The 112,640-nt window shown below is 38.4% G+C and overlaps 1 protein-coding gene across 2 annotated transcripts; it reads right to left on the bottom strand.

Annotated features, from left to right (window-relative positions):
* Window positions 1-32,544: 32,544 nt before the first annotated feature.
* On the bottom strand, window positions 32,545-97,773 carry HAO1 (hydroxyacid oxidase 1). Of its 2 annotated transcripts, XM_082670833.1 has the most exons (9): window positions 97,623-97,773; window positions 90,491-90,642; window positions 71,770-72,025; window positions 63,355-63,530; window positions 42,020-42,111; window positions 35,371-35,529; window positions 35,186-35,255; window positions 34,944-35,039; window positions 32,545-33,269 (listed from the first exon to the last, which is right to left on the bottom strand). In XM_082670833.1, the coding sequence occupies exons 1-8, from the start codon at window positions 97,757-97,759 to the stop codon at window positions 34,966-34,968; spliced, it is 1,116 nt and encodes a 371-aa protein (XP_082526959.1). In that variant the 5' UTR covers window positions 97,760-97,773; the 3' UTR covers window positions 32,545-33,269; window positions 34,944-34,965. The 2 variants fall into 2 exon arrangements, with proteins under 2 accessions (XP_082526959.1, XP_082526960.1); XM_082670834.1 differs by lacking the exon at window positions 34,944-35,039.
* Between the last annotated feature and the right edge of the window lie 14,867 nt (window positions 97,774-112,640).

The following is a 112,640-nucleotide window of genomic DNA, read 5'->3' as shown; positions in this document are numbered from 1 at the left end:
GGTGATGATAAGCATGATATGTAAATACAGATTGTAATATGTTTCTAATAAGTGTTGAAAAAAATTAAACCAGGAAAGGAATAGGACTTGATTATAGAGGAGTTCAATTTAAATAGCATTACCAGGGAAGACCACAGTGAGTAGGTGACACTGAGTAAAGATCTGAAGGACAAGAGATTAAGTATGGTATCTGGGCAAGGAGTTTTCAGGAAAAGAAGAAGTGAACAGACCCCAAGGCAGGAGCATTCCTATCAGGTTTGAGAAACAGGCAGGAGGCAATGGGTGAGTGAGAGGATAAGTGACACAAACCAGGGTCCCAGAGGTTAGAAAGGGCCACATCACTTTTCAGGTCACTGTAAGGTGTTTGCCCCTCCTCTATGGGTGATGGGAGCCATGCATGGATGATGGGTGATGGGGTCTGGGAAAAGGTCTCCTCCTCCATGGGTGAGGGGGCTCTAGGCAAAGGTCTGACTTGCCTTTTAATAGCCCCACTATGGCTACTGTGCTGAGATTACACTGAAGTAGGGACAAGAGTTGAAACAGGGAAACCTGTTAGAAAACTGATGTCCTAATTCACACAAGAGATGATGGTGGGTCAGGCCAGGGTGTATGTAGTAAGGGAGGTGGTGAGATGAAGGCAGATTCTGAACATACTTTAAAGGTAGAGTCAACAGGTTTTGCTTGTAGATCAGGTATAGGGTAAGAAAGAGGGAGTCAAGAGCGACTCCAAAGTTTGAAGCTGAGAACGGAAATGATGACTTTGTGATTTCACCAAGACAGAGAAGACAGGAAATTAAGCAGATGGGGGATGGATATCAGAAGCTCAGTTTTGGCTCTGTTAAGCTGAAACACCCAAATGGAGATCTAAATGAGGTTAGAGGTCATTATTAACCAATACATTTCTTCCTCACCAATCTCTCTGGCTTTGACCTCCAATGCCTTAATCCGAACCTCTATTTTCTAAGAAAAGGGATAATTACATATGTGAGTAAAATTGCTTTGTGAAACCATAAAGTACTGTAAAGTGTAAGCTATTACAGTTTATACGTGGAAACTCCAGGAAGATGCCATCAGACCCAAAAAGGGCCTTTTATTTGGCCTTTGGAAAAGCAGGCTTTAGGAAACACGCAAGAGTCCATAGCCCCTCAGGGTTGTGGGGCCAGAGAAGTACAAGCTGGGTTATTTGCAAGCAAATACAGTGCCTTTTCTGGAAACCTTCACAGTTAGCTAAACTTTTGGAAAATTAAACACCCACCATTAAATCATAACCTAAGGGAACCTGAAGTAACAACTGACCATCCACCCCCACCTCTTCTTATGTACAGCTAGAGGCAATATGAGTTCAATCAAGAATATCTGAAACCCATGGATTTCCTTTCTAAAGTAACCATAGTCCATTCTTTCAATCCATCTCCCACTTCCATCCCATCTTGCAACCACCAGCTCTGCCCTTGCCCCCACCCATCAAATCTTGGTAGAAACAGCTGTCACCACAAAAGTCATAGCTGGGCCAAGGCAGCCAGCTGGCTCTGTGATTCACAAACAAATTAACCTTGGGATTTTATTTTGAGCAAAGGGGCTTCCTATCCTATGTTCTTAGTGGCCATCCATATTTTTGCTCTTGGATAAACAAACACCAACTCAAATGTCACACAAGTCTGAGCCATATTGTGGGTTTTCAGGGCCACTACCCACTACTGCTTTTTAAAAAATATTCTTCTTAATTAAAAGCTTTTATCTCCTGACAACTTTTCCAGTGACCAGTTTAAATGATCTGATCCATGCCCGGGGTTTCATTTCTCAAAGGCGGAGGAGTGTGAACATCATTGTTCCATTAACAATTTAGCAATCAGTTCTCAAAGTCAAGGCGTAGAATTAACAGATGACATCATATGATATTTACAAGTTTTAGGAAATCAGCAAATACATGTGTTGCAGCACAGCACCATCTACTGACCAGATAGGGAAAGAACGTAGGAGAGAGAAAAAGAAGACAAGAAGATACGGGCACAGAAAGGGGGTGAGAAAGAATGAGAAGGCTAAAGAGGAAGGGAAAAGGGGAAAGAAGAAGAAAAGAAAGGAGGAAAAGTAAGGGAAGAGAAGGGAAGGAAGAAAAAGGACTTTGGATTTCTGCTAATCCACTAATGCAAATCTTCATTCCATATGTACAGAAACTGACCTCAGAAAGTTTAGCTGAATTCACCAAGGGTGTAAAAGACTCTCAGGTTGTCTGTTTATAAGAAAAATCATTTTCACATCTTCAAGTTTTAAAAAATAATTAGCTTGGTGTGGTATTGGCAAATGAATACATATATAACTCAAAGGAATAGAATGAAGAATCCAGAAGTAAACTCACACATTGAGTCTATTATTTTTCTACAAAGGTACAAAGACAATTCAATGGAGAAATGATAGTCTTTTCAACAAATTGTGCTGAAACAATTATACAAAACATGTGCAACCTCAACCCATACCTATCACCTTATATAAAAATTAACTGAATATGGATTATAAGTCTGAATAAAACATTTTCAAATGTTAGACTAAACTTTCATACCCAGAATTTATCCCAGGTATGAAAGACGAGTTAAACATTTGATAATCAGCTAGTGTAATATATCACACCAAAAACTAAAAAAGAAAAGCTACATCATCATATCAATAGATATAGGAAAAGCATTTACAAAATCCAACACTCTTTTATGATTAAAAAAAAAAAAACTCTCAGTAAACTAGGAATAGAGGGGAACTTCCTCAACTTGATAAAGAATATCTACAAAAACCTACAGCTAACATCACACTTGATGGTGATAAAGCAGAAAGCTTTTCCACTATGGCCAGAACAAGTTAAGGATGTCCCCTCTCACCACTCATTTTCAACATCATACTGTGAGTTCTAACTAACATAATAATATAAGAAAAGGAAACAAAAAAATATACAGATTGGGAAAAAAGAAATAAAACATTGTAGATGAAATGATCATCTATGTAGAAAATCTTAAAGAATCAATAAAAAACTTCTGGAACTAGTAAGCAAATATGGCAAGACTGAAGGATACAAGGTTAATATACAAAAGTCAACTGCTTTTCTACATACCATCAGAAGTAGAATTTGAAATTAAAAGCACAATGCCATTTACATTAGCACCTCAGAAATGAAATACTTAGGTAAAAATATAACAAAATATGTACAAGTCTACATGAAGAAAATTATAAAACTCTGATGAACAAAATCAAAGTAGAACTGAATAAATGGGGAGACATTCCATGTTCATGGGTAGGAAGACTCAGTATTGTCACAATGTCTGTTCTTCCAAACTTGACCTACAGATTTAATTCAATTGAAATCCAAATGCCAACAAGTTGACTTTATAGATATTGACAAACTGATTCTAAAGTCTATCTGGAGAGGCAAAAGACTCAGAATAGCCAACACGATATTGAAGGAGAACAAAGTTGGAGGACTGACACTACGAGACTTCAAAATTACTATAAAGTAACAATAATCAAGGCAGCATGGTGTTGGTGAAAGAACAGAGAAATAGATCAATGGAACAAAATAGAAAGCCCAAAAATAGACTCACAAATATAGTTGACTGATCTTTGACAAAGGTGCAAAGCAAGACTGAACTTCGCTATTAAAATAAAAAAAAAAATCTAGAAACAAATCTTACACCCTTTACAAAAATTAACTCAAAATGAACCACAGACATAAGTATAAAAAGCAGAGCTATGAAATTCTGAAAAAATAATATAGGAGAAAAATCTAAATGACTTTGGGAGTGGTGATGACTTTTTAGATAAAATATCAAAGGCACAATCCATGGAAGAAGTGATTACTAAGTTAGGCTTCCTTAAAATTAAAAACATCTGACTTCCAAAAGACAACGTCCAGAAAATGAGAAGACAAGTTATGGATTGGGAAAATATATTTGCAAAAGACACATCTGATAAAGAATTCTTATCCAAAATATACAGAGTCTTCGAATTCAGCTGTAAGAAATTTAACAACCAAATAAATAAATAAGAAGAACATGAACAACTATATTAAAAAGTGGGCCAAATACCTTAACAGATGCCTCACCAAAGAAGAAGACATATGGCAAAAGCATACAAAAAGATGGTCTACACCTTATGTCACCACAGAAAAGCAAATTAAAACAACAAGTTACCACTACATACCTAATAGAATGCCAAAATCTGAAACCCGGATGACACCATATGCTGGCAAAGATGTGAAGCAACAGGAACTCTCGTTCATTGATGATGGGAAAGAAAAATGGTACCGCCATTTTGGAAGATATCTTAACAGATTTTTACAAAAGAAAATAAACATTCTTACCATATGATACAGCCATCATGTTCGTCGGTATTAACCCAAAGAAGTTGATAAAACTTATGTCCACTCAAAATCTTGTACATGGAAGTTTATAGCAGCTTTATTCTTAATTGCCAAAACTTGAAATCAACCAAAATGTCATTCAGAAGGTGAATGAATAAATAAACTGTGGTACATCCAGACAATTGGATTTTACTTAGTACTAAAAAGAAATGAGCAAGTAAGCCATCAAAACACATGGAAGAACTTTAATGTACATTACTAGGTGAAAGGAGCCAATCTGAAAAGGCTACAAACTGTGTTATTCCAACTATATGGCATTATGGAAAAGGAAAAACTATGTTGACAGTAAAAGATCAGTGGTTGCCAAGGGATTAGGTGGGGAGGATGAATAGGTGAGCAGAAAGGATTTTTAGGGCAGTAAAAATACTCTGTATGGTACCATAGTGATGGATACAAGTCATTATACATTTGTCAAAGCCCACAGACTATACAACACCAAGGGTGAACCATAATGTAAACTATGGACTTTGGATGATTATGATGTGTCAGTGTAGGTTCATCAGTTATAACAAATGAACCACTCTAGTGGGGATGTTGATAGTTGGGGAGGCTATGCATGTGTTGGGCATGGGGTATATGGGATACCTCTGTGCCTTCCTATTAACTTTGGTATGAAACTAAAAGTTCTCTAAAAATTAAGTCTTTTAAAAATACTAGAAGAGGGCTTCCCTGGTGGTGCAGTGGTTGAGAGTCCCCCTGCCGATGCAGGGGACGTGGGTTCGTGCCCTGGTCCGGGAAGATTCCACATGCCGCAGAGCGGCTGGGCCCGTGAGCCATGGCTGCTGAGCCTGTATCCGGAGCCTGTGCTCCGCAACGGGAGAGGCCACAACAGTGAGAGGCCCGCGTATTGCAAAAAAAAATATATATATATATATATAATATATATATATATATATACTAGAAGAAAAATCTTACATAATTATTCACAACACGGGATAGCACTGGGGGAGAAAAACAATGAAGGAACTACTGATTTACCTAATAACATGTATGAATCTCAAATGCATTATGTAAGTGAAATAAGCCAGTCTCAAAGGACTACCTACTGCATTACTTCATTTAGTGGCATTCTGGAATAGAGAAAACTCTATGGCCAGAAAATATATCTGTGGTTGCTGGGGTAGGAAGACAAAGTGACTATGAAGGGCATAGAGGAATTTGGGGGGTGACGAAACTATTTTATATCTTGATTGAGCTGGTGATTACATACTTATTTGTCAAAACTCTCAGAACTGTAAAATAGAAAGAGTGGATTTTACTGTATGTAAATGATACCTTAATAAAAATGTAAAAAGTAATTAACCTTAGTCTAATATGTTACTTATATTGAAAAAAAAGATGGAATTAAAAGTATTTTCTACTCTCATACACTATTTGTTTAAACTCATTAATTTATTCTTAAAAGAAAGCACTTGCTAAACAAAAACTAATCCTGGCTCCTGTCTAAAATACCCTACATTTAAAAATAATAGAATATGAATTAGTAAGTTTTTAGTGTAACATGAACAGTTACATCATCTACTTTTAATGATCTAAATGTATTATAGAGAGTGGATTATACTGGCATTTAATGCAATCTTTGACTACACTTTTAACCTGAATGTTTTTCCTTCAGAAATTCTTTCTGGTAGCTTACATTATACAAAGAAATCACTACATAGTTCTGAAAGCTGTCCCTTTCTTTTCAAGCTCCAGATTATATCTTATCAGCCTTCCTGGAGTCATACTTTTGTTCTTACAACCCAGGTGACTTCTCAGCCCCAAAGAGAAGAGTTCAAAGGTAGCCATCTATAGGCAGAACATTTATTGTGTTGGATTTATGCTGCCAAAAGTAAGGGTCAACCAAAGGAGGAAGGGGAGGAGGGAGAAAAAACACTAAAACTCTCATAGCATCGAAGGCCATTTTGCCAAACTAATATTCATTTCATCAGTGGTTTGATCACTGCTCTTTGGATGTTTCTTCCACTAACATGATTTTGGGGCTATACAAAATTTATTTATTTAACAATTATTTCTCATAGGTCTGATAATTATTTCTTGTAGGTGCCAGAAACAAACTTGGGATATGGTAGCCAACAGAAAGACAAAGGACCTGTCCTAAGACAGGTCACCATCTTTGGGAGAATGTAGATGCATTAAGTCAGAAATGATGGCACAGTAGGATCAGAGTTGTCATGGAATCTGAGGAGTTCAGCGAGGAAGGCAAATGCCTCAAAGCAGGGGTCCAAACCAGGGAGGCGTAGTTAGCAATGAAAAAAATTATGAGGTCAGGAACATTAACCTATTTGGTGACTATTAACCAGGTAGACTGGGGAATATAAGCAGTAAGAGGAGACAATCACAGCAAAGCTCTAAAGGTTTACAAGTCTATAACCTTATATAATCATGTAATTAAAGTTTTACCACATGAAAAAATATGCTTAGAAAATATAAAGACTCAATAAAACTGTAAAAAAAACCACAAACTTCTCCTTAATTGATTTGTAGATATCTAATTGAAGTAACCCAATTGATGCTAAGTGTAAACAGAGGGAGCAAATCTAATCTAGAGAAAATTCCATCCCCAAATAATATCATTAATTTGTCTTTAGTTGGGGAAAACATTTTGGCATTAGGGTGGCTTATGCTAGATGACCAAATTCTCACAGAACATTCTCAGTTGCATAAAAAAGCAAAGTGTATTAGTCAGCCTAACCCTTTCTAGTTCTGAAACTCTGTGCACTTGGAGGTAGACTGTGACCAGACTGATTTGATAGATTTCATTTTAGAAATAGGTAGTAATCTCTTAATTTTTATGCATTTCCTGCAACACAAATATCTTGCACATTTACTTTTACTATTTCTTTGTATAGAAGCTTATCATTCATAGAGAAAATGTTCATTCAATCCAATAAATCTTTATCTGGTGCCCACAATATGTCATGACTGAGAATCCTCATTTGTATTATGCACTTGAGTTCACATCGGTCATATATAAGTCTGAAAATGCACATAAAATTACTTAACCAGTAGCTTAAATGCTTAGGTAAGCTTTCCCTCAAACCTCAAAACCAATAGTAAAATGAAGGCTAACATGTCACAAACCTAGCCATATTTTTGATCTGTACCATTTTTTAGTATAGAGTTTCAATAAACATTATTCTTTTAGCATGCCATAAATTCACTTCTCTATAGCTTAAAAAGCTTGTTCATAGTTTTATTGTTCTCAGTTTTAGTGAATTTGTCCATACTCAACCATCATTCTTTACCCTCCCAAAATATTCATAATAAATAATTCAGAAATAGCACGCCCTTAGTTTTCCTGGATTTTTCCCTCTTCTTTATTTTAGGTCTCATTCTATCCCCATTATCCAAAGAACATTCTGATGTTTAATTGTGGTGGTAACTTAGCAAAAGGTAATAATTTTGAAGGGGCCCATGATAGTTGAAACTTAAGACCAAACAGCAACCTGGCTGACTATATATATATATATATATATATATATATATATATATATAAGCATAGTTGATTAACAATGTTGTGTTAGTTTCAGGTATACAGCAAAAGTGATTCAGTTATACATATACATGTATCTATTCTTTTTCAAATTATTTTCCCATTTAGGTTATTATAGAATATTGAGCAGAGTTCCCTGTGCTACACAGTAGGTCCTTGATGGTTACCTATTTTATACAGTAGTGTTTACATATCAATTTAGAAAGAGTTTAAGAATAACTAAGAAGCCAGCACATCGATGATTTTCTCAATGAACTGAGCAATGGCAGATAGAAGATTTCTCTTCTTCACATACCCCTATAATAGTCTGCGACATACTTTTTCAGCTATTTAGCTGGAAAATATTTCTTTGAATCCCCGTTTCTCCTAAGCAGTGATACAAGGTGGACTGTTTAAGGCATGCTTTCATGTGGATACGGTATTGCTGCAGGCAGAAGGAAGCACTCCTATAATAAATCCTCTGGGTGGGACTGTTTTATAAGGGTCTTGAAAAGTGGAGAAAAGCAAAGAACCAAGTGTGAAATTTGAGGCCATTGTCACTGACAACACATGGAGTTAAAAGCACACACCTGCCCAAGATATGCTTGGTAAATCGACCAACTTCTCACTCACCCTTTTTTATTTTTATAAACCAAGAGAGGAACACAAGAAGAACAATTCTCACTTTTATTTTTTAACCCAAGAGAGGAAAAAAGTGAATTTTGCAGATTATTTACTCTTACTTTGGGGCAGTCATTATTAACTCTTAGAAGTTAAATCAAAAGAAATACAGGATTCCATCAATCTTGGGCAGTGCTGGAGAATATTCAGTCTCTGTCTTCACTTCCTACATGCGATGCACTTTCAGAATTAGATGTCACAGCATCATTGGAAGCAATTGATTGTTGCCAATGTTGAAGGAAACTGACAAAGGGTAGTTGCTTATTGTCCCCTACCCACATGGTATCTGCAGATATTTTGTTCAAATTCCCTCTGTTAATGTCTAACACATGGTTTGGTACCTGATTTCATTCAAGTGTTAGTACTCTCTTCATAAAATCTGATTGTAAGTCTTCACTAGTGCTGAACCTACATGCCATAACCCTGAAGTCTCGCTACAACTAAGAGCTTTATGTGGAGGATGAAATAAATACCTTAATTGAAATTCCAGTCCTCAATCTCACATCTAAAATAATCTCTACCAACACCTAGTTATTCCTTAGAGAACTGGTTATAGGAAGTGGCTGCTATAGGGGACACAGCTGAGCTCCATCCAGAGGCCCTTGAATTCCCTATGCCCTGTCTATGTGCCCAACCACAAGCTTTGGTGGGCCTTGATTCCTACAGCCTGCGCCTGTGACTTCCTTCAGAAGGCTGACCTTGGACTATTGGAGCCACTTTGCTGCCCTGAGAGCCAGAAGTACCTGGGAATTTGCATCTTCCAAGGGTGTCCAACCAGCCCAGTTTGCTTGATACTGAAGTGTTTCCCAAGATGTGGGATTTTCAGTGCTAAAAGCAGGACAGTCCCAGGCAAGCTGAAATGGTTGGTCACCCAAAACACCCCGTCACCACTAGCAGGCAGTCCTTAGTTAATTTTCTGACTAATGCAGGAGTATGAAAGCCCAATTCCCTTGTCTCAAGTTGGGACAAATATTCAGGTACAATTATGTTCCAGAGCTCCTTGCAAGATCCAGCTGAGGCTAAAATTTCCCTTACTTGGCATCTTCCCTTCTGTATCTTGTCTTTCCTCTGTCACTTCCCCATGTCTCCTAGAAGCACTTCCTTCATAAATCATTTGTACCCCATCCTCATCTCAGTGAAACACTTCTGGATATCCCCACTGAAGTCACCTGCCTTTCTGTGAGTGTGAGAAAATCACAGGATGTATCTGTTGTTGAAATCCACAAGGCAGTCACAAATTTAACTTCAGCCAAATTTTTGAGCTTCCTCTCCTTAATTAAAATTGATTATAGAGGGCTTCCCTGGTGGTGCAGTGGTTGAGAGTCCGCCTACCTATGCAGGGGACACGGGTTCGTGCCCCGGTCCGGGAAGATCCCACATGTCGCGGAGCAGCTGGGCCTGTGAGCCATGGCCGCTGAGCCTGTGCATCCGGAGCCTGTGCTCCGCAAAGGGAGAGGCCACAACAGTGAGAGGCCCGTGTACCGCAAAAAAAAAAAAAAAAAAAAAATTGATAATAGAATTATGAGCAGGTGGAAAGCTTATATCATCTTGGTGAGTTTCCTTTTCTTGTTTCCACAACTGTGGTCAACTTGAAAGTGGTAAAGATGGCAGAAATGGCAGCAGAGGGTAAAGGTGGCTCTGATGGGCAAAGAAACAGTTAAAAGGAGAGAGACACAATTTAAATAATCAACTCCAAGTGATTAATTTGATTATTTATTATTTAGTGGGGCTCAAGGGGCATTTTTTCTGAAATAAAACTAAAACCTCTAGCACATTGTAAAAAAATAATTTTCTCTACTAGGATATTAGTAGAGTTATGTAATTCTATCATTTATGTATACTTACAGATATTCTTCTGAAACCATAACTCAATAAAATATTAACCTGGCCTGGCACTGTCTTCTTTTGTGTTTAAAAGCTCTTGGTCTCTGACCTGCTCTTTCTTTGAACCGTTGAAGTTACTATATGATGAGGAGCAATTTGCAATAATTTACCAAAATAAATAAATAAATATAAAGAATAATAAGGTAGCTCTATATCCTGTGTGTTTGATTTAAGGAAAAGCGTTTTCCTTTCAGGAGCCTATGAATGTACAAGGTTCAAACAAAGTGCGGGGTGCTAATGAACAGACTCTTCCTGTGCCAGGCCCCTGAACAGAATGACTTCATTCAGGGCTACTGCTCGTGCATGGAAAGTGCTGGTAAAAAATCCCACAGAGTTCAGACGACCTTTTCCTAACTTTCATTTTATTTTCCCCTGTTTGTCTTTCGGGTCTAAGCCAGGGATAACATAAATATTCATCAGCTGATATTTGCAGTAGCTGTGAAGTTATGAATGAGGCCATGCGGCTTCCCTCTTGTCCCATCTACAGAATGGCAGCATCTCCACTCAGCTTCCAGCCAAAGGACACTTTCCGAAATCCCCAAAGTGTACTAGTAGGCTTTTCAAATTCAGTCTTTTTTTCTTTTTTCTTTAATGCTGAAAGCATAAATGCTGTCTGCTTAATATTTACCCTGGGATTATAGAAGAAGAAAAAGAAAAACACTACTTTGCCAAGTTTTAAACTTTCAGATGCCTTGACATAACAGGCAAATGTGTTAGTAGCTCAAAATATTGGTGGCATATATCAATGGTTATGATGGTTGCAAGTTTTCTTTTTATATTAAACGCCAGACAGGTAGCTGAGGCATTTATTGTGTGATGAACAGGGAAAATAATCACAGCTTTGATCTGTTTCTGTTGCTTTGTTAGTCACCTGGGCAGGTGTTGGAGAGAGATGTTGGAAAACACTTTTGAATAAGACAACTTCAAATAGGTGCTTGATGTTGAGACATAAAAATATAAAACCTGTGCCTGTCATACAGCCCAGAATGGAGCTAATCTTCTTGTAATCCAGATTTCCCATAAATCAGCCCTTTAGAATCTGGACTTTTTTTTTTTTTTTTTGATTTTCCCGGGCCTCTCACTCAAAAAAAACCTAAGTAGAAAGAGAGTTGTAAGTGGTAACGAGAGACTGTGCAATAGCAAAGAGCCAATTGATGAATCAACCCCCAATGGCTAATAAACATAAGTAAAACATGTTTTTATGGGTACAGGATAAATGATGTTGATGTTCAATATTATTTTTTGATTTTGCTTACCAGAGTGTTTTATTAAAAACCCAACATTTGGTCTGTCCTTGTCTCTGTAGAAATGTTCCCTACATGTATGAGTTAGCTGGGTGATTCTAGGACATGAGGATCATTTTTAGGAAGTATTACTCCAAGAGCCATACTTGGAAGAATCTACTTGGGAATGTACTGTATTTCTGAATGTTAAATAACAATTGCAGATCAAAATCTCCTACCATCACTTTTCTGTAGGTTTCCAGGTTCAGCCATCTAGGATAAGATGACATTCTTGACAGTGGAAATAATTGTCTAAACCACAAAACCATAGAGATGGAAGATAGAAGAGCAGGAACTCAGGTGTTCCAATAAGGACCAGATCCCCACCTGGTGAGAAATCTGACTGGAACAGATATTCATGGCTGGATTCCCATCTCCATCTTCATCCTGGAGTCCAGCCTTGCCAGGACTAGAATGGGAGCCAGAGGCAAGTGCACAACTGTATTCTCCGTGGCTTCAGCCCTCAGCAGAATAAGACCTGATGAAGAGTTATTGGAGAGAATCAAAGGCAATGACCTTCTGCAGGAAAAACTAGACAGTAGACAGGAACGATGGATTGTCATACATGCGCAGAGACATTTGGGAGGTCAGATGAGTTAGAGCAGGCAAGAAAGCATTTCTTCTCCCTCTCATCCTTTCCCAGTACTGAGCATTCTGATCTGGAAGTAGCAGAAGGGACAAATATATGTTGATCCCTCTCTATGAAACTCTTTTTCAAAGCACATTGGATTGCAATGTCAGAAAGAATTCCAATTAGAAACTTGTTACTCTTATCACAGAAGAGAATACCCTTATTCAACAATTCAGCCTGTAAAATCTTGTGTACAAGTGACTCTATATTTTGATCTTGAGCACAAGTAACCAGAGATATTTGCTTGAGTATTTTTCTATGGTTTTAAAGGACTATTTACCAGTTAAAGGCCACTTCCTGAGTTCTAGCTTTCCTTTCTTCCCCCTGGCCTCTCCAGGAACACTGCATTTTTCCCACCAATACCTCATCTGTTTAAGTACATACTTAGAATTTTCAACAGCACAAGACAACTTCAGGTTAGTCAAGGCACATCAAAGTGCCTTCATCAGTCCATATTGTTCCATCAGAGAGACCCATGTAATTTATATTCCAAATTGGGAGAATTTGGGAGTAAATGGGGCATTTACACTGGGAGAATGAATATAAAACCGGGACTGCTGTGGGCAAACAGGAGCATATAATCACCCTATACATGGAGACTTCTGGTTGCTTCTCTCTACTTTTAGCTTCAGTTTCCACTTTTGTTCTCTGGATAATGATTTATTTTCCTATTAGGAGATTTAATGTCACTTTATTTGGCTGCTATTCCAAATTATCATCAGTATACCTTACTCAACCTACATCCTATTGAAGTTGCTTTGGGAGATGTCATCTTCCTTCTTTCTTTCCGTTGATGGTTTTAATGATTTCTAAAGCATATCCCTTAAACAACTGTGCACCTGTCTGTATGTAGGACAAGTACTATCCCAAGAAAAATAAGATTAGATTGCTGATTTCTCTTGTTTCTGAGAGATTACTTGGTGGATACTGGATAACCTACTGTTGATTCTCTACACTGAAGTATCCTCAGCTCCTAATGGTAGGATACAGATAATTAATTTACAAAGGGGCATCAGACTATTTCCATGGGCTCAGTGTCCACGGATGTTAGAGAAGAGCACTTTGGAGGAATAGCAACTCCAACACATTGGTTTTGGCTTAAGGGCTTCGTGATGCCCACTTATTTCCAGCTCCTCTGTGGTGAATTCCTTTTACTCTTTGGTGATCGTGATGAACCATTGTACCTCTTTTGCTTCATAAAGTTCCATCAGTATTGCAATGTGGAAAATAAAATTGCACCACTTCAAAGTTCATAATTTTTTGAAGTAATAATTACCTGAAGTCTACAGATGCTATTTAAATGGATGAGGAGTGTTCTGACAAGAATTTGTATTAAACAAGTTTTTTTTTTAATTTCTTACCATTTAATTTTGATTTATTTTGTTATTAAAACTTTATCAATTACCTCCAGTTCTGCCACTATTAGTTGACTGGACTTGGGTAAGTCATAACCTTCTTGGTCTGTTTCCGAAACTAAAGATGAATAAGTTGGATTTTTAGCATTTCTTACATTGCATTCCATAGAACTTTAGTTCCATATTATATTAATTGTAGACATACCCGAAGTATTTATGGAAAATACCTGATTTAATAAAGGTAAGTAGATTTCTTTAATATAAGATTTGAGATACATTAATAAGCAGATGTGTCTTATCAAACCACAGGACAACTTTAAATTACTATGATTAATTTATGCACTTCAATAATAAAGCAATCAAGAAGTTAAATTTGCAAGAATGAACACACTAGCCTTGGAATAACATGTTAAACTTCCATCAAACATTCTGTGGTCTGAAACTGACAGTATGTTTCTGGATCACTGATGTGTGGTCAAGCAAAGAAAGTAAGACACTACGCACAGTGGGATTCAAGGTAATTCCCTGGGCAGTTTCAAATTTCCCAGTTGCCAAGTGATGCTATACCCTTCAGGTGTTATAAGATTAAGGTCAAAGAACTCATATGTTTCCTAAGTTTCTTTTTTAGTAAAAATATCTCCAGAAAACATTAGTTAATTTGTAAGGAGGCCCACAAAATAGCACACACACATACAAAAAATATATAGAATGCCAAGTTAAATTTGAATATCAGATAAAGAACACATTTTTTTAGGATAAGTATGTCCCAAATGTACGGGGTATACTTATAGTAACAACAACAACAAATGCATTTGTTGTTTCTACAAGGAACACCTATTGTTTTGTTAGCCACCAAAATTCCTCAAAATTTCTTACTCTGGAAGCAGCAGCACTCTTTCCCTTCCCTCTTTTCCACACTACCATATTTAGGATTCACAGCATCCCCATATTCATATTGTACCTTTTCTCCCTGACTGTGTTCAATTGATCAAGGGGTGCACAAGTTAGCATTCTGCTTTCCGATAATCTTGAACTGGAACTAGAACATGAATTCTTGGTGGCAGAGCCAGGGGATGTGAATCCAAGGGGCTGCTGGTAGCCGTGTGACCTACCAAGATGAAGTTGCCCATCTGCAGTGAGAAAGTAGTGAAGCCAACATTCTGGGAGAACCAAAGGGAGAAAAAAGCAAAACAAGTCCTTGGAACTTTTAAATCCCTGGAACCAAGTTTCTTAAGTCCCAACTGCATTCATATTCTTCCTGAGGCTTGGCGGTTCAATGCTTCCTGTGATTTAGTGAGATACTTAAAAACCCCTCCTATTGCTTGACCTAATTCAAATTGTGTTTTTTCTTTCCAACGAAATGTCATGAGCTATAAAATCTTAATGGGACATTGTTTAGGATGCTTAAGCAAAAATTAATTTTCTCAGAAGAACTAAAGAAATATTAATTACCCTTTTTAGGGATGGACTATTGTGTAATTGAGATGTGGCATACCCACAACACCAAATTTGTGTGGCCAAGACTGATTATGCAGGGAGTGCATCATAGGGCTTGCCCATAGTACACATGTGAGTAGTATTTGGCCACATGGTCTAACATATTCCAAGCAACTCTAAAATTCTATGACTTGGTGACATTTCAACAATTTCTCTTACTCAACTTGGTAGTTATTTGCTACAGAAACGTAATCAAAGAAACAGTGCTGTTTACAAATAGCAAAGACATGGGAGCAACCTAAATGTCCATCGACAGATGAATGGATAAAGAAGATGTGGTACATATATACCATGGAATATTACTCAGCCATTAAAAGGAATGAAATAATGCCATTTGCAGCAACATGGATGGACCTGTAGATTATCAGACTAAGTGAAGTAAGTCAGACAAAGACAAATATCATATGATATCACTTATATGCTGAATCTAAAAAAAAATGATACAAATGAACTTACAAAACAAAAACAGACTCACATTCTTAGAGAACAAACTTATGGTTACAAGGGGAAAGGGTGGGGGGAGGAATAGACTGGGAGTTTGGGATTGACATGTAAACACAGCTATATTTATTTATTTATTTATTTTAGGATCTTTTTATTTATTTATTTTTTAGAAATTCCATGTAATCTCTGAAACACTTATATTAACATATTTCCATACAAATAACCCAAAGAAAGTTTAGTATTAGCTGTTTTTTTGTTTGTTTGTTTATACTGCAGGTTCTTATTAGTCATCAATTTTATACACATCAGTGTATATGTGTCAATCCCAATCGCGCAATTCAGCACACCACCATCCCCACCCCACTGCAATTTTTCCCCCTTGGGGTCCATACGTTTGTTCTCTACATCTGTGTCTCAGTTTCTGCCCTGCAAACCGTTTCATCTGTACCATTTTTCTAGGTTCCACATACATGTATTAATATACGATATTCATTTTTCTCTTTCTGACTTACTTCACTCTGTATGACAACCTCCAGATCCATCCACGTCTCAACAAATGACTCAATTTCGTTCCTTTTTATGGCTGAGTAATATTCCATTGTATATATGTACCACTTCTTCTTTATCCATTTGTCTGTCGATGGGCATTTAGGTTGCTTCCATGACCTGGCTATTATCAATAGTGCTGCAATGAACATTGGGGTGCATGTGTCTTTTTGAATTATGGTTTTCTCTGCGTATATGCCCAACAGTGGGATTGCTGGATCATATGGTAATTCTATTTTTAGTTTTTCAAGGAACCTCCATACTGTTCTCCATAGTAGTTGTATCAATTTACATTCCCACCAACAGTGCAAGAGGGTTCCTTTCTCTCCACACCCTCTCCAGCATTTGTTGTTTGTGGATTTTCTGATGATGCCCATTCTAACTGGTGTGAGGTGATACCTCATTGTAGTTTTGATTTGCATTTCTCTAATAATTAGTGATGTTGAGCAGATTTTCATGGGCTTCTTGGCCATCTGTATGTCTTCTTTGGAGAAATGTCTATTTAGGTCTTATGCCCATTTTTGGATTTGGTTGTTTGTTTCTTTAATATTGAGCTGCATGAGCTGTTTATATATTTTGGAGATTAATCCTTTGTTCATTGATTTGTTTGCAAATATTTTCTCCCATTCTGAGGGTTGTCTTTTCGTCTTGTTTATGGTTTCCTTTGCTGTGCAAAAGCTTTTATCTTTCATTAGGTCCCATTTGTTTATTTTTGGTTTTGTTTCCATTACTCTAGGAGGTGGATCAAAAAATATCTTGCTGTGATTTATGTCAGAGAATGTTCTTGCTATGTTTTCCTCTAAGAGTTTTATAGTGTCCGGTCTTACATTTAGGTCTCTAATCCATTTTGAGTTATTTTTGTATATGGTGTTAGGGAGTGCTCTAATTCCATTCCTTTACATGTAGCTGTCCAGGTTTCCCAGCACCACTTATTAAAGAGACTGTTTTTTCTCCATTTTATATCCTTGCCTCCTTTGTCATAGATTAGTTGACCATAGGTGCATGGGTTTATCTCTGGGCTTTCTATGTTGTTCCATTGATCTATGTTTCTGTTTTTTGTGCCAGTACCATATTGTCTTGATTACTGTAGCTTTGTAGTATAGTCTGAACTCAGGGAGTCTGATTCCTCCAGCTCCGTTTGTTTTCCTCAAGACTACTTTGACTATTTGGGGTCTTTTGTGTTTCCATACAAGTTTTAAGATGATTTGTTCTAGTTCCATAAAAATTGCCATTGGTTATTTGATAGGGATTGCATTGAATCTGTAGATTGCTTTTGGTAGTATAGTCATTTTCACAATATTGATTCTTCCACTCCAAGAACATGGTATATCTCTCCATCTGTTGGTATCATCTTTAATTTCTTTCATCAGTGTCTTATAATTTTCTGCATACAGGTCTTTTGTCTCCCTAGGTGGGTTTATTCCTAGGTTTTTTATTCTTTTTGTTGCAATGGTAAATGGGAGTGTTTCCATACTTTCAGATTTTTCATCATTAGTGTATAGGAATGTGAGAGATTTCTGTGCATTAATATTGTATCCTCCAACTTTACCAAATTCATTGATTAGTTCTAATAGTTTTCAGGTGGCATTTTTAGGATTTTCTATTTATAGCATCATGTCATCAGCAAGCAGTGACAGTTTTACTTCTTCTTTTCCAATTAGTGTTCCTGTTATTTCTTATTTTCTCTGATTGCCATGGCTAGGGCTTCCAAAACTATGTTGAATAATAGTGGTGAGAGTGGACATCCTTGTCTCGTTCCTGATCTTAGAGGAAATGCTTTCAGTTTTTCACCATTGAGAATGAGGTTTGCTGTGGGTTTGTCATATATGGCCTATGTTGAGGTACGTTCCCTCTGTGCCCACTTTCTGGAGAGTTTTTATCATAAATGGGTGTTGAATTTTGTCAAAAGATTTTCTGCATCTATTGAGATGATCATATGCTTTTTATTCTTCACTTTGTTAATATGGTGTATCACGTTGATTGATTTGCATATATTGAAGAATCCTTGCATCCCTGGGATAAATCCCACTTGATTGTGGTGTATGATTCTTTTAATGTGTTGTTGGATTCTATTTGCTAGTATTTTGTTGAGGATTTTTGCATCTATACTCATCAGTGATATCGGTCTGTAATTTTCTTTTTTTTTGCAGTATCTTTGGTTTTGGTATCAGAGTGATGGTGATGGTGACCTCATAGAATCAGTTTGGGAGTGTTCCTTCCTCCACAATTTTTTGGAAGAGTTTGAGAAGGATGGGTGTTAACTCTTCTCTAAATGTTTGATAGAATTCACCTGTGAAGCCATCTGGTCCTGGACTTCTGTTTGTTGGAAGAGTTTTAATCACAGTTTCAATTTCATTACTTGTGATTTGTCTGTACATATTTTCTGTTTCTTCCTGGTTCAGTCTTGGAAGGTTATACTTTTCTAAGAATTTGTCCATTTCTTCCAGGTTGTCCATTTTATTTGCATAGAGTTGCTTGTAGTAGTCTCTTAGGATGCTTTGTATTAAAGCATTTCTGCAGCATCTGTTGTAACTTCTCCTTTTCCATTTCTAATTTTATTGACTTGAGTCCTCTCCCTCTTTTTCTTGATGAGTCTCGCTAATGGTTTATCAATTTTGTTTATCTTCTCAAAGAACCAGCTTTTAGTTTTATTGATCTTTGCTATTGTTTTCTTTGTTTCTATTTCATTTATTTCTGCTCTGATCTTTATGATTTCTTTCCTTCTGCTAACTTTGGGTTTTGTTTGTTCTTCTTTCTCTAGTTCCTTTAGGTGTAAGGATAGATTGTTTACTTGAGATTTTTCTTGTTTCTTGAGGTAGGCTTGTAGAGCTATCAACTTCCCTCTTAGAACTGCTTTTGCTGCATCCCATACGTTTTGGATGGTCATGTTTTCATTGTCATTTGTCTCTAGGTACTTTTTGATTTACTCTTTGATTTCTTCAGTGATCTCTTGGTTATTTAGTAACGTATTGTTTAGCCTCCATGTGTTTGTGTTTTTTACTTTATTTCCCTGTAATTCATTTCTATCTCATAGTGTTGTGGTCAGAAAAGATGCTTGATATGATTTCAATTTTCTTACATTTACTGAGGGTAGATTTGTGAACCAAGATGTGATCTATCCTGGAGAGTGTTCCATGCGCACTTGAGAAGAAAGTGTAAACTGCTGTTTTTGAATGGAATGTCCTGTAAGTATCAATTAAATCTATCTCATCTATTGCATCATTTAAAGCTTCTGTTTATTAATTGTCATTTTGGATGATATGTCCATTGGTGTAAGTGAGGTGTTAAAGTCCCCCACTATTATTGTGTTACTGTCGATTTCCTTTTTACAGCTGTTAGCAGTTGCCTTGTGTATTAAGGTGCTCCTATGTTGCATGCATATATATTTATAATTATTATATCTTCTTATTGGATTGATCCCTTGATCATTATTTAGTGTCCTTCCTTGTCTCTTGTAACATTCTTTATTTTAAAGTCTGTTTTATCTGATATCTGTATTGCTACTCCAGCTTTCTTTTGATTTCCATTTGCATGGAATATCTTTTTCCATCCCCTCACTTTCAGTCTGTATGTGTCCTTAGGTCTGACATGGGTCTCTTGTAGACAGCATATATATGGGTCTTGCTTTTGTATCCATTCAGCAAGCCTGTGTCTTTTGCTTGGAGCAGTTAATCCATTCACGTTTAAGGTAATTATCGATATGTATGTTCTTATGACCATTTTCTTAATTGTTTTGGGTTTGTTTTTGTAGGTCCTTTTCTTCTCTTGTGTTTCCCACTTAGAGAAGTTCCTTTAGCGTTTGTTGTAGACCTGGTTTGGTGGTTCTGAATTCTCTTAGGTTTTGCTTGTCTGTAAAGCTTTTGATTTCCCCATCAAATCTGAATGAGATCCTTGCCGTGCAGAGTAATCTTGTTTGTAGGTTCTTCCCTATCATAACTTTAAGTATATCATGCCACTCCCTTCTGGCTTGTAGAGTTTATGCTGAGAAATCAGCTCTTAACCTGATGGGAGTTCCCTTGTATGTTGTCATTTTTCCCTTGCTGCTTTCAATAATTTTTCTTTTTCTTTAATTTTTGCCAATTTGATTACTATGTGTCTCGTTGTGTTTTTGCTTGGGTTTATCCTGTATGGGACTCGCTGAGCTTCCAGGACTTCTGTGGCTATTTCCTTTCCCATGTTAGGGAAGTTTTTGACTATAATCTCTTCAAATATTTTCTCAGGTCCTTTCTCTCTCTCTTCTCCTTCTGGGACCCCTATAGTGTGAATGTTGTTGTGTTTAATGTTGTCCCAGAGGTCCCTTAGGCTATCTTCATTTCTTTTCATTCTTTTTCTTTATTCTGTTCCACAGCAGTGAATTCCACCATCATGTCTTCCAGGTCACTTATCCAATCTTCTGCCTCAGTTATTCTGCTATTGATTCCTTCTAGTGTATTTTTCATTTCAGTTATTGTATTGTTCATCTCTGTTTTTTTGTTCTTTAATTCTTCTAGGTCTTTGTTGAACATTTCTTGCATCTTTTCGATCTTTGCCTCCATTCTTTTTCCAAGGTCCTGAATCATCTTCACTATCATTATTTTGAATTCTTTTCTGGAAGGTTGCCTATCTCTCTTCATTTAGCTGTTTTTCTGGGGTTTTATCTTTTTCCTTCATCTGGTATATAGCCCTCTGTATTTTCATCTTGTCTATCTTTCTGTGAATGTGGTTTTTGCTCCACAGGCTGCAGGATTGTAGTTCTTCTTTCTTCTGCTGTCTGCCCTCTGGTGGATGAGACTATCTAAGAGGCTTGATGGGAGGGACTGGTGGTGGGTAGAGCTGACTGTTGCTCTGGTGGGCAGAGCTCAGTTAAACTTTATTCCACTTGACTGTTGATGGGTGGGGCTGGGTTCCCTCTCTGTTGGTTGTTTAGCCTGAGGCAACCCAACACTGGAGCCTACCTGGGCCCTTTGTTTGGGGTAATGAAGGACTCTGGGAGGGCTCATGCTAAGGAGTACTCCCCAGAACTTCTGCTGCCAGTGTCCTTGTCCCCACAGTGAGCCCATAGGCCCCCAGCCCCGCCTCTTCAGGAGACCCTCCAACACCAGTAGGTAGGTCTGGTTCAGTCTCCCCTGGGGTCAGTGCTCCTTCCCCTGGCTCCCGATATGCACACTACTTTGTGTGTGTCCTCCAAGATTGGAGTCTCTGTTTCCCCCAGTCCTGTTGAAGTCCTGCAGTCAATTCCCACTAGGCTTCAAAGTCTGATTCTCTAGGAATTCCTCCTCCCATTTCCAGACCCCCAAGTTGGGAAGCCTGATGTTGGGCTCAGAACCTTCACTCCAGTGGGTGGACTTCTGTGGTATATGTGTTTGCCAGTCTGTGAGTCACACACCCACCAGTTATGGGATTTGATTTGACTGTGATTGTGCCCCTCCTACCATCTCATTGTGGCTTCTCCTTTCTGTTTGGATGTGGGGTATCTTATTTGGTGATTTCCAGTGTCTTTCTGTTGATGATTGTCCAGCAGCTAGTTGTGGTTCTGGTGTTCTCACAAGAGGGAGTGAGAGCACGTCCTTCTATTCCACCATCGTGGTTCCTCCTCAGCTATATTTAAAATAGACAACCAATAATGACCTACTGTATAGTACAGGGAACTCTGCTCAATATTCTGTAATAATCTAAATAGAAAAAGAATTGAAAAAAGAATAAATACATGTATATTTATAACCAAATCACTTTGCTGTACACCTGAAATGAACCTAAAATTGTTATGCAACTATACTCTAATATAAAATAAAAATTAAAAAATATTGATAACCAAGGCCTATTTTATAGTTTCTATAGTTAATTATATTAAAATGAACTTTGTAACTCACAAAAAAGAAATTTTTACATGACAAAATCTATCCGTGAGAAAATTATACTTCTTAATATTTTAATAATTCCCCTTTTCATTTCTGTTTTGAAAATCAAACCATTTCACAATAGCAATTTATGATCATAAAATGCTCATGTATAAAATCAGTGTTCTCAAAAGACCCCAAATTTTCAAAGCAATCTTGAGAAAGAAAAATGGAGCTGGAGGAATCAGGCTCCTGGACTTCAGACTATACTACAAAGCTACAGTAATCAAAACAGTATGGTACTGGCACAAAAACAGAAATATAGATCAATGGGAACACAATGGGAAGCCCAGAGATAAACCCACACATATATGGTCACCTTATCTTTGATAAAGGAGGCAAAAATATACAATGGAGAAAAGACAGCCTCTTCAGTAAGTGGTGCTGGGACAACTGGACAGCTACATGTAAAAGAATGAAATTAGAACACTCCATAACACAGAACACAAAAATAACTCAAAATGCATTACAGACCTAAATATAAAACCAGACACTATAAAACTCTTAGAGGAAAACATAGGCAGAACACTCTATGACATACATCACAGCAAAATCCTTTTTGACCCACCTTCAAGAGAAATAGAAATAAAAACAAAAACAAACAAAAGAGAACTAATGATACTTAAAAGCTGTTGCACAGCAAAGGAAACCATAAACAAGACAACCCTCAGAATGGGAGAAAATATTTTCAAATGAAGCAACCGACAAAGGATTAACCTCCAAAATTTACAAGAAGCTCATGCAGCTCAATATCAAAAAAACAAACAACCCAATCCAAAAATGGGCAGAAGACCTAAATAAACATTTCTCCAAAGAAGATATACAGATTGCCAACAAACACATGAAAGGATGCTCAACATCATTAATCATTAAAGAACTGCAAATCAAAGCTACAATGAGGTATCACCTCGCACTGGTCAGAATGGCCATCATCAAAAAATCTACAAACAATAAATGCTGGAAAGGATGTGGAGAAAAGGGAACCCTCTTGCACTGTTGGTGGGAATGTAAATTGATACAGCCACTATGGAGAACAGTATGGAGATTCCTTAAAAAACTGCAAATAGAATTACCATATGACCCAGCAATCCCACTACTGGGCATATACCCTGAGAAAACCATAATTCAAAAAGAGTCATGTATCACAATGTTCATTGCAGCTCTATTTACAATAGCCAGGATGTGGACACAACCTAAGTGTCCATCGACAGATGAATGGATAAAGAAGATGTGGCACATATATACAATGGAATATTACTCAGCCATAAAAGGAAATGAAATTGAGTTATTTGTAGTGAGGTGGATGGACCTAGAGACTGTCATACAGAGTGAAGTAAGTCAGAAAGAGAAAAAACAATACCATATGCTAACACATATATTGGAGTCTAAAAATAATAATAATAATAATAATTCTGAACTACATAGGGGTAGAACAAGAATAAAGATGCAGACGTAGAGAATGGACTTGAGGACACAGGGAGGGGGAAGGGTAAGCTGGGACAAAGTGAGAGAGTGGAATGGACTTATATGTACTACCAAATGAAAAATAGATAGCTAGTGGGAAGCAGCCACATAGCACAGGGAGATCAGCTCAGTGCTTTGTGACCACCAAGAGAGGTGGGATAGGGAGGGTGGGAGGGAAAAACAAGAGGGAAGAGATATGGGGATATATGTATATGTATAGCTGATTCACTTTGTTATAAAGCAGAAAGTAACACACCATTGTAAAGCAATAATATTCCAATAAAGATGTTAAAAATAAATAAAAATTTAAAAAAAATCATTGTTCTTAGAATATTCCATCAGATATTGTGATTTAAATTTTTTTAATGGAATGCTTTAAGTATTTGCTATATTTTGATGTCAAGCATAGAATATTAGAGTTCATTCTTAAAATTTTCTATAATATCCATGACAAATTTTCATTCATTACTGAGCTGCTTCAGTAGTGCAGACAAGGGCTGATTATGAGCATTTTCCAACAGGGTCTGATATTTCTCAGTTTCATTCTTAACCCTTCGTTTGGTGGAAGCAAAACTATAAATGAATCTAGACTAGGAAATCACCTTGGCTTTTACACCGGATTGGAATGCTTAGAATACCTAATTTATGTTTTGTTTCTGAATGAGTGTCAAAAACTCCAAAAGGTCAGCAGTCCATGAAATAAACTGAAATGGATAGGAAAAGATGGATTCTTGGAAGATGTGAGTCTTATCTATCATCTCTCATTTCCTTCTATTGGGAAAGGTAAAAAATTTGGAGGACCACACGAACCTTCATCATCAGGAAGTTTTGGATAAGCAACAAAAATGGAAAATTTTATAAAAGTTATTACAGTTGAAAATTTTTAATTAAGTTATCATACATCTTTTCAAATTAACTATTTTTTAACTTACCTGAAGCCTTTGAAGAACTTTGGAAGTACAAGTGTTAGCAGAGAGGGTATTTAGTAGAGGGGGAAGAGCTTTTCTTTCTTGAACTCCTGGGAGGAGGCATCTCAGATGGAGAGGCAATTTGGGCATTAACCTCCTGTGCCCTCTTAACCACCCCCTTCCTGAGAAAGATCCAACAACTGTGGGGAGTGTCTTGCGTTCCAAAGACCTTTCTTTCTATGTTTATTTGCTTGCCCTTGCATCATTTTCTCCATCATTTGCCTGCCCAATAAAGGATGAGCAAGAAATGGCAAAAGAGTTGAAAGGCAATCAAATCATCTGGATAAATTGTTAACAGACCTGGAATAAGATTAGCCAAGAAGCATTTAGTTAAAATAAGGTTTGGGGGGAAATATGTGGATTTCATTTAGATTGTGTTTACATGACAACAAAGCATCTGGTCAAGTTAGTGGAAAGTAGGCAAATTGTTTATGCAGTTGTGTAGACAAAACCACCAGTTGATCCAATAATTGCATTTTCAACTTTATGGATTCTGCCTTTCATATACACTGCCATGCCCATAATCATGAATATCTAACAGTTGCATAAATTATTATTTTTTCTTTTTTTGGGTAGATTAACAGTTTACTAAAATCTCAATCTTCAAATATTTTTGTTGGCTTGTTTTATTGTTGCATTTTTTTTCGTAGCTATATGATTGGGAGTGTTGGAAACAGTGAATTTTAACTTTATTCAGTTAGTTTATTGAAGAATTGTTTAACAGAGTTTCTTTCTCACTACTTTTTAGTGGATTCTTTTTTAAAAATCACTACTTAAGACAGAAATGTTCATGTCATAACACATATTATATTAAATTACTGTTATTCATAAATTCTCCAAAAATTTGGAGTTATATTGCTCATTAATATTTCAACTAGGGGCTTCCCTGGTGGGGCAGTGGTTGAGAGTCCACCTGCTGATGCAGGGGACACGGGGTCATGCCCCGGTCCGGGAAGATTCCACATGCAGCAGAGCGGCTGGGCCCGTGAGCCATGGCCGCTGAGCCTGCGCATCCGGAGCCTGTGCTCCGCAGCGGGAGAGGCCACAACAGTGAGAGGCCCGCATACTGAAAAAAAAAAAAAATTCAACTGGATAGCATGGTTATAACAACTAATATTCAAACTAAAAATATATTCTTGACTAGGGCAAAATTATTGCCTACTATTATTCAGAAACTTTTTAAAAATCTGAGAGGTGTGTTCATTAATATTAAAACCAGATAACATGATATCAACAATAAAGGAAAATCTCAACCAAAAGTGTGTTCTTGACTTGGGCAATGCTACGTGTTCATTTGGTAAAGAAATCTGCGCTCCTGGATCAAAGAAATGCCAAAGTTCCTTAGAGAAAGGCTCCTTATTGGTGCCAGTTGGCTCTTTAGGATACAGGATTTTATCTACTCAAAAGGACATTATTTCACTCTGTCTAACAAACTTTGCTCATTATTTTCAGATTTCCAAGATGTCAGTCATTACACTACATGCCAAATATTTTTATTACAAGTATTTATATAATAGCTTATGCATACATCATTTCTTAGTTTAAAAGAGCATCACTACTCATTAGTACATACTACTAAATAGTGTTATGACTATTCCACCTAAAGGATGAAAATTTATGTTCAAGATTATTTTCTCACGATGTTGTGTTCAGTCCATGGCTAGTCTGAGCCATGAACTCAAGACTTCAGACAAAATTTCTGGGATCTTCCCAGTAAATCATAAATGAAAAGATTAACAAGAAACACAAACAAAAACCAAAGCTGCTTTAGATCAATATAGTATTTTCTTCCAAATAATTGTAGACATTATTACATTTATTACTGTAATTGAAGTGCCTACAATACAGATAAGAGCTGCTATAACATTTTATTCTTTAAATTGGACTACATTGAAAAGACTTTACATCACTTGCCCAGGGTAACCATGTAGCAAGGTTGGTCTTGAGTCTATTAAATAAAGTTTCTTCTTGGCCTAAGATTGTTCTGCATGTCTACATTTGGGTTACCCAGGACTATACCAAGTGGCCACATGCAACTACTTAAATTTAGAATAATTAGAATTAAATGAAGTTAAGCATTCAATGCTGGGCACATTTCAAGTGCCCAATAGCCATATGTAAGTAGTGGCTACTATATCAGATGGCACAGAAATACAATATTTTCATCATCACAAAACATTCATGGGGTAGTGCTGGTCTAGATAATAAGAATCTTTAAATGTTTGTTTTAACAGAACAAATGTACCAAAATTTATAATAACCACTGATGTTACTATTGTTATAACATTGTTAGTAAGGCTAACATAGAAAATAGAGGACAATGTTAATAATATATAATAATTCATATGAGACATATACTAATTAAGTTGGGACTTTTTTTCATATTTAAATTAAAATTAAAGCAATGTGCTAAGCATAGTCCTGTTTTTAAATTGTGAGTCATGGGGCATGTAGCATTACCTCAGCTGAAGGTGTTGAAATTCAGAGATAAAGAAATCATTTTTCAGGCATCAGGTTTTTGTATTTGTTTTTGTTTTTTTGGTGGGTGGTGTTAGCAAGAGGAAGAAAGCACGCCAGTCTGGATTTTGCCAGATGCCAGATGGCAATGCAAAATGTCTGACAAAGGCAAGTGTGACCCCAAAGTATTATACTCATCTCAGCTACCATTCAAATATAAACACATCAGGCCAATTTTCAAACATGCAGAAACTCAAGGAATACAGTTAATTTTGAAAATATAATTTACCAATGAAATCGAAGTTAAGAACCAAGGAATAGAGAAGCTCTGAAGACTATTGTAAGTACTAAACCTATTTCAATGAAAACTAATAGTAAACAATTTTGGAAATTATTGTTACAGAGGAAGATGCTTTATACTTTGATAGTAGACAAATATTAAGAAAATTGGGAGAGAAAGGGAGAAAAAAGAAAAGAGACTAGGTGTAAGGACTAATTTCTTCATTTTTTACAGTGATGAGTTAATTGATACTGTCTGAAATTGAAATATGTATATGCCAGAAATAACAAATTACTCCAACCTCTTAAGTTTTAAATAATTTTCAAAATGCAATGAACAAAAACTTATATGCTATATTTCTTTTTGGACGATCATTTACCTTAATTTTAAGAATTCCTTCAATTTCTCTTTCCCTTCTACTAAATTCAAGTAACACTAAATTGAATATTTTACTTAAATGTAACATTTATTGTGTAGTTCTATTTCAGCAAAGCCATTTCTATCTATGTAACCAGCTGCTATTTATTATATATATATATATAGCAATGTCTGAAATGGTATTCATCTAATATAAATAATAATTATCTCTATGTGGTAAAATATGTGATTTTTTTTTACTCTGTTGAATTGCTTGAAATACTTAACATTTTCACAAAAAGTCAAAGTTTTGAAATAAGTAATATAAAAACAAAATATGTATTTGAACTTATCTCTCCTGATAATAATTATTATGAATAAGACTTTGAATCTCAACTTATAATTCACGATACATTCTCACATATTTCACCATGCTGTGTTCTCATTTCACGGCTGAGAATCTGAGGGTGCGAAGGTTAAATAATGCTTCACATAGCTAGTTACTCAGATCTTCAGGATCCTAACCCAGTGCTTTGGGGTGGGTTGGCTTTCAACTTCATTTAGTGAAGTTGGTAATAAAGCTTTAATATATAATGAAAAGCATATTGCTATAAACTAGTCCATCAATAAGAAGATCCCCATACTGTTAGACTCAGGAGTTTGACTATAATGGAAAACAAATCAGCTTTAAAGACAGATGATCTAACCAGAGGACACAGGTAGGAAACTGAGCCAGAGTCTTTTCCCCAATGAGGCTGAATCAAATGAACAAACAAAATCAAATTTATTGCTCACTTGAATTCCAGCCCTTGCATTGACATTATTCAGGATAACACAATTCTTGGTTTTCAGAAGATCCTGGAAAATTTTTAGTTGAACCTATGCTCATTATCTAAAATGATATTCAGGAAAATATCAGTAGAAAAACAAACAGATAACTGGATAAAAATAAGCTTTCTTATTTCCCCCAAACAACTATTAGTGAGGAAATAAGATACTGATTGCTCAAGTTAGATTTGGATAAGGACAGGAAATTACATCTTTTTAAATAGGTAAGATTTCCCATCACACAAACATATAATAATACCCTTCTGTCATTTGTGTTAACATTTGTATTATCTAAAATAAACTCTCAACCTGATGTTCTTCTATAACTGGCATGTGACAGAGCACACATTGAAGAAAATATAAGTTCAGAAAGCATCCTCTATCTTTATGTTATAAGAAAACTTCAGTCTTTCCTAAACAGACAAACTTTATTTTGTTGCTATGCAATGGACACGCAGTACAGTTCATCAGACAATAAATAAATTATGGATTTTACAATGAAAGATCTTTTCTCCTTATTTGAGAACAAGCCACCATTTCCTTTCATGCTATACTAATCCACCACAGCCCTCTAAAGCTGTTTCACAAATGTTAATGTTTTGGCAAGATAAACGAATGAATAACACAGCAATGACATAGATGCAGTTTGCAAACTGCAGGATAAGAAGCATCCATACTACTTGATTTATTCCTACAGGCCTGGGATTCTGGGCTCCCCAAGCCTGGTGGAGACAAGGAAGTTTATTTCACACCCACGTTCTTCCACATAGCAGAATATAAGCAAGCTTAAACAAAAAAGAGTCTGATTAATTCTGTTAGCAGGCACCCATTACTGCTACATATCTCAGTCATGATTCTGTGTAGGGGCATAAGAGTGATTTTAGCCATGAGGGAAAGATCTGTGAGGCCAAGATGTTACAAGAGTTGAGAACTCGTGCCTCGTGCACCAGACATGGGCCATGCCCATGTTTAATATGACCCGCTCCATGTTTAGATTGTTAAATATTTGCCAGCCTTAAAATCTTCACATAACAATGTTGATGTCTAGCTTTTCTTGAAAATTCAGAAAATAACACTGAACTTGCATTTTCGCTAAAATCAGTGGGAATCAGCTTCCAGCAGAAAAAACAACCCAAACATGTAACAATAGGAGAATGAATCAATAAATTGTGGCATGTTCATGCATTGAATAAACAGAACTAATTACTGATATACTCAACAACATGAATGGGCTTCACATACAAAACAAAAACAGTAGTACGTACTGTATGATCCCACATATGAAGTTCAAGAACAGCCAGAACTAACCAATGGGGATGGAAGTTAACGTAAGTTTATTTCTGGTAGAGGCGGTCATTTGGGGATGATGGAGAAGCTCCAAATCTTGATCTGGGTGCTGATGGTCACGTGAGTGTATGTGTAAAGTGTTTAAACCTCTGACAAATTTGAGCACTTAACACACATCACTGTAAGTACTTTGTGCCTCTATAAGAAATAAATTTCAACAAGAAGAATCAATTGGCTGAAGAAAAGGTGGCCTTTTTAGGTGGGGTGTCATCCATATGCAACAGCTGGCTCATTACATGATCTGCTTGGCAAATAGGAATTGATGCTTCTTGCTCTAGACGAGACCGGTGGTTCTCAAAGTGTGTGTCTACAAGAGTGGTATCAGCCTCACCTGGGAGCATGTTAGAAATGAAGATTCCCAGGCCACACCCCAGACCTGCTGAATCAGAGTCTATGAGTGTGGCCCCAGCAATCTGTTTTAGCAAGCCCTCCAGGTGATTATAATACACTCTCCAGCTTGAGAAGCACTTCTTTAGGGCACCATATACATTAAACACACAAGAAAAGCAGACTTGGCCTATATTAAACTATCTGTTCTCTATTATCCCCTCCCTCAACATATTTTAAGAAACTCAGGAACAGAAAAATCAGTTGTCTTCCTCAAAGAACTTCTTTCAAGTTCAAGTGAGAAAATACCCAGCAAGGGATGTGCAACAAACACGTCCCCCTTTTTGTCTCAGACATCAGACAGATTTGGTTTTAACGTTGTTACAACTGGACTGGAGACACTCTCAAAACATGTAAAAACAGCTTTATATCTTCCTGATTATGGAAACAACACACATCATGAATTATTTAGTTGTATTATGACTCTGAAGAAAAAATGGATATCTACGTTGAAGGAGGTAGTGTGGATCTGGGGGGTCATAAAAGTGTTTAGAAATTCACAAATTAAGACCATTCAGGGGCTTCCCTGGGGGCACAGTGGTTGAGAATCCGCCTGCCAATGCAGGGGACACGGGTTTGAGCCCTGGTCTGGGAAGATCACACATGCCACAGAGCAATTGGGCGTGTGAGCCACAATTACTGAGCCTGCGCGTCTGGAGCCTGTGCTCCCCAACAAGAGAGGCCGCGATAGTGAGAGACCCGCGCACCGCGATGAAGAGTGGTCCCCGCTTGCCACAACTAGAGAAAGCCCTTGCACAGAAACAAAGACCCAACACAGCCATAAATAAATAAATAAATAAATTTAGAAAAAAAAAGATCATTCATCATCATTCTCATAAGACTCACTTAAAATGCCATTGTGAAGATCTCCATTTGCTGAGAAAGCTATCAAGTTTTTAGCAGCCACAAACTATAATGTAGCCAAAGTGGACATTCTTTGCAAACAGCAAAGGCACTTCTGAATCAGTTGGTGGGATCAAAGAAGTGCTTATTATAGACCTATTAACTAATCAATATTAATTGGAAAAGTACAAAACAATTACGTGATATGACAGTCATATTCTTTCTTAGTATTTGGAGAAAAATTTAATTTCTTTTTATCAGATAAAATGATTCTTTTTTTAACTTTTTTTTTAAATTTATTTTTAAATTTTTTATTGTATTTTATTTTTTTATTTTTTATATTTTTGACTGTGCCATGCAGCATGTGGAATCTTAGTTCCCCAGCCAGGGATCGAACCCGTGGCCCCTGCAATGAAAGCATGGAATCTTAACCACTGGACCACCAGGGAAGTTGCTAAATGATTCCTCTTTATCAGACCTAGATATAAGTTCAAAAAGAAAGATATATGTTTGTGTCCATCATAGTATTTACAAATATCTTAGCATTTAAAGGAAAAGAGAGAAGAAGGGAAGAAAGGAGAAAGAGAGACACAGAGAGAGAGACAAAGAGAGAGATCTGAGAATGATCAAACAGTATAATAAAACAAGAAGACATAATATCATGGTCATATTTCAAGGTAGTGATTCTCTCAATTGTTTCATTCAGTACTTCACACTAAATGAACAACCAGAGAGATGGTGAAAAGACAATTTCAGACTCACCTTGGTTACCAAGTTTACCTATAATCTGTCAAATACCTGGTTGGGGAATAAAAGTCACGTGACAAGGGCTTCCTGGACAGTTCACCAATACAGTCACACAGGACTCCAGGCTCCAAAGGGGGCCTCAAGCGTAAGTTTAGTGTTCTGTTGTTGGCTTGAAATTCTTAATAATTTTATCTTTAAGTTTGTGTTTTATAATAAAGGATGATGGGACCATGGAACACATGCTGGGGCCTGGTAGTCTAGAATCACACATTATCCCCACCCCGCACCCCCCCCCCCCACCCTACCACCCTGCCACCACCTCCCCACATTTCCTGAACGAGTCCTTGGCTGCTGGCTGAACCACCGGCCCAGTGGCAGTGCCGCCATCCACCCCCAGCAGGAGTTGGGACAGATCACAGGATGGTATTCAGGCACCGGTGAGGATCCCCATGCCCAAGGAAACATGACATTAAATAGCAAAGAAAAGGGACCTTGACAGGTTAAGAGAAAAACCTTGAAAGAAAGGAAAAGGCCTTTTTCCTGCTTTTTTGAACAGGGGGCCCACATCTTCACTTGGCATGGCCCTCACAAAGCATGTAGCTGGCCCGGCACGTGACTGTGAGTGGAAAGAAGCAAACGAGTAAAGAAGAGCAACTAGGAGGTATAAGAGAATGAATGGGTATGCACAGGGAACAGAGAGGTAGTTCGGGCTCAGAGATTAAAATAGTTGAATTCCACAGTTACAAATTGACCCGATATCTTCTTTTCAAAAAATGCTTTATTTCTCTCTGAATAAGAAGCAATCTATATCATAAAATACTCAGATATATTCTGATACTAAAGCTGTGAATGGAAATCTACATTCAAAGAAGTAGAATAGCCCAGGGTGTTAAAAAGTATCTAGAAAAAACACAAATTACCACCAACTTATCCTAATTCTCTCAAGTGCTATCTCCTTAGTGTTGTGAATTCAAATCTCCTGTTTCTCCAGGCACATCCAGCCTTCTGAACCTGCGCTTAGATTTTAAGAACACAGTTTTAGGGATATCCACACACAATGCAGGTTAATAAACAGGGAGATCATTATCTTTTTACCTCTGCACTAGCTACGTCCAATTTCACCCAAGGATATCTTTTGTTTTGTAGCACGTGAGGCTGCCAGGGGATGACGTTGTCTAAATCCATTTTCAATGTTTTCTTTTTAACAGTTAATATATTTCCAGGATGCAAGTCCATTTCTTTCTAAAAGGTTCCTAGGACACTCATTGAAAAGTCAAAAGCAATGAACTTAAAATAGCAAGGGATTGCTATTTTGTTGGAGAAGAACGACACCCTTTGTATCGAAGTGGGGAATTACAGACTGTGGTCACCCTCTGCACAGTGTCTCTTTGTCAAGTAATACACGCCAAAAAAAAAATAATACAGATGGGAAAATATTGTGCACTGTCAGATCTTGGAAACGGCCAAAAGATTTTTCCTCACCAATGTCTTGTCGATGACTTTCACATTCTGGCACCCTGAAAAAATAATGCATACATTTAATATGAAATGAATGCAATAATAATCAGGCAGGTAATCGTTTTCCCAAGGAATGTAAAACTTGACAAATGTAAGGTTTATGATTCAAGGTAAGCTTGCCAAATCTTATGTGGCATGAGACCATTTTTATTACCTAAACAGTCCTTAACACAAAATGACTGGCACATATTTTTATTAACACAAAGAGTATATTCTTTTCTGCCACATTTAATAGAGAGTCAGTGGCTGAAAGCTCTCTTTTAGGATATGTCTGTAGCAAATTAAAATGCAGAGTGAGGATTCAGAGAATGGCGTTCTTCTCACTGATGCTGTGTCCACACAGCCTCAGCTCAGGAGTGTGTAGACCACTGATCTCCAGAATTCTATCTGTGGGGACAATCTGAGTGACATGAATCACAGAAAAGGAAGCCCTCATTACTTTCAAAAGTGGAGGAGGTGATAATTGACTCAAGGTGATTCTTTCCATCTAGAGGTCCATTCTGAGTCAAATTCAGTCACTAGGAATAATGGTGATTATTTACTTGTTCGTACCTTCAGCAAATACTTATTATTTAGGTGCTATGCACGGCTCTAGACACTGGGGATACTGCAGTAAAGATAACAAAGATCCCTGCCTCAGGATTCTTACTTCCAGAGAGGAAACAGAAAATACATAATGCATGTAATTAAAAAATTAATTATGTGATAGATTATCTATAGAAGGTGTTAGGTGTTATGGGAAAATAATGAAATAGTAACAGGGAAAAAAACTGGAAGTTGAGTGGGTGGAGGACAAATTGCCATTTTAAATACGGTGGTCTGAATGGGACACTGTGAGAAAGTAGGATGTAAGTGAGACTTGAAGGACATGGGAGAGTTAGCCACGTAGATATCTGGGGAAAGAGCATCCAGGTAGGAGGCGCGGCCAAGGCCAAAGCCCTAAGGCTGAAATATGTCTGACATGGTCAAGGATAATCAAGGAGGCAAATGTGGCCTGGGTGGAATAAGCAAGAGTGAGAGTGGGAGGAGCTGAAGTCAGAGAGGTGACAGAGGTCAATCACATAAGACCTCGTAGACCATCGTAAAGACTTCAGCATTTACTCTGAATAAATTGAGAGCCATTGGAGGGTTCTGATCAGAAGAGTGATATGACCTGAGTTCATGTTTAAAAGGATAGTCCTGATGCTGTGATCAGAATAGACTGGGACAGGGATGGAAGCAACGATAGACAGGCTGACCCGAAATTCCCTAGGAAAGAGAGACAACGATGGGAAGGATACACAGGAAGACCACCACAATATCCAAGATGAAGAAAGATCATGAAGGCTCCAGACAGGCTGGTGGCAGAGGAGGTGGTGAGTAGGTCTCTTTTACAGAAAGCACCTCTGTGGATGTGAGGGTATGAGAGACAAAAGGAGTCAAGAGTGACTTAAGATTTTTGATCTGAGCAACTGAGATAATAGTATTAACATGAACTGAGACTGGAGAGTTGGAAGGTAGAGCAGGTTTAAAGGGGAAAGTTGGCAGTTTAGTTTTAGACAGGTAGACTTTGAGATGCCCCTTAGACATCCAGATGGAGCTGTTGACTAGCCAGTTAGATTTCTCATTCATGTGTTAAGAGAGGAGGAAGGGTTCAATGTAGTGTTCACCATTAAGGTACTAGTAAGACTCACCAAAATATCCCTGAGAAGACTGTCAAAGGCTAAGTGACCACTCCAGACAGCACACACTGTGGAGTTTCTCCGTCCAGAGAGCACTCTGCACTACAGCTGTGAGTATGCAGCCAACGTTAAATTGAATTACACTCCAAATGATTCCATCCTCTTCCCCTTCAAATTCACTTCTCTCCACCAAGGAGCCTGGCCTAAAGACACCCAGAAGAAAAGAAGTTGTAAATGAGAGTACCAAGTCTTACCACTCAGAGCCATGGCCAACCAGAATTCTTCCTTCAGTATCTCAAGGACATCCTGAACGCCTTTCTCTCCCTAAGCAAATAGAAGACACAGATCTTTTGAGTAAGTCAGTCTGAATGGTTTCACAGATTTATTTCACAGTTGAGTCATCCTGTTTTATATATTTATTGCTTTGTCCTCTCATTACCTGCAAAGCCAGGCCCCAAATGATCGGTCTCCCCACAAACACAGCCTTGGCTCCCAGGGCCAGAGCTTTCAGAATGTCGGTCCCCTTCCGTACACCCCCATCCAGGAAGACTTCCACCTTCCCTTCCACAGCCTCCACAATTTCTGGCAGAACGTCAATCTGTGGAGACAAGAGGTCAGTAAAGTGATACTATGCATGCTGAATTGTTCTCCAATTCAACTTCCTCAGGCCACCAACCACCTGACAGGGCTTAGAGTGAAAGAGGCTAGGTTTAGAATCAACAGTAAAGCTATTCCCTCCTAAAATAAGAGGTGCAAATGCTAGTAACAAAAAACCAACTAAATTTGGAACTGACTTATTTTTCTATCAAAATCCAAGGGTTTTATTCTATTCCTGATATTCAAATTCAAATATCATGATCCAAAAAATATATAAACACAATTTAAAAGCACGTAATGATCTTAAAAGACACAGAGCTGTTTTTTCATTAAACACATAAATATAAATGAATTATCTTGCTCATATAAATTATTCTGAACATTATTTACTCATTGAAAAATGAGTTGTTAAAATTCATACTCAGGTTGTGGTAGAAGAAATGGTATATAAAAATGCAAACACCACCAGTCACAGAAAATCTTAGTCTCTGATTTTCCCATCCAAAATACGGGAATATGTACAATAATGTAGCAAATATATATAATAATATAGGAAACATCCAGCTGTACATTAGAGAATTCTCCCTGATAACATTTTTCTTGCCTTTAAGGAAAATGACCACATGAAACTTGAAGATCCTCATCTTGATTGGCAATTGATGATAGGCTTATATCAGCACTAGAGAATATAAGATCCTCATTGAGGTCGATCTGGTAGATTGCACTATTGTTCTTAATTCTTCACACCACTTTGAACCCACTTTTTCCAAGACCACTTGGCAGTGTTTCCTACTAAAAGAAACAGAGTGCACTTGCCACTACTCGACAGTGGCCTTGGCCTTGCAACTACTTTGGCCAATGACACTTTGAGCAGAGGTGGCAGAGTGCCGTTTCTGGGCATAGGCCTTAAGAGACCTCGTGCATTTCAATTTTCTCCTGCACCTTGCATGGGAGGAGAATCCCCCAGGCAGTGCTTTCCCTTTAGCTAGACCCAGAGAAAATATTCAGCAAGCAGAGCTGCCCCATCCAAGCCCAGCTGGACCTGAAACTTGGAGCACAGCCATCTAACCAGTACCAAATCTAGATCGGCAGACCCCCAGTTGACACAAAGATTCATGGGAATAAAGACTCTGTTGATATAAATCACTGAGTTTTTAATCTTTTGTTTTCTAGCTCATAACGTTGGCTAATAGCCAACAATTTTAATAGCTAGTAACTGATACAATTGGCTACTTTGATGTGAATCTTTGCACTTGAGGGTGGAAACAATCCTCAAGGTGACCTGTAGATCAAAATCTGTAGAAATTATCCACTTTCATCCCCAAGTATTTAAATATAAAATTAAGTCCATACATTCAAGTGCAGTTTTTCTAGAAATAATTGTGCTGAAATCACTCAAAAGCTTTCCCACTTCTCCCCTAAAATTTTAGAGGCTCAACTTAAAGAGAGTTTTGTGTAAAAGGTTGAAGACCAAACCTGACTACAGATTTGGAGGAAGTGAAGGCAACAGTTGGAGCAGGGCCCCTAAAACGTTTGGCAGGTAGTGTGATTTTCCCCTTTTCCTTTTGGCTTTTCTGCCTGGCCAAACATGCTTTGGATCCATTTACATACGTCCCTTTACCTATACATAGTCCTCTTTTTACAGTCAGGCAAGTTACATCAACATATAAATGCTACAATTTCCAAGTGATGATGCAAGCTATAATTAAGCATATTTCCCCATTTGAAACCAAAACCAAAGAAAAATATTAGCTAGCTTGGGTTCAATACACATTTTCACAGTCACGCAAATCAAGTCTGTTTAGGATATTTCCAATGCCCAAACTAGCCTAAAAAATAAACTAATAAGGGTACTTAAAATGTGAATCCTGGGTTATAAAATTTAGTCCAGATTGGTGTTTCCTGTGTCCTTGGACAAGGATGTTCTATCCATAGCTGAGCATTTCTATCCTCCCTTTCTTCTTTCTGGAGCTGCAGTTTTACTGTGTATATATTATGCAGAATAATTCTGATCAGAGCAGATTAAATAAGTAAATGTAGTAGAAAAATCCACTATTTTATGACTGTTCTGTTTCCCTTTTTTTCAGCTTGCTACACATCTAAGAGACAATTCATTTCAGCTTTTCTTTCCTTAAAGGTTCTTTAGACAACTAATTTCAGGCTTATCTCCAGCAGAGTTAATCTACAGGAAAATACGGTAAGATTCCAATGTACTACTACTCACTCATCCATCCATTCATTGATTTTTTTTTAACATCTTTATTGGAGTATAATTGCTTTACAATGGTGTATTATTTTCTGCTTTATAATGAAGTGAATCAGTTATACATATACATATATCTCATTCATTGATTTATCAAACACTTTATTGATTACCTGGCAGATTCCAGGCATTATGCCAGGCAGTTTAAGGAATCCAAAATGAATCCCACAGGGATCTGACTCCCAAAGAGCCCCCCTCTTTCCTGTTCCTGCTCAAGGTACACACTTCCAGGTCCCCCCTGTCCCACAAAACTTCCACTCACAGGGAGCTTCCATCTTTCTACATTCTTATAGCATCCAGTCCTATACTCTTGATTTCCAAACCAAAGCAGTTGAGCACAAACAAAAGCAGAAAAGCCAGAGGTGCTTTAGTTAACAGTGAAGGAGACAGATTCCAGGCCATTGCCCACAAGTCCTCCTCTGACTCTCTACCCATCACGCTTCACCAGGCAGCCCTGCCTGGGGGTGGGGATGTGAGTTCTACTAAGCACGTTTAGAAAATCACTGGTCCATATAGGTCTGGCGATTGTTTGCAACTGTAAAAATGACTGCAACTATTTCCTTCCCTATCTCTATTTCCTTGCAACATGACATTTCCGCTCCTCCCATCATGAGGGAGAAATGGGGCCAGAAGAGTCTACTTCCTCACCCCTTGAATCTAAACCAGCCTTGTGACTTGCTTTCACCAATAGAACAAGAGAGAAGTGACAGTGTGCCTGTTCTAAGCCTAGAGCTCAAGAGGCTTTGCATATTTCCACTTGCTCTCTAGGAAACCAGGCCACCTAATATGCTAGATGTGAGACGATGCAGAGTCATCCCTGCTGATGTCATCCTACACTAGTCTGCCCTAGTAGACCCAGCAATGGACCACATACGCATATGAGTGAGCCCAGCCAGGACCAGAAAAACCTCCCAGTGGATATCAGCTCAAATTGCCAACACACAAAGTTGTGACATGAATAAATGGCTGTTGGATTTTAGCCAGTAAATTTCAGAGTGGTTTGTTACACAGCAAAAGCTAACTGATATATCAAGTGTCTCTCAAAGGTAGAATTTCATGAATTCCTTTCAGAAGGAAAAATGAAAGATCTCATAGAATATGCCCAAGGACTCAACTTTAGAAACACTGATTTAACAACCCAAAGTTTATTTTCTGAAAAGGTTTTACAGTTGAGAATTTTGACTAGAAAGGAATGTCATATTTTTAAGTTTAAGGTATTTTGGGTCCAGTTAGCATCAAAACAAAAATGAAAAAAGAATTCTCCTAGGGTTCAAAGACTCTAGAGAATTTGTCTTTAGACCCCAGTTTGAGATGTTCCAGTACTGTGGATTTTGGAAATTGATTTGATTCTGCCATATCATTCGCTAATTACTCCAAGACAAGTCTTGGCCACATTATTACCTTCAGGGTAAGGATCTTAACATGAACTTATTTTTAAACTCTTTGCTGTAGCAGGGGTCTGGCAGTGGTTCTTGGTAGTGTTGCATTAAGATGGACTTAAGTCAAACTCCTGTTCTAGGACTCTTAATGATAAGTATTTCTCCATACAAAGAAACTCTGTGATTTATAGAAATGTAGAAATCATATAATCCAGATGTTCTATTTTTGCAACCAACACAACGTTATGAAGAGGCTCAGGCTGAAAAGTTTGAGCAACTTGCTCACCCAGCTCTCACCCCTCAGAGGAGGCAAGACAAGGACTTGAACCCAAAACTCTGGGTTCATTTCAATGCTCTGCCAGTGAAATCATGTTGCCTCTTTGGCTCTGAATTATGATGTCACAGAATGTGCAGGAGAGCAAGTCCTTCTGTGTATCTACTGAAAAGTTCTACACCACAGCATCCTCCAAGCCTTTTGCCACACACCTCAAAATCACCATACTGAGAGAAAAGCACCTTCACTATAAACTCAATACTGTTTCACATTCCTCTCATTGTCATGCACCTTAAATTTGCTCTAAAGTAGGAGGCAAAACTCAAGCAAGCATCTCCTCTCATGCACACATCATGCAAAGGAGAGGGTAATTGTTTTTCTTAAAATAGTCTCTGAGACCACAACTCAAAAAACTCTTTTAGATAAGTTTCCATATTCCCTCAGCCAGAAGGAAATAAATCACACCATTTAGACATTTTTCCCTTAAAATCTAGTTAGATTTGATTTCAGTAGATTTAAATTTTATTTTTAGAAAACAAACTGAATTTGGCCTGCACACTAAGTCTACATCTTCATACAAAAGAGAGTCATAAATCAGCGGAAAAGCCTTGAACTGTGACCATCTTCTCCCTGCCCAAAGGAGCTCTTCACCCTCCACTGCAGGCAATGTTTAATATCACCTAAAAAGATGGGTCTTTATAAGTAATGCTGAATTGGAAAGAGCTGACAACTTCCAATTTTATGATTTTAATTATTGACTGCGTGCAAAGACTAGATTCATTCCTATCATTAGCCCATTAGTGCTTCACGAAAAAGTCTGAGTGCAAATGCATATACCCAATAGCTCCCTGTCATCATTCAATCTGCCCTAACCTACACAGCATCCGTGGCTTTAGCTAAATCAGCCTGCTAGTTTAATGCAACAGTAATCCACTACTACTTTACTAAATTATTTGAATAAATTCAAATATTCATCCCAATTAAAGCCATCCACTATTAACTATGACTAAATGGTTCTGACAAAAGGGGGAAATGCATATGATGATCCAGCTCAGAAATGATGGCCTAGGAAGTCCATCCACATTATTTTGTAGATACATATTTATTTAAGTTTTGTTACATGATGCTAGCTTACTTTGCCTATGATAGATAATTGAGATTATAGAACACTAAAGTTTAAAGGCACCAAAGAAGTAATCTAATTGATTTTTAAACTTTAAAAGATGAAAAAACTGAAATTCGGAGGGACTATTGAGTCCTTCTGCCCCATAGCAGGTCAGGCCCTTCTCTCTTTCCTTGGCTCTCATAATTATGTGGGCCACCTCATTGATCTTCCTGTCCCCTGTAATGCCACAGTCCAATTTGTGATACTCGTTGCTGCTAACTCAGGGCTTTGCTATTGCATATTCAATGACATAATATTAAAGGACCTCCTCCCAGACCTCTCCTAGCAGGTGTATTTCCCAGGACTCCCGACTCCCACCAGGTAGTGCAAACAAAATGGATTCCTTGGTATTCCCCAAACACATCTCACTCTTTCCCATTCCACTTTTAGACTCACACTTGTAAAAACAGGGGTCCACATGAGAACAGAGCAGAGGTGAAAGGCAACTGCAGTCCCATTGCCTCATCTAAAAGAATCTTGGTCATGTTCCCACAAGTGGACAGCCTGTAAGGGGACCCCACCCCACTCCACCTACAGCTTCTGGCCTCCATTCTAGATCATGGATCCATGAAATCCACCCCTAGATATGTGTCTGCCTCCATGACTTTTGGTCCACTTCTGGGCCCACCAATCCTTGATCTTAAAATCAACCCCTGGTTGGACTCCTTGGCTCTTGGCCTTTTTGGAGCTAATTGCTCTCCTTTACAGTTTTAACTCCATCCCAAATCATTCCAACCAGCTTAGTTTACTTTTATATCTGGATTCTGGACTCTTATTTGCCTAGCACAGTGTGTACAGTGTATACAAAACATAGATTCACATTGGATCTCCTGGGTAGCTGTCAAAAATACTAGTGCCTCTGCCTCCCCTGGTCCTGCAAGATTCTGATGGATGGATCTAGGGTGCAGCCTGGGAATTAGGATTCTTTACAGTTTCCCAGGTGATTCCAATATGCAGCCAAGGTAGTTCACAGCTCCAACAGAGTAGCTTGTTTGCAGCAGACATCTCCTCACCTGGACCACAGGATTTCTACCTCCTTTCCCCACCTGCCCTCACTCTGCAGTTCTTCAACTCCCACCTCCAGGAAACTCATGGCATAATATTTTCTTTCATACTCCAATTTATAATATACTTATTGGTATATTTATGAAAACAGGAATAATCCCTGCCTACTAATGGCTTGGTATTTAACACAGACTTTTATAAGTTTACAAATAAATAGACCAAATAGTGATCTAATTTAGGTAGTTACTTGCCACTAAACTTAAAATCTGAGCTCTTACCTATATTCATACATATTTTACCTTGAGTATTCACACAAAAATATATACACAAGGAAAGGCAGTCATAGAGATAGCCAAAAGTGGGATAGAAATGGGAATACCAGTTGAGGCATTTGCCAAAACTCACAGTGGCTGGCACCCCGTCGAGCTGTCGACCCCCATGATTTGACACCAAGATCCCGTCCAAACCATGTTTAACTGCCTCCCTGGCATCATCACCTAGAAAGAGCAAGACAACCATTGTATGGAAAAGGCAACTTAATAAAGGCTTGAGTTCTGAGGCCAAAGCATCCCAGTCAAAGGAAGCCTGACCTCATACATACGTATCTTGCTTGGAAATTTTAACACAGAAATACACTCAAGGGTTAAATCTGGAATTATAGTGATGGCTTCTTTGGCCAAAAAAGGTTAACACTTAGAACAATTTAATGATAAAATAGAATTATCAATAGACAGAAAATTGACATGCAGTTAAAAATGTATTTATCCTGAAAAGTAAATACTCTTGCTAAGTAATTTTGTTATTAACAAGATCATATTATTTAGCATTTAATATAAATATTCCTCTACAATTTAATAACATAAAAGAACATCCAAGTAGCAAGCACTTTCAGTACAACAGGTGATGAACAAGTCTATTTCCAAAACATTCCTTAATATAAAGATATAACTTTAATAATTATTTTAAGTAATAGTGTTCTATAATTAAATGTATTTTTCCCATTGAAATATACAAAAATGTAATATTAAAATTATATGCTACACCTCTAATCATGCTTCAAAATATATTGGTTTCTGAAAATATAGTTTTAAATAATAGATTAACATTTTCTTACATCAGTTTCCAACTTTTTTTATACTTTATATTTTAACTATTATTTTCAATATTCTCCCAATAAAAAACATTTTCTAACAGAATTACAAAAATAACACTGGTTCTCCAATTTAACACTCAAAGATAGTCCAAGGTTGTAGTGAAATCAGATTTTGGAAACTTAAGCAGATAGATACAGAACATTGTATATATTCATAAATTCAGCAATGGAGATCAAAGGCAGACCTGACAAGAATAATAAAAAAAGATTCACAGGAGAATTTATAATTCTGGTTGTTTGAAAGTTTTATGCTAAATCACCATCTTCCAAACTGTGTTTCATGGAATACTGCTTTTTAAATGTTCCCATTTTTCAAAATAATGCTAGAAATATTTTTCTTCTAAAATTATAGGTACATGGAAATGTTAAACCCATGTGGTATAGACTGAATATTTGTGTCCTTAAAAATTCACATGTTCTAGATTGGTCCAAGATAGCAGAGTAGAAGGATGTGCATTCACTCCCCCTTGCGAGAGGACCAGAATCACAACTAACTGCTGAACAATCATCAACAGGAAGACACTGGAACTCACCAAAAAAATACTCCACATACAAGGACAAAGGAGAAGCCACAACAAGATGGTAGGAAGGGTGCAATCACAATAAAATCAAATCCCATAACTTCTGGGTGTTTGACTCACAAACAGAAAAACAATTATACCATAGAAGTCCACCCACAGGAGTGAAGGCTCTGAGCCCCATGTCAGGCTTCCCAACCATGGGAGGAGGAATTCCCAGAGAAGCAGGCTTTGAAGTTAACTGGGATTAGATGGCAGGACTTTGACAGGTCTGGGGGAAACAGAGACTCCACTCATGGAGGGCACACACAGAGTAGAGTGCACATCAGGACACAGGGGGAAGGAACACTGACCCTATAGGAGACTGGATCAGACCTACCTGCTTGTGTTGGAGGGTCTTCTGCAGAGGCAGGGGGCGGCTGTGGCTCACCACAGGGACATGGACACTGGCAGCAGAAGTACTAGGAAGCACTCCTTGGTGTGAGCCCTCCCAGAGTCCACCATTAGCCCCACCAAAGGGTCTGTAGGCTCCAGTGCTGAGTCATCTCAGACTGAACAACCAACAGGGGGGAACTCAGCCCCACCCATCAGCAGACCAGCAGATTAAAGTTGTATTGAGCTCTGCACACAAGAGCAATGCCCAGCTGAACCCACCACCAGTCCCTTCCATCAGGAAGCTGGCATAAGCCACTTAGACAGCCTCATCCACTAGAGATCAGACAGCAGAAGCAAGAAGAACGACAATCCTGCAGCCTGTGGAACAAAAACCATATTCACAGAAAGATAGACAAAATGAAAAGGCAGAGGACTATGTACCACATGAGGGAACAAGATAAAACTCCAGAAAAACAACTAAATGAAGTGGAGATAGGCAACCTCCAGAAAAGAATTGAGAATAATGATAATGAAGGTGATCCAAAACCTTGGAAAAAGAATGGAGGCAAAGGTTCAGAAGATGCCAGAAATGTTTAACAAAGACCTAGAAGAATTAAAGAACAAACAAACAGAGATGAACAATACAATAACTGAAATGAAAAATACACTAGAAGGAATCAATAGCAGAATAACTGAAGTAGAAGAATGGATAAGTGGCCTGGAAGACAGAATGGTGGAATTCACTGCCATAGAACAGAATAAAGAAAAAAGAATGAAAAGAAATGAAGACAGCCTAAGAGACCTCTGGGACAGCATTAAACGAACCAACATTCACATTATAGGGGTCCCAGAAGCAGAAGAGAGAGAGAAAGGACCCAAGAAAATATTTGAAGAGATTATAGTTGACAACTTCCATAACATGGGAAAGGAAATAGTCACCCAAGTCCAGGAGGTGTAGAGAGTCCCAGGCAGGGTAAACCCAAGGAGAAACACACCGAGACACAAAGTAATCAAATTGACAAAAATTAAAGACAAAGAAAAATTATTAAAAGCAACAAGTGAAAAATGACAAACAAAATACAAGGGAAGAGGCTGAACAGGATGATGGCAGAAGAGTAAGACGCAGAGATCACCTTCCTCCCCACAGATACACAAGAAATACATCTACTTGTGGAACAACTCCTACAGAACACCTACTGAATGCTGGCAGAAGACCTCAGACCTCCCAAAAGGCAAGAAAGTCCCCACGTACCTGGGTAGGGCAAAAGAAAAAAGAATAAACAGAGACAAAAGGATAGGGACGGGACCTGCACCAGTGGGAGGGAGCCGTAAAGGAGGAGAGGTTTCCACACACTAGGAAGCACCTTCGCGGGCAGAGACTGCGGGTGGTGGAGAGGGAAAGCTTCGGAGCTATGGAGGAGAGCACAGCAACAGGGCTGCGGAGGGCAAAGCGGAGAGATTCCTGCACAGAGGATCGGTGCCGACTGGCACTCACCAGCCCGAGAGGCTTGTTGTCTCACCCGCCAGGGCGGGCGGGGCTGGGAGCTGAGGCTCTGGCTTCGGTCGGAGCGCAGGGAGAGGACTGGGGTTGGCAGCGTGAACACAGCCTGCAGGGGATTAGTGCACCATGGGTAGCCGGGAGGGAGTCCGGGGAAAAGTCCTGACCTGCTGAAGAGGCAAGAGACTTTTTCTTCCCTCTTTGTTTCCTCGTGTGGAAGGAGAGGGGATTAAGAGTGCTGCTTAAAGGAGCTCCAGAGACGGGCGCGAGCCGCGGCTAACAGCGCGGACCCCAAGAAGGGCATGAGACGCTAAGGCTGCTGCCGCCGCCACCAAGAAGCCAGTGTGCGAGCACAGGTCACTATCCACACCCCGCTTCCAGGGAGCCTGTGCAGCCCACCACTGTCAGGGTCCCAGGATCCAGGGACAACTTCCACGGGAGAACGCATGGCACGCCTCAGGCTGGTGCAACGTCCCACCAGCCTCTGTCACCGCAGGCTCGCCCTGCACTCCGTACCACTCAATCCCCCTGGCCTGAGTGAGCCAGAGTTCCCGAAGCAGCTGCTCCTCTAACCCCGTCCTCTCTGAGCGAAGAACAGACACCCTCCGGTGACCTACATGCAGAGGCGGGGCCAAATCCAAAACTGAGCCCTGGGAACAGTGAGAACAAAGAAGAGAAAGGGAAATCTCTCCCAGCAGCCCCAGAAGCAGCGGATTAAAGCTCCACAATCAACTTGATGTACCCTGCCTGCACCTGTGGAATACATGAATATACAGTGAATCATCCCAAATTGAAGAGGTGGACTTTGAGAGCAAGATTTATTATTTTTTCCCCTTTTCGTCTTTTTGTGAGTGTGCATGTGTAGGCTTCTGTGTGAGATTTTGTCTGTATAGCTTTGCTTCCACCATTTGTCTTAGGGTTCTATCCGTCCATGTTTTTTTTGTTTTGTTTTGTTTTTTGGGGGTTTTTTAAATTTTTTTCTGAATAATTACTCTTTATTTTAATTATTTTATTTTATTTTATCTTACTTTAATTTATATTATTTTATCTCTTTCTTCCTACCTTTCTTCCTTCTCATCTTCCTCCCTCCCTCCCTCCCTCCTTCCCTCCCTCCTTTCTTTCTTTCTTTCTTTCTTTCTTTCTTTCTTTCTTTCTTTCTTTCTTTCTTTCTTTCTTTCTTTCTTTCTACTTTTTCTTCCTTTTCTTCTGAGCCATGTGGATGAAAGTCTCTTGGTGCTGCAACCAGGAGTCAGTGCTGTACCTCTGAGGTGGGAGAGCCAACTTCAGGAACTGGTCCACAAGAGACCTCCCATGTCCACATAATACCAAATGGTGAAAATCTCCCAGAGATCTCCATCTCAACACCAGCTCCCAGCTTCACTCCACGACCAGCAAGCTACAGTGCTGGATACCCTATGGCAAACAACTAGCAAGACAGGAACACAACCCCACCTATTAGCAGAGAGGCTGCCTAAAATCCTAATAAGCCCACAGACACCCCAAAACATACCACTGGACGTTGAACTGCCCACCAGAAAGACAAGATCTAGCCTCATCCACCAGAATACAGGCACTAGTTCCCCCCACCAGGAAGCCTACACAACCCACTGAACCAACTTTAGCCAATGGGGACAGACACCAAAAACAACAGGAACTATGGACCTGTAGCCTGCAAAATGGAGACCCAAAACACAGTTAGATAAGCAAAATGAGAAGACAGAAAAACACACAGCAGATGAAGGAGCAAGATAAAAACCTACCAGCCCTAAGAAATGAAGAGGAAATAGGCAGTCTACCTGATAAAGAATTCAGAATAATGATAGTAAAGATGATCCAAAATCTTGGAAATAGAATAGACAAAATGCAAGAAACATTTAACAAGGAACTAGAAGAACTAAAGATGAAACAAGCAATGATGAACAACACAATAAGTGAAATTAAAAATACTCTAGATGGGATGAATAGCAGAAAAACTGAGGCAGAAGAACGGATAAGTGACCTGGAAGATAAAATAGTGGAAATAACTACCGAAGAGCAGAATAAAGAAAAAAGAATGAAAAGATCTGAGGACAGTCTCAGAGACCTCTGGGACAACATTAAATGCACCAACATTCGAATTATAGGGGTCCCAGAAGAAGAAGAGAAAAAGAAAGGGACTGAGAAAATATTTGAAGAGATTATAGTTGAAAACTTCCCTAATATGGGAAAGGAAATAGTTAATCAAGTCCAGGAAGCACAGAGAGTCCCATACAGGATAAATCCAAGGAGAAATACACCAAGACACATATTAATCAAACTGTAAAAAATTAAATACTAAGAAAACATATTGAAAGCAGCAAGGGAAAAACAACAAATAACACACAAGGGAATCCCCATAAGGTTAACAGCTGATCTTTCAGCAGAAACTCTGTAAGCAAGAAGGGACTGGCAGGACATATTTAAAGTATGAAGGAGAAAAACCTACAAACAAGATTACTCTACCCAGCAAGGATCTCATTCAGATTTGAAGGAGAAATTGAAACATTTACAGACAACAAAAGCTGAGAAAGTTCAGCACCACCAAACCAGCTTTACAACAAATGATAAAGGAACTTCTCTAGGCAAGAAACACAAGAGAAGGAAAAGACCTAAAATAACAAACCCAATACAATTAGGAAAATGGGAATAGGAACATACATATTGATAATTACCTTAAATGTAAATGGATTAAATGATCCCACCAAAAGACACAGACTGGCTAAATGGAAACAAAAACAAGACCCATATATATGCTGTCTACAAGAGACCCACTTCAGACCTAGAGACAACTACAGACTGAAAGTAAAAGGATGGAAAAAGATATTCCATGCAAATGGAAACCAAAAGAAAGCTGGAGTAGCAATTCTCATATCAGACAAAATATACTTTAAAATAAAGACTATTAGAAGTGACAAAGATGGACACTACATAATGATCAAGGGGTCAATCCAGGAAGAAGCTATAACATTTGTAAATGTTTATGCACCCAATATAGGAGCACCTCAATACATAAGGCAAATACTAACAGCCATAAAAGGGGAAATCGACAGTAACACATTCATAGTAGGGGACTTTATCACCTCACTTTCACCATTGGACAAATCATCCAAAATGAAAAGAAATAAGGAAACACAAACTTTAAATGATACATTAAACAAGATGGACTTAATTGATATTTATAGGACACTCCATCCAAAAACAACAGAATACACATTTTTCTCAAGTGCTCATGGAACATTCTCCAGGATAGATATTATCTTGGGTCACAAATCAAGCCTTGGTAAATTTAAGAAAATTGAAATTGTATCAAGTATCTTTTCCGACCACAACGCTTTGAGACTAGATATCAATTACAGGAAAAGATCTGCAAAAAAAACAAACACATGGAGGCTAAACAATACACTACTTAATGACGAAGTGATAACTGAAGAAATCAAAGAGGAAATTAAAAAATACCTGGAAACAAATGACAATGGAGACACAATGACCCAAAATCTATGGGATGCAGCAAAAGCAGTTCTAAGAGGGAAGTTTATAGCAGTACAATCCTACCTTAAGGAACAGGAAACATCTTGAATAAACAACATAATCTTGCACCTAAAGCAATTAGAGAAAGAACAACAACAACAACAAAAAAAAAAAAACCAAAGTTAGCAGAAGGAAAGAAATCATAAAAATCAGATCAGAAATAAATGAAAAAGAAATGAAGGAAATGATAGCAAAGATCAATAAAACTAAAAGCTGGTTCTTTGAGAAGATAAACAAAATTGATAAACCATTAGCCAGACTCATCAAGAAAAAAAGGGAGAAGACTCAAATCAATAGAATTAGAAATGAAAAAGGGGAAGTAAAAACTGATACTGCAGAAATACAAAGGATCATGAGAGATTACTACAAGTAACTTTATGCCAATAAAATGGACAACCTGGAAGAAATGGACAAATTCTTAGAAATGTACAACTTGCTAAGACTGAATCAGGAAGAAATAGAAAATATGAACAGACCAATCACAAGCACTGAAATTGAAACTGTGATTAACTATCTTCCAACATACAAAAGCCCAGAACAAGATGGCTTCCTAGGTGAATTCTATCAAACATTTAGAGAAGAGCTAACACCTATCCTCAATTTCTTCCAAAATATAGCAGAGGGAGGAACACTCCCAAACTCATTCTATGAGGCCACCATCACCCTGATACCAAAACCAGACAAGGATGTCACAAAGAAAGAAAACTACAGGCCAATATCACTGATGAACATAGATGCACAAATCCTCAACAAAATACTAGCAAACAGAATCCAACAGCACATTAAACGGATCATACACCATGATCAAGTGGGATTTATTCCAGGAATGCAAGGATTCTTCAATATATGCAAATCAATCAACGTGATACACCATATTACCAAACTGAAGGAGAAGAACCATATGATCATCTCAATAGATGCAGAGAAAGCTTTCGACAAAATTCAACACCCATTTACGAGAAAAACCCTGCAGAAAGTAGGCACAGAGGGAACTTTCCTCAACATAATAAAGGCCATATATGACAAACCGAAAGCCAACATTATCCTCAATGGTGAAAAACTGAAAGCATTTCCACTAAGATCAGGAACAAGACAAGGTTGCCCATTGTCACCACTCTTATTCAACATAGTTTTGGAAGTTTTAGCCACAGCAATCAGAGAAGAAAAGGAAATAACAGGAATCCAAATCAGAAAAGAAGAAGTAAAGCTATCACTGTTTGCAGATGACATGATATTATACATAGAGAATCCTAAAGATGCTACCAGAAAACTACTAGAGCTAATCAATGAATTTGGTAAAGTGGCAGGATACAAAATTAATGCACAGAAATCTCTGGCATTCCTATATACTAATGATGAAAAATCTGAAAGTGAAATCAAGAAAACACTCCCATTTACCATTGCAACAAAAAGAATAAAATATCTAGGAATAAACCTACCTAAGGAGACAAAAGACCTGTATGCAGAAAATTAAAAGACACTGATGAAAAAATTAAAGATGATACGAATAGATGGAGATATATAACATGTTCTTGGATTGGAAGAAACAGCACTGCGAAAATGACTCTACTATCCAAAGCAATCTATAGATTCAATGAAATCCCTATCAAACTACCACTGGCATTTTTCACAGAACTAGAAAAAAAATTTCACAATTTGTAGGGAAACACAAAAGACCCCGAATAGCCAAAGCAACCTTGGGAACGAAAAACAGAGCTGGAAGAATCAGGCTTCCTGACTTCAGATTATACTACAAAGTTACAGTAATCAAGACAGTGTGGTACTGGCACAAAAACAGAAAGATAGATCAATGGAACTGGAGAGAAAGCCCAGAGATAAGCCCACGCACATATGGTCACCTTATCTTTGATAAAGTAGGCAGGAATGTACAGTGGAGAAAGGACAGCCTTTTCAATAACTGGTGCTGGGAAAACTGGACTGCTACATTTTAAAGTATGAGGTGAGATCACTCCCTAACACCATACACAAAAATAACCTCAAAATGGATTAAAGACCTAAATGTAAGGCCAGAAGCTATCAAACTCTTAGAGGAAAACATAGGCAGAACACTCTATGACATAAATCACAGCAAGATCCTTTTTGACCCACCTCCGAGAGAAATGGAAATGAAAACAAAAATAAACAATTGGAAACTAATGAAACTTCAAACCTTTTGCACAGCAAAGGAAGCCATAAACAAGACCAAAAGACAACCCTCAGAATGGGAGAAAATATTTGCAAATGAAGCAACTGACAAAGGATTAATCTCCAAAATTTACAAGCAGCTCATGCAGCTCAATAAAAAAAAAACAAACAACCCAAGCCAAAAATGGGCAGAAGACATAAATAGACATTTCTCCAAAGAAGATATACAGTTTGCCAACAAACACATGAAAGAATGCTTAACATCATTAATCATTAGAGAAATGCAAATCAAAACCACAATGAGATATTATCTCACACCAGTCAGAATGGCCATCATCAAAACATCTAGGAACAATAAATGCTGGGCAGGTGTGAAGAAAAGGGAACACTCTTGCACTGCTGGTGTGAATGTGCGTTGGTACAGCCACTGTGGAGAACAGTATGGAGGTTCCTTAAAAAACTACAAATAGAACTACCATATGATCCAGCAATACCACTACTGGGCATATACCCTGAGAAAACCATAATTCAAAAAGAGTCATGTACCAAAATGTTCATTGCAGCTCTATTTACAATAGCCCGGAGATGGAAACAACCTAAGTGCCCATAATTGGATGAATGGATAAAGAAGATGTGGCACATATATACAATGTAATATTACTCAGCCATAAAAAGAAACGAAATTGAGCTATTTGTAATGAGGTGGATGGACTTAGAGTCTTTCATATAGAGTGAAGTAAGTCAGAAAGAGAAAGTGAAATACCGTATGCTAACACATATATATGCAATTTAAGAAAAAAAATGTCATGAAGAACCTTGAGGTGAGACAGGAATAAAGACAAAGACCTACTAGAGAATGGACTTGAGGATATTGGGAGGATGAAGGGTAAGCTGTGACAAAGCGAGAGAGTGGCATGGACACAGATACACTACCCAACACAATATAGATAGCTAGTGGTAAGGAGCCACATAGCACAGGGAGATCAGCTTTGTGACTGCCTGGAGGGGTGGGATAGGTAGGGTGGGAGGGAGGGAGACGCAAGAGGGAAGAGATATGGGAACATATGTATATGTATAACTGATTCACTTTGTTATAAAGCAGAAACTAACACACCATTGTAAAGCAATTATACTCCAATCAAGATGTAAAAATAAATAAATAAATAAACAAAAATACAAGGGAACTCCCATAAGGTTAACAGCTGATTTCTCCGCAGAAACTCTATAAGCAAGAAGGAAGTGGCATGATATATTTAAAGTGATGTAAGGGAAGAAACTACAACCCAGATTATTCTACCCAGCAAGGATCTTATCCTGGTTCAACAGAAAAATGAAAAGCTTTACAGACAAGCAAAAGCTAAAAGAATTCAGCACCACAAAACCAGCTCTACAACAAAGGTTAAAGGAACTTCTCTAAGTGGGAAACACAAGAGAAGAAAGGGACCTACAAAAACAATCCCAAAACAATTAAGAAAATGGTAATAGGGACATACATATCGATAATTGCTTAAAAGTGAATGGATTAAATGCTCCAACCAAAAGACACAGGCTTGCTGAATGGATACAAAAGCAAGACCCATATATATGCTGTCTACAAGAGACCCAGTTCAGACCTAGGGACACATACAGACTGAAGGTGAGAGGATGGAAAAAGATATTCCATGTAAATGGAAATCAAAAGAAAGCTGGAGTAGCAATACTCATATCATATAAAATAGACCTTAAAATAAAGAATGATACAAAACACAAGGAAGGGCAATCCATAATGATCAAGGGATCAATCCAAGAAGAACATATAACAATTATAAATATATATGCACCCAACATAGGAGCACCACACTACATATGGCGACTGCTAACAAATATAAAAGAGGAAATCAGCAATAACACAATAATAGTGGGGGACGTTAGCACCTCACTTACACCAATGGAGAGATCTTCCAGACAGATAATTAATAAGGAGACACAGCTTTACATGACACAGTAGACCAGATAGATTTAATTGATATTTATAGGACATACCATCTGAAAATTGCAGAATACACTTTCTTCTCAAATGCACGTGGAACATTCTCCAGGATAGATCACATCTTGGTCACAAATCAAGGCTTGGTAAATTTAAGAAAATTGAAATCATATCAAGCATCTCTTCCGACAACAATGCTATGAGATTAGAAATAAATTACAGGTGAAAAAACGTAAAACACACAAACACATGGAGGTTAAACAATACATTACAAAATAACCAATGGATCACTGAAGAAATCAAAGAGGAAATAAAAAAGTACCTAGAGACAAATGACAATGAAAACAAGATGATTCAAACCTATGGGATGCAGCAAAAGCAGTTCCAAGAGAGAAGTTTACAGCAATACATTCTTACCTCAAGAAACAAGAAATATCTCAAATAAACAAACAACCTTTACAGCTAAAGGAACTAGAGAAAGAAGAACAAGCAAAACCCAAAGTTAGTATAAGGAAAGAAATCACAAAGATCAGAGCAGAAAAAAATGAAATAGAAACAAAGAAAATAATAGCAAAGATCAATAAAACTAAAAGCTGGTTCTTTGAGAAGTTAAACAAAATTGATAAACCTTTAACAAGACTCAGCAAGATAAAGAGGGAGAGGACTCAAATCAATAAATTAGAAAAAGAAGTTACAACTGGCAAAGCATCCTAAGAGACTACTGCAAGCAACTCTATGCCAATAAAATGGACAACCTGGAAGAAATGGAAAAATTCTTAGAAAAATATAACCTTCCAAGACTGAACCATGAAGAAATAGAAAATATGAACAGACCAATCACAAGTAATGAAATTGAAACTGTGATTAAAAATCTTCCAACAAACAAAAGTCAAGGACCAGATGGCTTCACAGGTGAATTTTTTCAAAATTTAGAGAAGAGCTAACACCCATCCTTCTCAAACTCTTCCAAAAAATTGTGGGGGGAGGACCCCTCCCAAATTCATTCTACGAGGCCACCATCACCCTGACATAAAAACCAGACAAAGATAATACAAGAAAAGAAAATTACAGAGTAATATCACTGATGAAAATAGATGCAAAAATCCTCAACAAAATAATAGCATACAGAATCCAACAATACATTAAAAGGATCATACATCATGATCAAGTGGGATTTATCGCAGGGGTGCAAGGATTCTTCAATATATGCAAATAAAACAATGTGATACACCATATTAACAAATTGAAGAATAAAAACCATACGATCATTTCAATAGATGCAGAAAAGCTTCTGACAAAATTCAACACCAATTTATGATAAAAACTCTCCAGAAAGTGTGCATAGAAGGAACCTACCTCAGCATAATAAAGGCCATATACGGCAAACCCACAGCAAACATCATTCTCAATGGTGAAAAACTAAAAGCATTTCCTCTAAGATCAGAAAGAAGACAAGGTTGTCCATTCTCACCACCATTATTCAACATAGTTCTGGAAGTCCTAGTCACGGCAATGAGAAAAGAAAAAGAAATAAAAGTAATCCAAATCAGAAAAGAAAAAGTAAAACTGTCACTGTTTGCAGATGACATGACGCTATGCATAGATTATCCTAAAGATGTCACCAGAAAACTACTAGAGCTAATCAATGAATTTGGTAAAGTTGCAGGATACAATATTAATGCACAGAAGTCTCTTGCATTCCTATACACTAACAACAAAAGATCAGAAAGAGAAATTAAGGAAACAATCCATTTCATCATTGTAGCAAAAATAATAAAATACCTAGGAATAAACCTACCTAAGGAGACAAAAGACCTGTATGCAGAAAACTGTAAGACACTGATGACAGAAATTGAAGGTGACACAAAAAGATGGAGTGATATACCATGTTCTTGGATTTGAAGAATCAGTATTGTGAAAATACTATACTACCCAAAGCAATCTACAGATTCAATGAAATCCCTATCAAACTACAAATGGCATTTTTCACAGAACAAGAACAAAAAATTTCACAATTTTTATGGAAACCCAAAAAAACCCAAATAGGCAAAGAAATCTTGAGAAAGAAAAACGGAGCTGGAGGAATCAGGCTCCCAGACTTCAGACTATACTACAAAGCTACAGTGATCAAGACAGTATGGTTTTTGGCACAAAAACAGGACTATAGATCAGCAGAACAGAATATAAAGCCCAGTGGTAAACCCACACACATATGGTCACCTTATCTTTGATAAAGGAGGCAAGAATATAGAGTGGAGAAAAGACAACCTCTTCAATAAGTGGTCTGGGACAACTGGACAGCTACATGTAAAAGAATGAAATTAGAACACTCCATAACACGGAACACAAAAATAAACTCAAAATGCATTAGAGACCTAAATGTAAAACCAGACACTATAAAACTCTTAGAGGAAAACATAGGCAGGACACTGTATGACTTACATCACAGCAATTTCCTTTTTGACCCACCTCCTAGGTTATGGAAGTAAAAACAAAAAGAACCCAAATAGGACCTAATGAAACTTAAAAGCTTTTGCACAGCAAAGGAAACTATAAACATGATGAAAAGACAAAACTCAGAATGGGAGAAAATATTTGCAAACTAAGTGACTGACAAAGGATTAATCTCCAAAATATACAAACAGTTCATGCAGCTCAATATCAAAAAAACAAACAACATAATACAAAAATGGGCAGAAGACTTAAATAGACATTTCTCCAAAGAAGATATACAGTTTGCCAACAAGCACATGAAAGGATGCTCAACATCACTAATCATTAGAGAAATGCAAGTCAAAACTACAATGAGGTATCATCTCACACTGGTCAGAATGGCCATCATCAAAAATTCTACAAACAATAAATGCTGGAGAGGTGTGGAGAAAAGGAAACCCTCTTGCACTGTTGATGGGAATGTAAATTGGTACATCCACTAAGGAGAACAGTATGGAGGTTCCTTAAAAAAACTAAAAATAGAACTACCATACAACCCAGCATCCCACTATTGGGCATATACCCCAAGAAAACCATAAGTCAAAAAGAGTCATGTATCCCAGTGTTCATTGAAGCACTATTTACAATAGCCGGGACATGGAAGCAACCTCAGTGTCCATCGACAGATGAATTGATAAAGAAGATATGGCACATATATACAATGGAATATTACTCAGCCATAAAAGGAAATGAAAATGAGTTATTTGTAGTGAGGTGGATGGACCTAGATTCTGTCATACTGAGTGAAGTAAGTCAGAAAGAGAAAAAGAAATATCATATGCTAACACATATATATGGAATCTAAAAAAAAATTGTTCCTGATGTACCTAGGGGCAGGACAAGAATAAAGACTCAGATGTAGAGAATGGACTTGAGGACACGGGGAGGGGGAAGGGTAAGCTGGGACTAAGTGAGAGAGTGGCATGGACATACACACTACCAAGTGTAAAATAAATAGCTAGTGGGAAGCAGCTGCATAGCACAGGGACATCAGCTTGGTGCTTTGTGTCCCCTTAGAGAGGTGGGATAGGGAGGGTGGGAGGGAGATGCAAGAGGGAGGAGATATGGGGGTATATGTTTATGTATAGCTGATTCAGTTTGTTATAAAGCAGAAACTAACACACCATTGTAAAGCAATGATACTCCAATAAAGACGTTAAAAAAAACCAAAACAAACAACAAAACAAAACAAAAAACAGATCGGGAGATATACCATGTTCTTGGATTGGAAGAATCAATATTGTGAAAATGACTATACTACCCAAAGTAATCTACAGACTCAGTGAAATCCCTTTCAAATTACCAATGACATTTTTTACAGAACTAGAACAAAAACTCTTAAAATTTGTATGGAGACACAAAAGACCCCGAATAGTCAAAGCAATATTTTCTGAGGGGAAAAAACAGAGGTGGAGGAATCAGACTCCCTGAGTCCAAACAAAATTACAAAGCTACAGTCATCAAGACAATATGGTACTGGCACAAAAACTGAAATATAGATCAGTGGAACAGGATGGAAAGCCCAGAGATAAACCCACACACCTATGGTCAACTAATCTATGAAAAAGGAGGCAAGGATATACAATGGAGAAAAGACAGTCTCTTTAATAAGTGGTGCTGGGAAAACTGGACAGCTACATGTAAAAGAATGAACTTAGGACATTCCCTAACACCATACACAAAAATAAACTCAAAATTGATTAAAGACGTAAATATAAGGCCAGATGCTATAAAACTCTTAGAGAAAAACATAGGAAAAACACTCTTTGACATAAATCACAGCAAGATATTTTTTGACCCACCTCCTAAAGTAATGGAAATAAAAACAGAGAAAAAATAAATGGAACCTAATGGTACCTAAAAGTTTTTGCACAGCAAAGGAAACTATAAACAAGACGAAAAGACAACCCTCAAATTGGGAGAAAATATTTGCAAACGAATTAACGGACAAAGATTAATCTCCAAAATATACAAGCATTTCATGCAGTTCAATATTAAAAAAACACAAACAACCCAATCCAAAAATGGGCAGAAGACCTAAATAGACATTTCTCCAAAGAAGACCTACAGATGGCCAAGAAGCACATTAAAAAGTGCTCAACATCACTAATTATTAGAGAAATGCAAATCAAAACTACAATGTGGTATCACCTCACACCAGTTAGAATGGGCATCATCAGAAAATCTACAAACAACAAATGCTGGAGATGGTGTGGAGAAAAGGGAACCCTCTTGCACTGTTGGTGGGAATGTAAATTGATACAGCCACTATGGAGAAGAGTATGGAGCTTCCTTAAAAAACTAAAAATAGAATTACCATATGACCCAACAATCCCACTACTGAGCATATACCTAGAGAAAACCATAATTCAAAAGGCCACATGCATCCCAATTCTCATTGCAGCACTATTTACAATAGCCAGGTCATGGAAGCAACCTAAAAGCCCATTGACAGACAAGTAGATAAAGAAGATGTGGTACATATATACAATGGAATATTACTCAGCCATAAAAAAGAATGAAATTGGATCATTTGTAGAGACATGGATGGACCTAGAGACTGTCATACTGAGTGAAGTAAGTTAGAAAGAGAAAAACAAATATTGTATATTAAATCAAGGCATTCTGAAATGCCTTGTGATGTTAAACTTTCCACTTATATACAAAGAAGAAAGACTAGGGAGCTAATATAGTCTTCTGGAGCTGTTTTGCAAATCAATTTTATTCCTGCCAAGTCTTTGCCTGGAGAAGAAATTCTTGGAACTCCATGTGGGACAAGACAAGGAAAGTCAACTGAGGGGCTACTGGACTGTGAACTTCAGTGTCAGAATAAGGACAGTATCATGGCATGTTGTGAAGGTCATCCACCCATAGGTTGTCCCAGCACCCATTTAGTTCATTAAAAAGGAGCAAGCTACTATGCCAAGTTGCCTATTATTGCACTAGGGGGACAGGATTATTGGCTGGTATGTGAGCTTCACAAACAGAACTCCAATTAATCCCCTTGCTTTTCAGTTTCCACTTTTCATCCCCCATCTCTGTCACACTAGACACCCAGAGTCCCTTGAGGCATCCCATTATATGACTTGCTCCTGCTGTCAGGGTTCCCATAAAGACTACCTGCAGAGGCAGTTTTCTTTTCATTTTCCTCCTGTCAACCCGACCTCTTACATTTTGTTTCTTTCATAAATTTCTTGAGGTTTCTCTGCTGTTTGTGCCTCTTATTTTCCTTTGCTTTTTTGTCATAAGTGTTATGTATTTTTGGACTTCTATACTTTAATTTCAGTGGGGTCTTAGTTTTGGTAAGAGTTTTTTGAACCAAAAGCCCAATATACCATCATTTAAAACATGTTTGGAAAATGGTTCTCTAAAGACACAGCCTTAATACAGTGCAGTCCAATCAAACTTTGCTGCGATGATAGAAATGTTCCAGATCTGTGTGATTCCATAAAATAGCACATGTAGCCATAGAGTAATGGGAGTGTGGCAGTGTAAGTGAGAAACTGGAATTTTACCTTTATTTAATTTTAATTAACTTGAATGGCCACATTTGGCTAGTGGCTGCCATATTGGCTAGCTCAGCTTTAATGTCTGCATGAGTTTACTACTCTGATAAAGAGATGTAGTGTGGTATTTTTCTAAAAGTCTAGATATAACCATAAGTAACCTTAATGAACAATGTAAAATGTATTTGGAATTGCCCTGGTTATCTAGTTGTGTATGTGATACCAAACATAAAATCAAAAGTTAAAAAATCAAAATATATGAACTATATATGAACCCCGTGATTGAAGATGTACGAAATCCTCCTATGTATATGCAGATACCTGCCACCATGTAGCTATAACCTGTGTTTTGAGATATTGAATACTGTCAATAAACTGATCCTACACAGTATGAAAAAGAGATTACACTTTAGGCTTTGTAATAAGACCACTTATATTTGAATCCTGTATCTGCTACTTGCTTGCCGTGTAAGTGGCAAGTTATTTAACTTTTTCTTGTGCATCAGTATACTAAATTACAAAATGGGTATAAAGATGCACATAAGATTGGTTTGTGGATTAAAGGAGTTGAATGAATACTTCGAAAGTGCCTGACACATGTTGAGCACTCAGATGAATATGCACTATTATTATTATTATTTTCATCTGATGGTGCAGGGAGCGTTAACTAAGAAGATGAGTAGATAGAAGAAGATTCATTTGCTGGATACTTTTGGCAAGTTTGTTTGAGTTTTGTTTATAACAATAAATTTTCATCCTAGTGAGGATTATGGTTATTATGAGCCTTTCATTTTGAAGTAAGTGCTACTTAAGTCATAGTTTGTTGTTTTCTATCATTTCAAGTGGTTTTCTGTGTCCTTCCAGGCAATGCTGGGAATGTAGGGAGAAATGACAGAGTGATTTGCTCAGAAGATAGGATCATGAGTATCTAGAGAAAAAAAGAAAGTAATCATTTAGGACCAGATACGAACCCCTTTCACTACTTGCTTATGAAATCTTGTCCATAGTTTTACATTTTATTTTAACCCAGAGAGAAAAAATGTTTCCTTAATGAGAGAGTCAAAATGGCTTTAGCAAAATGTTGATGAATCCTTGATATTTTCATTAATCCCTAGAGTTTACTGGTATGCCATTCCACATTTGTTGATTTGCCAGTTAATACACTAATTGATCGACAAACACAATAGTCAATAGTGAACAGCACTATTTCCTATCTTATTAACACATTATTTCCATACTTAATCTAAAATACCAAAGTGAAATGTAAGTACTCAAGATTTACCCTCAAGCCCTTGGAGTTTCTAACTCAGGACTCTGTGCTATCTCAACAGGAGTTTAGTAACTAAATCCTAGCTCCATGGCAGCAGCTTTAAACACAATCCAGGAACACTGAATATTCTTTGAAAATGTCTTTAAAAACTGTAGATAGGAAAATAATGAGTTAGAGAAGTTTCTGAGAGACCAAAATCCACTACCGAAGTGAGACAGCCTAGTTTAATTTTTTTTTAATTAAAAAAACCCACAACTCTAAAAAGCATATGTCTGCTCAAATGCCATTTGTTAGTGTGAGTTCTGGCAAAGACCTAATCCTGCTTCAAGTACATGTTTGGAGTCTGTGTTAGTTTTCCAAAGGCAGAGTTTAACCACAGGAAGAGATTACATCTTGCAGTCCAATTTGCATTCATTAGAATGCAATTCTTAAAATGGTGGTAAGGGGGGATGTTTCACTGAGATCTTCTCAGTTGCCCATGATTTCATGTTCCTACAAATATAATCTGTGTCTTTCTGGGAAAATGGAAATGAAGGAGGATAGATGACTCTCAGTCAGTCCATGTGACTTCTGGATGAAGATCTGTGAAATATTGACACCTGGATTTCCCACAACTGGCCTTGCCACACCTGTCTCCCCTCCACCCAGATTGAGCATGTGTACCACCTGATGTAGCTGTTGTCATAGTGATGATCCTTGTTTGTTAAATAAATGAAATGAATAGTTACAGAGAAACTAGACAATGTAAACTGTACATGTATAGATAAGTTATTTCCTTTCAAATGCCAAATGCCCTATCTCTCCTTCTCTTGCTTTTGTGCTCTCTCTAATTACAGACATTCATGTAGTTTTCACTGAGGATTTTACTTAACAAACATTTGGACTGTGTACTGGGTGCAAAACATAATGAAAATATGACAAGCAAGTAAATAATACATATGGCTAAGAAGAAAAAAGAGAGGTGATGGTGGTGGTGGTGGTCCTTGGTAAAAATGACCATAGAATGAAGTTCTAGAAGCCAAAGTATTTATTTTTTATTATTATTATTATTTTTTGCGGTACGCGGGCCTCTCACTGCTGTGGCCTCTCCCATTGTGGAGCACAGGCTCCAGACGCGCAGGCTCAGCGGCCATGGCTCACGGGCCCAGCTGCTCTGCAGCATGTGGGATCTTCCCGGACTGGGGCACAAACCCATGTCCCCTGCATCAGCAGGCAGACTCTCAACCACTGCACCACCAGGGAAGCCCCAAAGTATTTTTTTAAAATAACACATGATAGTAAAGTCTAATTCAATAGATTTATGTCATATCCTAGAGGACAAAGTTGTAGAAAATTATATATACTGGGAATCCAAAATTGAAAAGTTGGTTAAAAAAATTAAATGACCTTGGTGTTTTTAAGCCAGCTTCTGTGATGAGAGTGAATTAAATACTTGAAACAGAACTAATTTTGTAAAATAACTACACTCTCTCAGATTCCTCACTGCCATTACTGGAGGTCAGCCACAATCATCTCTTGTCTGGGCAACAGCAGTTTCCTAAATAGCCTCCTTGACCACAGCTTTGCCACCTCCATTGAGAAGGTCCATGACACAAAGCATGATTTTTCTAAGATGCTAATCTGATGAGGCGGCTTCCCTGATCAGTATTCTTAGTGGTCCTCAACAATCTTAAAGTCTACATTCTCTAATATGGCTTATATGTTTTAACATTGTTAACTTGTGACTGCTGTGTTTTGTCACGATTGAAGTCTGAAAAAGAGTCTTTTGACCTGATATCATGGCAAAACTCAAGGATCAGCTTTCATTCTGTAATGAAACCTTCCCTAACTCACTTTTATAATTGTCTAAACCCTATTTTCACCCTCACCCTTATGCTGCATAGATTTCAATCTCAGCACCTGTTAACATCTTATTGCACCCAAATTCTTGCTTTTATGTCTGTCTCTCACAAGAATGGGGTGTCCTTTAGGCCAAGGACCTCAAATTATTTTATTTTAGCACACAGTAAGCATGATAAATGTTTATGAAATGAATAAGTGAGTGAATAATTGAATGGATGAATGAAGAATGGGGCAGATCTTCAGGTTAATACTTTAGTATCTACAGTTGAATATAGCTACAGGAAGTAGCACTAACAATCATGGACTACAATATGGATGCAAGCAAGGTCAGTGAAACTGTTGTTTAAAGGTGTCTGTAATATCAGGGTATGCTCAATGAAGTATAATCCACAGAAATTTTGAACTAAGACAATGGTCAACAGGAAATAATGTGACAATTTTGTTTTAAAATCACAGATTAAGACAGATCTGGATTTAAACATATCTCCACTACTTAAAAGCTTCATTAGGTCCATTCTTTTACTTGTATTAGCTTATTTTTGTGTACAGAATATTAAATAAAGTCGAGGACATGCCTAGAGTTTTATAAATAGGGGCTATGGGACTCATACATATTCAAGTAAAGCCTATGAAAAAGTTTTGATTCTATGTCGTTGTTAACCCTGAGATAAGTTAATAGAATCTCTCAACCCAGAGACACTAACTTAAACATTTCCATTTAAAATAATATGTTTGGGGCAGTTATTCATATAACAGTACTTAAGGAATGTTTTCAAAGGCAAGAAAACATTTTTGTGGGTGAACACATTTACACTCCAAATTATTATAGTCATTGGTACCTCCCTGCGGGATTTGCATACATGTGGATACTGGGGAAGTGGTCAAGTTCCTTAATACCTATGGCTTGATATTTGAGGATTTTAATGTTCTTGTCAGCCTTTCTTTAAAGGGAGGTGATGTGGGATTCACCACACTCAGAAAGTCAGTTCTAGTCATTGGTACTGGGAGGGAACAGGACAAAACTAGAAAATGTTCTTTAAAAAGGTCTGGCTGTCATAATATCATCCTTGGGCTTTTTGTTGTCTTAGAGCAGCTGTTGGCAGCTTTCAACCAAAGCAATGAACTCAAGACCTTCTACCTAGATTTTGCCAAGCTCTGTGATTTGATGACAGTTCCGAAATAAGGCAATGGCATCCCAATTCTTTAGAAAAGGTAACTTCTTAATTCATGAGAATCCTGTTCTCCTTCAGAATACTACCTAAGAAGAAGGAAATATTTACTCACTAACACCAAAAGGGAGAATTGAGAGATAAGATGTCTCTATTTCCATACTCATTTTTCCTGATTATTTTCCCTGAAAAAGTATTATGATCATATCCATAAAGAATCATAAAATCATGGTGAACTCAAGTAGAGAAATAAACAAACCTCTCAAAATGCCTTTTGCAACAATGGGCAGGGATGTCAGTCTTCTCAGCCATTTAATATCCTCCCAGCTGATAGATGGGTCTATTGCTTTAGCCACATATGCAGCAAGTCCACTGTTGTCTCCAAAATTTTCCTTGGGAGAAAATGCTAAATCATTGGTTTCAAAATTTTTCATTCTGAAATAAAGAATTACATAAAATGAGATATTTCCCAAAGTTAAAGATATCTTTACAATGACTCATTCAATGAAAAAACAAAACAGGGTTCCCTTTTCAAATCAATGGGCTGTTCACTCTTCAACCATCTACAGATTGATTGCATTTACATTTTCCATGTTTTGGTGGATGATTCCAGGCTAAATGTGACAATCGAGTGGACTTAATTGGTCACTTACAGTTTATTTTACATCTTAGGTTTTTTACATAAATAAATCAGTTTAAAGGAGAAATGTTTGGCCAAGTTTAAATATCTCTACATTTTTAAGCCACTTTATGAATATATACAATAAATTTGATGTTATTTTCAGCCAGCAATGCCTACTAAGCATAAAGATGAACACTTGCTTGGTGCATCACAATTTACAAAGGGCATTCATATAGCCACAATTTTAAAAGCTTCTGGAAAATAAAATTGATACTCTATAATTCCTATTTTATGTAGAAAATAAAACCAGAGCTGCAGAATGAGATGCCCCCAAGTATAAAACTAGTTAAGGCAGCATTTGAGTTCCAAACTTGGTCTCTTGACTCCTAATTACATTTTCTTCACTCAGATCTCAATTGCATTCTGGCAATTGCATTTGACTTCAGAAATCTTTCAAAGTCCTTGTGGAAAATTCTAGAGGAGACTGGAACTGCAGTAACATGTGTTAACAACTTCTGTCTGTTGTTGCTGTAGACTCTTTTCCCTGTCCTACTATTAGCGTGGTGGTGGTGGTGGTGGGCATAGGGAGAATTGGGAAGTGTTTCCCAGCAAATGAGTTGTCAGCTCTTGCTTTTCCCTCCGCCATTTAGTTGCTTTCTCTGAGGCTCTCTCCCTGCTGACTCAGACTCCCAAATCTTCCAGAAAATCCTGAACAAGACATGAGTTTTCCAATTATCAAGACCTTCCTTACTTTGCCTGTGATGTGATGGTTAGTTTTGTCAGCTTGACTGAGCTAAGGGATACCTTAGGTAACTGGGTAGAACATTATTTCTGGGTGTGTCTGTGAGATTAGCATTTAAATCAGTAGACTGAGGAAAGATGTGGGTGGGCATCTTACAATCTGTTGAGGCCCCAAATAGAACAAAAAGGTGGAGGGGGGACAAATTCATTCTCTCAGTTTGAGCTGGAACATCCATCATCTCCTGCTCTTGCACATTGAAGCTATTGGTTGTCAAACCTTCTGGCTTGACCAGGACTTACACTATGGGCCCCCAGTTCTTGGGCCTTCACACTCAGACTGGGACTTATACCATTGGCTCCCCTAGTTCTCAGGCTTTCGGATTTGGACTTGAACTACTCTGACTTTCCTGGGCCTCCAGCGTGTAGATAGTAGATTGTGGGATTTCTTAGCCTCCATAATTGTGTGAGCCAATCCCTCATAGTAAATCTTTCTATAGATATAGATACTAATATATAGATATGGATATCCTATTGGTTCTGTTTCTCTGGAGAACCTGACTAATACATATGACTTTTTCTTGCTCTTGGAGCCTGAGTCACCATCTACGCAGAGGACTCAACTTGTCAAGGGTGTTGGTATATAAATACCCCAGCTTCTTCACACATAGGCAGACTAACTCTGAGAAGTATTCTACAAGATCTCCCAGAGTTTCCCAGCAGGGTTAAATTTTAGTTGCCCATAGCTGTAGCTGTCTTGAACACATGCCCATTGTTCACTACCTCCCCTCCCTTGCACCTCTTCCTTATTCCTTTCATCTTCCAAAAGAACTACTTGTACTTAAAACAGTGCCTCTCACTCTGCTCCTAAAGGAACCCAAACTGAGACACACCCCATTGAGTTGCTGCCTTCTCCTATGTCTAATTTTGTTAACCCAGCTTAGAACAGTATTTTTCTAATTCACCTGCAAGACTCTGCTACTGGCTTACTCTATACCTGAAGTCTTTTCTCTTAGTCTAATATACTGATATCTTGACTAGATTTTGGCAGTTCTCCAAGCTAGGGATAAAGTCTTTCCTGCCTGCACCTCCGACCACTAACTGGATTGATGGCCATCTGGATACACAATGGCACCATCCATGTGACTTACCTGCCCTACAGACCCAAATCCAATTACCTACTTCATTTCTCTAAAAAGCTGATTTTGAATGATGACAATGATCTGGACTCACCTTGTTGTTCTGCACATTATAAATTACCATGCTAGCAAATGTCTTCTTTGCATAAAAGTACAACTGTATCTCTCGCTTAGTCATAGGTTTTTATTCCCTTCCACTGGCTCTGCCACTGAACACAGAAAGGATCTTGGAGCCAAGGCTATAGCAATTTTTATATAAACTTAGAAGCACATAGGCACACTATTTTTAAATTTTTTAAGAGAATCATAAGACTTCAGGACTTCCCTGGCGGTCCCGTGGTTAAGACTCCATGCTTCCACTGCAGGGGGCATGGGTTCAATCCCTGGTTGGGAAATTAAGATCCCGCATGCCGCACTGTGCAGCCAAAAAAAAAAAAAAAAAAACAGAGAGAGAATCATAAGACTTCAATACAAAATTAGGTTTAATGCTTTTAGTGTGCTTTCAGCTAAAATAGCTGGTTGTGTAGCTTGGGTGGCATCTATTAACATAAGGACATGAACATTCATATCCCAAGTAACTCTTTTCAACCACTGGCAAAGTTTTCTCAATAAGGATTGAATAGTTAGTCTAATAATTTCATTGACTCAGGTGGCCATTAAATATCACAGAAAATTCCAACTCCATGAGAGTCATACTGGTATCCATCTATTTGCTGAGTTTTGGTTTGGATTTTAGCTGAAATACTTGGTTTTTTTTTTAATCAACCCACTTATGGTTGTACATTTTATCAAAGACTTTGGTCTTCTGTGGTCATCCTAACTTTAATTAAGCTAACCTTCTGATCAATAAACATACCTTTACTATGGAGAGCTATTCCATTACTTAGAAATGATATTAAGTAATATTAAATGCCAAACTCCTAAATAATATTGTTAATAAGAAAAAGGTCCAGTCTGTCTATCCTATAGCAAAACCAGGGGGAAAAATAAGAATAATATCTGTATGTGTATATTCTCTGCATAGCACCCCACCCCCATCCCAAACAAGCTGCAGTGTTTCAGCAGGGGTGGGGTGAAAGGGTGAAATGGATAGGAAAAAACAGAAACATGGATAAAATTATATAAATAACTGTTGTTATTCTTGGATGGTGAAATGCAGATCAACACTTGAATGAATGTTGCCTTACAGAAATTTCAGGGCACAATGAAGCCTTGTTGTTACTCTAAAACGTTGTTCAAAGCCAGAAGCCAAGAAAAAGTTTTCAGATATCTTGACAGAGACCCACGATGGAGTGTTTTACCCATGGCTCTGAAGGAAACCTCCATGAATGCTATTTTTATTAGAATTATGACATATACACAGAAAAACACTTAAAGCGGCTTCTGATAACCAAAGTACTCCATTTCATAAGGAAGGAAAAGGGCAACATCAAAATAATAACATGATTACTTGGGACTTAATTCTCCAAATCACAATCTGTTTAATGACCCAAAGGCAAGGGATAGTATTTCTTCTTTGTAAGAGACTCATTGTGCCTTGAATGGCCCCCAAATATGCTTTTTAATCTAATATAAAAATGATCTTAGTTTTTAGTAAGTTAGTATTATAAAAAGGTAACAACTACTAAAGAAAGTTAACTTTATTAAATAACCAGCTGTAACGTTGATAAAGATGACTATTACTGAGAAATATACAATATTTTGCATTGTAAGTATTGATAATGTGACATTAAAGATATAAAGATAAAGCCATATGTCTCCACTGTGGGAAACAAACTATAAAATAACAAACGGTATAACACACGGTATCAACACAATATGAGAGAGAGACATTCATAATACATTATAGAAATTGGTGCATGGAATACTAGCGTTTAATTCTGTGGTTAGGAAAACATCTCTATTGATTGCATAGCCCTGCTAATTTCTTCTTCAATGTGGCTGGGCAGTTGGAAGAAAGGTTCAGGTCAAGGATTTTAAGTATGAGCCCAAACCCTTGTTCAACTTCTTGCTTTATTGGGTAAATCTCTTATGATTTAGCACATTTTTATTGACTGATTCAACCTTACTTATTTAGCACCTACTATGTGCCAGTGTTTTAGTAAAATGGTCAAAAATGCCTGGCCACCTAGGGTTGATATTCTAAGCAAGGGAGACAGAAACTAAACAAGGAACATAATAAGTAATTTATGGAGCATGTTAGAATATAAGTGCTATACAAAAGAAAGGAAAAAAAAGAGCAGAATAAGAGGAATGCAATCTGGTAGATGCTTAACTTGAAAGTTTAAATATGGTAAACATGGTCTCAATGAGAAGATATAGAGGAAATTGGCAGATCTGTGCTTTTGTAGTTGTGTCCTGTTGCTGCTATAACACACACACACCTAGAGGCTTTAAAGTGACACAAATTTATCATATTACAGTTCTGGAGGTCAGAAGTCCAAAATGTATCTCATTGGACTAAACTCAAGGTGTCGTTAGGGCTGTTTTCCTTCCAGAAGCTGTAGGGGAGAATCCATTTCCTTTCCTTGTCTAGCTTCTAGAAACCACCTACAGTCCCTGATTCCCGATGCTATCACTCATATCTCTGCTTCTCTCATTGCATCTCCTTCTCTGACTTTGACCCTCCTGCTTTGCTCTTATAAGAATGCTTTCCATTACTGTGATAATCCAGAATAATTATCCCATCTTGAGGTCCTTGACTTAATCACATCTGCAAAGTCCATTTTGCCATGTAAAATATTAATAACATATTCACAGGTTCTAGGGATCAAAACATGGACATCTTTGGGAGGTCATTATTCTGCTTAATATTATGTGAATTATACTGTGAACATTTTCCTAACCAAATAATTCAGAGGCTGTTGGGTCATGTACAAAGTCCTCCTTCAAATCCTTTTCTCCCCTCCACCTCCACAACCCAGGATCCCCACACATATTGTGTCTCTATTCTGATCTCTACAGTTTAGTTTTTATTTTTGTTTCCCAACATAAAGACATGTAGAGTCACCTCTGATGTCAAAATGTAAAGGAAGTGAAGTTAGTTATGCATTGATTTGGGGAAAGAACTTTACAGGCAGAGGGAAGAGTCAATTCTGAGGCTCTAAGGGGCAGGTGTCTTTGGCATGTTGAAAGAACAGTAGGAAAGCCAGAGGTTCTAGGAAGAGTGAATGAAGTTGAGGGAGCTGGGCAATGAGATCAGAGAAGCAAGGGGGACACTCACTGGCCACTTTTATCCAGAGAGACCGGGGAAGACAGTGCATTCTGATCTCTTTTTGTGGGCTGTGCTCTGGCTGTTGTGATGAATACATCATTTCAGGGCATAAGGAAGCATGTCCCTGGGCAAATCATCAAAAGTGTAGGTGTTATGATTTACCTTGATCTTAGTCGATGATTGGAAATTTCTTTTCTTTTAACTGCCTTGATGCTGCACTGAAGAGCCAAATCTTAACCCGGGATAAATGAGCCACCTCTGTGGGGCATGGAGATGGAAGAAGGTCCCTGCCTCAGAGCCTCAGGAACAAGTCTGGTGAATTGGCTTCAATCCTCTCCTCTGCCGAGAGCAGATGAGAATTCGCTTTACTCCCCCTGAGTTTCGGGGACCTCTGGGCCACTTATACTGCACACATATGTGTGTTTTGCATATGGACCAAGCAGAGATTACCAAACTCCTGAACTCTGGCTGGTCCCAGACGCCAGGAGTCAGGTCCCGCCCCCTCCCCTCCAGGCAGAGGAAGCCGTGAGGGTTGGAAGGAGCCGCCGCTTTACAGACTCATTCTCCTCTGGATTTCCTGCCTCCCTTGCCTGCCAAACCTCATTCTGAACAGCCCGGCTTCACCTTCTGTGAGTCAGGTCAGTTGAGGAAAGAAACCTGATTTCATATCAGGCTGTAACAGATGAGCTTTTTGGTAGCATGTGGCCTCCAGCGGAAGCCTGGGCCTCCCATCATGTGCTCTGCCTTCACTGCTGAATGTGGGCCCCAGGGTGCTGCCCCCCTGAAGCCCACAGGGACAAACAGGGCCAGTGTATGCACTGGGGGCCAGGGCACCAGCAAGGGGTGTTTCCTGTGTTCCCCGTAGCCTGGATGTGTGGCTCATTATTTGATCATCTTCAGACGGGAGATGTGACAAGCTGGGGAGCCGTGGCCACTCCTGTGCACATTGACAGCTGAAAAGGGCCTTTGTCTCCCAGTCCCTCACGTCATCTGGGCAGGAGCCTGGGAGCAAAAAGGGGGAAAAAGCAAAGCAGCCTTCCCATTCCTGGCTAAATGGCCCTGGCACCCAGGAGCAAGAGATACCGGCCAGAATTAACACATGTCATCCCCCATCTAAGTAGATACCGCTCTGAACCACTTGTTATCCTGAGCAAGAAACTGTTTCCTAAGCTTAAAGAAAACCTACTGTATTATTTATTATTGTTGTTCTTGCTAGTAGAAGTGGTAAGAGGAGGAGGAAAAGGAATAGTAAATTCCTTTTTAAACGGCCAAAGCAAAACAATGAGGGACACTTCCTGTCAGAAGGCTAAATACTGGGAAACTAATTATTTTAGAAAATCTAAAAATGAAAGCAACCAAAATAGAGAAATAATGTGAATACAGGTTTCATATTAAGGAAATTTGAAACCATCTACTTTCTGACGAATTTGGCAAGAAGTAGGAATATGTCAGGGACGTTTGTTTTTGTTTTTGTTCTCTTAGAAAGACAGGATGTTTGTGCAATTCAGTGTCTGGGATGCATGGAGCGGGGTGATTGACAGCTGTCGGGGGAGCACTTTGTCATTGGGCCATTGACAGTATCCCATACAGAAATAATATCTTAAACCTACCTAGAAGTGTCACGGAGATAACATCACACAGCTCATTTACTTATGGTTTAACAGCAAGATTTTATGCACAGTAGCTTATACTTAAATAAGTTTACATACAGCAGAGCTATATGACAGTTATGTGACACTTACATAAGGCTATGGACTTATGTGATGCATGAGAGACATCCCATTCTCTAATACATATGGAATTCCTGGCTTCCAACAATCATTGTCCTTATGTGGAATGCTGATTTGATTTTGAATCTTTTAGATTTTGGATCTTTTAAAAGGATTAACTTTATATGTAGACAAAATAAGCAACAGTCCGTTTGAAGTGAGGTCTAGGATTCCAAAGAAGGCATCCCTCATTTCCTGTACTCTGATGGATGCTTTGAAATCCCATCATCAAAATGTCCTCCATTAAAACTAAGATTTGAGTTCCTGGTCAAAGAGTTTTAGCCCTATGAAAAACATAAGGGCAGATTTTGGTGGGAACTGAGGGAAGGTAAAAACGAAGGGGAGGGGAGATCTGTAGCTTAAGGAGGTTGGGGGTCTTTCTCAATAAACTCCATTGAGTTTCTAGTTTTAACTCAAGATGATTCTAATCTTTTACAGGGAAAAGGACAACAATTCCCTGCTGATGGATGGGCTCACAGTTTAGTTTTAGATTACTAGATACATTGTTTTTGCTAAGATGAATGAATGAGTAAATGGATCAAAGAATGAATGAACCAGTGAATAAGTTAATGAATCTTGATCCATGGGTGAACCACAACAAAAGAGGAATATTGCTGAAAGAAGAAGTAGTAGATGAAGGAGCAAATGTGTGGCTTCTTTTGTCTCCATTCTTTTAGCTTTCTTCAATCTTCCTTGACAGAGTTGTTCCAAATACAATAAAAATAAAATTAAAAGGGTGCTTTTTTATTTCAGCAGACAAAGAAATAGGGTATTAGGATCACAATAACAAGCTGTTGTTTAGTTTAAATTAAATATCTTCTGTCTATATGGAAATTCATCTTACTCAAAGCCCTTAATGCACTCTGAGACATAATTTTTTTTTGACTTTTACAAGTATACGGCAATTCCTATCTCTGTTTTTATAGCTCAAGTACGTGACACCCATATAAGGGGTGTGATTTGCTGAGGATTATGTGGATATTGGACAATGGCACCATCTCTAGAATCCAGACCTTATCATCCCTAGACAAATCCCAGTCAACCATACTTTGGCACCAACATTTTGTGAAGATCTAATTCCCCAGGGCACCCACGTAGAAACTGGAGAAAGTCTTTAGAGTTGGATCATGACAAGAGCAAAGAGAATTAGAAAACCAGCTCAGGGACCCAGTGATCAGAGACCCATTATTACCTGAGTTGGGGTGGCAGTTTGAACCTGTTACGCACATCATCGAAGCGGTTGCCCAAGTAAGGTGTGTCCACCGTCACAAATATGGCCTTGTAGCCCATCCACTCAGCCCGCCGCACCAGCTGCTTGGTAACCTCACGGTCCTTGTAGATGTACAGCTGCAGCCAGCGAAGTGCCTCAGGACCAGCTTCTGCCACTTCTTCAATTGAGGAGGTGGCCCAGGAGCTCAACAACATGCCCGTTCCCAGTGACCTGCAAGCTTGGGAAGAAAGGAGAAGATCAAGGTCAGTCTGGCATTTTCCCTACTCCAAAGTCTTCAAGTTATGGTTCCAGGGGTAAAGCCATCTACAAGGGCAATTTGGAAATAAGAAGTTAAGTCTTTAAAAGTAAGAAATATGCATTCTTTTCCTCACTCTGTGAACCGATCTTGAAGACAAAAATGACTCAAATAGCCAAAGATGTGCTATGTATTTGGATAAAAAAATTGGAAGCAACTTGAATCTCCAACTTTAGGGGATTAGATAACCTATAGTTCATAAATAAAATGAAATATACACACCCATGGAAAGTAATATTTTTGTGATGGTTAATTTTATGTGTCAGCTTGGCTAAGCAATTGTGCCCAGATATTTGCTCAAATATGTCCAGGATGTTGCTGTGAAGATATTTTTTTAAAGGAGGTTAGCATTTAAATCAGTGGACTTTAAGTAAAGCAGATTACTCTCCATAATGTGAATGGGCCTCATCTAATAAGTTGAAGGCCTTAAGAAAAAGACTGATTGTTCTTGAGGAAGAGGGGATACTGTCAGCAGACTGCCTCCAGACTCAACACCAGCTCAGCTATTCCTGGGGTCTCTAACATGCCAGCCATAGATTTTGGACTTACCAGTCTATACAATTGTATGAGCCAATTCCTTAAATCTCTCTCTCTGTCTCTCTCTCTCTCTCTCTCTCTCTCGTGCGCGCACGCACAATCCCCCTTTCATTCCACCCCTCTTCTTTTTCTGACTATGACAGTTACAAAAGAATAACATTGACAGACATAGACAGTTTTTCAAGGTATATTAAGAAAGCAGGGAATTCCCTGGCAGTCCAGTGGTTAGTACTCTGCGCTCTCACTGCTGGGGCCCAGGTTCAATCCTTGGTCGGGGAACTAAGATCCACATGGCACAGCACCCCCCCCCCAAAAAAAGAAGAAGAAGAAAGAAAGAAAGAAAAAGAAAGCAAAAATCCTCCAAAATAACATATATAACATGATTTGTACAAATGTGATTATTGGTGTATGAACCTAAACAAACTAATTGTTAATTATAGGTGGGGAAGTTTAATTTTTCTTCCTTTTTAACTTTTTAAATGTTATCTTTTAAGCTTTTGTTAAAGGTGCATCTACCATTTATGTTGTCTTTTAAAATTTTATACAATTCATATGTTAGACATTTCAAACAGACATCAGTTACCTCACAATCTTTTAAACAAGATATCAAAAAATGAGCAAATAACTGAAAAATTAGATAAAATCATGTAACTTATTGTCTTAGAGAACTTGAAAGAACATGGGTGATAGGCTTTTTTCCAAAAATAGGTAGTCAAATTGGGGTCAGCTTTAGTGCAGGAGAAACTGATAAAATGTTTGTATGCCAAATGCCAAACATACCAAGAGATAAATAATAAATATATAAAACTGACTGTGTGACCCTGGGTCATTCGACTTACCTGTGTCCCTGTCATATATCAATTGTGAGTAAAAGTCATCCAAGTGACACTTACAGGGTGATGATAAGAATTAGATGACATGCTGTTTATAAAGCTACTCTGAGAGGTTAAAATGCTTTCATACTTTTGAACTTTAGCAGGCAACCAAATCCCCTGGAGTATTTGTGAAAACACAGGTTGTGAAAAACACCCCTAGAGTTTCAGATTCAGTCGGTCTGAGATGGGGCCCAAGAATTTGCCTTTCTAACCAGCTTCCAGGCGGTACTGATGCTGCCAGTCCCTGGACCACACTTTGACATTTAAATAGCATTGTCATTTGATAGTAAAACTCTAAGTTCACCTGGTAACAAAGTGGATTTTGTTTTTGATAAATGTTACTTTTCCTATGTCATTGAAGGTGTTTTTCATCCCTATTTTTCAGGTCACAGGTCAAATAAAGAAGACTTAAGCTGGAGATTATATTATCTATGGGTCACTAATCTGTTTCCCCCAAGTGTTCCTTTGAGAATTTCTCTCATAAGGACTCATGATTTGCAAAATATTGTCCAAAAATACCACATTTTAAGTAAGTAATAATAAGTAGTGATATGTATGAACATCCTGAACCATAGTGTTATTTTCATTGAGTTGTAAATATGGAAAATAACTCTAGGTCATCCAGTGCTGTTTGGAACAAACACTAGAGGACAATGATTGCTGGGATCAGAATCTCCTAACCATCAATTTACCACAAAGAAAATGTGTCCTGAAGAGGATGTGGCCTAAGTAAGGTCACAGAGAGATGGGCAACTGAGTGAAACAAGAATCCAGCATGTCTGACCACTCCTGTAAGGCAATGATTTTCCTAGAATTCCCAGATGCTCAGAAGACTCCCCTGGTATCAAATATGGATAAATGTACTCCTCCAATCCTTCAGGGCCATGACACCCAAGGGACACCCACAGTTTTCCATATGCCTGAGGGACAATACCATGGCCAGAGTTCTGTGAAAGCATGGGAATTTGGAAACCAGTGGGTAAGGCCTGCCATTGGTTTCCAGGTGCAGACTGTGGCTGCACAAAGTGGTCCAGCTAAGAGGACTAGCACATGATAAGGCACCTTTTTGTAGTTTATGAAAAAGCATCATGCAGGCAACAGCAGCTCTGCTAATAAGGATCAAAAATCCTCAAACAGATCTCCTTGAATTCATAAGAAATATCTACAGACATTCCACACAGATTGTTAAAACGCTACAAACCAATACACCAATAATATTTACTTTACTTAAACTATCAAATTAGCAGGAGGCTTCAGCCTTAACAAGTATTTTGCCCATTTCCCTTGGGTAAGCATGTCTGGAGTAAGGTAAGGCCAGTCTGTGCCATCTGGTTCCTGAGTCTTCTGGCTTTGATACTAATGGTTCCTGATGCTATTGGTGCTTGAGGTTCATTTTCCAAGATTAAATCATACAGGACTGAAATTTTGAATCAGGTTCCCCCCAAATTCTAAGTTACCATTGTTTCCAGGTATAGGCATTCAGTAAATACTTGGTAAATTAATAGGTTTACTCCAAGACAGTCTCCTGGATGCAGGGGGAATATCAGAGTCTGTGCTGACATATTATGAGTTGAGGCTAAGATGCTACTCCCAAGAGAGAACAGGAGCAAAACTGAGACAGCTCCATGTTTCTTGGAACATATATTACCAATGTGCTATGATCCCCATTAGCTTGTGATTATTTGCTGTGATAAAGAAAAACATTACTCTGAATAGCCAAAGCAATCCTGAGAAAGAAAAACAGAGGGGAGGAATCAGGCTCCCTTGACTTCAGACTATACTACAAAGCTACAGTAATCAAGACATTATGGTACTGGCACAAAAACAGAAATATAGGTCAATGGAACAGGATAGAAAGCTCAGAGATAGGGCTTCCCTGGTGGTGCAGTTGTTGAGAGTCCACCTGCCGATGCAGGGGACGCAGGTTCGTGCCCCAGTCCGGGAAGATCCCACATGCCACAGAGAGGCTGGGCCTGAGAGCCATGGCCGCTGAGCCTGCACGTCTGGATCCTGTGCTCCGCAACGGGAGAGGCCACAACAGTGAGAGGCCTGCATACCGAAAAATAAAAGAAAGCTCAGAGATAAACCCATTCACATATGGTTACCTTATCTTTGACAAAGGAGGCAAGACTATACAATGGAGAAAAGACAGCCTCTTCAGTAAGTGGTGCTGGGAAAACTGGACAGCTACATGTAAAAGAATGAAATTAGAACACTTCCTAACACCATACACAAAAATAAACTCAAAATGGATTAAAGACCTAAATGTAAGGTCAGACACTGTAAAACTCTTAGAGGAAAACACAGGCAGAACATTCTATGACATAAATCACAGCTAGATCCTTTTTGACCCACCTCCAAGAGAAATAGAAATAAAAACAAAAATAAACAAAAGGGACCTAATGAAACTTAAAAGCTTTTGCACAGGAAAGGAAACCATAAACAAGACAGCCCTCAGAATGGGAGAAAATATTTGCAAATGTAGCAACTGACAAAGGATTAATCTCCAAAATTTATAAGAAGCTCATGCAGCTCAATATCAAAAAAACAAACAACCCAATCCAAAAATGGGCAGAAGACCTAAATAGACATTTCTCCAAAGAAGATATACAGTTTGCCAACAAACACATGAAAGGATGTTCAACATCACTAATCATTAGAGAAATGCAAATCAAAACTACGATGAGGTATTACCTCACACTGGTCAGAATGTCCATCATCAAAAAATCTAGAAACAATAAATGCTGGAGAGGGTGTGGAGAAAAGGGAACCCTCTTGCACTGTTGGTGGGAATGTAAATTGATACAGCCACTATGGAGAACAGTATGGAGGTTCCTTAAAAACCTAAAAATAGAACTACTATATGACCCAGCAATCCCACTACTGGGCATATACCCTGAGAAAACCATAATTCAAAGAGTCATGTATCCCAATGTTCATTGCAGCACTATTTACAATAACCAGGACATGGAAGCAACCTAAGTGTCCATCAACAGATGAATGATTAAAGAAGATGTGGCACATATATACAATGGAATATTACTCAGCCATAAAAAGAAATGAAATTGAGTTATTTGTAGCGAGGTAGATGGACCTAGAGTCTGTCATAGACAGTGAAGTCAGAAAAACAAATACCATATGCTAACACATATATATGGAATCTAAAAAAATAAAGGTTCTGAAGAACCTAGGGGCAGGATAGGAATAAAGATGCAGACGTAGAGAATGGACTTGAGGACACAGGGAGGGGCAAAGGTAAGCTGGGACGAGTGAGAGAGTGACATGGACATATATACACTACCAAATGTAAAACAGATAGCTAGTGGGAAGAAGCTGCATAGCACAGAGACATCAGCTCGGTGCTTTGTGACCACCTAGAGGGGTGGGATAGGGAGGGTGGGAGGGAGACGCAAGAGGGAGGGGATATGGGGATATATGTATACATATAGCTGATTCACTTTGTTATACAGCAGAAACTAATACAACATTGTAAAGCAACTATACTCCATTAAACATGTTTAAAAAAAGAAAAAACATTGATGAATTACATCCACTGTTTTCAACACAGTTTTATGTTAGAAGGAGATAAGGGAGCCTGGGATTTGCAAGGACCACTCACAGAGACAGTCAAAAATTTTCCTACCTCCACTAAGGACAGATCTAAGATTCCGTTGGTACATACCAGCATGACAATTCAGCTTGTTGAAATATTGAAATACTTCCATTCCTGTTTGTAAATAACCATGGCTCCAAAGTAAATGACCCCTCTTCCTGAGTCCCTTCAATGTGACATCTCTCTTTTCTCTCACTAAGGAGTCTCTGGATTCCCCAAACTCCACACACCCACACAATCCAGCAATTTAAAGGCAGGTGCGTGGCAGAGCTGGGTACATCCAGACCACCATTAGAGCACTAGAGAAAAACATCTGAGCATCTCTTGCAATTGGTCAAAGTCTTTGCTCTACAGGTTGCTAAATATTTCAAATATCACCTTGGCCTCAGAGATAAACATGTGTCCTTCCAGCTCATATTATTCTTTGGGGGGCAAAAATTATAAGCTTTTGAATTTTGTAAACCACCTAGCATAGTCAGATTTTGTTGAGAAATTCTAATTCGAGTTATCCTAGTTTAGCGTCAAAAGCTCAAAATGGTTGAAGTCCATTTTCTCTCCCTATTCATTTTCCACAAAGAAACTCTCACCTGCTCTCAAAAGTAGCAACTGTCAGATTTCATTTTACAAAGGGCAGGGGTCAACTTTCATAGACCTCCATTCCCAAAATGTGGTGCAGCAACAGAAAACTCCAAAGCATGTCGCCTTTTCCCAACACCTGGCAAAATGGAGATCATCTCTGAGGTGATATTATTGTAAAGGCAAGGCCTGGCTCTTGCCCATGATGAGGATCCCCAGTATTTATCCAAGTCTAAAAATCTTGGCTTTCATAATAGTGAGGGTATCCTAGAAACAACGTACCCAGGAGGCTACACCATTAAGTAAACATTGATCCCATATGACTATTTCCTTACTTCCACAAGCTCTTTGTTTCATCATCCCTAAGATATATCTTCAAGGATAGACACCTAAACTTTAAATGCTCTAGATATATTCAGACTTTGTTTATATTTGACATTTCTTTTTCTTCTTTATTTAGAGGCAATAGGAATACATTATGCCATTGCTATTAAAAAATGCATATCACTCACACACACACACACACACACCACTAAATGAGACACTAGTAAGGTTTTGGACCTTGAAACATCAAAGATAAAACCCTATAAATGACCTACATGATAACATCTATCTCTCAGAAAGACAAGATCCAATGGATTGAGAGTCAGAAGGCCTGGGCTACAGTCCCAGCTTTGCCAACTGAGGCACATTTCATCTGCAAAGTTTGTCTAACCACAGCTGCTGCCCTGCCCACTTCATAGTGTTGTCAGATGGTCCACTGAGACAATGTTTGTGGATGTTTTCTGGTAAACTCTAAAGCTAAACAATTGTAAAGGGTTAAGTGAGAGAATGTCTAATACTATTTGGGAAAAGAAGTTCTAGATAGCTTTTTAAATTTTCCGAATTTTGCCGAGGACCTGGATTTCTCCTCATTATTCACAATCTTCTCAACACACAGCTTTCCTCTGCAATGGTTTTGATGCGTAAGACACTCATTTATCCTTGCAAATATATGGGCAAATTCTCACTACCTGAAGCAAGAAAGCACTTAAGGGAGAGAGGAAATTTCTCCAGGCCAAGGAATTCTGGGCTAGGGCTGATCATTTCCATTAATACATTCTGAGGGTGTACATCTTTTTGGAAAGTCAGGGACAAAACAAAAGCAAATAATCTAAGAGGTGTAACAAAAACATGCATTTCCCCACTCCTCATGCCTACCCTTTATTTGCCTACAGACTTTCATGGAGAGAACTGTGTGGTAAATCTATGCGGCTGCCAGCTTTTGCTAAGTCCAGCCATCTAGCAGTAATACCTAGAAGCAATGGTTTCAAATTCTCCCTACACTTTTTGGTTTCTCTCCTCTTTTATTTGCAATACAACTGCAAATATAATGATATGGAAATAATGAGATTAGCATCATTGTTTATTATCAGCTATAACCCCTCCCCCAACCCCAAAGTGGGCTATGGGCTAGTGGAAAATGTTGGTGCAATGTGTTTAACAGAATAAAAGTTATCCTCAGACCTATCCAAATGAAGTTTCTTATTAGAATTAAATCACATGCCCTAGGCTGGGGAAATGCTTCAGGGTTTGCAATAATCTGACATAAGATCAAGTTAATTCTTCCTCCCCAGACCACCATTCAATAGAAATAACTCAGTTTCCTACACTATGAAACCTGTAATCAACTACCAAGGTTTACATCACTTCATATTAGATATGAATTCAGCCACCCCTGGGGTTGATGCAAATGCTAAACTCCGATGTTTAGCGATTTGGCTGGGCTAGAACAGGTAAATAGCTTTGCAAAGCAGCACGAGTTGGCAAAATCCTCCCTGTGGCTACGGAATGCAATTGTACTTCTAAATTTTGCCAAGGTTTCATTTTACATCAAGCCTAATGACAACATTTATTTCTAATCCAGGTAATCTGGATGTGAAGTAGAGAAGACAGGAAACCTATCGTGGCCTTAAATTTTAGGGATGCTAAGTCTGCCTGTCCCAATTCTTTAATTGAAAACTGCTCTGTACACGTCTCTCTTGTGTATCTTAGAGTCTGCTTCGCAGTTCCTGCTCATTGCAGGCAGTCATCACGAAATCAGCTGGCTCTCAGAAGGTCTTAGAGGATCTTCGGATGGAAATGATATTCATGCTACACCCAAAACTGTTTCATCTTTGAGGATTTAAGTTATGCCCTTGGCTGGGAACCACCAGAAACTTTCATTCCAAGTCTTTGTCCAGTGCTTCTCAAGATTCGACATGCACAGGAATCACATGGGGATGTTGATAAAATTCAGATTCTGACTCAATAGGTCTGGGATAGGACTTAGATTCTATATTTCTAACAAGCTCCCGAGTGATGCTGATGCTTGTTTCATGGACTATACTTTAAGAAGAATGAAGTAGATATCTTCTTTCACAAGGACTCATGCAAGTTAATTGGATATATCTGATGGCCTGAGTAATGACAGGACCTTATAGGAAACAGGAGGGAGAAACTGACCAGTGGTGTTACGGGCTTGGGGGGGGTGGGGGAGTAGCAGCTGGCTCCTGTCTTGTCAGTTGCCAGCCACATACTGCTGAATCTTTCTTCTCCATTGTTGTCCCTCTGGAGAGGGGCGCAGGTACCTTTGCAACATTTTCTTATGCATTCATCTTTTGCTAGATTTAAAGTCAAGGAACTAAATTGCATTACAGTAACAACCTCTCAGCACACTTAACCATTATCAGACATACTTTATAACCTTGCTTATCCAAGATTTTCCTAGCTTCCTAGATTTCAAATTCAAGGCAAAATTAAGCAACAGAATAAAAATAAAATGACAGAAGAAGAGGAAAAAGAAGATGTTTCTCAAAGTTAAGAAGGCACAATTTACCAATATAAAATAGCTTCCAAATGTTTAATGTCAGCACCAACAACCTTACATATATAAATAAGCTGCTGAATCATCAAATAAAACTAAAGTTCATCATGCTAGGCTTGACAAGGGAGAGAATTATAATACATTTGAGAACGATGTTTATTCACTACCACAAAAAAAAAAAAAGAAAAACAACAACAGAGAAAATGTAAACTATTAGTTATCAATGGGAGTCAATGTCTGATATTTGGAACATTAATTCATGTGGGATAAGTCATATATCCAGATTAGAGCAGAGCAACTAAGCAATGTGCTACTTTGGGTACAAATTATTTCCTTGAAAATAACTTTCCTATATGGGAAAAGTGAGTTAAGCTTCCAAAATTATGTATTTAAAGGAAAGGGGATAATATGATGAAAGGGCCCAAAGGAGCTTTTTTTAGGTACATTTGATTAAAAAACTCCTGCAAAACTTAGTCACCAAAACAGCTGTGCTGAAAATTTTGCTGAGAAAACGCATTTTGTCCTCTGCACAGGAAGTCATTATGTAATGGGGAAAATATGCAATGACAAAGTACCAAGCAGTTGTGTGGTTCTAAACTCAGGGTCTGACACACTGAAGTGTTCTCATCCTACCAGTTTACCCTACCAGCCAGTGAGTGGGTCAGCCTTTCTTTGCACAGGAACTATTATTACACAGGTTTGTTAAAGACACAATTAACGTTATTGTCTTAATGTCTAAAGTTATCATTGAGATTACCCAGAAGAAGAATGTTCTGAAGTCAGTCATCTAAGGGAAGAACAAAACTTCTACTATAATCATGAGTGAAATACTTAGAAGTGGTCAAACAAATATTCATGTACGATTTAGAAAATTTAACCGATTTAAATACTGCCCCAAAAGGCCAAGAAACCAGTGTTTTCATGATGGTTCATCGTCTGAATTTGGAACAGTAACCTTGAGCAGTCATAATGTCACTACACCTCAAGAACTCTTTTTCATTGTATGGAAATATTTTCAAGGAACAGTTAGTCCAATGACATCTTAGCCCTCCCTTCCTTGCTCCTACTTTATCTCTGGGGCAGAATTCTGCAATAGACAAAAACATTAGCTTTACTATACCGATTCCCAGGTTATTATTCTGTCATTTTATTCAGTCGTCAGGTCCTGTCATGCTGATGGCATGGAGATGACACCACAGTGAGATGCCTTTTAATGATGGTTTCAAGGAGTATCAGGTTTGCACGTGGTGACTTCAATCAACCTCTCTCAATTTAACAACCTCAGTATTGGAATATATATGTCAGCCTCTGACTTCTCACTGTCACATCTTTAAGGTCATCAGGCACACTAATAATTTGAGAAGAAGCACTCTCATGCTCTTGAGAAAGCTGATCAATAGCTGAAATTCTGGTGCAAAATACTAGAAATTATTTCATTTGATGTTGGTCTTTAAGATAGCTGGAGTCTAATTTTTTAATAGCTGTTTTGGATTAATGAAGTTTGTCTCATTGCAAAGTGATTTCAACACTGAATCTATCACTTTTTGAAAAATTTTATATATGAATTATACATTTATATATATGCATATATAAGATGTCCATAATCATTAATATATATGCATGTGTATGTAGATGTAACATGTGTGAGTGTATGTACAGAAAGAGCATGTCCACTGACTTTTTTTTTTTCTTTTTGCGGTACGCGGGCTTCTCACTGTTGTGGCCTCTCCCGTCGCGGGGCACAGGCTCCGGACGCGCAGGCTCAGCGGCCATGGCTAACGGGCCCAGCCACTCCGCAGCATGTGGGATCCTCCCGGACCGGGGCACGAACCCGTGTCCCCTGCAATCGGCAGGCGGACTCAACCACTGCGCCACCAGGGAAGCCCCTACTGACTTTTGATTATTGAAAAAGAAGGTCCAGAACACAAAACTGAGATAAAAGAGTTTGAAAATAAAAGCAAGAAAAGGTATGAATTGATTTTTTTACTACAACGATGCAAAGAGATATCCCCTTCCAAATGTTTAACTAATGTAATTTGGACAAAGTTTTAGTGAACTATCCTTTCTCCTTTATTCCTCCCTACTTTTGTTTCTTCTCTGTAAAAGTGATAAAATAATGGATGAAGACAAATAACTGGGTTAAACTCTAGAGTGAAACAGATCAACAACCTCATCTTAACCACTCACCAACACTAGACATTGGTCAAAGGTGTCCTTCTCCTCCACTGTCAGCTGAGGAGAATGATAAATAATAATGACCTCACAGATCTATTGCGAGGATTAATAATAGGGATGAAAAGTCCAAGCACCTGGTGCATAAAAGGCACTCACCTCAGAAAGAGTAAAATTTCATTTAAAGCAAATCTGGTGCTTTTCCTGGATTTAGATAAAATTAAGAATAATGGTGATATTTTCCTTGTAGGTATGCTGAAATGTATATCTACTTGATCACCTAGTACAACACATAAATATATCAATAAAGCTTTCAAAAATACATCGTTTGGGTCTGGAGTAAAGGAAATGACAATTTTTCCTGCCGAATGGTCTTTCACTCAGTGTTAAGGCTGATCACTTAATCTCGGAAAATCCAGAAAATTCAACAGCTAAAGCTCTCACCTACACCCTAATTCAGTTCTTTGGGGTCTTTGTGTTACTCTGCAATCTGTTCCACCTGCACCTTAATAGGTGGCCAAGTCATAGCTGAGTCCCAAAACTTCACTTTGGAATGTTCTGGTCTTTTAGGCTCAAAAAGAAAGTGTTTAGACTTAATGGTTTTATGACCCATCAAATTCTGTGTGGTAGCCTCTAATTGCATCCAGGGGCAGGAATTTCTTTTTTAAATCTTTTTTTTTTTTTTTTGACAGTTTAATAAGAATTTACTAATATGCCGAGCATTCCTGGAATGCATTAAGTGGGTTTTAATTTTTCTCTATTTGAGGTCCCAGCACTCCCTCATGTGGCATTTGTCCACATAACAAGTCAGAAGCAAAAGGATAAGTAAATATTTAATCTCCTTTTTTCTCTTTCTTTTTGATTTCCCATGATTAAATGGAGCAAAAGAGCTAATGCATACCTCCATGGAGTACAAAATAAAATTTTATTACAGCTACTGTGCATAAAACCAGAGAGATTTTCACCATAATGTCCTAAAAGCCTCAATGCTATAGTAAGCATTTTGTTAATTGGTTCTTTGAGAAATCAGAAATGTTCTACTTATTTTGCAAGATGGAAATTTAACCTAATGAGACCACCTCCCTTATGTGCTACTAGCATTTATGTTTATTATTGCTATTTTCTTCAATATTTTAAATATTTTGGAGAAATGATTCTGTATTCATCCCTGACGCTTATGTGAAGGATAAAACTTAAAAAATCAAAAACCAATCTAGTAGAGTTTCAAACGATATGCCATTATAAGTAGAGGCATTTATCTGACTGCTTAAATATTATAATAATGGTCAATTATTAAAATGTTGACTAAATCATCCACTGCAATAAATCTCTTATTCATAAAACAATGCATAGCAAACTGCTCTCCACTGAGTGTTTTCTGGTTATTTTCCTTCCATCTTAAAAGAGTTTTAATTTTCATTTGTTTAAAATTCAAGCCCCTTTATTTATGCTCCTGAATTTTGCACAAGGCTCTTATTTCCTAATAAGTTTCATATTCTGTGGCTTATTCCATACTCTCAAAACTAAAAGGATAAAACTGTAAAAACATAAAACACTTATAGTAAATATTACAAGACTATAGCATACAGCTTGCCTTAGGGGTCTTGCTGCAGTTAATGACATTTGGAAATATCAGCAACTGACCAGGGTATTATAGACAGCATTGTGTAAGTGATTAATAACCTTGAGCAAGGTATTTAATCTCTCCAAGCCTCAGTTTCCACATGCACAGGAGTCAGAGAAAGATCCTCAGGGCTTGGGGCTCACACATTTTAAGACAGTGGTCAGGGATAGATGAGTTAATAAATTCAAATTGCCTGGCACACATTAATTGCTAAATAAATGGTCGTTATCATCATTTTCCACAAGACTTTGAAGTATCACTTTTAAAATTTATGTAAGCATTTATTAAACACCTATTTGTTTTCAGCAAGATCTAGAGATCAGTAATTATCTGATCGTTCTCTTCTATCCCAAGAATGCAGTTTTGAGAAATGAAAATCCAATGTAGGCAGATGCTCACTCCACAGTCTATATCCTCCAGGGCTGGCATAGAGTGGAAAGTAAAGGAGAGAGGGGGGATTTCAGCAATGTCAGGAGGGGCAGGTCTTGACTTTGGTCTCTTTTTTTGTATTTGATGTCATCTTAAATGGGCACAAAACCAGTTATTTGTATGCTGAAAAAAATTGTAAAGATCATCTACTCCTGTTGGGAGTTTTATGTTTTTGAGTATTCTTTTTTGTTTTTGTCTTAGCAGCAGAACTTTTTCTTTAAAGCACTGTTCTTTTCAGTCCCAACAAGCAACACAAGTAGCTGTGTGCTCAGTGACACACTTAACTTCCTTGAGATCATTGGAAACAACTCCAGCCTCCTTGCGACACCAGAAGTGAACCACTGATCACATGTAAGCAGCTCACTTTATCAGTGAGGAAACATAATCCTAGAGAGTGAAACTAGTTAGTGGTGAATTTCCACATAAATCAGATGCCCCAGCTGGACAGCCCAGCGGACAGTTGTAGCCCACAAAAGTATTTGCCTTGGCCCACACATTGTTGCTCCAAACAGTGTTTTAAAGAATTTTGATTTATTTGCCAACATTTAAAAACCAGGACATTGCACATTAAAATCAAGATTTCTGGCTTCTCTTAAATTTTTGAAGATTTGGCAACCACCCCACATCCTCACTCCCATGGGGCATCAGTTAGCTAGTGCCAAGATGTGGCTGCCCTCCTTCGATGGAACCTGCAATCTAGGTTTGGTACCCTCCCCACCACTGAGCTTGCATTATTGTTTTCTTAACTTCATCCCTCCTTGGATATTTACATTACCAGCCTGGCCCTTAAAGTCATTTTTTGAGGTTCCTGCATAAAGCTTAAAACAAAAACATCTTTAACAAAGTAAAAAGAGCAATTTTTTACTCCCACTAAGATATTATAAATGGAGTATACTTTTCTGAAAGTGAGTTTTTAATGTATGGGAGAGAAATATTTTAGGGACTTGGAATCTCAGGGGCAAATAAAAATTGAGCCCCATTTTGGGAAGCTTTTCCTAGTATTTATCTCATGTGACCCTCACAAGAGCCTCTAGAGGTAAGATCTCTCATTTAACTAGGGTTGCCGGCTGTAGCAAATAAACATAGGATACCAGTTACAAATGATTTGGTTTTTATCTGAAATACAACTATAACTAGTTCCCTGTATTTTATTTGGCAACCCTATACTCGTTGCCATTTAGAAAATGAAGAAAGAGTAGCTCCATTGGTCACTCTACAACCACACAGTCATGTAAAGAAGAAAGCTCTGCTCTTGGGCTTAGTTCAAAATGCGGACATGTCCTACAGTGGTGAGGATAAAGACCAAATGACCCCTGAAGCAAGTCTCTGTGAAGAAGTCTGGAGAACCAGCTGCGAAGGCAAGACCATGGTACCACAGCAACTTCCAGAACTTTCTAGATGCTCATTCTAATTATTCAGGCCAGACCATTCCCTGGGGATTTTATTTCACCTACTCTTACTGACCAGGCTAACAGGAACACTTTCTCCAGAGATGGCTTCTAACTAACCCCTACCCTCTGAACTTGGCCCCAGTTTCTCCTTCTAGCTAAGGACAAAGACCCTGGAAAAAAGAAAACTTGATTAGGGGCCAGATAATTAGGAGGGTGGGGAAAAAAATCCTCCACAGCAACATCCATGCATAGATCTCACAGTTTCCCCAAGGATCAGGCTAGCTTGAGAGAGTTTCCATATTTGGAAATGATAGAGTAAATCAAATATCAGCTGCATAATTCCATGTTGATTTTCTGAGTTTTGAGAAAAGAAAGCAGTGTCTACCAAATACGTACGTTCCTCCACTCTTCCTTAAATTTGCCTGTGGCTGTACAAATACTCAGTCATTGTCTTGGTTTGCATTCTTCCAGAAACTGACAATGAGACAATGCTATGAGCCTGAGTCTTGTATTTGGGAATGATGGCAAGGTGAGCTGACGGAGTAGGAAAGTGAAAGAGGGATGGGAGGCAGCCAGTGAAGGGTGTGCTAATGGGCAGGTAATTTCTGAAGGCAACTGGGGCTCAGTCTTATTAGGGAAACCCTGGGTGATGGGATTAGAAGATGCTTCAGTTATCCTGATCAAAGAGAGCTGAGGTATTTATCCACCAGCCAGAGGGATGCCCTTCCACTCACCCACTTCCAACCACCACCCCCATTCATCAGCTCCTGCTGCCAGAGAAAATGTTAGGCAAAAAGCTGCAGGTTCTGATAAAAATGCGAAGTAATAAGGGAATATATCCTGGGCACCAATAGCATCTGTTCCAGGCACACATTCTTTCCTTCCAAGTAACCTACCATCAAAATGTATCAGCCAAGGAATACTCTTTGTTATGAGCGGATCAGCACCTGTTTGGGGGATTAATCTTAATATTAAAAAGACCATCAATCCATAGACAGTAATTGGAAGGTCGAAGAAAACCTTAAGAATGTTGAAATCCTTGAGGGATGATTCTACCACAAATCTGGAATATAAACAGTCATGTCACTGCCCTGACAGGAATGTGTTCAGGATCTTGGCTTCTCCAACCTGGTGTGTATAACCTTTCATTGCCAGTTCCTCTGCGTCCTCAGTGTCACCACGTCCTCTTTGTTCTGCCTGTTCTACCTTATGCTAATGTCTATCAAGTATTTCAGTCTCCTGCACTCCCCCGGCGGGGTCTGCTCTGCGTGCACCTTAAGTGACAAATTAATTACTTTTAGGGAATGTGATTTACAGATACATGGGCTTCCCTTCATGATACTTACGGGATTTTCTGGAAATTAAAAGCAGCACAAGGTGGTTAAGAGCCCAGACTCTGGAGCCAGACTGCCTAGGTCTGAATCCCATCTCTATCGTTTATGAACTGTGTGACCCTGGGCATCTGCCGTGTGCCTCTGTTTCTCCTATATAAAATGGGCTTAATAATAGTACCTACTTCTTCGGACTGTTCAGGGGATGTGATGTTTTGTTTTTGTTTTTTTGGGGGGTTATGTGGGCCTCTCACTTCTGTGGCCTCTCCCGTTGCAGAGCACAGGCTCCGGACGCGCAGGCTCAGCAGCCATGGCTCACAGGCCCAGCCGCTCCGCGGCATGTGGGATCTTCCCGGACTGGGGCACGAACCCGTGTCCCCTGCATCGGCAGGCGGACCCTCAACCACTGCGCCACCAGGGAAGCCCGGATGTGATGTTTTAATACTTGTAATGTGCTTAGAAAAGTGCCTGGAACATGGTAATCATTTTATAAATAAATAAATCTAAAGGGATAAGACTCCAATAGGCATTTAATAATGTTTCATGGTTAATGCTAGAAGGAAATAATGTTAGATAAAACAGTACTGCCTAGGCTGTCAAATTATAGTTTCTAAGTAAGCTTTCTTCTCATTTTTCTTTCCACCCCACCCCCAGCAAAAGTAAGGAGCCATCAGAGGTGATTTGGAGAGTAAGTCCTATCAATTACTAACTATGAAAACCTGCTTTCTATGGAACTAGCTCTTTGCCCATAAAATGGGGACAGTGACACCTGTCAAATAGCAAATAAAATGATATATGTAAAAATACTTTACAGGCTCCAGGGCATTTTACCAAGTGAGCTTTGCTTATTGCCTTCTTCACTTCCTTTCGTTCGCTTCCACTCCATGGTTCCTTCTCCAGTTTTCTCTCTTCTTTTAAATTTAGCTTTTATTGGTCTCTTCTTGCAAAATAATTCAAAGAAAACTGTATACACATGGACCAAAATAAGAAGACTATAGAGTCAGGAATAGTCCCATCACTCATAAATAAAAATTTGTAAAGTGTGGTCTACGTTCTTGGTCTTCAAAAATAAATATATTATATGACCTTATTATTGTTTGTAACTGCTTTTTAAAAATTATTATATTGTAACATATTTCCATGCCACTCAACTCTTTCTATAATATGATTTTTAAGTGTTTAGCCCATATTTATGCATCCTATTTTTTGCAACCAATCTCCAAATATGGGACATTCGAGTGTTTTCCTGACTTTTTTCTTATTAAAAATAACAGGCATGAAAATCCCTGCAAAGATGTCATTCCTCAAAATCATAATTATTTCCTTGGCATTCCTAGAAGAGAATTCATAACATCACTTGGAATTCATATTTTCAAAGCTTTGATACATAGTGTCAAATTATTTTCTAAAAAGATTATTCTATTTTTCACTCTTCCTACCAGTATTTGAAAATGCACATTTTCAACATGCGTATAACCTAATCACCCTATGTAATCTTAAAATAATAATCTGATATTCAGAAAATAAAATTATAATTTTATATTTGATAATTATGGATGGGATAAAAATTGAATGCTTTTCATACATTTATTTGTTATTGTTATGCCTCCATTTGTGAATGTCTTATCTGCCTTTTTTCAATTGCATCTTTTACTCCATTTTTGGGTTATATGTTATTTTATTATTCAAATAAAAGAGCTCTTTACACAGGAAGGACATTAACTCTTTGCAATCTCATTTTTCAATTCATTTTAGTTGGTCATTTGTTTTAAACTTTTATAGATATTTGAGAGTGTGGAAATTTCCATTTTTGTGTGTGTGCTGATTTGTTTGCTTTTGTTTCACTGGTTGCTATCTATAGCATTCTTGGAAAGTCCTCTCTTATCCTAACTTTAAATAGACCGATACATTTCCCTTTTTTCCCTCTCCTTCTCAATATTTCAGGATTACTGTAGACAAATGGCTGTGGCCACACTTATCTGTGTGTGGTCCTAGAATTAAAGCAACTCCAGACTCTAACCTAAGTCTCTCTAGCACAACCTCACTGTGTCATGCTGACAGTCCAGGCAGTATTTTGTGAAAGACATTTCAAGGAGGGAAGCGAATCCACAAGATCCTTAATTCTTAAAATGAAAATGTTTTAAAATAGCATTTAGTTCCTGCTCTTTGGTCCTGAATTTCCTGCCTTGCTCAGCATCAAAAAAAAAAAAAAAAAAAAAAAAATCAGATAGACTTCATTACCAACTTTTATATGTGTTTCTGAAGCAGAATGTGGGGAGATTTATCACTGCACATATCCTTTCAAACATTCATAGTTGCTAGGGGACTGGGAAGTTAATAAATTAGCCCTAATTAGGAATTTCTGCATATCATATTTGAATTTCTCATCATTCCCTCCTAAGGCAGTTGGAAATGCTCTACTGGGAATATAACCTATCAGTAAATGAATCATGGTCCAAAACCATGGCAGAAAACACAACCAAGTCACTGCATTTGCTCTTTGATGGTGAGAATCATGTGGTTTGGGGGAAGCAGCAAGGGCTTTGAAATTAGGTAGCCATGAAGTTGAGCCCATCTCTGTACTGCCTAGCTGTGTGACCACGGGTGAGTCCGTTTCTCAGACCTCGATATTTTGAGATATTGATATTGATACTCATAATACGACTAAAAGTCATTGAGCCACTACTCTGTGCCAGGCACTGTTTTAGATACTTTATATATGTGAACTCAGTTAATCCTCACAGTAACCCAAGGAGGTAGGTACTATTTTTATCTCCATTTTACAGCTGATAAAACTGAGTATCTTGCTAGAGTCGTACAGCTAGAAGGTAGAAGAGCAGGACGTGCAAGAACAGGCATTTTGATGCCAGTCAATGAGCTTAACTTTTGTGAGTATAAAGACATCCAGGGAAGTGTTTGCTTGATGCATACAGAGAAGGGAGTCACTAAATATTAGCCCATTTCTGTCCCTTTGAGTGAGAACCTTGTTCCTACCTCGCACAGTTGCAAGCTCCCCATCCACGTGAGCCATGCGCTGCATGGCAGTAGCCCCAACGCAGATTGGCATGCTGACTCTCTGCCCTAAAACAGAAGTCGACAGGTCTATTTCAGCAACGTTCCGGAGCATTCGTGGATAAAGTTTCCACCTAGAATGTTTGAAAAAGAAAAAAAGTTTTTAGAATTTCAAAAGCATAACCAAAGCTTTGACATTACATTTGAGTTAGAAAGAGAAAACATTCTTCTATTTTTCCCAGCAAGCAAAGTCCTTTACAAAGCTCAAGGAAATGCGGTAAATCTTAATAGTTGTTAAGATGGAGAGTTAACAATAAGATGAATAATAAACTTCTCAAGCCATTATTCTTAGTAGGTATAATTGACATTTTATAGAATTAAACCATTTGAGTGTATGGTTTTTTGCCCTTTGAGAAACGCATGAAGTTGTGTAACCAGATAATCAAGATCTAGAACAGTTCAGTCATCCTGAATATTTGCCCCATTTCCTTTTGTAGTGGAACTCTCCCCCATCCAATCCCCTAACAACCACTGATCTTTTTCTTTTTTTGTCCCTATAGTTTTACTTTGCAAGAATATCATACAAATGGAATCATATATAGTCGACCCTTGAACAAGGCAGGGGGTGGGGTGGGTGGAGGGGGTCAGCCCTTTGCACAGTGAAAAAACTTTACAGTCGGACCCTCCCGATCTCCAGTTTCACATTCACGGATTCAAGCAAAGATGGATCGTGTAGCACCGATTCAGTGAAAAAAATCTCTGTATATGTGCACCTGCTCAGTTCAAACCCACTTTCAAAGGTCAGCTCTAGTATGTAGACTTTTGAGTCTTGCTTCTTTCACTTAGCCTAATGCTTCTGAGATTCACCCATATTGCTGCATGCATCAATAATTGTTCTCTTTGGTTGATGACTAGTATTCCACTGTAAGAAGGTAGCACAGTTTGTTTATCCATTCTCAAGATAAGAGACATTCGGAATCTTTCAACTTGGGTGATTATAAATAATGCCACTATAAACATTCACTTAAAGGTTTTTGTGCGAATATAGCTTTCATTTCACTTCTTCCAAGCCATTTTCAAGATGGTATAGAATGGCATGGAGGTTAGATTAGAGTTTAAGAAGATATCCTATGTCTACTTCAGCAGTATTTTTTCTTACAGACAGTAGCTTCAGGGAACTACTTTTAAAATTTGATGTGGTTTCTTCAGAATCCTTGATCTGAATTCAGTATCCATTGAAATATGATGATAAGGGAAGTTTTTATTTTAGTTTAATTGAGCATTTTCATGAACAATGTTATTTGGCAAAGACAAGTTTTTGGCTTGAATTTTTGACCCCTGAACATTACCTTAAGTTACTTTTTCTGTAATACTTTTGTGTAGCAATGAAAGTTACTAACAAACCAAGAATCAAACTAGTAAATTTTACAGGAAAACTAGTTCTCTTTTCTCTCAGCAAAATTTGTATCTCTTATTTGTTCAGGATTATTTTCTCCTCATTAGTAACTGATTAAAACTGAAAAAAATACAGCCCCATTCCTAATGAGCACTAAGGCAATAAACAAGTGAGTACACACACATACGTACCTAACTAGCACTTACCTTTCAGGACCTAGATTTAACTCTGCTTCTAGATAGATCAAGATTTTTTATCAATACAGTGAAGTGTGATTTAGTAAGGGAGTCACCAAAATAAATCAAACCTCCCAAGTCTTAACTGAAGCCTACTTCCTGTAGCAGAAGAAGAAGTTCTGTCTTCGTGTTGCCTTGAGGAATAGCTAAGGGTCTGTAATATAACCCTTCCTCACATAATAAAGTAAAAACATCCAGCCCTTGCAAACATAATAAAGAAGTTTAACTGTGATTTCTCTGCAATTCCTTTGAACATCATAATTGTCATGATTTTCTGTCACACCACATGCTCTGCTGCTGGAAGTCTGTTCTTCTCGACTGACCCTCACAGCGTAATTCTTTGATCTCCATTCTGATGGGGGAGAGGCAGAAGCCTTGAAGAGAGTTTTTTACTACCAATCATCTCTAAGTGTATTATTAGAATGAGAGAAAAAGATTTAATAGCAGCCGTTGGCACGCTGGCCTTGGAAGGCATTAATATTTACATAGAGCTGAGGAAACAATGAAAGCTTTTATGAAGCATACACACAGAGCTGCGGGGCATCAGCCGTGTGTGTGTGTGTGTGTGTGTGTGTGTGTGTGTGGCAGAAAGAACATTTTCAAATATCCAGTTCCCCTTTTTAAGGCAAGGTTCCCCCTTTTAAGGCAAGCTACTTCCATCTCCAGGCAGTAGCTTTAGGCTTGTCCACTAGGTGGCGCAGTCACTTAAATAACTGTTCTTGCTTCCCACACACGTTATTTCCTGCCTTGAGGATGGCATTACAGACACCCGTCAACCAATGCACAAAATGCAATTCCTAGGCCAAATTAGATGAGATCAATGGAGTGGGAAATGTATGTTCTCTAGAAAGTCCTCCATATTTTGAAATCTTCCAAAGAGCGATTACAACTAACCTTGTCAGGTAATTCCAATAGCTCTCCAAGCCCCACCCAATCCCATCCCCCAATTTAAGAGATTTTTTTTCCCACAGTCTTACATAAAACAGTAGTTGACTATAACCTTGGACTCTGCTCTTATAGGACCTCCACTTTGGAAAAAGTTATGAAGATTGACAAAATAATCGAGCCAATTGAATAATAAACCTCTTTCATAGGTTTCCTGAGTTAAAATAAGTGGGGTAAAAGTTGGGATCCGTTTTGTTAGGGAAACCACTGACTGAAACAGCCTGCCCTGGCCAGGCCCAATAGTAAACACTTGCATGAGTTTTATTAAACAGGAGGTCCTGGTAAGGAACGCGAAACTAACAAGCCACCATCAACCGGAAGAATTCAGGAAAAGTCGAAAGGAGAGGGGACTCCAGTGATCTGTCCTACCAACTTCACAGAATCCTCCTCACTGGAATCCATCTTCGCTGAGTGATGCGTGCGCCACCAGGAAGGACCCTGAGTCAGAATGATTGGCCAGAGACAACGCGGAAACTAATTCCATCACCGTAAAACCCAAGACTGCGAGCCACGTGGCAGAAAAGTCCTCCTGGTATCCTTTACCCTGCTGCTCTCCGTCCGGGCGCCCCTTCCCAATAAAGTCTCTTGCTTTGTTAGCATGATTGTCTCCTCAGACAATTCTTTTCCAAGTGTTAGACAAGAGCCCACTCTCGGGCCCTGGAAGGGGTCCCCCTTCCTGCAACATTTTCACATCCAACAAGGACCTTGATTTTAATTTATCATAAATCAGGTGATACACACAGTCCTCAAGAGGAGGTACACTGATGAAAGAAGACACCTGCTCATCACCCAGCTTTGAAGTCCTGTGCTGTTATTGAATCCCACCAACTCAACACACTGAATTAATAAGTCCAGTAAGATGATCATATTGCATCTTAATTTCTCGAAATTAGTTATTCTAAGCATTAAAAACACATGAAATATATGTATAAACCTACAGAATGTGTGTATATATGTATATAAAATACACCACAGTATTTGTAACCATACTTTTTACCATTCATTTGTAATATCGAGAGATCTTTAAGATTATTTAACTGAATTATTATCAACCTCTGAGGCACCCTGGTAAAGGAAGAAGGAGGGCAGGAATTTAAGTCTGAAGAAAACACAGTATGGTAAACATATTTAAATAGTCAAGCCATTTTTGGAAAGGCTCCGTGTGTAGTTAAGTTTCAGAAGGCCTGTGAATCTCCTGAAATGGTATGTGTGTGTGTGTGTGTGTGTGTGTGTGTGTGTGTGTGTGTGTGTCTTCAAAAAACAAGAGACAATTAGCTGCTTTTCATAATGCAAGAGAAAAAGCAGCTTACTTACCTGTTGTGCAAATGAGCTGAATGATCCTGTGACGTTTACACCTATGAGAAGAACACTGCCAGTGCCACTGGTAAGTGTAGATTGCTTCTCAAATATTAAAGAGAGGGAATGATTTCACTTTTACCATCTGTTATTTGAAAGAAAACCACACAATTTTCCGGGTCGCTAAGTGATCTGCGAGGGACGAGGAGAGCTTCCTTTTCTAATATTACAGGACTTCTAAATACCCAAATCAGAGAATTATATTCCATCAGTGATAATTTCACAAGAAGCCGCAAAATATGTGCAGATCACGGTTTAGAAAGATACCCTGAGTTAATGTGTAAGAGAAACAAAGTACTGTTCTTTTGAAAATTAACTCCAATCAGGTCGGGCCCCATGAAACCTAGCAAGCTGACATTTTTCTCTGTTCCTGTTATAATTGCGATAGGAAACTGTTCTTCTGGGTGGTTCTATCTATTTGACTTTATTTGTCCTTTTTTATGTGGGGAGTGGACACAGTAGGATTAGAGCCCCAAGTCTTAGCCAGAAATACCTCCAAGCAACCATTTGGTCACATAAGTGGCCTGTGTCCCCAGAACTCCAAATCGTGGTTGTCAGGGCTGGTACAGAGATAAAAGGTGTCATTGTGAATGACCATTTGCTACACTTGTGGCATGGGGAGGGGTATAAATGTCATAACTGTCTTTAAAATACTCTGTCATTGTGTCACAAGGGGTTATCTGGAGTTTGTTTATTTTGCCATCTTCATTTGAATCAAATGAGACGTTTCTGACTGATTGCCTTCATCCCATCAAGCCAAAGCCACCACCACCTCTGCAGAACATCTATTTTTAGTTCCACGTGATCAGCTTGATGACACAGGGTGAGGACTGAAAGGCCACCTAGCAAGTTACACAGCAAAGGAGGAGCTGGGATGTTAGATAGGCAATGTGTGCTGCAATAAAAACTCCTCAAGTGGTTGATAATAATCCTCTCTCCTCCAGAGAAAGTTGATTAATACATTTTTCCCTTCTTTAAAGCTGAACAAAATTGAATGATCAAGGTTCGTGGAAAAGGTGGCATTGAAACCTCATTCTCATTATCTGTGTCTTGACCCTAAATTACTCAGTACTTAGGCTGAGTAAGCTGAGAATACTCACTGCAGAACCAGGTAATTCACAGAAGTTGTGAGGTACTTTTCCAGTCCACATCTTGGAAGTCACCACAGTCTTCTGTGTCTCACCGGGTTTCTAGAATTTCTAGGGTTGAAGAGGTGTTCTGTCTGCTTTGCTACACCCCTTTGCTTCCTCTTAAAGGCCTCCAGTGGGCCAATTGTTTTGGGTCCAGTTTGCATCAATTCAACCCACCAGCACTATGGAGGCCCAAGGTCAATGTGCATCCACTGGAATGTAAGCTCCTGTGGACAAGAATTTTCTTCATCTGGCTTACTGCTCTATCCTCAGCATGTAATACTGAATTGAGCCCATTGAGAGTCTTAATGTGTGAGGTAATTAATCAACTAGCATGGGGTGAAGGGTGGTAAGGGGTGAGGAAGGCTGTGTATAAGTGGAGTAGGTGGTCACCTGAGCATTGTGCCCCAAGGAATGCTGAGGGACACCAACTCCATCATCCTGTCAAGGCCCTGAAATTTCCTTGGTTAAAATTACCTATTTGTGGGCTTCCCTGGTGGCACAGTGGTTGAGAGTCCGCCTGCCGATGCAGGGGACACTGGTTCGTGCCCAGGTCCAGGAAGGTCCCACATGCCACGCAGCGGCTGGGCGTGTGAGCCATGGCCACTGGGCCTGCGCATCCAGAGCCTGTGCTCCACAATGGGAGAGGCCACAACAGTGAGAGGCCCGTGTACCGCAAAAAAACAAAAAAAAACAAAGTTACCTATTTGTGTTCAAGTGTTGCTTTCAGGAGACTACTAATAGGCAAACCACATCACCTGGTGATGAGTTGAGATGGGCCCAAGAAGGGGCATCTTCCAAGAGCAGAAAATGTTGAAGGGACCCCAAAATATTACATAACAGTTGGAAAAAATCATGCAGAATTTTAAGCCGCTCCACTCTTTGCCAGCTTTTCCCTTCCCATAGCTCTCCCAGCGTCCCAGAAAAGATCTGAGACAAAGCCAAGGCTTGAAGGAGTTTTGGGAAGCCCCCCACCCCCTTTCACCCCACTCTCAGGCTCCTGCATGGATTTGCAGATGAATCGGTGCTGCTTGCCAGGAACCACCTTGGTTAGAATGATTTCATTTCTCCTAACTTACACATAGAAAAATGATTTTGAGTGATTTTGCTCTAGGCTAAAGAAGAAATGAGGAAGGCAGGCAGATTCTTTCCCCTGGATACTTTTTGCCTGTTTTCTTTAATTTTTCATCCTCCATGAGTGCCCACGACATTTGCTGGCTTCACTAAAAGCTATTATATAAGATGAATGAGCCCCAAAGACTATAGTATATGGAGGGCTCGCCTCCCCTGCTCCAGCAAATAAACCATTTCCTAATTGCTGAGAGAAAAAGGGGTTTTCCTCCTTTAAAGTTATTTTGTTTCTTGTTTTTATTACAAATAGAAAACATAAACCATGATATCTACCATCTTGGGCTTTGAAATATGAAAGTCAAGGGAAAACTAATTTGGGAAGAGAGATGAAGCACTTTGAAGGAGAGATGAAACAGCAAAGTTGAAAGAGTAATGCTATATGGACAAACTGGAATCTAAGGTGAAAATTTAGACAATGGTAATCAAAATGAATGATAGTGGAAAGCCAGCAGGATGGGAACATCTGAGGCAACCATCCGATCTGGTTTGACCAGATAAGATGGCTATCTTATGTTTAATATTAATAGTTTCCTACACCATAAAATAGACCATCACTGTCATACTCAGAGAAAAAGAAAATGGAGTCATCAGAATTTGTCACCATTTTTATACACAGTTAAATGTATAAAAATGTATGTATCCACATAATTCCAAGTGAGGAAAGTTAGGGTTAGCTTTTTTCAAGATTCCCAGGCTTGGAATATGTTCAAACAAGTTTAAAGCCCAACATTTCTCACAGCCCTATGAATTTCGCCTCTCTACTAAGCATAATATCTAGACAAATAATTCCACACCATCAACATTAAAGCTGAAAGATCTTGTTTTGATAGAATGTCTCTGTGTAATTTTTTTTTATTGTCTATCTCCTATATTTATTTATCTCTGTGTAATTTTTAAATATGATTTTAAAAAATTCTTACCTGGAAAATGCTGCAATATTATCAGCCAAGGTTTCCTGATCATTTGCCCCAGATTTATAATAGTCATATATAGACTTTGGAAGTATGGATTTTGCATGTTGTTCATAATCACTGATGCAAACAAGCCGGGTGAACATTTTCCTGTTGCGAACCCTGGGATATTTTTCTTTTTTTTTCCTGTGTTGCTTTCTACATCCTGACAATTCTGTTATTTGTCAATTATTAATAGACTTTTTCCAAAGTTCAGATTTAGTTTTCTGTTGTGTACATTAAGAGAGCAAACATATGCTTAGACTTTGAAATTTTATTTGCAGCTGTCTGCCAAAGAACAGGTAGTACACCTAAGCCAGAAGAAGTTGGGTTGGGGAGGAAACAGGAGGGGATTAGGTGTTTGTCACATTAAAAAGGCAGAAGAAAAAACAAACAAACAAAAAAAGGCAGAAGAATGAGTAAAAATTAAAAACCTAGAGAAGTACTTGCCTAAAGCCGCTCTTAGCTCAGTTCTGCCTAAGGCTGCTTCTTCCCCGGGGCATGTGCCTTTGCTGCCTAACTGGTACTGGAATAGGCTGCCCATTCATTTTCATTCCATGTTAGCATCATGCACATATATGAAAAAGAGTTTATGAAATGAATGGGGCATGTGTTACTGGAAGGGGGACCCCTTCCAGGGCCCGAGAGTAGACCCTTGTCTAACACTTGGAAATGAATTGTCTGAGGAGACACACGTACTGACAAAGCAAAAGACTTTATTGAGAAAGGGCGCCCAGGGGGAAAGCAGCAGGGTAAGGGAACCCAGGAGGACTGCTCTGCCACGTGACTCTCAGTCTCGTTTTATGATGATGATAATCTCATTAGCTTTCCAGATAGTCTCTGGCCAGTCATCTTGCTTGTACCCATATTTGGTCTGACTCAGCATCCTTCTTAACTCTCCTCTTGCCTTCTTGGCTCGCACCTCTCAGCCAAGATAGATTCCAGTGCAAGGTTTCTGGGAGTGTGGCAGAACATATTATGGGCTGGAGTCTCCTCCTTCTTTTTGGCCCCTCTCGAATTCTCCTGGTTAGTGTTCGGCAACAGCACTGTGTTCCTTATCAGGACCTCCTGTTGAGACAACTCATGCAAGCCATTTATCATCATGCCTGGCCAAAGCAGGAGGTTTCAGTCCGTGGTTCCCTTACACATCCAGTAAATGCAGGGTGTCTACACAATATGAAACTCAGCCGATTATAAACATTTGGCTTTAACAAGGAACATTAAGGCCAAATTTACAGTTAATTCTTAGAACTTTTTCTTGCTCTGGAGAGGATGCAAGCAAGTGCCAGTCCAAAAGATCATGTGATCTCAATCCAAATTTCACTCAGTCATGGAACGAACACCTGGGGCAGATTCATATTAGTAAGAAATGACTCAGAAAGCAATGGCTTTGACATCAGTTAGACCTGGTTTTCAAGCTGGGAGCCCCCACTTAAAACTGCTCACGTGCTGTCCAGCAGCTGAATTCCAACTGCCTACACCTCTCTGAGAATGCTCTTTTAAATTTGGAGCCTGCTTTTCCATCCACATGGCATGCTAAAGTGTTATGGAATCAATGCGCCTGGAATAATCCTCCACCGAGGGCTTAGTGGAACTGGTATATAAATACCAAATCCCTCACTCCTCTGGGGGTTAACTCGTAGGTGTGTGTTCTACAGTGCAGGCTTCAGTTGCCCGCAAGTGTTAGTAGGTTGCTAAGCCACCCTGTGTTGGCTGCCTTCCCTTACAATCTCACTCCCCTAACAATCTCACTCCCCTGCCCTTTAATTTAATCAAAGAGCTGTTAGGATTAACATTGAATTATAGATAGGTTTATTCCTAAAGTTAACAAATGCTTACTTTTTGCTTCAGTGTAGTGATAACTAAATTGACCCTAAAAATACTATTGGAATGTGAAATTCTGTTAATATGTTAGGGGAGTTCTAAAAGAAATAACTCCATCGCACAGTTAACAAAATCATTATGAAAATTGATCTGAGATCTTACCTGCTGCGAGAACTGATTCAAAAGTTGCATATTAAAGCAAGACCTTTTATTTACATATTCATTTATTTGCAACTTCGACATATTAAAACTTTTAACACCTTGCAATTAAAGTAATTTTGATGCAGAGGCAATTTATCATTCTAGAATGAACCTTAAACAGGTCAAGTGTTTGAGAAACTAAAGGAGATAAGGGCCAGTGGTTCCCAAAGGGTGGCCCTAGACCAGCGATGTCAGCCTCACCTGGAAACTTTTGTTAGAAATGCAAGTTCTCAGGCCCCACCCCTGTCCTGCTGAATCAGAAACTCGACAGCCTTTTGTGCTGTAACAAGCTTTCCAGGTGACTCTGATGTACAGTATGGTTTGAGAACCACTGCTCTGGCTCGATTGAGAGTAAAGGAGGATTTATTTTAAGAAGCTCGAATTAAAAGAAAAAGAAAAAATTCCACTCTCATCTGTACTATTGCAGCGGCAGCTGATTTGGTGTACAAACCATCTTTGCAGATAAACTAAATGTAGTCCCCAAATCGTTTCATGAATCTCTTGGTGGAGAGAACTAAAAGAAGTGGGTGGAGTTTAGAACTGCTTCTGTTAATTTGTGATAATTACATTGTTTAAATATCTCACATTTTTTCAGAGACAATACATTCTGTAAAACTCCGCTCTAGGCCTCTGTGAAGTGAGAAGCTTGTTCAAGCTGCTAAAGGTTGCACTTGTCCATCGCTGCCGACCACCCAGTTTGGGAATCAGGATGGTAAATGGCCAGGAGATGGCCTCTGCTGCTGGATTTAAGCTAAAATATAGAGGGGTTTTTTGCTTTTTTATTTTTTTTTACACTGGACTTTCTTTATTCATGTCAACCCTTCTTAACATCCCAATAAAATGTTCAGCAGAATAATGCCTCTTATAAGGATAAAAAATATTTCATTGTGAGTTTGTTAGCCGGAAACTGGGTTTGCCTTTTGGTGGGTGTTGAGACAATAGACAAAATCAAGCCAACGATCTGGAGAAGGAAGGATTTATTATTACTTGCAGAAAGTAAGGGAAGATTTATTATTACTTGTGGAAAGTAAGGGGGTCTTTCCCAAAGCAGTGTCTCCCCTAACAGCAAAATTGGGGAAGTTTTTTTTTGGAATTATATTTTATTTTATTTTTTTATACAGCAGGTTCTTCTTAGTTATCCATTTTATACATATTGGTGTATATATGTCAATCCCAATCTCCCAAAAATTGGGGAAGTTTTAAGCAAAGGGTAAATGTATATTCATGAAGGAGCTGGAGCAGAGAATTCAGCATAGAATTAGGGCAAAGGTCGACAGAGTCCAAGTTTTAGTTGATTGAAGTTAGGAGGGTCAACTTAATCATTCCATCCTTCACCTGGGGGGAGGGGGGCTTAGTTCCTACAGAATTCAAAGATACATTATTACATATATCCCTTGAGGAGGAACTAGGACTCTGCTTTATCACTGCACTATTGTTTGACTGTCTTTTCTCTGTTCCTGCATTCCTTTGTTCCCTTGAGATCATTAATTACCGAGACCTTTTCAAGGGCAAGCATTGCAGCCATGCTTAGATCACTAAAATGGCTCAGGCCAAAATGGCTTCTTTTATGCCAGAAAAAGAGAAGCCAAATGTGGTCTTTTCCTCTGGGGACCCTCCTACCCTATCTGCCTACAGTTTTACTTTGCATTTTCCTGATTATTAATGAATTTGATAATCCTTTTATGTTTGTTTATTGGCTTTTTATGTTTCCCAACTTGTGAAATGCTTGCTCATGTCTTTGGTGAATTTTTATATTAGATTTATTGTTGACAGGTAGAATTTCTTTATATACTTTGGATACATCTTTTGTGGTTATACATATATAAGGTACATTTTTACTAAGTTCTTGACATTTTTCCCACACACAAAATGCCAATGTCAGTCTCAAAGCTGCCTGATTGAGGGCAAGTGGTTAGATAGTTCCCATTTTCCATTTTCTTTCTCTTCCTTCTTTCCTCCTTTTCTTTCTCCCTCTCCCCTTCCTTCTCTTTGACTTCATCTTTAACTTCATTTTCTTTCTCTTCTTTTTCTTCTTTTTCTTCCCTTTCCTCTTCTTCATCCCCCTCATTCTCTTACTTTTGTTCCTCTTTTATCCCTCTCTTTCTAATTAGAGTCGAGTTCTAAATGGGCAAGTTGCCTCTAGCCAGGTGAATTTTTTTTTTTCTGGTTCATCCACTAAATGTGTTGCCCTTTGAGGTCCTGGCTTTGAGCTGCAATGAAAGCATGCACGACTGTTGCAAGCTTCTGGAAAGTTTCCCTCTTTCATTCTGTGCAAAAAGGCAGGACTTTGCAACAGTCCCTGGCAGTGGTCTGAAGATGGAGATGATGTGCAAAGAGTTTTCTTGTGCTTCTCCACTACACTGGTTAACATCTTTTTGAGTATCCACCTTGAAAGTGATATGGTTTGTCTTCTGTTCCCCAAGGTCCATGAAGCAATTAAAATAGAAATCCAATTCAAGGGTTCAGCACATGCTCTTGGAGGAAAAGTGGCTCTGCTTACCTCTCTGGGCTCTTGCTCTCATTCAACTTTGGTCTGTTTATTCCTTACTATTTTATGAAGATGCCGATGGCTTGTGCACTGTGTTACTCATTATTGCTCTTCAGCAAATAGATCTCTTGTCTTCCAGGCACATCCTAGTATTGCATGTCCTGAATTACATGTGGTATGGTTGGGTCATAAAACCTGTTGGCCAAAGAATCATGGGTGGAAGTCTAGTGTGTCAATTCTGGGACAGAGAATTTAATAGGAACTGAAACCCTCTGGGCCTGTTGTTTCCTCTGCCATGATAACTAACAGTATTAATACCAGACAGGGCCCTGTGGGGCTCCTGGGCACAAAGGTTTTCTGTGTCCCCCCTTTGTTTGATTACTGGAAATAGCCTTCATTCAGCCTCCGTGACCTTCCCTGAGTTCCAAGGGGCAAATTCAAGCAGTTGTTAATTAGGGAAGGGAGGGGATGCAAGACAAGGGAGAAACAGACGTCAAGAGAAACAATAGTGCAGCCTTGGGGCAAGGTCCTTGTTTCCCATCAAAGGATATACACAACAATATCTTTGAGCTGTTTTACAGATACTGAAACCCCCTCCAGGTGGGAAAAGTTAACGATTAACAATGGTATGCTGCCCACAAGCAAGTAGTCCCCAGACCAGTTGGAACCTGAAGGTTGATGATGCTGACTCCTACTTACCTCACCATCAACCCATCAGAAGAATGTCCATGAGTGGATCACACCCTCTTTGAACCATTACTATAGAACTTCTCACTATCCTCTCCAAGTGGGGACACATAGTTTTTTGAGGCAGGAGGTCACTGTGTCCCCCTTTGCCTGGGAAAGTGACAAAGTTTTCCTTTTCTTCTTTACCCAAAACTCTGTTTCCAAGATTCAATTTGGCACTGGTGTACAGAGAAGCTGAGTTTTTGGCATCAATTTTCCAAATAGTGGCTGTTCCAGCAGCCTGAGTTCCCAAATGTGGGCATCATGGAGCATAGCCTCTAGCCAGTACAAAATGGTTACAGAGTGTGAGCAAGAATAAACTTTTGTTGTTTTAAGAGACTGACAGTTTGAAGTTTTTTACTACTGCAGTACACCCTGACTGACTTAAAAATAGTATTAGAGAAAGAGTAACAAAAAAGAAAAAATGTTGGGTATTTGGTTAGGGGGTGAGTAGTAGGAAAACTATTAAAGTTAAGAAGGATTAAATTTCATGTCATGCAGTGGCAAAACCATTATTATTCATATCACTAGCAATAACTTGGAAGGCAGATCACCTACTTAATGAACCCCTAAGGGAAAGAGTTGGAAAGCAAATATATAGCATGTGTTGGCTACTATTTAGCTGTGTTGTGTGCATTACTACAAGAAAAACAAGCTCACAAAGACTTGGCTGATTTATGCACAGGGAAAAAAAAGATTCCCCAAAAGAGAGTCCAGAAATGTGGAGATTTGAAGGGCTTGCAGATGCTACTTGTTCCCAAACCCTGTCAATAAAAATTTAAAAGATGTTTGGGTGATAAAGGTCATTTCAAACTCAGTTCTGTACAAGGATCAAATCCAGGGCACATCCCTCACACTCCTTGTTAACACAACTGAATGAAGTAAGCCATCTCAGAGCAAGACCCAGATAAGAATATGATGCTCAATAAATCCTTTCAACAGGACAGCATGACAGGGAAAAGAGTAAAAAGGAGTGGCTGAGATATCCAAGTTATGACCCAGTCCTTCATCATCCCAAATTTAGTGACACAAAGCAAGATCTGTTTTGATATGCTCATAGATTCTGTACATCAGGAATCTGGACAAGGCAAACAGGGATGGCTTTATGCTCTTCCATGATGTGTTACCTCAGATGATATGACATGAATATATGGGGGCTAGAATCATCGAGGGGCCAATCACTCACATATCTGGCACCTTGGCTGGGATGTCTTAAAGGCTAGAGTCAGCTGAGACAATCAATCAGACAACCTATAACATTAAGCTTCTTCATGTCACTAGGATTTCTTCACAGCAAGGTAGCTCAGGTGATTGAACTTCTTACATGATGGTTTAACACTCAAAGAGTGAATGTTCTAACAAACAATGCATAAGCTACATGGCTCTTTACAACCCAGACTCAGAAGTCACATAGCACCACTTCTTCTGCTTTTGGTCAAAGCTATCTCAAATTCAAAGGAAAGGAGACACAGACTTCAACTCTTTTTTTTTTTTTTAATGGACCTACAATTATATTTCAGGTGTACAAGATAGTGATTCAATATATTTTTCTTTTTAACATCACTGACAGTTATTTATTTATTTATTTAAATTGAAGTATAGTTGGCATACAAAATTGGTTTCAGGTGTATAACATAGTGGTTCCACATTTATGTACATTATGAAATGATCTCCATAAGTCCAGTAACCATCTGTCACAATACAGTTATTACAATATTATTGATTATATTCCCTATGATGTACATTACATTGCCATGACTTATTTATTGTATGGCTGAAAGTTTGTACCTTTTAAAACCCTTTACTTATTTTGTCCATTTCCCTACCCCCATTACCTTTAGCACCACCAGTTTTTCTATATCTATGAGTCTGTCTCTGTTTTCTTCTGTTGGTATATGTGTTTGTTTTTTTAGATTCCACAAATAAGTGAAATCATGTAGTAGTTGTCTTTCTGTCTGACTTATTTCACTTAGCATAATACCTTCTAGGTCTATTTATGTTGTCCCAAAGGCAAGATTCCATTCATTTTTTTAATGACTGAATAGTATTCCATGGTGTGTTTGTACACACACACACACCACATCTTCCTTCCTTATCCATCCATTGATGGGCACTTAGGTTGCTTCCGTACCTTGGCTATTGTAAGTCATGCTGCAATGAACATAGAGGTGCACTATCTTTTTGAATTAGCATTTTCATTCTCTTTGGATAAATACCCAGCTGTGGAATTGCTGGACCTTCTGGTTGTTCTATTTTTAGTTTTTTGAAGAACCGCCATATTGTTTTCTATAGTGGCTGTAGCAATTTGCATTCCTACCAACAGTGCACAAGTGTTCCCTTTTCTCCATATCCTCACCAACACTTGTTACTTGCTGTCTTTTTGATAATAGGTATTCTGACAGGTGTGAGGTGGTATCTCATTGTGATTTTGATTTGCATTTCCCCATGATTAGGGATGTTGAGCATCTTTTCATATGCCTGTTGGCCGTCTGCATGTCCTCTTTGGAAAAATGTCCATCCAGGTCCTCTGCCTATTTTTCAATCAGATTTTTTTTGATACTGAGTTGTATGATTTCCTTGTATATTTTTGTATAAGGATATCAATGCCTTATTAGATATGTGATTTGTAAATATTTTCTCCCATTCAGTAGGTTTCCATTTTGTTTTGTCGATGGTTTCCTTCACTGCGCAAAAGCTTTTTAGTTCAATGTGGTCCCGTCTGTTTATTTTTCTTTTGTTTTTCTTGCCTGAGGAGACATAACCAAAAAAATTGCTAAGACTTATGTCAGAGAGCTTCCCATGTTTCCTTCTAGGAGTTTAATGGTTTTAAGCTTACATTTAAGTCTTCAATCCATTTTGAGTTCATTGTTTTATTTTATTATTATTATTATTTTTGGCTGCCTTGAGTCTTAGTTGCAGCATGCAGTATCTTCATTGAGGCATGTGTAATCTTTCATTGCAACACATGGGCTTCTCTCTAGTTGTGTCATGCAGGTTTTCTCTTTCTAGTTGTGGCACACAGTCTCCAGGGTATGGGGGCTCTATAGTTATGGCACACGGGATCCAGAGTGTCTGGGCTCTGAAGTTTTGTGGCACACAGGCTCTCTCGTTGAGGCATGTGAGCGCAGTAGTTGTAGCATATGGACTTAGTTGCCCTGCAGGGTGTAGGATCTTGGTTCCCTGGCCAGGGATCAAATCCATGTCCCCTGCATTGGAAGGCAGATTCTTTACCACTGTACCACCAGGGAAGTCACTGGGTTCCTTTTTTTTATATATGGTATAAGACAGAGACTCAAACTTTTTGTTGTTCTTGTTGTTCATTGCTATATTTTCTTTTTTAAAAAAACACCTTTATTGGAGTATAATTGCTGTACACTGCTGTGCCAGTTTCTGCTGTATAACAAAGTGAATCAGTTATATGTATACATATATCTCCATATCCCCTCTCTCTTGCACCTGCCTCACACCCTCCCTATCCTACCCCTCTAGGTGGTCACAAACCACCAAGCTGATCTCCTTGTGCTATGCAGCTGCTTCCCACTAGCTATTTATTTTACATATGGTAGTGTATATATGTAAATGCTACACTTTCACTTCATCCCAGCTTATCCTTTCACATCCCTGTGTACTCAAGTCCATTCTCTTTATCTCTGCGTCGTATTCTTATCTTGACCCTAGGTTCATCGGAACCATTTTTTTTTTTTAGATTCCATATGTGTGTGTTAGCATACGGTATTTATTTTTCTCTTTCTGACTTAATTCATTCTGTATGACACTCTAGGTCTACTCACCTCAAAACAAATAGGCCAATTTCATTTCTTTTTATGGCTGAGTAATATTCCATTGTATATATGTGCCACATCTTTATCCATTCACCTGTTGATGGACACTTTGGATACTTCCAAGTCCTGGCTATTGTACATAGTGCTGCAATAAATATTGTGGTACATGTCTCGTTTTGAATTATGGTTTCTTCATGGTATATGACCAGTAGTGGGATTGCTTGGTCATATGGTAGTTCTATTTTTAGTTGCTTAAGGAAACTCCATATTGTTCTACATGGTGGCTGTATCAATTTACATTCCCACCAACAGTACAAGAGGGTTCCCTTTTCTCCATACCCTCTCCAGCATTTATTGTTTGTAGATTCTTTGATGATGGCCATTCTGACCGGTGTGAGGTAATACCTCATTGTAGTTTTGATTTGCATTCCTCTAATGATTAGTGATGTTGGGCATCCTTTCATGTGTTTGTTGGCAATCTGTATGTCTTCTTTGGAGAAATGTCTATTTAGGTCTTCTGCCCATTTATGGATTGGGTTGCTTGTTTTTTTAATATTGAGCTGCATGAGCTGCTTGTAAATTTTGGAGATTAATCCTTTGTCACTTGCTTCATTTGCAAATATTTTCTCCCATTCTGAGGGTTGTCTTTTTGTCTTGTTTATGGTTTCCTTTGCTGTGCAAAAGCTTTGAAATTTCATTAGGTACCATTTGTTTATATTACTATTTCTCTAGGAGGTGGGTCAAAAATGATCTTGCTGTGATTTATGTCATAGAGTGTTCTGCCTATGTTTTCCTCTAAGAGTTTGATAGTGTCTGGCCTTACATTTAGGTCTTTAATCCATTTTGAGTTTATTTTTGTGTATGGTGTTAAGTGTTCTAACTTCATTCTTTTGCACTTAGCTGTCCAGTGTTCCCAGCACCACTTATTGAAGAGACTGTTTTTTCTCCATTGTATATTCTTGCCTCCTTTGTCAAAGATAAGGTGACCATATATGCATGGGTTTATCTCTGGGCTTTCTATCCTTTCGATTGATCTAAATTTCTGTTTTTGTACTAATACCATACTATCTTGATTACTGTAGCTTTGTAGTATAGTCTGAAGTCAGGGAGCCCGATTCCTCCATCGCCGTTTTTATTTCTCAAGTTTGCTGTGGCTACTCGGAGTCTTTTGTGTTTCCATAAAAATTGTAAAATTTTTGTTCTAGTTCTGTGAAAAATGCCATTGGGAGCTTGATAGGGATTGCATTGAATCTGCAGATTGCTTTGCATAGTATAATCATTTTCAAAACGTTGATTTGTCCAATCCAAGAACATGGTATATCTCTCCATCTGTTTGTATCATCTTTAATTTCTTTCTTCAGTGTCTTACAGTTTTCTGCATACAGGTCTTTTGTCTCCTTAGGTAGGTTTATTCCTAGGTATTTTATTCTTTTTGTTGCAATGGTGAATGGGATTGTTTCCTTTATTTCTCTTTCAGATTTTTAGTCATTAGTGTATAGGAATGCAAAACATTTCTGGGCATTAATTTTGTATCCTGCTACTTTACCAAATTCATTGATTAGCTCTAGTAGTTTTCTGGTGGCATCTTTAGGATTATCTATGTATAGTATCATGTCATCTGCAAACAGTGACAGTTTTACTTCTTCTTTTCCTATTTGGATTCCTTTTATTTATTTTTGTTCTCTGATTGCTGTGAGTAAAACTTCCAAAACTAGGTTGAATAATAGCATTAAGAGTGGGCAACCTTGACTTGTTCTTGATCTTAGAGGAAATGGTTTCAGTTTTTCACCATTGAGAACGATGTTGGCTGTCAGTTTGTCATCTATGGTCTTTATTATGTTGAGGTAGATTTCCTCTATGCCCACTTTCTGGAGAGTTTTTTCATAAACGGGTGTTGAATTTTGTCAAAAGTTTTTTCTGCATCTATTGAGATTATTATATGGTTTTTATCCTTCAGTTTGTTAATATGGGGTATCACATTGATTGATTTGCATATATTGAAGAATCCTTGCATTCCTGGGATAAACTCCACTTCATCATGGTGTATGATCCTTTTAATGTGCTGTTAGATTCTGTTTGCTAGTATTTTGTTGAGGATTTTTGCATGTATGTTCATCAGTGATATTGGTCTGTAGTTTTTGTTTGTTGTGACATCTTTGTCTGGTTTTGGTATCAGGGTGATCATGGCCTCATAGAATGAATTTAGGAGTGTTCCTCCCTCTGCTATATTTTGGAAGAGGTTGAGAAGGGTACATATTGGCTCTTCTCTAAATATTTGGTAGAATTCATCTGTGAAGCCATCTGGTCTTAGGTTTTTGTTTGTTGAAAGATTTTTAATTACAGTTTCAATTTCAGTGCTTGTGATTTGTCTGTTCATTATTTCTTTTTCTTCCTAGTTCAGTCTTGGAAGTTTGTACTTTTCTAAGAATTTGTCTATTTCTTCCAGGTTGTCCATTTTACTGGCATATAGTTGCTTGTAGTAGTCTCTCATGATCCTTTGTATTTCTGCAGTGTCAGTTGTTACTTCCCCTTTTTCATTTCTAATTCAGTTGATTTGAGTCTTCTCCCTCTTTTTCTTGATGAGTCTGGCTAATTGTTTATCAATTTTGTTTATCTCCTCAAAGAACCAGCTTTTAGTTTTATTGATCTTTGTTATTTTTTCCTTTATTTCTTTTTCATTTATTTCTGATCTGATCTTTATTATTTCTTTCCTTCTGCTAACTTTGGGGTTTTTTACAATTTTTTTTTACAATTCCGTAATTGCTTTAGGTGTAAGGTTAGGTTGTTTATTTGAGATATTTCTTGTTTCTGGAGGTAGGATTGTATTGCTATAAACTTCCCTCTTAGAACTTCTTTTGCTGCATCCCATTGGTTTTGGGCTGTTGTGTTTTCATTGTCATGTGTCTCTAGGTATTTTTGGATTTGTACAGTGATCTCTTGGTTTTTAGTAGCATTTTGTTTAGCCTCCATGTGTTTGTATTTCTTACAGTTTTTTCCTGTAATTGATATCTAGTCTAATAGTGTTGTAGTCGGAAAAGATACTTGATATGATTTCAATTTTCCTAAATTTACTGAGGCTTGACTTGTGATGCAAGATATGATCTACCCTGGAAAATGTTCCATGAGCACTTGAGAAGAAAGTGTATTCTGTTGTTTTTGGATGGAATGTCCTATAAATATTAAATAAGTATATCTGGTCTAATGAGTCTTTTAAAACTTGTGTTTCCTTATTTATTTTCATTTTGGATGATCTGTCCATTGGTGAAAGTGCGGTGTTAAAGTCCGCTACTATGATTGTGTTACTGTCAATTTCCGCTTTTATGGCTGTTAGCATTTGCCTTATGTATTGAGATGCTCCTACGTTGGGTGCATAAATATTTACAGTTGTCCTGTTTTCTTCTTGGATTGATCCCTTGATCATTTTGTAGTGTCCTTCTTTTTCTCTTGTAATAGTCTTTTTTTTTTTTTTTTTTTTTTCTGTGGTATGCGGGCCTCTCACTGTTGTGGCCTCTCCCGTTGCAGAGCACAGGCTCCGGACGTGTAGGCTCAGCGGCCATGGCTCATGGGCCCAGCCGCTCTGCGGCATGTGGGATCTTCCCGGACCGGGGCACGAACTCTTGTCCGCTGCATTGGCAGGCGAACTCTCAACCACTGCACCACCAGGGAAGCCCATCTTGTAATAGTCTTTATTTTAAAGTCCATTTTATCTGATATGAGTATTGCTACTCCAGTTTTCTTTTGATTTCAATTTTCGTGGAATATATTTTTCCATCTCCTCACTTTCAGTCTGTATGTGTCCCTAGATCTGAAGTGGGTCTCTTGTAGACAGCATATATATGGGTCTTGTTTTCGTGTCCATTCAGCCAGTCTATGTCTTTTTGCTGGAGAATTTATTCCATTTACTTTTAAGGTAATTATCAATATGTATGTTCTTATTACCATTCTCTTAATTGTTTTGGGTTTGTTATTGTAGGTCTTTTCCTTCTCTTGTGTTTCCTGCCTAGAAAATTTCCTTTAGCATTTGCTGTAAAGATGGTTTGGTGGTGCTGAATTCTCTTAACTTTTGCTTGTCTGTAAAGGTTTTAACTTCTCCATCGAATCTGAATGAGATCCTTTTTGGGTAGAGTAATCTTGGTTGTGGTTTTTCCCTTTCATAACTTTAACTATGTCTTGCCACTCCCCTTTGGCTTGCAGAGTTTCTGCTGAAAGATCAGCTCTTAACCTTATGGCGTTTCCCTTTTATGTTATTTGTTGCCTTTCCCTTGCTGCTTTTAATATTTTTTCTTCGTACTTAATTTTTGATAGTTTGATTAATATGTGTCTTGGAATGTTTCTCCTTGGGTTTATCCTGTATGGGCCTCTCTGCTCTTCCTAGAGTTGACTATTTCCTTTCCCATGTTAGTGAAGTTTTCAACTATAATCACTTCAAATATTTTCTCAGAGACTTTCTTTTTCTCTTCTTCTTGTGGGTCTCCTGTAATTCATATGTTGGTGCATTTAATGTTTTCCCAGTGGTGTCTGAGGCTGTCCTCAATTCTGTTCATTCTTTTTTCTTTATTCTTCTGTTTGGCAGATATTTCCACTATTTTGTCTTCCAGGTCACTTATCCATTCTTCTTCCTCAGTTATTCTGCTCTTGATTCCTTCTAGAGTATTTTTAATTTCATTTACTGTGTTGTTCATCACTGTTTGTTTGCTCTTTAATTCTAGGACTTTGTTAAATGTTTCTCGTATTTCCTCCATTCTATTTCTGAGAATTTGATCATCTTTATTATCATTACTCTGAATTAGTTTTCAGGTAGACTGCTTATTTCCTCTGCTTTTTTTTTTTTTTTTTTTTTTTTTTTTGGTCTGGTGGGTTTTTACCTTGCTACTTCATCTGCTGCATACTTCTCTGTTTTCTCATTTTGCTTAACTTACTGTGTTTGGGGTCTCCTTTTCACAGGCTACAGGTTCGTAGTTCCTGTTTTTTTTTGTGTGTGTGTGCCCCTAGTAGGTAAGGTTGATTCAGTGGCTTGTGTAGGTTTCCTGGTGGAGAGGACTGGTGCCTGTGGTCTGGTGAGTGGGGCTGTATCTTGTCCTTCTGCTGGGCAGAGCCATATCCAGTGGTGTGTTTTGGAGCGTCTGTGAACTTAGTATGACTTTAGGCAGCCTCTCTGATAATGGATGGGGTTGTGGTCCTGTGTTGCTAGCTGTTTGGCATGGGGCATCTTGCACTGGATCTTGCTGGCCATTGGGTGGATCTGGGTCTTAGTGTTGAGACGAATATCTCTGGGAGAGCTCTCGCCGATTGATAATACGTGGGACTGGTAGGTTTCTGGTGGTCCAAAGTCCTGGACTCAGCCCTCCCATCTCAGAGGCTCAGGCCCGACAGCCAGCCGGAGTACCAAGACCCTGCCATCCACTCAACTCAGAAGAAAAGGAAGACAGCTTTATGTCATAGAGTGTTCTGCCTATGTTTTCCTCTAAGAGTTTTACAGTGTCTGGCCTTACATTTAGGTCTTTATTCCATTTTGAGTTTACTTTTAAGTATGGTGTTAAGAGTTCTAATTTCATTCTTCTACATGTAGCTGTCCAGTTTTCCAAGCACCACTTATTGAAGAGGCTGTGTTTTCTCCACTGTATATTCTCGCATCTTTTGTTGTAGATAATTGACCATATAAGTGTGGATTCGTTTCAGGCTCTCTATTCTATTCCATTGATCTATGGGTCTGTTTTTATGCCAGTACCATACTGTTTTGATGACTGTAGCTTTTTATTATGGTGTGATTTCAGGGAGCATGATGCCTTCAGAATGTTCTTCTTTCTCAAGATTGTTTTGGCTATAAGGAGTCTTTTGTGCTTCCATACACATTTTAGAATTATTTGTTCTAATTCTGAAAAAAATGCCAGTGGTATTTTGATAGGAACTTCATTGAATCTGTAAATTGCCTTGGGTAGTATGGTAATTTTAGCAATATTAATTCTT

This window comes from Grampus griseus, assembly GCF_964374135.1.
Source record: "Grampus griseus genome assembly, chromosome: 14".
Lineage (NCBI taxonomy): Eukaryota > Metazoa > Chordata > Mammalia > Artiodactyla > Delphinidae > Grampus > Grampus griseus.
Note: the sequence above shows the minus strand (reverse complement) of the source record. Positions and strands in the feature narration are given on the sequence as shown.

Coding starts and splice junctions, on each gene's coding strand:
- HAO1 (XM_082670833.1), bottom strand. CDS start 97,759: ATGTTCACCCGGCTTGTTTGCATCAGTGATTATGAACAACATGCAAAA. Junction 35,256..35,370: donor TTTGGGGCCTGGCTTTGCAG/GTAATGAGAGGA, acceptor CTATTTGCTTAG/GGAGAGAAAGGCGTTCAGGA. Junction 35,040..35,185: donor GTTGGCCATGGCTCTGAGTG/GTAAGACTTGGT, acceptor GCATACTCACAG/CTGTAGTGCAGAGTGCTCTC.